The 144179-nt window shown below is 41.2% G+C and overlaps 1 protein-coding gene across 1 annotated transcript; it reads right to left on the reverse strand.

The window, feature by feature from the left end:
• Nucleotides 1-30306: 30306 nt before the first annotated feature.
• On the reverse strand, nucleotides 30307-119641 carry LOC121294442 (inhibitory synaptic factor 1-like). The gene is made up of 2 exons (XM_041218128.1): nucleotides 118165-119641; nucleotides 30307-31075 (listed from the first exon to the last, which is right to left on the reverse strand). The coding sequence occupies exons 1-2, from the start codon at nucleotides 118306-118308 to the stop codon at nucleotides 30377-30379; spliced, it is 843 nt and encodes a 280-aa protein (XP_041074062.1). The 5' UTR covers nucleotides 118309-119641; the 3' UTR covers nucleotides 30307-30376.
• Between the last annotated feature and the right edge of the window lie 24538 nt (nucleotides 119642-144179).

Here is a 144179-nt window from a genome sequence, read left to right on the forward strand (position 1 = left end):
GGGAAGATGATTTGCCTTTATTAATTATAGCTACTGTGGAGAGGTTGTCGCAATTAAATGTTATGACCTTTTTTTGACCATTTATGCCCCCAAATTACGGCTGCGACAATAATAGGATTCAATTCAAACAATGCTGTAGATTGTTCTGTGGAAGGTAGGTACGAGAATTCAGGGGGCTAATTCCCGTAGAACCAATTGGAACCTGCAATACCACCGAAGCCCTGCAAGGGAGCAGCATCGGTACTGAGTCAGAGAAAGTCTGCAGAAATAGACAAGTCATTGTAAAATAGAGAAATGCCGTTCCAGTTGGAGAGGAGAAGAGACCATAGTTTAATATCTGCCGGCACCCCGCATTGATGTTGACGTGGTGTTGCAGTTCGACAACAGAAGATGCTAATTTTAACAGAAAAGAAACAAATGAACCTCTTTGTGGGATGATCCTTGAGGCAAAATTAATATGACTTAGTAGAGAGAGGAGTTTGCGTTTAGTACAGGATTTTCTGACCTGAAAGGATTTTAAGATGTCTGAAATGTGACATAATTTATCTTGGGGAATACGTGCCTCCATTTCCTAGGATTCCAGTTCAATCCCGAGAAATTCCAGGTAGGTGGTAAGTCCCAAGGTTTTCTCCTCTGATAGAGGAACTCTGAGTTCAGAAAATGTGGTTCTTAAAATGCTAATAGAACGAGCAGGGGGCTGATCCTTAAAGTCCACTAATAGAAAGTCATCTAATAGATGGAGCATGAATGGCAATTTGAAATTATATAGTAGAATCCAACACAATGCTTCAGATAGTGAATTGAATATGTAAGGACTGCTCCTGCAACCAAACATGAGATGAACTGAGAAATACAATTGTTGTTTCCACTGAACTCCAAATAGATGCCATTGGGAAGGATGAATTGGCATGACTTTGAATGCATCTGCGATAACAACCTTGGAGAGCCAGACCCCTTGACCTGCTGTTTTGATAAAATGGCTAGCATCATCAATTCTGGTATAGTGTAGAGAAAACTGATCAGGGGGAATGAGGTCGTTAATGCTGGAAACAGAACCTGAATGAGATGAGGATAGATCGATGATTAACCTTTTCTTTCCTGAATATTTGAGAGTTGTGACCCCCAGTGTACTGATATGGATTGAGGGGAAGGGGGGTTCAGGGAATGGGCCAATCATGAACCCTTTGGAAGTTTCTTTCTTAAGCAAAATCTCAACAGAATCAGGATTGTTTAGTGCAGATCTCAGATTACTACAAACGTGGGAAATAGAGGGAGGAGTTAAAATACCAGTGGGGAACCCATCGTTCACACCTGAAATAAAAAAGACAGATGCTTTTGCTGTGGCTATCGCCACAGAAGCTACAGATATGAAGAAAGTTACACAGGGAATATGCACAGATGTTCTCATTAAAGTTATTGCATATTTGTCTCCCACCAGAAAAGAGAACCTGTCTCCCTCGTTTGTCATTAGATTGGGCTGTTTGAATGAGCAGAGAAGGATTATAAGGACCCCGGGACTGGTGAGGTAAATTAACTGAAAACTGAGGTTGGAAGGAACTGCTGCTTGGAACTTCAGACAAGACATGGGATTACATCTGCTGGTTTACGGACTGGGCTGAAAGGGGGCAGAAGTTTGTTCTGTGAAAACTGGAGCTGCAAACCATACAAGTGAAGACCTTGAGGCCAGCGAAGTGACAACAAAACAGCTCATTGTCTAAAATGTCCCAGTTAACCCTGTTATTAAATTGCTCCTGAATTACAACGGCCTTAGCTGAAAAAGATTTGTGGTAGTCATAAAAGTTGAACCTCCATATTTCATGGACAAGTCCGTTACGAGACTAAGATAGACTTCCAGCTCCTGACGGCATGTGGGAAATGCTTCACAGAGAAAGTCTCTGTACAGACTGAATGCTGTAACAAACTCTGCCAAAGTAAGTTTTTTGAACAATCGAGGGTGTTTGGATTTTAAAATGATGGATACTTCCCCGCAGTCTAACTCTCTGTTGTCATGTATCTCGAGGGAACAGATAAGCAAAGGGACTAGATTTAAGTCCCTACCGTCTTGACTTTGAGTAAGGAGTTTGCTGGATACCAAGGCTGATCTGGGCAGCAGGGAAGCTGGGTTGTGGGGATTGGAGCTGGCTGTTGCTGTGGAAAGATTAAAAGAAAGGCTGGAATTGAGTAGGCTTGAACAGGGAGCTGCAGCTGGAAATGGAGATGGAATGGCGAGTACAGAGTATTGAGAAGCCGAGGAATTTTCCATGACTGGTATTTCTTTTTTTAAATTGGAGCAGTGCGTTGAAGAGGCATCCGAGACTTACTCTTGCGGCTAGGTCAAACAGGAGTAGCTGGGCTCTCAGGAGCTGATACTCGACTACCAGATCAAGGAGTTGAATTCATAGTTCCAGGTAAGCATACCAAACAAAGAAACGACAGGGGTTTGTGGGCAGAGAGACCTATTTAACTGGTCAATCTGTTAACGGATGAGATTGATGGGGGATTCTCCTTTCAGAAAGACAAGTTTTCAATTACTACTGGTTTCAAATCATATCTACATTGACACATCTAAATAAAATTTTACCTGTAGGAGAGGATTTAGTCTAGACGAGCATATGTGATTTAGATGCTTAAACCCCGAATTAAACACTTAGTCACGTACGAAAACAGGGCTTCAGGTTTGACTGGTATTTGTGGTATTATTATTATTATTATTATTATTATTATTATTATTATTATTATTATTATTATTATTATCATTATTATTATTATTATTATTATTATTATTATTATTATTATTATTATTATTGTCACGCAAGTTTGAGATCATTTGCGTTCACACTCAAGTCCTTGTACTATAATTGTTAATGTAGAACTACACCTAATCAGTATTTACAGTGAGCTTTAACATCAACAGCCATGGTTTGCAGTTATTGTCATAGTTTCAAAACATAAAATAAAATATAACTGAAGCTTGTCTGGAAATTGGGCTGACTTGTTTAATGGGATCTGATGAAGCTAGAAGCACAGAAGAACAGCAGTCAGTTCTACTCCACAGGTACTGTTAAAACTATTATATTCATGATCATGGCTCTTTAGGTCTCCCAAGAGAAGTTTCTGAGTTTGGCTGAAAGGACCAGACTTTCTGTTACAAAGTATAACTAGAAAATATAACAATTGCTGAATTTCTGATCCACTTCTTCAGAATAGTGAATGTTTACTAGTTTGGCACTGGACTGCAGCAGAGCAATTGTTTGCACTTGATGTGTTGTTCATATTGCAGTGAGTCTGCTGGTTTCCTGAGTAATTATTTACTTGTTTTTCTGTTTCTAATCTATGTTGAGAGAGCTGTACCAAAACTAAAGACACAGATATTTATTAATTATTGCTAGAAATAATGTAGAAATACCCAAACCCACACCGGATATGATTTCTGATCTGGTTATGAAGTCTACTCTTTGACTCATAATTTACCTTACATCAGAGATTATGGAAGCAAAACAAATCAGAACACATCTCAGTGGGAAGATACATTTATTTTTTCATGTGATTCATTTAACGCTAGAAAATACTGTAACAGGGTCAGTTTTGGTCATTTTCCCCCTTACAGTATGTGTTTTTAATATTTTATTTAGAGTTTACTTTGTTTATTCTTAGTTGTTGTGTATTTCTTTTTATGTATTGTTACTTGTTACTTAATTATCTATGCCTCATCAATAACCAGAAGCCTTCAGTGGGTATTAATTGTCTCAGGTTTTGGTTTGTGAGTTGTTCTGCTTTATGCTTTAAGAAATTAGTTTAGCTGGGCTTTATTTTCTTATGCTATAGTGTAATACTGCCCCTGTTTCACACTAAATATCCTACCCACAAAAGACACACATTAATCTCATGATTTATTACTGTGAATGTGCATAGGGTAGCCCTGGTCATGGTTGCTGTTGTCACTTTTATATCAGCTTTGAAGATTTCCTGAAAATCTAATGGTTTTGGCTTAATTGCCTGCAAAAGGCACTGAATCGCAACAGGACAATTAGTACTGCATCTCCAGCCAAGCCCTACCCCTTATTTGCTACACTTTTCACATACCTTTTTATAGATGTGCATACTGATAAATCCTCTCCTGATCACTTGTTTTATCACCAAACAACTCAATAATGTGATCAAAGTTATAATTTTGAGATGTTATAGTAATAAAAAGCTCTGCAAATGTCTGTGATATTCTTTGAGTGCTGGATGCAGAAGCAGCTGTCTCCTTTGTTTATGTCCCTGTTAACTCTGTGGTGCATGGTGCTATCAGATATGCCCTTTTTTCGGCTTCATTCGGCTCCTGTCAGTCTCACTCGGCCATTAAAAGGTTTTCTCTGCTTTTTCTGGAGAAAAAACGACTAGAGACCTGTGTTTTACGTCTTTTTGATGATGTTGGACAGGGTCCGACATCAGACTGGAAAGGGAAAATGGTAATGTCGGACCAGGTAACCCCGCAAAGAGTTAATTCTTTTCTTGTTCAACCACTCCAGGGTGGCTTTGGCTTTGTGCTTTGGGTCATTGTCCTGCTGAAATGTAAATTTCCTCCCCAGTTTCAGAGTCTTGGCTGACTCAAACAAGTCTTCCTCAAGGATTCTCCTGTACTTTGCACCATCCATTCTCCCCTCTATCCTGACAATTCCTGTATCGAAGCGTCAGGGAAGACCTGACCAGCGTTAGGGGGATTGTTTCTGACGGAAGGTGGTAACGAGCTGTCAACCCTACGACAACCTGGCCATGACAGTCAGTAATGTCAGTAAAAAAAGGCACTTTACAGAGCATTAAAAAAGGACCAAAAAGAAAGTACGCAGAAAGAGTACACAGAACTGCAAATGCAAGTCAAAAATGAAGTTAGAAAGGCCAAGAGAGAAATAGAAATGAACATTGCTAAGGGAGCTAAAACCAATTCCAAAATGTTTTTGCAATATTACAACAGCAAGCGAACATTCAAAGAGGAGATTAAATGTTTAAGAGATACAAATGGCAAAATCATAGATGAAGAAAAAAAATAGCAAATATTTTAAATTTTGAAAATACTTTTCACAAGTTCTTACAAAGGAAGATACTGACAACATGCACCACATGTCATCCAGTTCCTATCCAGTTTTAAATAACTTTAACATAACTGAGGCAGAAGTGTTAAAGGGACTAGGAGCTCTTAAAATAAACAAATCCCCTGGGGCGGATGAGATCCTCCCAGTAGTACTCAAAGAAATGAAAGAAGTAATTTACAAACCGCTAACCAAGATCATGCAGCAGTCTCTTGACACAGGGGTGGTACCGACAGACTGGAAAATTGCAAACGTAATACCGATCCACAAAAAGGGAAACAAAACTGAACCAGGTAACTACAGACCAGTAAGCCTGACTTCTATTATATGCAAACTTATGGAAACTATAATAAGATCCAAAATGGAAAATTACCCATATGGTAACAGGGTCCTGGGAGACAGTCAACATGGTTTTAGGAAAGGGAGATCGTGTCTAACTAACTTGCTTGATTTTTTTGAGGATGCAACATCGATAATGGATAATTGCAAAGCATATGACATGGTTTATTTAGATTTCCAGAAAGCTTTTGACAAAGCCCCGCACAAAAGATTAATTCTCAAACTGAACGCAGTTGGGATTCAAGGAAACGCATGTACATGGATTAGGGAGTGGTTAACATGTAGAAAACAGAAAGTACTGATTAGAGGAAAAACCTCAGAATGGAGTGTTGTAACCAGCGGTGTACCACAGGGATCAGTATTAGGTCCTCTGCTATTCCTAATCTACATTAATGATTTAGATTCTGGTATAGTAAGCAAACTTGTTAAATTTGCAGACGACACAAAAGTAGGAGGAGTGGCAAACACTGTTGCAGCAGCAAAGGTCATTCAAAATGATCTAGACAAGATTCAGAACTGGGCAGACACATGGCAAATGACATTTAATATAGAAAAGTGTAAGGTACTGCACGCAGGAAATAAAAATGTACATTATAAATATCATATGGGAGATACTGAAATTGGAGAAGGAATCTATGAAAAAGACCTAGGAGTTTTTGTTGACTCAGAAATGTCTTCATCTAGACAATGTGGGGAAGCTATAAAAAAGGCTAACAAGATGCTCGGATACATTGTGAAAAGTGTTGAATTTAAATCAAGGGAAGTAATGTTAAAACTGTACAATGCACTAGTAAGACCTCACCTTGAATATTGTGTGCAGTTCTGGTCACCTCGCTATAAAAAAGATATTGCTGCTCTAGAAAGAGTGCAAAGAAGAGCAACCAGAATTATTCCGGGTTTAAAAGGCATGTCGCATGCAGACAGGCTAAAAGAATTGAATCTGTTCAGTCTTGAACAAAGAAGACTACGTGGCGACCTAATTCAAGCATTCAAAATTCTAAAAGGTATTGACAGTGTCGACCCAAGGGACTTTTTCAGCCTGAGAAAAGAAACAAGGACCAGGAGTCGCAAATGGAGTTTAAACAAAGGGGCATTCAGAGCAGAAAATAGGAGGCACTTTTTTACACAGAGAATTGTGAGGGTCTGGAATCAACTCCCCAGTAATGTTGTTGAAGCTGACACCCTGGGATCCTTCAAGAAGCTGCTTGATGAGATTTTGGGATCAATAAGCTACTAACAACCAAACAAGCAAGATGGGCCGAATGGCCTCCTCTCGTTTGTAAACTTTCTTATGTTCTTATGTTCTTAATGTGCAGTGTTGGGCTTGCGCCAGACGTAACGTTTGGAATTTAGACAGAAAAGTTCAAATTTTGTCTTGTCTGATCACAAAGCCTTTTCCTACATGACAGCAGTATCATCAACATACTTTTTCTTTTTTTACCGCAAACTTCATACATGCTTTAAGATGAGGCTTCTTGAGTAATGGCTTCTTTCTTGCCACCTGTCCATACAGGCCAGCTTTGCATAGGGACTGGCTTATTGTTGATATGTGAACACTTCTCACTCTCATCTCGACACAGAACTTTGCAGAGCTCTCAAGGTCATTTATGGCTTCAGAGTGACATCCTGAACCAGTTTCCTGCTTTCCTGGCTGCTCAGTTTGGGAGGGCGACCTGATCTGGGTAGTATCTGGGTGGTATGATGCATCTTCAACTTCTTAATGATGGATTTCACTGTTCTGAGAGGGATAATCACTGCCTTTGAAAATTTTCTTGTACCTTTCTCCTGCTCTGTGCCTCTCTACCGCTTTATCCCTGACTTGTTGCAAAAGCTCCTTGGTCTTCAGGGTTGCTTTGTTAGATCACTATGTGAGTTGCAGCTTGAAAGTCTTTATGTACCTGAGGGAAATTATTTACAAGTTAAACCATTTTGAGTACACACAGGCTGAAACCATTTCACAAATTTTGTGACCTCTCAAACAAATCATTTGCATCTGAGCTGACTGCAGTAGCAAAGGGGTTGAATAATTGAGATTAATCTTTTTTTCTCTGCATATCTTACTTATTTATATAGTATGTGCATTTAACTTTATCAATATGGAGTATATTGTGTAGATTCTGCATGTAACGTCTCATTTGAATGCATCATGGAGGACGCTCAGGTGCTAAACTTGAAAAAACTTGAAATATATATATATATATTTGCAGAAGTATTTACCCCAATGCATTCTGACCTTGTGAAAAATGCAGAAAATCAGACAGGGGGCAAATACTTTTTCACGGCACTGTGTGTTTTAGAACACCTGGATCACTGCATATCGAGTCGTCAATCTGTCTATATAATATATATTCTATATATATATTATATCTATATATATAGAATTGTGTCAACGGCAACTTTTTCATAAACGGGGGGACAGACTATAAATTTATATATATATATATATATATATATCAGTGCCGTGAAAAAGTATTTGCCCCCTGTCTGATTTTCTGCATTTTTCACAAGGTCAGATCTTTTTGTGGGTTGATTTCCATTACATGAGAGTAGATGTTGAACTTCATGCTCTCTCCAATATAAGCACCAACTAAGACGTAGCTTTGCAGTAAACTAATGTGATCCATCCGCATCTCCATTCATTTGATGATGTAGATATCCTTCTGTCTGGTGTTGATTGCTGAAGTGTAATGCTGGCTCCAGGGATCAACTCATTTTGCCTCCCCAGCGCATCAACACACACAATGGCTGCGATGCTGGCTCAGAGGATCAACCCAGTACATTCTCCCCAGCGCATCAGCATGACAACCGTCTGGATTGAGCCAAGTAGGGTACATTTCTGGGGTCTTCAAGTGGGCACCTTCCATCAACTGTGTTTCGTTGACTAGCCCACAACACCTCAAGAGAGCTCAACAGTGATTCTGGCATCACAGCATCACCCCCCTCCATCCGCCACTCAGCTCAGCCCAGCTTACTTACCTGTACATCAGCATTGCTTTCTTTCTATTGTGCTTGAGATACCCATCCAGAATCTTTCCATCTCAACTACAGCCAGTTGCTGCTCTTTTCTGCTGCTTCAGACAAGTTCTTCACTGTGCGACACAACTCTTGGCCACTGAACCCGACGTCTTTGAGAAACCGGGTTGTATAGTGTGCCACAAATCCTCGACAACCCACCTCCACTCGATAAACGTGGATTCTCCATCCTCGCTGCTCTGCTTCAGCAGCTAGTTGAGCATACCGAAGTTTCTTCCTCTCATACGCCTCATCAACAACATCTTCCCATGGCACTGTTAACTCTATCAGATGAACAAGGCGTGCTGATCCAGACTATCAGACAATGTCTGGTCGAAGGTTAGTTCTGGCAATCTCAGATGGAAAAATAAGACGTCGACCAACATCTGCCATTATCTTCCAGTCTCTGGCATCTTCCAGATCCTGGGCAAGGCTAGGTTTTAACATCTTTTCTTGGTGGTTGCTCTCCTGGATGTAGGAATATTGTCTTTTGTGTGTAATGCTTTGATGGAACTGGTGGCAACTTATTGGTCGGGTTATGCTTGTTTTCAAATTTCAAAAGGCCAAATATCGCAGCACCTCATCATGGCGTCAAGTAAACCGTCCTTGGCTAAGACCCACCTTACATCCTATCAACATGTGCCTTAATGTTGCAGGTGATGAACACAAAGGACATGAGGGATCCTCACCCACCCAGAGGTTTAGGTTATGTGGTGATGGGAGAACATCATATGCTGATCTGATGAGGAAACTGATCCTGCTCTGTTCCATTGTCCACAGGTCTTGCGTTGTTCCACACTGTCCTATCTCATCCATTTTCCCTGCTTGGCCTGGGAATTGGCCTTTACACACCTGATCCTCCCTCCTGCCTTTGCACCTCATTGACTATCGGCTTCCTCCGTTGAGCTGGGGTTGCCTTGTAGTGCTGAATTCTGAAGTTGAAAAACTAAATTGCAAAGTACTACTTAAAAAATGAAAAAAACTATAATAAAATAAACATTTCAAAACTACTGTGTAAACAGGTTTATGTACATATAAAACTATAAAAACAAAAGTTTTTAGTCTAAAACAAAAGTAACATATGATTTATCTTGCGTGTGTGTCAGCTCAGAATTCAGGAATTCAGGAATTCAAACTGCTGCAGCTTTGCAGTTTTCTGATTGACATGTGCCTGCTGAAGCTTTGTGGCTAGTTCTAGATAAAATCTCTCAGACTTTGTACAAAACAAAGGAATTGATCGCTACCAGGTCCTGTAGCGATAACAACAGGATTGTGTGTATGTGTATGTGTGTGTGTGTGTGTGTGTGTGTGTGTGTGTGTGTATCTATATCTATATATATATATATATATCTATATATATATATATATATATATATATATATATATATATATATATATAAACAACAAAAACATTGTCAATGTAAAAAAATGCAACAGCCGTTTAAAGTGGTGATATCAAACACAAAAGCCCAAGTTAGTAGAAGCAATTTGGGCAACCTTGTCAAGCATCATGCAAATAGTCACAATTGGAAAGGTGCTGGGGCCCAACATTCACACAATTGTTGCTTCAACTTGGCTTCTTTTTTTCATCGCTCCACTTTACATTGAAATGCTTATTCCCTTATCAGCTGGGTTTAACCAGAATAAAGATGCTAAGACTCATATGTGCCAAGGAAAGTGCTCAACACAGAGTGAAGTGTTCTTGGTTATCCTTACAACCACTACTACAGAGAGAAAGACAGACATGGAGTGGGAGAGGCGTCATCACAGGCTCAGACAAGTATACTTTAGAAAGAAACACGGACAACATGCAGGTAAGGCACAGGTAGATGAGGGCACACATGGACAGACATTTAGCCCATACATACAAGAATACTTGAATGAGCATGAAGCAATATATTAAGGGAATGGTCACAATCCCCTTGAACTTGTCCAAGGAGCATTTCAATGTAAAGTGGAGAGATGAAAAAAAAATAAGCCAAGTTAGAAGCAACAATTCTATGAATGTTGGGCCCCAGCACCTTTCCAATTGTGCCTATTTTCTTGATGCTTGACAAGGTTTCCCCAATTGCTTCTCCCAACTTGGGCTTTTGTGTTTGATATCACCACTTTAATCTTGTTTTTTTTTTACATTGACATTTTGTTATAGATATCACTTCTTTGTTTACTTGATCAAATAATGAATACAATGAGGGAAAGCTATTTGAGAACATTTATGGTAAATAGACAGATAGACAAGACAAGAAAGTAATAAGCAGGGGTCTACCTAAATAGCGGAAATCGTGAAATTGAGGGGTGCAAAATTCACCTCTTTTAGGGGCCAATGCAAATGGACAAGTATAGAGAAAAAAAGAAAAACAGAACCCTTGTTTAAATGAACTACTGCACAATGCAAAAGATGCAAACTACATAGCTTCCTTCTGTAGATAGACCCTTTTTATTCATTCGTTGTCCTGTGTGCATTGCTCATAAGCAAAAAACAAACAAACAAACAAACAAAAAACGTCCACAAATAACATTTACAAAAAAAATTCTCCAAAGCGGTTAACGTGGTTGTTTACTGTTCAAATGAGAACAAAGTTTTAATCATCCTATCAGTGCGTCTGTACTGCTTTTCTGTGACCTGTACTGTGCAGTAGGGGTGGGACAAAGTTGGTGCTGCATTGTTTTCATTTAGGTTGCTAAAATCTAGTTTTCAGCATTGGAGTTAAAATAGTAGAAATGGATGACAAAAAAAGCAAAGTATATTTCGGCTAATCATCTTTCAAGATATTTCCCAAAGAAACTGTACATCCAGATTGAGGTAATTGTTTTGCATATCTTAATGGCTCTTTGGTGAAAATATGATCAATCGCTATTTAGTTTAACACATTAAACAAAAGGCTACTACAGAGGCTGTTGAACAGAACTTAAAATAAACAGCTTTCAGAAACCAAACTGGAAAGTTAGCCCAGGCAAAAAGTATTCCTGTCTGCAAGTTAAATCAGTTTCTAAAATGATCTAGCCCAGCCATCTCGTTTCAACCTGCTGCTTACTTTTTCACAGTTGGAATTTTAAACCCGAATAGCCATGTTTTCTTATGTTTATACTATGTACTATATGATAATAAATTATTGGATGGGACAAATAACAGGACAATGAACGTGCTGCATACATCGCCTTCACTAAAGTAGGCCAGATGCCCTTGGTTAAGTGAGTTTTGGGGCTGTTTCTAATCGAGTTCCACATCTATATAACTTGGTAAAGCTTTGACTTAAATGGTGGATACAGAATGTGCAATCTTAATGTATAGGCAAGTCAACTGCAGGAGGATGCTGCTTGCTTGCCTTTAACAAATGACAGCACTCTATTTTAGTAAGGAAGGAAGTATCACTATTTTTAGGCTTTATAGTGTTCTGAAATACTGTCTACTTGGGTTTATTTAATGTTTAAACAGGTCAGCGAAATATCTGCAAAATCCTAATTTTATTCTGCAACCCACCCATGAAAAGTATGCAAATTTACTGCGATTTAAGTAGACCCTTAGTAATAAGTAGTGCAATATAAGAAAAATAAGAAAATATTTAAAAGTAAAATAATGGTAGAAGTGACTTTTGGAGAGTATTGAAAGTGTAAACATTGTATTCTTTTAGTTGCAAATGTGCATCCATGAGTGGTGAAAACAGTTTATTTTGGTAAGTATTAATACATTGATATTTACATAGGTACAAAACTACCATGTTATGAATGGTTAAGATACATATGCATGTCAGTGCTAAAGGGTAGTATACTAACACATTTTAATGCTGAAAAACCATTATTCTCCTTGTTATAGAGGTGTTATGAACTTAGGCCAATATAAGGCATTTGTAATGCATTAGATCTCTTGATAAAAGGCCATATTCATGTCCTTTGCCTTTCTTGTCCATTGTTTGACTTCAATGAGTGCATCATTTGCATGCACCCATTTTCCAGTAGCACCCACAGCAAGAAGACACACACAAAGAAAAAACTGTCCAGTGGCCACGCCCCCCTGCTCTTGCCACAGTTCTGACTGAGGTCTCAGCTGTCAGTCTCATATGCATTAACTTTAGATTTTTAAATGCTGCAATAACAGTTCTACTTGTGAAGCATCCACACTATAATTTGACAGAACAGGTGATTATTTGTACTGTGCAGGACCTTATTTTCGATAGTGAGATGATTTACAATTTTTTTTCCCCAATGAAGGTATTTCTACAGCACAAAATGGTTGCATATGAAGAGTAACCCACTCCAGTATAGCTTTATCAACGTTGTTTTTCTGATGACATTTTCAAACTTCCAGCTGGCATCCCAAAAACATCTTTTAGCTGAGGTTGCTGTTTCCACGTTCCAGGTATGGCTTTTTGGCCGCAAGTCTTCCATGAAGTCCACTTCTTACCAGACTTATCCGGACAGTAGATGGGTGTACCATGGTCCCACTGTTTTCTGCCAATTCTGAGCTGATGGTATTGCTGGACATCTTCCAATTGCGAAGGGAAGTAAGCATGATGTGTCTTTCATCTGCTGCAATAAGTTTCCTTGGCCGACCACTGCATCTACGGTCCTCAACGTTGCCCGTTTCTTTGTTCTTCTTCAAAAGAGCTTGGACAGCACATCTAGAAACCCCTGTCTGCCTTCAAATTTCTGCCTGGGAGAGACCTTGCTGATGCAGTATAACTACCTTGTGTCTTGTTGCTGTGCTCAGTCTTGCCATGGTGTATGACTTTTGACAGTAAACTGTCTTTGGCAACCTCACCTTGTTAGCTGAGTTTGGCTGTTCCTCACCCAGTTTTATTCCTCCTACACAGCTGTTTCTGTTTCAGTTAATGATTGTGTTTCAACCTACATATTGAATTGATGATCATTAAAGCACCTGTTTGGTATAATTGTTTAATCATATACCTGACTATATGCCTACGAAATCCCTAACTTTGTGCAAGTGTGCCTAGAAGAATCGATGCTGTTTTGAAGCCAAAGGGTGGTCACACCAAATATGGATTTGATGTAGATTTTTCTTCTGTTTGCTCACTATGTATTTAGTTAATTGATAAATATAAACTATTAACTTGTCTATTTTTGAAAGCATTCTTACTTTACAGCATTTTTTCACACCTGCCTAAAACTTTTGCACAGTACTGTGTGTGTGTGTGTGTGTGTGTGTGTGTATACACATACACACACACACACACACACACACACATCAAAAAGAAAACCCACTGTTGGGAGAAAACCTCTGGTGTTCCTGTTGGAGCGATGGCTCCCAATCTGGGCATACTAGCAAATTCTGTTGGGCAAAGATATATCATGGAGAAGAATGAACTCAAGATTCCACTGCAGTGGAAGGCTTGTTGACATTGATGTTGCTGCTACATCTGTACGGAAAGAATAAATATTGTGTTAAATCGTGAAAATCCCGAAATACCCATTTTAGAATGTGAAATGCCATGAACAAGCTCCGTGAAATGATACACAGCCATAACTACATGTCACTTTGATTAAATGCTGTTAACATTACTTTTCAGTGCTGCAGAGGGAAGACAAGTACTGGTGTCCCTCTGGGTCTCCAGCTGTGGCAGAGATTTTCGGAATGCAGACTAGTTGACTGCGCATGAAGAGTGAGAACATAGGAGGAGAGAGCAGAACGGGAACTCAAACCCAAGTGGACGTGATGCAACTTTGAATCAAATAATTTAAGTTTGATATTGGTCGCTTAATTGTGTAAGCCATTTTATGCATGAACAAGGAAAGACAGATTGAAATCCTGGCTGTTGTGGAAAGTAGACTCTCTGCTTGCGCAGGGGGAGTGAGCAGATAGAGCGAGAGCAGCCACCATGCAATCTTGAGCGGGCGTGAGGAAACTGCGAAGGGAGAACCGTCCAACACCAGATCACTCAATTACGCAAACAAATGCATGAACAAGGAATTTTGCATGAACAAGGGAAGGCAGAATTCCATCCTGTTTGAAAGGCACAGGGCAGACAAGACTGTGAAGGCACAACAGCATTCTGGTGACATTAATGTTGTAGTACGGAACAATGCAATTTGCAGCACCCAATACAGACTGGACTTGTATCACACATGCAATATATTACATGTATGTACTGTAGCATAGCCTACTGATGATACCACTATTTGAGTACAGTGTGATATTGCCAGACATTAGATTTTGCTTAAATACTTTTCTTTTGTACTTTACAATATAATGTAACTGTATACGTTAGCCTCTCAATCTGAAAAACAACCTACTGCTGTTCTAATATTGTTGCTGAGTAGTTGATTGTAAAGGCTTAACTTTTTGCAGTCCATTTATTCAGCGCCTGTCAGGCACGTCAGGTCCAATTTATTTTCACACACACTGTTTATTTTATATGTGCTGTTTAAAATATATATTTTTTTTCCGAATAAAACCATTTTAAAGGGCATTGCAATGCTAAGCAACAGTATTAGTCGGTATTGCATCTCCAGCCAAGCCCCATCCCGTGTTCTCTGTATTTTTCACATACCTCTGTATAGACGTGCATACTGATAAATCCTCTCCTGATCTCTCGTTTTATCACCGAACTCCTCAATAACGCGATCCAAGTCATTATTGTATTACTATAACATCTCAAAAAGCTCTGCAAATGTCTGTAATATTCTTTGAGCGCTGGATGCTGAAGCAGCTACCTCCTTTGTTATGTCTGTGTTATCTTTGCAGTGGATGGGGCTATGAGATACACCTTTTTCAATTATATATTTTTTTTCATTTTCATTTTCGGCTCCTATCAGTCTCACTTGGCCATTGAAAGGTTTTCTCAGCTTTTTCAGGAGAAAAAATGACTAGAGTCCTGTGCTTTACGTCTTTTTGATGATGTCGGACTGGGTCCAACATCGGACTGGAAAGGGAAAATTGTAATTTCGGACCTGGTCCGACATAGGACCGCAAAAGGTTAAAGAATGCATAGCTGGAAAAGCTCCTCTTTCAAACAAACTCAGATAAAACAAACTAGGATGAACTGCCACAAATAAAATTCTCAAAGTGGCAAAATGTATACATTGCAGATCTGGGATAATCTGGACAGAGTAACACTTTACTGAAACACATTCCTCATTTTCACTAATAACATTAAAACAAATAAATGTATTTGCATGCTCAGAAATAAAGAATGGCTTTAAAGCCAGGTAAAGCACATATTTTATCAAAATAATTTAACAATGTTTATAACAAGCATGATTCTAACAACATATCGCTACAAGTCATTTTAGAAAAAAAAGCTAACCTGAGGGTTATTCTCCTGCACTGAAAAGTGCAATTCTTTTGAAAACAAGTCTGCCTTATTTTTAAATAGCACTTTGATGATTCGCTTAGGTAACCCAGCATGAGACAAGTCTTTCCAAAATGGGAAGAGTAGAGAATGGCAAAACACAGCATGAAAGATTTTTCAGGTCAGGTAAAATTGTGTGTAATTAAAAAAGAATTCATGTACTACACTAGGAAGGTTAACCTAAGATACTGGATCTTGAAATCATAAAATATTTATTTTCCTCTCACCTACAGAGTCAAAATCCACAACAACCATGGCACCGCATGATCACACTTGCCCACACAGCAATTATAGCTGAAAAAGCGGCCCTTTCCCTGCCCATAGGGCTGTCATGAACACCTGCTCCAGCTACTCTCCTGGGGAGACCAGGACCTGTGCTAGGTATTGTTACACAACCTTAGCACACACAACCATCTTTTATACTTCTAACTGGTTTAAGGGTGTCTGTTATGTTTCAGGTCATATTGCTCCAGTGCAAATATCAACCAATTTAAACAACCTTGAATTGATCAAATTATTATTTTTTTTTTTGCATAGCTTGTAACCTTTTTTTTTTTATATATTAGAAATGAATGTAAACTCTCACTATAATAAGTTCAAAGATATATTTAATTACAGAAACCAGATTTGTATTTGAATAAATGAAGCTTGAGCATAGTACAATATTTCAAGTATATAAAACTTTTTTTTTTTTTTTTTTATGAATAATGTACTAATTATAGCTATGGTACATTCATTTTTATTTCTTTATACATGTCCCAATAAATGTGGATATATACAAAATTAAGACATAAAGTGTAGTTATTTGAGACAAAACAAAACATAATTTCTGTCCAGGATGTGTTGTATAAAGAACATTTCTATCCAGGATGAGTAATTTGAAGAACATTTCTGTCCAGGATGAATGATCTGTACTCTCACTGTCCTTTGTAAATGCAGGACAGAGCTGTGAAATCACATTGCACATGATGGATAGGTTGACAAAGTGGCATCTTGCATGCTTTTTGCCAATGCCAGTTGCTGCAGGCAGAGATGCACTGGCTCCATCTGCCTGAACATTGTGGATAAGAAAAATTGCTGCAGGAGCTTTAGGCATTCCTAATCTTCTTTGAATGAAAGCTGTCACTAGTGCCTTGTCCAACATCTCCAGGGAAATGCTGTGGTGATACAGCATGCCAGCATTCCACATTGCATTGATATCAGTCCAAAAGCCAAAAGCATTGTATGCAGACACGTCAACTATATTATAGAAGATGACCAGTGGACAGTGGGAAGTCATGTGTTGGCAGATGTAAGTTGCTGTCAGTTTATGCAGATTGTAAACTCCCCCTTTGGAGAAATTGAAGTTCAGTATCATCTCTGGCTTCTTGCCATTCCTGGCACACACTGTTGCATTGTTGTACATCATGCTCATCACAATAACATTCATGCTTTTTTTAAATCAACTCATGTGCTTTCTGTAACAGCACATTTCCAAGCACTATTCGGTTCTGCATTTTTAAAGTCTCATTGAGAAACTCTAGGTTGTTTTGAGTAGCTCAGCACCAAGTCTACAGGACATAAATCCATTTCCAACACTATTCAAATCCCCAGATTTCCTTCAGGTGCTTCTCCAGACAGTTCCCCTGTGTACACTTGTATATTCTATGCATAGCTGGATTTAGCATCTCATGTTGCCTATATTTTTATGCCATAGTTAGCAGGCTTGTTAGACATATATTGCCTAAAGGGACAATGTCCTCTGAAGGGGACAAGACATTCATCAACTGTAACATTTGGTCCTGGGTTGTAAAACAAAGTCAAAATGTCTACTCATTTATCTCACACTTCCCTGATAGCAGCTAATTTGTCTTTTTCACGTCGGTTGGCTCTGGTATCACAATTATCTCTCTAGCAATGATGAGAAATGTTTTCAGTGACATAGTCTGGAAATATAGCCTTATTAGTTTCTGTATTCCACAAACTCACGGTTGCTTCTCCTTTGGAGCGGTACACTCCAGCTGACAAAAGTAACCCAATGTGTGCATACATATCAACATGATCAAGTTCTTTCTACTTTGCACCAAGAACATGTCTGCCTTCCACGTTGGTCATTTCCAGTATTATATTTGATTGCTGGTGGTATGAACACATTCAATGCTAATGCTATGCTAATGCTAACAGCATATCTAGTCAGCTTGGAACCATTTTGATGGCTTGGAATTTGACAGCCTACCTTGATTGATACGTGGAGATGTTGCCCATGTTAACTTATGTTATTATTACATGTTATTATTTCCATCTTTGACTTGAATGTTTCAGCTATGTTAGAAACAGTGGGCTGGTGGGGATAGTTTGAGTTTCTATCTCTTCCCTTTGATATTGAAGGAGAAACCATGGCAGATTCAATGTCAGCATCTTCAGATTCATCAGAGGATGATTAATTGTAATCAAGATCATCTCATTATTGTCCCATTTCTGACACTTCCTCTTCCACTTCACTCTGTTAAAATGTCTTTGTCTGATAATCACTTGCAGTTGCTAATTGTTGAATCTCTTTATCAGAGAGCTGCTGTTACATGCAGAGAATATTAGCCTCTACTAGACATGAGCAACCATTTCCAAACATCATCATCATCATCATCATCATCATACTAACAATAATAAACACCACGTGAAAGCATTTTATTTTCTTCATGCATACAAAGCTAATTAGAAAAATACCTCAACATTATATTTGTATACAAGATCAGTTATCAGATAAAAATAAACTTCTCAATGTTTTTATTTTATAAGTTTGTGACTCCAATCTAGGAAAAGTTCTGAAATATTATAGGGGATAAAAAGTCAAATTTAAGGTCCATGAAAACCAGTGTTGGGTCAAATAGACCTGAGTATAGTAGGAGAGGTAAGGGAGTCTATTATTCCATCACATTGTGTTTTCTGGTAAAGTTTAATGCAGAAATCATAAAAGAGACACAGGCTTTAGCTCAATGTACCAGAGTAAAAAAATTATTTATATTGCACGAAAGCTCTCTTGAACTAATTTATTGTATTTATAAAACAGATACTAATGGTTTGGTCGACGCATGGGTTTAATAAGACATGCAATAAATTAATTTAGGAATAATAATATAAATACAAAAGCTGCACACTTCACTCATTATTGATCTAAAGCTGTAAGATTTTCTCTTCCCTTTGAAAAATGTTCTGTAATAAAAGCACTGCCAGGTTTTATAGCTACACGGACCTGCTACCTCAGTTCAGAACCATGCTGCTTGGTCCTGATTGACAGCGGGACGGGGTGTGTAAAAACAGGGAGCCATGGGCTCAGGAACAAAGGGCTGAGCAAATGAGCACGTGGAAACGTGGCAAAAGGTTCACTTCTGACGTAAACAGATGGATTCAAGCCACGGAAGGAGGAAAAGCTAGTGAACTACCCCACTGTTCAGTATGCACCACCTAGCCCCTGACAATTAGCTTTTTAACCCCCAATTAACTATGCCTTGTTTGTCATTTGTTGCCAGTTCACTTTGTCTTCACTTGTCAGTTTTAATTATTTGAAATAAAGCTCAAGTCCCAACACTGTGTCATGACTTAATTGCCTGAAGGACGTCTTATATACCCGCTCCTGCTCTCCGCTGTGGGCAGATTCGTCATGAGTCAGCTATGGGATTATTACAATGCTATAGCAATATGGTTGCAGGATGCATTAAAAACATGATGTCTCTAGATGGTGCTTGTCTATGTGTTTGTCCTTCAGAAAGCAGTCTGCCATTTCCAGTAATTTATTGTTCTATAATATTCTAGACATAGATATCTAAGACTGGGCATTCAGAATGTACTGAGCAAGCATGTTTAAATGCTGGACCATCATGAAGGTCACTTAAAGCCTACCATATGACCTGAAAGATCAATCTGACCAATGCAGTATTCGTGCTTAATTTAATCTATCTCATATCTCCCACAATTGAAGGACAATTTCTTCCCCAATAACTTTGCAGAGGATTTAAAAGGCATTATCACATTTGTGCCTGCTCTGATTCAATTTAAAAGCTATATCAGCTTCCTCTACATTTAGATCACCCTTGGTCATAGACAGGGCCCTGAATTGTCAGAGAAGCTGCCAGGTTGTGTTTCAAACCATAATTTGCACTGCCAATCTGGGGGTTGTAAAAACACATATCATAGCAAACATTTCTGATTTTAAAGTGATTGCTGATATGCAGATGGTCATGTCAACTGAACAGTGAAATTATCCCCATTCTTTCAGGGCCTTCCTTTCTGTCAGTAACCAACCAGCTGCTTCCCCTAATGACTGGCATACTTTACAGCCAGTAAGATGGTTCATCACGAGGACTGTGCTGAGGTGAACTGTCAGGGAGAACGGATTTCTTGGAGGGCAAGGCAAGCAAAATAAAAACTTTCTTTAACCTAGTATAGTACCAGATGTCATGTTTTAAAATGAAAATACATGTGTGCCATATCATATGTTTCATTCTAAATTGCACATGTATATAGTGAAAGAAAGTGCATGACTGGAAAGATTTATGCAAGTATTTTGTATTTTGATACCATACATCCACTTTTGAGGTAGTACTTTTAATTACTCAAGAACTGTTCATCTGCTAGCATTTTCTGGGGTTATTCAGCTGCATCTCTGCATGTTCTTAGCTCATACAAGACAGTCTACTCTAAATGGGGAAGGGTCTCCATTGTACTTATTTTCATAGCAAAAACTCGAATTCCCAGGATTCCATATTCCCTTAGTATTAACTATTTCAACACCAAGACCTGTATACAGGTCTGTGACAGAAAAACAATTAATCTTGGTGGTAAAGTTAGGAGTACCTGTTCGGGTTTGAGTGGATTGCCACCACCGCGTCATGGTCACGGGAGTTCTGGGCAAGCCAGCTGGGACCCTGCCTGATTAAGGTGAAGCAGCCTACCAGACTATGACTGACCTCAATGCCACCAGTTATGACCTTGTCAAGCTGACCATTCTCTATCGCCTCAACATTACGGCAGAGACTTACTGGGTACGGTTCAGGGAGTACCGAAGATCCCCGGAGACACAACCCAGGGTGGTTGCGGAGCTGTTGTGTGAGCACATGATACACTGGTTGACCCCCGATAAATAAAACAACCTGCAAATGGGGGAAGCAGTGGTTGTGGATCAACTCTGCCATGTGATCAGCACTGATACCCAAGCCTGGATATGGTGCCACAACCCCCACACCCTGGAAGACTCAGTGAAACTGGTGGAGGATTACGAGGACTCCCTGGTCTTTGCCCAGAGAGGGATACTGCCTGTGCCCACCCTTTGCGATTATAATGTATTTACAGTATAATCGTAAATCTCGAAAAACTACTCACTTCTAAATCTTTTGTAGTCATTTTTGTATTACTTTAGTATAAATACATGTTTATTTGGATTCATATGTTGTTTTTTTCTGACTTTATGTGAACGAAAAGACACACATTTGCCAGTTTTCCCATTGGAAATAGTGATATTTTGAAATATCACTGTCCTGGTCACAAAAGCAAAGTTTGTGGGGAATAATAGCCATTTTCTATACTTTTGAGGCATAGGCAATTAGGAAATAACACTTACTACCCAGGAACAAAAACTGTGTTACATAGTGTTATTAGTCAAAATATACTTTGCTTTTTAGTCATCCATTTCTGCTATTTTACCTCCAATGCTGAAAACTAGATTATAGCAACCTAAATGAAAACAATGCAGCACGTTGTCCCACCCCCTACTGCACAGTACATGTCACAGAAAAGCAGTACAGACACACTGATAGGCTGATTAAAACTTCGTTCTCATTTGAATAGTAAACAACAATGTTAACTGCTTTTGGAGGTTTTGTTTTTTTTATAAGTGTTATTTGTGGACATTTTTGTTTGTTTGTTTTTTGCTTACGTGAAATGCACACAGGACGGCGAAGGAAGGAGGAAGGAAGGAAGATGCATAGTTTGCGTCTTTTGCATTGTGCAGTTGTTAATTTAAACAAGGTTTATTTTTTTCTTCCATACTTGTCAATATGCATTGGCCCTTAAAAGAAGTGAATTTCGTGGTGACCCCTCAATTTCACGATTTCCACGAAATCGCGATTTAGGTAGACCCTTATACATACTTAAATACTATATAGTACACATACATTTTGTCCCTTCAGATTTGTAGAGTTGTGTAACCTTTTTCAATACTGGAAAAAAAAAAAAAATTAAAAAAAATAAAAAAGTATAATAATAATAATAATAATAATAATAATAATAATAATAATAATAATATCTCTGTTTAAATGCCGTTATTAATGTTAAATGCGCTTCATGCTGTGGGATTCTTTGCAAAATATACTGGCCATATTCCGCTGTTGTTGTTCTTGTTAACATGGCTGTTATGCTCTGTTTTAAAGCTAATGCAGTAGTACAGCACTGGTATTATATATATGGACTGTCACAATAGCTACCGTAAATTAAGGCAGCTGGATTTTGACGGCAGTCGTAAAAGAGTTAGTGGGACATTTGCGTCTGTTTGGTTGTAACAAAAATGTGGCGTTCCTGATCACTAAGTTCTGTCTTGTGAATACATAACAATGCATCCAAGCAAAGCATTGGGTGGAATTTCTTAACCAAGCAGGAGAAAACGGAATTTGCAAAATCAGCCACTTAATGTGCTCCACATTATCTTATTTTCATGGTAGTTATTTGTTTATTTATTTTTAAACAAAGGTTATTTTATCTTTTTGGTAAGAAACTACACTACCGGTCAAAAGTTTTAGAACACCCCCATTTTTCCAGTTTTTATTGAAATTTAAGCAGTTTAAGTCCAGTGAATAACCTGAAATGGTACAAAGGTAAGCGGTCAATTGCCAGAGGTTAAAAAAAAAAGTTTAGGTTACCAAAAACTGAAAAATAATGTACATTTCAGAGTTATACAAAAAGGCCTTTTTCAGGGAACAAGTAATGGGTTAACAACTTACAGCTGTTCTGCAGCAATGGAAGTAAATTAAGCCTGAAAGTTGATGCTAACAATTCCTACCAGTGTCCCAACTTTTGTTGATTACTTACAAACCCTCTGTCTGTATAAAAGCAGTGTTGGAACAGTCTGTGTTACTACACCCTCTTATGCATTATTTGGACAGTATTGTACTGCAGGAAGTGGAAGACAGACAGACCATTCTAACCCTTAAAAGTATAGGTCTTTAGAGAAATTGCAAAGAAAGCCAAGGTGTAAGAGAGTACAGTTTCCTACACCATCAAAAGGCACTTGGAAACTGGAGGAAACTCTGACAGGAAGAGATCTGGCAAACCCAAAGCCACAACAGAATCAGAAGACAAGTTTGTGAGAGTCCACAGCTTGCTTGATTGGCAGCTCACAGGACAACAGCTTCAAGCACAGCTTAACATTGGTCGAAGTAAGCAAGTCTCAGTTTCAACTGTGAAGAGAAGACTTCGAGCTGCAGGTTTGACAGATTGAGTAGCAGTAAGAAAGCCAATGCTAAGATGGCAAAATAAGAAAAAGAGGCTTGCCTGGGCCATGAAGCACCGCCAGTGGACTACTGAAGACTGGAATAAGGTCTTATGGACCGATGAATCAAAATTTGAAATCTTCGGTTCATCACGCAGGTCTTTTGTATGCCGTTGAGTAGGCGAAAGAATGGTTCCTCGGTGTGTGACACCAGCTGTCAAACATGGAGGAGGAAGTGTGATGGTCTAGGGCTCTTTTGTTGGATCCAGAGTCAGTGATTTGCATGGAGTGAGTGGCACCCTGAACCAAAACGGCTACCACAGCATTTTGCAGAGCCATGCAATACCCTCTGGTATACGCATAGTTGGTCAGGGGTTCATCCTACAACAAAATAATGACCCAAAACATACCTCCAGGCTATGTCAGAACTACCTTAGAAGAAAAGAACAAGACGGTAGTCTTCAAATCATGGAATGGCCAGCACAGTCTCCAGACTTAAACCCCATTGAGCTGGTTTGGGATGAACTGGACAGAAGGGTGAAAGCAAAGCAATCTACAAGTGCAACACATTTGTGGGTACTTCTGCAACAGTGTTGGGAAGAACTTTCTGAACAATATTTGATTTCCATTGTTTGGCTGTTATATCTCCAAAAGGTGGCTACTTTGATGAGTCAAAATTTTAGATTAAATTTTGTTAAACAAAACTAGACCATATCTCCAATTGTTTATTTGTTCTATGCTTTAATTTCAGAGTACATTGAGACATTAAACTGCGTAAATTTCAATAAAAACTGGAAAAATGGAGGTGTTCTAAAACTTTTGACTGGTAGTGTATCTGCGCAATAAGTAAGATATAAACCACGATGGGCCGTGCGGTTGCTATGATATATACCAGGCCCGAGGCTTCAGTGGTATATATCATCAGAACCGCACAGCCTGAAGTGGTTTATACAGCTTATAACATGGCTACCTGTCGTTTGCAGGAAGAAAAATAATTAAAATAATTAAAACACATTTACCTGATCTATTAATATTACTACGCCTTAACAGTAACAATTACCTAAACAGTGTTTCTGTAGGTAAAAATGTCAACATACAACTGAAACAGCATTTAAATCATTCAATAATCTTTTTTTTTTTTTCATCTGTTACTAAGAATTACAGAAAAATTGGCAAATATATTGTGGTATTTATTTAGTCAGAGAACACAACAAAGAAAACTCAGAGGCAAGCAGTAGCAGTAACACTATTCAAGTCATCTGAGAAATCACCACGCAAGTGTCACTCAGCATGTAATATACTGTATATGCAGCAGCTTATTCAACTAATTAAGTCCTTATAATACTGACTAGCGAGTATGCAATATTTAAACTTGCCACAATAGATACATCTCACTGCTAAATTCTCAAATTAATAAATCGATGCCCGGACAGCATAAAGAGTCCCGGGTAGGGTCGGTAATTTAAAACCTGATGGGTACCTGGGTTTTTGACCTCTAATATATATATATATATATATATATATATATATATATATATATATATATATATATATATATATATATATAGTGAGATAGCAGGGAGGGGGTTAAAATTCCTTCCTGCTAGAAACATGTGAAAATGCACTTTGGGTGAATTGGGCTAAGGGTTTTTGAATGGGTGTTAATTGTTTTAATTGTTTTATTGTTTAGTTAATCCCCTGCACCTGGTGGTAATTGCAAATTAGAGCCAGGTGCAGGGTATTTAAGAGAGACAGCCAGTTTGCTCAGGGCTGCTGAGAAGAGTCCGACTGTGTGAGTGAGAGCAGTCGTACCAGGAAAGGTATTGTGTGAAACTTGTAAGTTTTTTGGTGTGACAGGTAAACGGCTTAGCCGTCCTGTGGGTAGCCAGGAAACTATTGATGTTTAGTCAGAGCTCTAAAGGAGAGCTAGGTGTTTTGTTTTTGTTTTGATTTGTGTTTATTAAAAAGTGCGCGCAAGCACTAAAAAGAGTGAGGAGCCGCCGCTCCCAGAGCCAGAGCCCAGGGAGGAGCCGCCGCTCCCAGAGCCCAGAGAGGGAGGAGCCGCCGCTCCCAGAGCCCAGAGAGGGAGGAGCCGCCGCTCCCAGAGCCCAGAGAGGGAGGAGCCGCCGCTCCCAGAGCCCAGAGAGGAGGAGGTAAGGTGCCCACCTCCATCACCTCAGCGAACCAGTAAGGCACTGCCAGGTGCAGTCCCTTGCCCTGTGCTGGTCTATTTTAAAGGGGCAACAAACCGTGTGAGTGCAAAGGATCTTTTACATATATATATATATATATATATATATATATATATATATATATATATATATATATATATATATATATATATATATATATATATATAAGCAATAAGACACTCCAGGGTTGTTGGTTGTGCTAGAATAACTGCATGCACAGGAGTGCAGTAAGGCACTCGGCCATAGGCAACACCCTGGAGTATCTTATTGAGCTTATAAAATGGGTTACTAGTTTTTAGAAGTAAAGATACACATTTTTATTTAAATTAATATAGGTTTATTTTTTCCTAAATATATTACTACGCTAGGAAAAAATAGTTCCAATAAATGTAATAGTCCCAATGAATTTAATACATAAACTAGTTATTTTTCATAATTAAATAAATTCTAATAAACTATAAGAATATTTTCAGTATTTGTCTCATGAAGTTGACTGTATCAGAGAATGTACAGTTTTCTAAATTAAATAGCTGGTTACACAGTTGGACAGATTGTGCAGTAGGTGGCACTGTTTGGTGAGTAGGGGAGTTTATTTCTGCCTTTTGTTTACGAGCTGACGATGGTACTCCAAAGAGGATGTGACTCCAGGACTTCCTGTCTTTCTCAGCTGGTGCCAAGCTTCTTAAACTACCTTATAAAATGGGTTGGGAGATATGTGTCCTGAGTACTGATGATTTAAGTTTAAGTCTGTTTGGAATACAGCAGGGTGATGCTTCTGTAGCTGCTAACTGAATGCCAGATGATGTTATCACTTCAGCAAAGAAACTTCTTAAAACTGTGTTTTTCAGACTTAGAAGCAGTTTTCTAGTCCATATTATATTTTGGTTGTGCTGACCAATCACTAAAAGCTGACACAGCCCAAGCGGTTACTTTATTAGTATTCTACTCTTTATTGGCTTCAATTGTACTCATTTCAGCAGTACTGAGAGAGAGATGTCTTGTAGTACTCACAATTAAATTTTTTTCCTGATCTTTTTTTTTTTTTTTTTAAATACTGTCAGTTCCATTTACCAAACAGCTGCGGTCTAAATCCTACAGGAATGGTTTGACTCCAATGTCCACAAAGATAACATTTACATGGAGGAAGTCCGACATTATATTATTATTTTGTTTTTATTGTGGAAAATAATGGCGGCCAATTCAAAATTATTTAACGTTCTTTAAAGCTTTGCATAATAATATCGGTTTGTAAAAAGTCTGGGACTTGTTTTTACCTGCTGGTACTGTAACAATTCAATACGCTTGAAATGCCTATCAGCCAATCAGGACGCAGATATCTCCCAACCATGTTTATATATATATATATATATATATATATATATATATATATATATATATATATATATATATATATATTAATTATATGATTTTAATTATATATATAGTATATATTAACATGACATATCTAATGACAAAAGCCTTGCATTGTCCCTGTATAATTTGTACTAAACCTTTTGACTGGATAATTTTGATATCATTAACCTAAAATGCTAATATTTTAGATCCATTCGTAGATTAGCATAAGGATCAGAATTGTTGAAGCTGTGGGTCTGTAGGAAAATGTATCTGTATTATGTATGAACATGGAGAGTACACAGTTTTATTATGGAATGTTGCCTTTTTTTTTTTTTTTTTTTTGGGAAACTCCCAGATTTTAATATTAATTTGTTTATTTGCATTGTGAAGGATAATTTCTCTCTCTAGCCCTCCTGTTATGTTTAGAATTTATGTACATCTGTTATGTTTTGGGTCATATTGACCGGATGAAATTTCAAACTAATTTAAACAGCCTTAAATCGATTAATTGTTTTTATTTGCAAAGGTTTTACTCTTTTATGCTCAGTCCAGGAGCTGTGATAAAACTTCTTTGAATGCCAACCTGGGAGCTCCTCATTTTGGAGTGTCTTTACCAGTGAAATGCTGTTGCAATACTGACAGTGAAAATTAGGCTCTACCTTGTAGATATACACTGAGTGTACAAAACATTAGGAATACCTGCTCTTTCCATGAAATAGACTGAGGTGAATCCATGTGAAAGCTATCATCCCTTATGGATGTAACCTGTTAAATCCACTTCAATCAGTGAAGATGAAGGGGAGACAGGTTAAAGAAGGATTTTTAAGCCTTGACACTATTGAGACATGAATTGTGTAAGTGTGTCATTCAGAGGGTGAATGGGCAAGACAAGAGATTTAAGTGCCTTTGAATGGGGTATGGTAGTAGGTGCCAGACACGCTGATTTGAGTGTGTAAAGAACTCGAACGCTGCTGGGTTTTTAACGCTCAACAGTTTCCCGTGTGTATCAAGGATGGTCCACTACCCAAAGGACATCCAGCCAATGGCAGGGGTCGAAAATGGATCATTGATGAAAGAGGCCAAAGAAGGCTGGCACGACTTGTGCAGAGCAACAGACGGGCTACAGTTAGTCACTGACAGTCCAGTTCAACATTGGTGGCGAAAGACCCATAAAAGAATGCACAACTCGTTGTACCTTGACACGAATGGGGTCTGGCAGCTGACGACCTAATAGAGTTTCACTTCATTCAACAAAACACAAACTGCGGTTGCAGTGGGCTAAGGAATGAAACACTGGACACTGGAGGATTGGAAAAACATTGCCTGGTCTGATGAATCCTGGTTCCTGTTACACGCTGATGGGAGGACTAGGGTATGGAGAAAACCACATGAGTACATGCATCCGTCATGCCGCGTGTCAACATTGCAAGCTGCTGTTGGTGGTGTGATGGTGTGGGGTATGTTTTCATGGCACACATTGGGCCCCTTGATCAAAGTGGAGCAATGTTTGAATGCCACAGGATGTCTGAACATCATTGCCAGTCAGGTGCATCCCTTCATGTCAGCAGTGTATCCATCTGCTAATGGATTTTTTCAGCAGGATAGTGCCTCATGCCACAAGGCTACAATTGTCCAGGAATGGTTCCACAAACATGACAGTGAATTCAACTTACTGCAGTGGCTTGCCCAGTCACCAGATCTCATTCCAATTGAGCATCTGTGGGATGAGATGGAATGAGCTATTATTATGCAATAAAGAACTGCTTTTTGTTGATCAAAATAGCAGCAAAGGCAATTGGTAGGGGTATTGTTTTCTTAAAGGGAGTGTCAGTGGCTCCTGACTTGCTGGCAGCTTGTGACTCACACTCTTTCTTCATTGGTCAGCGCTAACAGAATTCCCCCAGTACCAGCCCAGCTCAAACTCCATTTAGAATCACAACATGAAGGGAATGGCTCAGTTCACCCAAATTTAAAACACTTTGCTCTTAAGTTTGTGTGTTACCGCATTTCCTCAAAATCAGGCCTTATGAAGCTTAACTATGGTACTGGATCTTTAAGGAATGGCAGAGTTCAGAAGATATAATAATAATTTAATTGGCTTTGACTTGGATGTGGGTTGGATTTAGTATACTGTACCTGCCATCGTAATCTAGTACTGAAGCCTGAAAGCTCATCTTAAATGTTAAAGTGATTGTGGCTAATGAAATAATGACCTGTTTTGCACTTCCATTAGCTAGATACTGTTGCTTTCAAATGTGCAGTTTGGAAAGAAACACATGTTTCACTCAACATCTGGTACTTTAATTAGGTTAAATAAAGTGTTTCGCTCCCATGCCTTTCAGGAAATCAATTGCAGTTCCAAGGCCATTACACCTCAGCAGTGTCTTCAGAGTCAATATGAGAAAAGCTGGTTAGTTAATAAGAGACGCCGTTGAAAGGGCAGGGACAAGTAAATGCAACTATATGAAAGCATGGCTGGCAAACAGATTTTTTTAACCTAGTTTACAACCAGATAACAAACATGTTTGTCTTTCAAAACTGCACATTTCAGATATCCACAGTGAACGGATGTGCACTTTAAAAGGTATTAATAGCTGTTTTAGTCTTTGATTCCTACCATATTTTAATAGTCTGTTATCTGCTGTTGATAATACTTGACCTCCCCAAGGTTAAACAGTGAAACTTCTGTTCCATGAATCACAGGAAGGTTAAAGCTACTGTACATGGACCTCTTTTTTTTGGTTTGCATGTAAACAGCTGTGTGGCAAAGCGTAAGTCTTGCACATAGAAATATGTAGTTTATTGTATGTTTTTGTGTTAATTGTTAATATTGATTTAATTGGTTAGCTGCTGCAAGGTCTGCCGTTTTCACGGACCATTTTGATTTATAATTTGTGGTATTGTGTTTTATTTTGCATTTTTGTACATGTTGATGTTCTAGTCCTCTGTGCGTTACCATCGCTGGTAAAGTCACATGACCACCTTTTATTTTACTTTCATTTTCTGTTTGTTTGATAATAAAACCTGCGCACCTGTGCCGGTGTTTCAACATCATCACCATGTCTCTCTGTATGCTTGAACGGCGGCTACCCACACGCGTGACCCGAATAAGACCCTGTCACAAGCTGTTATAATTGGGAAAAGAAGATTAAAAAAAAAAAACAGTATCCTGGGAATTGTATTGAGTACTTTTTTTTGATTCAAGAGTAATGAGCTGCAGCTATTTTCCAAGACAACAGGAACAAATGTAACATTTTATTGCCCATTGTTTCCTGGAAACTCTTAAACTGTGACTACATGCTTTCATTTTAGTAATATCTGTACTCAAAGTATAAGCAGTTATGTGCAGAGGGTAATGGAATTAGAATTTAAACCAATGTGTTCTTGCCTGACAAATCTCAATTGGTGACACCAATAGCTTTCCCAATCCAATCAGGGTGCTAGAAGGATGCTGTGATAAAAATATTGCATTAAAACAGGTCCCCTTTTCTTTCAAAACATTTTAATTATATTTGTAATTCCCTGAGCCTCAGAATGATTTTAGGTAGTCAAATGATTTTCCATATATTATTTATTTATTAATGCATTGATTTAATGATCTATGGATCTATGTCATTTAATGTAATAAAGTTGTTTGTCCTTTCAGTCCTTTGTTTTCTGTTTGGCTGGGATGTAGGGAAGTACAGTTTGGGTGCTCTTATCTGCCACAGTTTGCGTACTGCTATTCCGTAGCACTTTTTTCCGGGTGCCTGGGTTTGAACCATGTTTAGCTGCTGCTGCTTCATCTTGGGAGGAAGGGGTGTGACAGTTGAGGAGAGTCTGGGTGGCGGAGGCCAGTGGCGAGGCTGCTGGGTGGCTCTGCTCGCTGTCCGTCTCTGCTGTGGGCCCGCACTCTGGCTCTTCCTCGTCATCATCGCAGCAGAGGGCGTGGTAGAGGATTTTATCACTGAAGCGAACCCGCTCGCGGGTCCCAGGTGTCCTTGAGGAGTTTTTGTGGCTGTGAGTGGAGGCCTCCTCGCTGGAAGAATCTGGTGTGACAACCAAAGGCCCATTCGTGATAATACCTCCGTTCATCTGCGCATAAGCTGCCTGCTCTGCACTCGCCGTCGTCATTGCCTCGGCAGCCGGCTTCTCCGCAGCCATTGGGGGCGGGGTCTCCAGGAAGTTGCAGAATTCCCAGCTTTCAGAGAGCACATCCGGGGTGAGGAAGTCTAGCCTCCCGAACGCGTCTCCGAGCCCCCTCTCGCTGCTGGACGTGCTGCTCACAGTGGCTACCGTCCAGTCATCTGGCTCCAGTTCGAAATCAAAGTCCGATGTCAGCTTGTCTATTTGCCCCACCACCTGAGAGGAGAGAAGGAGAGTTATAATCAAAGTCGTATTAGTCATGTGTCTTATACAACTCCAGGTACAAAACTTGGTGACACTGGATCTGAAGGGCCATCAGAAGGTGCCAAGTGGTCTACTGTATGAAAATCAAGGTTAATCACTGGCAGGTTCAATATCAGCTGATTAAGTAAAAGGAAGAATTAATACCGCAGCCAGCAATTCTGCATTGCACACTGATAATGGGGTGCAGAGGGGACAGATATATTAACATCTCTTGCATAGCACTAAAGGGGTGTTTAGGGGTACCAAGACAGTATTAAATATGTAAAATGCAGAATACAATACCCATCTCCTTTCATTTTGCTTTTTTTTAATGAACAAAATTCAAAGGACACACATCATTTCTGAGTTGGTTTGTACATTGAAATGTTGCATAATACAGGTAGAAAAAGCGATAAGATCCAGAGGGACACCAAGACTTTAGTAAGCAAGCAAGGGGGCTGATTGGGATGAAAGGGGCCACAGGATTATATCTAAGTCCTTGAGTCTGATTGAAATCTGTCTGATTGTAAAAAGACTCTCATTTTGATAGATTCACCTGCAGATTATTCACACTGCCTGGGGTCATGTCTAATCTGATCTGGAATTCAGAAGAAGTGAGGTAACTGTGTTTGGATATATTTACTGTAAGTCCCAATGTCAGATTATTTAAACTCCCTGTTGACAGGCTCAAAGGCTAGTCTGTTTAGGTTTCAGATCAGGTAGGATTCCTTTTGTCTCTGCCTGTAGAAAGCTAGGGCTGAGGGGGTATTCTGAACTGGTAGCACTGAGCATTGATGAATCTCATTCACAATATCTCTGATGAGGTAATGAAGACACAGGGGTTATTCATGTCTTAAAATTCCTTAAGATGTCATATCTCAAGGAGGTCTTCATGCTTCAGGGCACAGCACATACACAATGGCATTCACACTAAATTTGTACAACAACACACAAATAAAATCCAATGACTTCCACACTAGACTTAATAGGTAAAAGGCTGAAATTGCACAGTGTAGAATCAAAGCATTTACAGCTGTATATTGCAGTTAAACATTGCATATTTCTCTATAGTATAGGAAAGAGAACTCCACTCAACACTGCATAGTGATCTAGTAGTATAGGAAAGATAACTTCACTGAAAACAGCAGACATGCAAGCTAATCCAATGTGCATAACTAATAAGAATATATTTATCCATTTTTAATTTTTTTTATGTAAAAACTATTTCAGTGGTTAGACCTTCTGTAATGTTTCTTTACTGAATAAGTTATAGCACACCAAGCACACACACACATGCTGTACCAGTTGCACATGAAACATTCAGTACGGATGCCAGACGTCATACGGACTGAGCAAAGAAGAAACAGTACACAAGATAAATACAGGACAATTGCTTTACGGTAAAACAATCTAAAACTTTTAAATGAAATTGTGGATGAACAAGTAATACTTCTGAGTGGCTGCAGTACTTTTATAGAACGAATATAATGGAGTACTAAGTAGCAATTGTGTTGTACTTTTGGAAAAAGTACTGTACAGTACACAATGAGGTAAAAGTTTTATTCAGTAAGGATAACTTTTGAGATTTTATTTATTTATTTTTTGGTAGAAAATTAAAAACAGCGTTTTATAGTTATGGTATCACAGCACTGTGACTTGCTTGGGTTTGATTCTCAGCTTGTCTTACGTGGTGGGCAGTGTTTTGATTGGATTGCTCTCTCAGTCCGAGGAGGTAAACGCAGAGCATGGCAAATACTACAAAGAGAGGCAGCTTTACATGCCCTGTCTTCACACAGACTACAAAGATAGGCAGCTTAAATGCATCTGGCATCACACAGACTACAAAGAGAGGGAGCTTCACATGCACCTGGCATCACACAGACTACAAAGAGAGGGAGCTTCACATGCACATGGCTTCATCGGTAGCTGACAGTGACTTAAGGATGAGGGGGTTACCTCTTTAGTCCAATGCTTGCTTGACATTTGATAATGGATTTTCTTGTTAATCAAATAATCATATTTTCTGGTGTACTGAGAATTTACTGAAATTTGGCAGTCTATAATAAAGCATAACAGTATACATTTGGGAGTGTTGCCAGTATTCAACTCACTGTATTCAATTAGAGAAAACAAAATAAAAACATGTCTGTTGAGAAAGAGCAAATCCTGTTGAGGAACAAAACAGCATGGGAACCTGTGGCTCTCCAAACACTAAAAATGATTCAGGCTAAAAGCAAGCAATGACACTAATGAGAAATCAATATCACTGGGTCCAATGTCTGTAGTTTGCCTCAACATCGTCAATGAAATATTAATGTCCTATTGTGATAGAGAAAGAATTGATGTTGCAAATCTCCCTCCCAACGAGAAATGACGATGTGTAAGGACAGTGGTATGCTGCCTCCTAGATGGACCGCATTGATGGTAGGTGGAAACCAAAAGATAACCATATTAGGAGGGGCGAGTTGTTGCAAGTACCCAGAATGACGCCATTGCAAGCAGCTATGGGACGGCCCTCTATTGGAGAAACAATGGCGACGGGTTGTTTGCAGGGAGGAGTGTATGGGTACAAAGGGGAAGCAGCTATGTCGGTACACTGCCTTGCGTTGAGAACGCAAACTACCGGCTGGAGGATTGCGTTTGTTGTGATTTGTATGTTTGTTTTGTTACGTGTTTGTTTGTTGTCTGCAGAGGAGTATGGAGCCAGCAGCTGCAGCCATGGAGCCAGCGCGCATCACTAGAGCTCTACCCTCACCACACAATACCAGCACCACCCGGCAGAATAAGAGCACACTTTTGTGCATGGGATTATTGTGGAGTGTTGCGTTTTTTATTTGGGACTGCAAACCAGCCGTGTTCCCCCCAATACCATTGCTGGTAGAGAGGTGGTTCTTTTTGTTCTTTTATAAAAAGCACAGACATTTTTGGGGAAAAGAACTGTTTGGACATTGTTTTATTCACCACACCACTTGCACAGTTCACAGTTGGTGACCAGAAGTAGGATCCAGGATGGACGCGGCCACATTGGGAGCGATGTTGGAGGCACAGGAGCGAAGACACCAGGAGGGGATGGCGACCATGATGGAAAGGACGCATGCCATGTTCCTGGAAGCCAATCAGGGGAGGGAACCAGTGACTGAACCAATGGTGCCCTTTCCCATGGTAAGGGTAGTTAAAATGTCACTGGAGGATGATCCCGCGGCCTATTTGGTAGCCTTTGAGAGGCAGGCAACTGCAGCACAGTGGCCTCTGGAGTGGTGGGCTACCCAGCTGGGACCCAATTTGATCAGGGAAGCCCAGGCAGCCTACCAAGCCCTGACTAATGAAGACGCCCTCGACTATGACCAGAGGAAGAAGGCCATTCTCCAGCGACTAGATATCACGGAGGGGACACACTGTCACCCGTTCCGTGAATACCAACGACCCCCAACGGCACCAACAACGCTGAAAAGATTACAGAGCTCATAGTGATTGAGCAGTTCATAAAGGTGGTGGGGGCAGACACCCAGAAGTGGGTCAGCCGCCACCGTCCCACCATGCTGAACGCAGCGGTCAGATTGGCTGAAGGGTTCAAGGATGCCCTGCCCACCCCTCCAGTGGTTACTACATCTGCCCCTGCCTCCAACAAGCCCCGACCGGCGGGACCACCACAACGCCTTACTGCCACTACCCAAGGACCAGCACTACAACGTCACACCATGGGCGGCCTCCCTCCAACTCAATGGAGATCAAGGGCGACCCCCAACTTGGTAAGAGCAGAGCACCCCTCCGCACTGTTGACCCGGCAGTGGGACACGCAGCACGCAGGCTCCGTGGACACCCTTTCACCCCACTTGTTACTGGTGCCATGAGGTTGGCCACCTCGCCAGGAATTGCCCGGCGGCTATGGAATGTTGTGTGACCTCCCATTGTGTCCTGACAGCACCAGGTAAGTCCAGGGGTAATGATTGGGAGGGGCCATGTATTTTTAATGTACGGGTTGGTGATGCAAGTACCCATGCATTAGTGGACTCAGGATGTGGGCAAACTTTAATTAGAAAAGCTCTATTGGCAGGGGTGCCTTGGTGGTCATGTGGGGTTTTGGTCACTTCCTGTATCCATGGGGATAACAAGGACTACCCCTCACTAAATTAGATTTGACGATTGGATGTCATACCTGCCGCGTAATTGTGGCTGTGGCTGAAAAGTTGCCATATCTAGTTATTTTGGGCTGAGACTGGCCACATTTTGATACTATGATTAATAAAATGGTAAAGCCGGTCTCCGATAAGACCTTGGGAGCAGTGGGGGAAACTATTGGGGATATTTTTGCGCTGCACACTGATTTGTTCCATTCCCAATTTCGCCCAAGAAAAACAAAAAGAGAGTGAAGGGTTGAAAAATGAGAAGGAATGTTAATGAAACAAGGCTGGGGTTTGGTGGGGGAAACTTCAGAATCAGTCAAATGTAAGGGAAAGGGGATCGGGACTCAGTGTGATCTGCAGGGGTAGGTTAATGAAGCCCCCAGTGCTAAAGCTACTTTAGCGCCGCTCGATATCTCGAAATTCTGGGACCGAGATGTGGACCTAGCGTTAGATCAAAAGAACGGCCCTTCGCTGGCACACATCTGGGGGCAGGTTCGGTCTATCGAGGGGAAGGATGTAGAGGATGACCGGCCGCTAACATATCCTCACCACATTATTGTCGGGCACTTACTGTATAGAGTATCCCAAACCAAGAGCACAAGTAAGATTGTAACACAATTGCTCGTTCCCCAGTCTTTTCGATGTGAGATCATGAGGTTGGCTCACAAGGTCCTATGTTCAGGCCATTTAGGTAACAATAAGACTCAGGAACGAATATTGGCTCAGTTTTATTGGATGGGAGTTTTTAGTGAGGTGACCTGATATGTAGCGGAGTGTCTGGAATGCCATCAAGTAGCGCCAGGGCGGGTTCGCCCGGCCCTGCTGGTCCCACTGCCCCTGATCTCAGTTCACTTTTGAATGAATTGCTATGGATATAGTGGGTCTATTGAGCCAGTCTGACTCTGGATATACACATATTTTACTGGTGGTGGACTACGCGACCAGATATCCAGAGATAGTACCATTGAGATCCACTAGTGCTGCAACAATTGCTCGAGAGCTAGTACATATTATAGCGAGAGTAGGGATTCCAAAAGAAATCCTCACTGATCACGGAACAAACTTTATGTCACAGTGTTTAAAAGAATTATACAAATTATTGCAAATTAAGTCCATTCGAACCTCTGTTGATCACCCGCAGATGAATGGTTTGGTGGAACTGTCAACCAAGAGCAGAAACATTGGGCTAAACTTCTCCCCTACCTGATGTTTGCAGTGAGAGAGGTGCCTCAGAGTTCGATCGAGTTCTCTCCCTTGAGCTGCTGTATGGGAGGCAACCTCAAGGTATCCTTGATCTTGTGAAAGAAGAGTGGGAGGAGCAAACAAAAACTTCCAAAAACATAGTCAAGTATGTAATTATGTTGAGAGACTGCCTGGAATTGGTTATTTGTATGGCGCAAGAAAATCTAAAATTAGCTCAGCATCGCCAGGAGCAGCAGTACAACAAACAAACACGTATCACAACAAACGCAATCCTCCACCCGGTAGTTTATGTTCTCAGCACAAGGCAGCGTACCGACGTAGCTGCTTCCCCTTTGTACCCATACACTCCTCCCTGCAAACAACCCATCACCATGGTTTCTCCAATAGAGGGCCGTCCTGCAGCTGCTTGCAATGGAGTCGTTCCGGGTACTTGCAACTACGCGCCCCTGCTAATACGGTTACCTTCCGGGTTCCACCTACCATGAAGGCGGTCCATCTAGGAGGCAGCGTACCACTGTCCTTACACGGCGTCCTTTCTCATTGGGAGGGAGATTTGCAACATCGATTCTTTCTCTCTCTATCACACTCAGCCTATATATATATATATATATATATATATATATATATATATACACACACACACTGTATATACACACACACACAAAATGTTCTTTAAGGTGGAGTTGACCACCAGACACAATATGAATCAATATATAAATACATATTTATTACTTGTCATGATGCACGTGCAGCAACATATGAAATTCATAAAATAAGAGAAAAGCTATAAGCAGGTGTATGTTAATAAACTATAAACACAAAAAACTATGTCTTACTTAATGGTAAGAGCTGACAATTCTGAAAAAGATGGGAAATTGTCAGGTAAGGCCACCTGTACCCTTACCTGACCCATGTTCTGACAAGGCTTTGCAGCACACACTACTTAACTTGTATAGTAGGTGGATTCACTTCAGAAAACATGTGTAGTCACCACTGGGCAGGTCAGGCCGGTATTGTTTATACAGCAGTTTATTGCACAGAATGGGAAGTGAAAGGTTGATTCGGTGGGTTTGTTTTTAAATAGTGTTATGTTGTTCTTACTTAGTTGTATTATGTGTATAATTTTCGTTGTCTTTGCACCTTCGGAATCTAGTGTTCCGGGAGCTTTTTGGTGATAAAAAGAAGGTTCTGGGTCGGAACGGGTTAATGACAGCGCATTGTTAATCAGTTCTGATTGGTAGTATATTCTCCTCACATGTGCTTAACTTTCTATGCTGCTTTTTAATGCAATTGAATTAATTAAAGTCTCATTCTTGGCTGTTCCATCTCATCCCCCCCCCCCCAGAAAATATAAGCTTGTCATATTTTAACATCTTGTCTTGGAACTTCATGCTGTGCCTGCCTGCAGAGTCACAAAATCACTGGAAGGAAAAGTCAAAGAAACCAAAAAGTGAGCACAGTGAAAAGAAAAACCGCCTGCTGTCTGTTTACACAGAAAACAGTATTTATTAACCAGCCCCACAACAATTAGCGACAATTTTCCAATCCACCAAATAACAACCAAGCATCACACTGTGACTGTAAAACTATACAGGGGGAGTAACAAGGTAAAACTGTATAGGGGGAGTGACAGCGTAAAACTGTACAGGTAGAGTTCAGTGACAGGGTAAAACTGTACAGGGGGAGTGACAGGGTAAAACTGTACAGGGGGAGTGACAGGATAAAACTGTACAGGGGGAGTGACAGGGTAAAACTGTACAGGGGGAGTGACAGGGTAAAACTGTACAGGGGGAGTGACAGGGTAAAACTGTACAGGGGGAGTGACAGGGTAAAACTGTACAGGGGGAGTGACAGGGTAAAACTGTACAGGGGGGTGACAGGGTAAAACCGTAGAGGGGGAGTGACAGAGTAACTCTGTACAGGGGGAGTGACAGGGTAAAACTGTAGAGAGGGATTGACAGGGTAAAACTGTACAGGGGGAGTGAAAGGGTAAAACTGTACAGGGGGAGTGACAGAGTAAAATCCTGTACAGTATGAATAATGCGTAAAAGCCATCCGTGAAGAATAAAATCAATTTTACTTCCAGTTAGGCTAGACCTCCAATCAAATGAACCCATCTTCACATGTATGGTTGGACTGTAAAATTGGAGAAGTTAAAAACATGTATCCTTAGAGGTATACTAATTCCAGTAAATCTTGTGTAATGCATGACCATATTTTTATAGATCCCACATCATTAGATTATGAACTAGATTTAATGAATGTGCCGCCTTGTACTTCCATTGGTGCATATCCGCCGAGACATTGAAAACATTAGAGTCACAATTAAAACAGTGTCAAAGTGTGACGCTTCTGAGAGTCTCAGTTATTGTAAAACATTCAAAAGTAACCTAACTCTTCAATGAACAATGCCTAACATGCTTTCAATGTCACTATGTTCCTCCATGTGACCTTGAATAGAATGGGCTCTCTATGGCTTTTGTTTGCACAGTCTTAAGGCACAGGAAGGGAAACTAATGAGTTTATGAATTGCTCTTCTTATTCTAAGTGGGCAATGAAGAGCATTCTGGGTGTACATTGTTACAATTCTGAAGATGTTTATATCAAAGCTGACTCAGGATCTGGAGAATCACATTTTAGTATTGTTTTAATTGTTAAATTTAAACTTTTTTTTATACAGATTTTATAGTTATCAATTCTGTGAAAAAAATTCATTGAATGTCAATTAAAGAATGGCATTACAAAACTATGTTTTAATTGGTGGAGAGTGAAGTTACCAGATAACACCATGTAACAATTCTTTTTTTTTTTTTTTTTTTTTTTTTTGTTCCTGGGTAGTAAGTGTTATTTCCTAATTGTTTATGCCTCAAAAGTATAGAAAATGGCTATTATTCCCCACAAACTTTGCTTTTGTGACCAGGACAGTGATATTTCAAAATATCACTATTTCCAATGGGAAAACGGGCAAATGTGTGTCTTTTCGTTCACATAGTCAGAAAAAAACAACATATGAATCCAAATTAACATGTATTTATACTAAAGTAATACAAAAATGACTACAAAAGATTTAGAAGTGAGTAGTTTTTCGAGATTTACGATTATACTGTAAATACAGTAAATACAGTATAATTGTAAATCTCGAAAAACTACTTACTTCTAAATCTTTAGTAGTCATCTTTGTATTACTTTAGTATAAATACATGTTAATTTTGATTCACTAGGTGAACCATCTCGTCATGTAATGATTTCAGCAACATTCCACACGATACTGCTATGGCACTACAAGTTGTCAGGACACCGTTTTCGTGGCCCGGTACAGTAATCCTTCCTCCATTACTAATCGGCTCCATTCTCTTAGGATCAGGGGTTCATCTGGGTGCTTCAATTTCACATATTCAAGTGGAGTGGCCCTCCACACTCCGCCCAAAACAGGATCATTCCTCTGAACCGCCTGTATTTCAGTCTTGTTCCACTGATGGAGACCGCTCATCTCCAATGAAAGAGGGCATGCAAGAGTTCTTCTGGACAATGCATCCACATCAATATTGCTCTTTCCCAGCCAATACTGCAAGCTGAAATTGTAGGTGGCAAGGAAAGCAAGCCACGTATGACCCATGGCATTCAGCTTTGATGAGGTCAACACATAAGTGAGTGGATTATGTTCTGTACAAACCAGAAAATGGCCCTGTATAGATAATCATGGAACTTATCGACTACCGCCCATTTTAGTGCGAAGAACTCTAACTGGTGAACGGGGTACCTCTTCTCATTATTGGATAACTTTTGACTGGCGAAAGCCACCGGGCGTAAGCCCTCGTGATGCTCCTGGTAAAGCATAGCTCCTAGACCATCCAAACTGGCATCCACATGCAAGGTGTAGGAGTTTTCTCTATCAGCAAAAGCCAAGATGGGGGCATTCATTAGACAGTGGATGATGTTCTGAAAAGCCACATCACATTGGTCATCCCATCGGCTAACAAAAGGTTTGGATACTTTAAAATACCGGTGTTCCGGATTACTCTTTGTACTCTTTGGTACTCTCCTTCAGTGCTGGTGGATACCCTTTTGTTAAATCAGTTAGGGGCTTTACAATGGTGGAGTAATTATTGATGAATCTCCTATAGTATCCACAGAACCCCAGAAATGATCGCAGAGATTTTAAATCAGTGGGCTTCTCCCAATTGGCCACTGCTTCCACTTTATCTGGATCAGAGCTATACCTTGCTCTGAAACGATATGCCCGACATTTCATAGAGGTTTGACAAAACTGACATTTATCCAATGACAGTTTTAGACCATACTCTTCCAGTCGATCCAATACCTTCAACAGCCAGGCTTCATGTTCCACTAAGGTTCTCCCAAACACTGTTAGGTCATCAAGATATACTAAGACCTGCAATAAGTTCATGTCACAAACCACCTTCTCCACAAGATGTTGGAAAGTGGCAGGAGCCTCCGTTATGCCTTATGGCATTCTCTCAAACTGGTAGAATCCTAGGGGGCAGATGAAAGCAGTTTTCTCTTTGTCCTCTTCCCTCATAGCTATCTGATAGTAGCCACTCCTCAGGTCCAGCACCGAAAAACATTTACTCCCAGATAAGCTAGTCAGAGCTTCATCGATCTGAGGCAGTGTATATTGATTGGGCACAGTCCTTTTGTTCAGTGTACAATAATTAATACACATTCTGACTGAGCCATTTTTCTTCCTGGCAACCACAATTGGCAAGGCCTATGAGATCCAGGATTCTGAAATAATGCTGACATGAAACAGCTCTTGCAAATGGTTCCGTATGTCCTCAATATTGGTCATGGCCAAGCGCCTAGAACGGTCCCTGAAAAGGTGGGGGTCAGTCAAACGGATGTGGTGTTCAACTTCCTTGTCCAGCCTCACATCCCACTAATGAGTGCAAAAAACATTTGCCCTCTCTGCAATCTTCCTACGAAGGCGGGCTTTTGCTACTTCGGGTATGGGGAATTCCCAAAGTTAAACAGTGCTGGGTCTATGCCTCGTGCATTCCTATCCTGATGCCTTGGTATTGTCACCGTAAGATAACTTCCTTCCGAGACTCATTCTTCACTCTAATTGAGACACTATCAGACAAGAGGGAACAGGCAGGTAGCACCCCCATCTGGACAAGTAAGCTACCGGGTAGAGTCCCTCCCAGGGCCGGTTCAATCACCAAGATCTCACTCTTGGTTCTGACAACTAGGGAGACATGGCACTGAACATCACATTCAGTCCCCGGGGTTATCTTCCGGGGCCCTGGCCCCGCCCACATGGCTGAGCCCTGGTGCTCGTCAGTCTTCTGTGTTCTCTTTGACTGTTTCTGCTGGCAAAAGGCTCTATAAAACAAGGGATGGATATTCAGTATCTCAACATAGTTAGGTTCAATAGCTTCTTCACAGAGCTGCCCTAAACAGCCAAACAAACTGGCATTAGTGCCTATAATAACAGGTACATGCTCCTGACTCTTGATGTCCGGACACACTAGTGCCATTACTGTGATTTGTTGTCTGGTTCCAATAGCTTCCTTAGAAAACTCTATCTCCACTACTATATACCCTCCATAGGGGTAACTTGAGTTGCTCAGTCCCCAAATGGCCAATCCCTCGAACCAGGTATAGTGGTAGGTGCCCTAAATAATTCTGGTACCATCCTTCAAGGATGAAGGTGATCTGGGAACCACTGTCTAATAACGCTGAGCCTAGTCTTCGATTCACTTTGACATATTACTCATGGCGGCCCCACTAAACCTTCTGGGATCTGAGGTTTTGAAGTACCCTCTGGCTTAACAATTAAACTGGAGCATTGTAGGTTGGGAAGTCCAGTATGCTCCTTCACTTGCCTCCCCGATTGTTTCCCTGCTTCTTGGTCACCCCAGTTAGCCTCCGGATCACTCGCTCTGAATCTGCAGTGTTCTCACATTTGGCGGCAATGTGCCCATCCTCACCACATCGGTACTAAAAGAACAAGCTGCTCTCTACTAATCTGTGTCGACCCCCTGCTAAGGGAGCATTGCTTGTCTGAGCCTTCTTTATGGGTATGTGCGCTACCTTCACTTTGTCAGTAACTGGAGCCATCGTAAGAGCGGCTATAGCCTATTGAAGCTCCCGGATGGTTTCGTACCTCCCCATCATCAGCTCTAGTTTCCACTAAAGCAGGGGCTATCCTTGTTTTTTCAGGCTCTATCTCCTCTTTTGGGGGGTTGGGGTGAGTGAGCAAAGAAATCATCCCCTGCTGCAGATCCCAGATTTGTCCTGCAGACCCTGTACAACTGTAGCGTTCAGACTGGGGGCTGTTGTGGTTCGGAGTGCATGGGGGCTGTTGTGGTTCGGAGTGGCCTCCTGAAGCTCCTTTTCATCCCTGATTTCCTTAAGTAGTGTCAAATAGGAGGGAGGGGTTTCCTTTCCTTCATGTAGGTGGAGATGGATCATCATCAGATCGGACTGAGGGGCCCCTCGGATCAACTGCTCCTCTCTCATACAGTCCATAAGGCTTGCTTCTGCTCCTCCTTTTCAGATTGCTTAGCACAATCGTCTGTCAATTCGCATTAGAAACTCTGACAACCTCTCTTTGGGGAATTGACGCGTAGAGCGGAAATGGAAATACAAATTCTCACCGCTCTCCAAGCACCCAAAAGTGTCTTCTATTGACTTTAAATAATCTTGCGGTGTGGCCTCGGGGTTGGAGTCTGGCACTGCCTGAATTACTTTCAATGCCGGCCCTTTCAAGCTCTCTCCTACACGCTTGCGCTTCTCTCTGTCAGTGCAATCTGCTGGGCCTGGTCCATCCAGTGATCTAACGACTCCTCTCCTGCTGGGGTAGAGAGGGTGCCAGAAAATATCCTCAGCCTCTTATATGAACTGCCATATATGAGGGGTTTCATCACTTCTTCTAGCACCTCACCCATAGCACGGATAACTGTATCCGCATTTGACAGGGATGGATCATCAATGGTACATAGCTTACTGACATCAAGGAGCGTCTTCCCCTCTGCTTGCAATAAACTAGCTAGCTTAGCTTCAAAATCCCTGCTTTCGCTAACTGCTGGGGGTGGAGGAACTCTCCGAGCAAACACCATGGCCCAGGGCTTGGCCCCTTCTGCTGGCAGTACCTCAGACGGAACCCTCTGTAGGTCTATGGGTTGGCTACACTCACATAATACCATTGAACCACCATGGCCCAGGGCATGGCCCCTTCTGCTGGCAGTACCTCAGATGGAACCCTCTGCAGGTCTATGGGTTGGCTACACTCACATAATACCATTGAACTGCTACTGCTTGAGTGAAAAGTTTTTCCTTTCTCTCTCCCCAATACTTTGATGGAATGTAATGCCGCTAGAATGTAATCATTATTAACATTCTCATGGACATTAGTAACCAACACAGCATGTGTAGTCTCTAACTTTTCGCCTCTACACCACTTATCAGACGGGTCTGGTTGATGTCACTTGCCATCATATAGCTCTTGATTCTAGGTGATGTGGGTGTCAATTTGACCACTGTTGGACAAGATGGGAAAGGTCCCAGTGATGCCTCCAATGAAACACCTATCCGGATCAGTGTTAATAAAGGCCAGCAAATAGTTAGCTAGACCCCCTTTTACTCACCAGTAACTGGTGCTCCTGGGTTCTTGTGAACAATCATGAAGATAACTTCAGTTCCCCCAACTCAGTGGTATCACAATAGGATATTTCTAACTGCTGATGTCTCCACCTTGGTATGGGGCTGCAATACTACATGCCCTTCTAAGAAATAGTAACTGTATACTCTCAGTTGAATACCCCACGTAGGACAATGATAATGAGTTAACCACATAGAATTCTATTGGACTATACAAGGCAGTCAGATACAGATTTATGTTGGATAATGGTAACACAATATTAAGTGCAAGCAGGTACCAGCAAATGGAATACCTTCATAGACATATATCTTACATGCACCCCCAGAATAGCAATAGTAATAATAACAACAGGCAACATTAATGGTCTTATAGAGTTTGCATCAAAGTAATCATATTAGTTGTATCTGAAATCCAATACATACATGAACTACACATGCATTATATCTATGAACCCTCTTATTTATGTCATCAGAAACAAACATTTTCTGCCCAGGCTTGTAAAACAAGAAAAACAAAACAAGAACAACCCTAACAGTGCACTGAGGGTAAGGAACTAGGAGTTAGTGTTGCAGGCCTGAATCGTGGCTGCTGTGCGGTGTGGCTGGAAAATGCCCCTTCAGCTTATTCGGCCCTCTGACAGCCTTATTATACACATGGTAGCAATACTATCTAGGCTAACTAAACGGTAAAAGACATTTCCATGGGTATAAACACGGTACTCACACCTCTCAGTATATCCGTGTCTCCCTATGCGAAATGCGTCTCCCTCTGTTAATGGCGGATCCTTCACATTTACTTGGCACTAAACAGGATTCCAAGCAGCTATGTTCAGTGAGCATTACTGTCGCGGCTGCCTTTCATAATGTCAGTCTCTGATCAATCCTCACACGCATCAATGTATTTGGTAAAAACTGAGATCTTAATATATACAGCTGACGTGTATAGACTGTAATAGTAATGAGGTACGCAGTATACAAACTGTGCTCTATTTAGTTTCATTTATATTCATACTCCGAGTAGATGTCTCATGTACGTACACAGATAACCCTGTCACTAGTATTTATTAGTCGGGAAACTAATACTTGCTTTTCGTATTTTTAATTCTGGCTGAATCCAAAATCTATCCATCTCTTCTCACAACTCTTTCTCACCACTCTCCTCGTGCAGTCTGTCCCACACCCCGCCCCTCTCTCCTTTTATTGGTCCTCCAGCTGGCTGTCTTTTTTTTTTTTCTCTGAGGTGATAGATAGCGTACTGCAGCTCTGTCTATGTGATTTCTTGTCTACTAAGTTATATATAATATATATTATGTCTATATATATATATAGCTAGATTATATATATATATATATATATATATATATATACTATATAATATATATATATATATAATCCTAATATATAGGATTCAAATTTTTGCATTAACACGTGTGTGTGTGTGTGTGTGTGTGTGTGTGTATATGTATATATATATATATATATATATATATATATATATATATATATATATATATATATATATATATATATATATATATTTATACACACACACACACACATACACACAGAGGTCGTGTTAATGCAAAATTTTGCATCCTAGATTAATCCATTGGACGGGAAAAAAAATAATTCTGCGTTCATGGGACGCACAGATTGAAAGGAACACAGACGTGCACATTCGTGGTAATCTCTTACACTGCAGCAAAATGACTAAGATGCTAAAAACTCCCTGTAGACCACATTGTGTTTGAACATTCATATACATCCCAGCCTGAGAAAAGACTAACGGGGGGGGTGGGGTTGTTTCTAGTCTGGCAAAGCCTAGCTAGCTTCATTGCTTCAGCACAGGCTGGGAGAGAACTGGTGATAGCTCAGACCTTTGCTTTGTGTTTGCACCGGGGAAACCAAAATCAATGAATCTACCACAGAGCATCAAGACCTGGGTCCTGAAAAAAGAGAATTCAATCAGTACAGAATACATTAAAGGAAAATGAAGGAAATTCTAGATGATTTCATTAGGGAGAATTATGCTTCCCTTGGTGGTACAACTGAGCCAAAATGTGGCAGGCTGTCTGTGTTTTGGGATCGACAGACTGCCATCTCCATCCTGTCAGCACACTATGAGTGTGTGGGTATGCAGCTGTTTAAAACTACCATGAACCTCTTGTAAGCATGAGGCACCCAGTGGGTGCAATCAATAGGCTGTGGGTGTCTCAGCATTAAAGGGACTGCATTTTTTTAAATCAAGTTACATTTCTTATCTGTTTTAATATTCTTTTAATGTGTGTTTTGTACAATTCTTGTGTTGTTAATAATGATATAATTATTTATGAGTGCTGGGATGAACATATTTTAATGGTCTAACATTTAAATTAATATCTGAATATTCTTTAATTTAGAATTAGCTGGAAAACAAAAGTATAATTCATAACATATTACAGTAGAAAATCTCTTAGGAGTAAACTAAATGCGGTGCCCTATTGTATTTACTATTAATGAAAAGAGAAAAACACTCTTCTGTATAGTAGCATGTGTGATATCTTTTTGATGCAGTCATTTATAAATTCTGTTTTATCTATGAATACGAACAGGGTCATTTGTGCCACTGAATACACTTCAAACATGGTTTGTTTGAATATTCTAATATGTGACAGCCTCTGAAAAGACTCCTAAGCTGAATGTCTGAATTCAATTAGAAATAGCTATTCGGGGTCTGCACCCTGTGCAACTTTGTGTTAATGAATGGAGCATCTTTACACAAACCCCATTTCAGAGGGGTCACGTATTACAGCTGCACACTGCTAGTGGTCATTTCGAATAACACATCAGGAATTTCAGTATTTAGGTCTTTTCTAAAGTAAGTTTTCCTGGAATATTAGAAATCACGGTAACAATTGATTGAAGCAGAAACAACCATAGAGAATGTCTACAAATACATATAATTGGATATTTACCAGGTAAGAAATAAAACATGAACATTTTAAATATGTAAATATTCTGTAGGCACCTTTGACTGGAGGCATGGTGGTGTAGTTTAACTGGAGCTACCTTCATGTGTATCTATTGTAATAGCAAATTCTAATTGGTCAAGCGTAATATTAACCAGGCACCAATTACCTGGAATTACAGAGTAATAAGTATGGTAATTATGTGTAAATGTATAATGGCTAAGTATTTGTTAGGCTAGGGGTAGGCAATACAAGGAATAATACACAATGATAGAGAATATTTTACAAGAACCGTAATTACTGGTAATAATCGCCTGATTGCCACTATTTATTTTAGGATTTTGGTGAATAATGTAGTACATACTTCAATATTTTGGATGCAGTCATTTTAACTTCATTAAAAAGTTACTGTGTAAGTGACAGTCAATAACTGGTTTTACATTTAGCACTAATCTTGCACGACATGATGTTTCTTATCTTAGGTAAGGTGATCCAAGATTAGGGCTAATCAGGAAAGCAGCTGTATGTTATTTGAATATGAGTTACATATAGTCTGGTATTTTAGGCAGGGGTTTTGTTGGCAAAAATGATAGTCTGTATATTTTATCCCTTATGTTTCCTTATAAAAGTTTTCCATAGTAATAACGCATAGTGAAGCCTACAGTAAATAAGCACTGTAAAGCCAAGAGAGGTATGGTAAAGAATAATTTAAAACATGGTAAGTCATGATAAACTATGCTAAATACCAAATTACTGTAACCCTTTTAAGGAATGTCACTATTACAGTAATATTAACATTACATAGCTGTCTTGTTTTTTGTATCTATACTCCCTGAACCCTCACCCACAATCTGGAGCGGCTGAGAAAACAAAGAGGTGATCTGTCTGCTTCTCAACACAAAGACTGGGAGGATAGTAGGCAGGATGCTGATGTCATTACTACAGTGATAGGTACTGCGGGTTAGAGGAGATTAGTCTTTTAGGTTGAGCCAATCCATAATTAGAAAACAATCAATCAACTGGAATACATGCTAGAACATATGGGTCAGGGAGAAGAACTGCATTGGTACTGCCTGCTATTTTATAATATTGTTACAATATTGTTTTCTCAGTTTGGTAATCCTGTTAAAAGAGGGTTATATTTTAAACAAAGGTTTTGAATATCACATTTAACCCACATTCATGATTTAAAAAAATCCAGTTTTAAAATATTAATAATTTAACTGGTGATGAAGGTGCTTGCTTGTAATGTGTGAGGTCATCCATAGTGATGAAGGTGCTTGCTTGCAATGTGTGAGGTCATGCATAGTGGTGAAGGTGCTTGCTTGCAATGTGTGAGGTCATGCATAGTGGTGAAGGTGCTTGCTTGTAATGTGTGAGGTCAGGCATAGTGGCGAAGGTGCTTGCAAGCAATGTGTGAGGTCATGCATAGTAGTGAAGGTGCTTGCAAGCAATGTGTTAGGTCACGCATAGTGGTGAAGGTGCTTGCTTGCAATGTGTGAGGTCATGCATAGTGGTGAAGGTGCTTGCTTGTAATGTGTGAGGTCAGGCATAGTGACGAAGGTGCTTGCTTGCAATGTGTGAAGTCATGCATAGTGGTGAATGTGCTTGCTTGCAATGTGTGAGGTCATGCATAGTGGTGAAGGTGCTTGCTTGCAATGTGTGAGGTCATGCATAGTGGTGAAGGTGCTTGCTTGCAATGTGTGAGGTCATGCATAGTGGTGAAGGTGCTTGCTTGCAATGTGTGAGGTCATGCATAGTGGTGAAGGTGCTTGCTTGCAATGTGTGAGGTCATGCATAGTGGTGAAGGTGCTTGCTTGCAATGTGTGAGGTCATGCATAGTGGTGAAGGTGCTTGCTTGCAATGTGTGAGGTCATGCATAGTGGTGAAGGTGCTTCCTTGCAATGTGTGAGGTCATGCATAGTGGTGAAGGTGCTTCCTTGTACTGTGTGAGGTCATGCATAGTGGTGAAGGTGCTTTCTTGTACTGTGTGAGGTCATGCATAGTGGCGAAGGTGCTTGCTTACAATGTTCGAGATCAAAAGTTTGCACCCAGTCTAATACATGTTACCAAGCAGGTTTCAATTTGATATCAAATTTGTAATTATCATATATAGAGTGAGTCATTTACACTCACTTGGAGACATTTTTAAAATATCACACTGGAAAGTAAGTTAGGTTATACATAAGAAAGTTTACAAACGAGAGGAGGCCATTCTGCCCATCTTGCTCGTTTGGTTGTTAGTAGCTTATTGATCCCAGAATCTCATCAAGCAGCTTCTTGAAGGATCCCAGGGTGTCAGTTTCAACAACATTACTGGGGAGTTGATTCAAGACCCTCACGATTCTCTGTGTAAAAAATGTACCTCCTATTTTCTGTTCTGAATGCCCCTCTGTCTAATTTCCATTTGTGACCCCTGGTCCTTGTTTCTTTTTTCAGGCCGAAAAAGTCCCTTGGGTCGACATTGTCAATAATTTTTAGTATTTTTAATGCTTGAATTACGTCACCGCGTAGACTTATTTTTTCAAGACTGAACAGATTCAATTCTTTTAGCCTGTCTGCATATGACATGCCTTTTAAACCCGGAATCATTCTGGTCGCTCTTCTTTGCACTCTTTCTAGAGCAGCAATATCTTTTTTATAGCGAGGTGACCAGAACTGAACACAATATTCAAGATGAGGTCTTACTAATGCATTGTACAGTTTTAACATTACTTCCCTTGATTTAAATTCAACATTTTTCACAATGTATCCGAGCATCTTGTTAGCCTTTTTTATAGCTTCCCCACATTGTCTAGATGAAGACATTTCTGAGTCAACAAAAACTCCTAGGTCTTTTTCATAGATTCCTTCTCCAATTTCAGTATCTCCCATATGATATTTATAATGCACATTTTTATTTCCTGCATGCAGTACCTTACACTTTTCTCTATTAAATGTCATTTGAAATGTGTCTGCCTAGTTCTGGATCTTGTCTAGATCATTTTGAATGACCTTTGCTGCTACAACAGTGTTTGCCACTCCTCCTACTTTTGTGTCGTCTGCAAATTTATCATGTTTGCTTACTATACCAGAATCTAAATCATTAATGTAGATTAGGAATAGCAGAGGAAATAATACTGATCCCTGTGGTACTCCACTGGTTACCACACTCCATTCTGAGGTTTTTCCTCTAATCAGTACTTTCTGTTTTCTACATGTTAACCACTCCCTAATCCATGTACATGTGTTTCCTTGAATCCCTACCGCATTCAGTTTGAGAATTAATCTTTTGTGCGGCACTTTGTCAAAAGCTTTCTGGAAATCTAGATAAACCACGTCATATGCTTTGCAATTATCCATTATCGATGTTGCATCCTCAAAAAAATCAAGCAAGTTAGTTAGACACGATCTCCCTTTCCTAAAACCATGTTGACTGTCTCCCAGGACCCTGTTACCATATAGGTAATTTTCCATTTTGGATCTTATTATAGTTTCCATAAGTTTGCATATAATAGAAGTCAGGCTTACTGGTCTGTAGTTACTTGGTTCAGTTTTGTTTCCCTTTTTGTGGATCGGTATTACATTTGCAATTTTCCAGTCCGTCGGTACCATCCCTATGTCAAGAGATTGTTGCATGATCTTGGTTAGCGGTTTGTAAATAACTTCTTTCATTTCTTTGAGTACTATTGTGAGGATCTCATCCGGCCCAGGGGATTTGTTTATTTTAAGAGCTCCTAGTCCCTTTAACACTTCTGCCTCGGTTATTCTAAAGTTATTTAAAACTGGATAGGAACTGGATGACGTGGGGCATGTTGTCAGTATCCTCCTTTGTAAAAACTTGTGAAAAGTAATAATTTAATATATTTGCTATTTTTTTCTTCATCTACGATTTTGCCATTTGTATCTCTTAGAAATTTAACCTCCTCTTTGAATGTTTTCTTGCTGTTGTAATATTGGAAAAACATTTTAGAATTGGTTTTAGCCCCCTTAGCAATGTTCATTTCTATTTCTCTCAGCCTTTCTAACTTCCTTTTTGACTTGCATTTGCAGTTCTGTGTACTCTTTCTGTGTACTTTCTTTTTGGTCCATTTTTAATGCTCTGTAAAGTGCCTTTTTTTGCTGAATATTTTTTTAATTGATCTATTAAACCATTTTGGCCATTTAGTTTTACATTTAGATTTGTCTACTTTAGGGATGTAATTGTTTTGTGCCTCTAGTACTACATTTTTGAAGAACAGCCATCCTTTTTCTGTGGATTTTTTCTCTATTTTACTCCAATCTACTTCTGTTAGTCTCTGTGGCATACCTTCATAAAATTGTAAACCTTAGCTTGAGATCATTACTTTTGGGGTTTTAAAAAGCACTTCAAATGAGACCATGTTGTGGTCTGAGTTTGCTAGTGGTTCTCTGACCTCTGTTTTAGTTATTCTGTCTTCGTTATTTGAAAAGACTAAATCAAGGCATGCCTCCCCTCTAGTCGGTGCCTTGACAAATTGTGTTAGGAAGCAGTCATTTGTCATTTCCATCATTTTATTTCATCCGTCGTGCTCCCCACCGGGTTGAAATCCCCAATTAGTATGGCTTCTCCTTTGCTACACGCATTTCTAATGTCATTGTATAGCAGATTATTTTGCTCACCATCTGAATCTGGTGGCCTATAGCATGCTCCTATTATTATGCCCTTTGAATTTTTGTCTGTTATTCTGACCCATATTGATTCGGCTTTGCTTTCTTTCTCCAGGTTTAACATCTGGGCTTCAAGACTGTTTCTTATGTATAGCGCTACCCCTCCTCCTCTTCTGTCTGGCCTGTCTTTCCTATACAGTGTATACCCACAAATATTATATTCGTCCCCATCACTCTCAGACAACCAAGTTTCTGTAACACCTATCACATCATAGTTACTTGTTAGTGCAGTAGCTTCAAGTTCTAAAATTATGTTTCTGATACTTCTAGCATTTAGATAAATACATTTAATGGTTGTCTTACCTGAGTTGTTGTCCTTGTTTTGATGCAGTCTCCCTTCAGTTTTTTTGTTGATTTCTCCCCCCCCTTCCTTTCTAGTTTAAATGCTTCTGAACCTGCCCGAGGATCTTTTCTCCAAGTAGACTGGTTCCCTTTTTATTTAAGTGCAGTCCGTCCAGTCTATACAGATGGTCCTCGTTGTAGAATGTGGTCCAATGATCAAGATGCGTGAAGCCTTCCCGTGTGCACCACATCTTCAGCCATGTGTTTAGATTAATTATTTAATTATTTAATTTATTCCAGCTGTCCATATGGTCCTTTGCAAGGTGCCAGTAGTATACCAGAAAATACCACACTTTTGGTTTTCTCTGTTAATTTCCTTCCTAGCTCTCTGAATTTGTTTTGCAGGGATTCTGGTCTGTCTCTTCCAATGTTGTTTGTACCGATTTGGACGACTACTACCGGGTCGTCTCCTGTTCATTCTAGGAGCCTGTCCACGTTCTCAGTGATGTGCTTGACAGAGGCTCCCGGAAGGCAGCAAACTGTTGTAGTAAGGGGGTCCAAACTGCAAACTGAACTTGCCGTGTTTCTCAATATGGACGCCCCAACAATCATGACCTCCCTTCCCTTTTTGCTCTCTGGTCACCACTGTCAATGGGGTCCTGGGTGTTGTTCCTTTCGTTATCTTGTTGTTGGCTTTGCTCATCAAAATTTTGAATTGACTCAGATTTGTTGGTTGTTTTGATTTCTGGTGGTTGTGTTTGACGAAGTTTCTTTTTTTCCCTGCTTCTGCCTACCTGAACCCAGCTATTCTGACCTTCTATCTCCCTGGTGGCTTTCAGTCTGTTAGGGGTGGTGCTGACTTCCATGAATTGTGGGTGTGCCAGCTCCTCAAGATCCTGTTGCTGTCTCATTTCTTCCAGCTTCATTTCTATCATACTTACTAGTTTATGCAAGTCCTGGATCACGCGGCACTTTATGCACACTTGGTTTAGCTCCACTGGGTTTTCTCAGATTTCCCACATCATGCAAGTGTCACAGATTACTGGCTTGAAGACCATGTTGATGTTTTTTTTTTTTTAAGTTTAGTTTCTTCTCAAGTTGTCAATCTGCTTTCAAACTGCTTCTAAAGTGCTCTGCACTTTTCCACACCTGTACTTCTCCCATGCTGTAACTTCCACTCGATGTCTCTGGGAAGACTGCCTCGTTTATAGCTGCATTGTTCTGCTTTGCTGTTGGCTCCTCCCCTCCCCCCGTGTCTCAGAACGGCGTTGAATTTGAATCAGCTGTTCCGAGTTTCAGCTTGTTTGTTATCAGAAAAACACACGCGGCTGTTTGACTTTGAGCTGCTGCTGTGTTTCCCCAATGTCCTCTGTTTTCTGATTAAAGCAATTAAAGATGTAATTTCTCCTTACTGCTTCTAAACTGCTCTGCACTTTTCCATGCCTTTCCCACACTGTCGCTTCCACTCGCTATCGCTAGGAAGACAGATGATCAAATAGAGATTGTGTAACTTTTAGTCCTGCATACATGGTTATGCATGCAGTTATTTGCTAATTCAATGCATCATTTGAAAGGCTTGAGTCTCTAGATTACAAACACATGGATATGGTTTGTATACGATAGTATACAAAATGTCAGTGACATCTAACCAACTCCAGACAATGCCATCTGCATGACAGATGAGGATGGCAACTTTCAGAAGCACATTTTAACATAACATTGTAGAAAAAGAAATTCAGAAATTACTTCACTTACCACTTGTCATTTTACCAGATGGATCAACTGGACAAATCACACATTAGGCTAGTTAACATAGATTTTTAAATGAGATGCTTGCTCCATGATTGAGGGCCCCCTACCAAACATTTTCCTTAGTGAAAATGTTTTATTCAACACAATCACAGTGTGTGTATATATATATATATATATATATATATATATATACACACACACACACACACACACACACACACACACACACACACACACACACAGTGCCTTGCAAAAGTATTCAGACCCCTGAACAATTCTCTCATATTATTGAATTACAAATGGTACATTGAAAATCATTCTGTTCGATATGTTTTTTTAAAACACTAAAAATCAGAATCAATTATTGTAAGGTGACATTGGTTTTATGTTGGGAAATATTTTTAAGAAAAATAAAAAACTGAAATATCTTGCTTGCATAAGTATTCAACCCCCACACATTAATATTTGGTAGAGCCACCTTTCTCTGCAATAACAGCTTTAAGTCTTTTGGGGTAAGTATGTACCAGCTTTGCACACAGTGTCAGAGTGATTTTGGCCCATTCTTCTTGGCAGATTTGCTCTAGGTTGTTCAGGTTGGTTGGAAAACGCTTGTGGACCGCAATTTTCAAATAGCACCACAGATTCTCAATGGGATTGAGATCAGGACTTTGACTGGGCCACTGTAGGACATTCACCTTTTTGTTCTTGAGCCACTCCAGTGTTGCTTTGGCCTTGTGCTTGGGATCATTGTCCTGCTAAAAACCAGATTCTCTTGTAGTATTTTCCTGTATTTTGCTCTATCCATTCTTCCTTCAATTGTAATACCACCACCATACTTCACTGTAAGGATGGTGTGTCTTGAGGCATGGGCAGTGTTAGGTTTGCGCCACACATAGCGCTTTGAGTTTGGCCAAAAAGCTCTATCTTGGTCTCATCTGACCATAAAACCTTTTCCCACATCGCAGCTGGGCCACTCTCATGCTTTCTGGCAAACTCCATACGTGCTTTCAGATGGTACTTTTTGAGTAACGGCTTCTTTCTTGCCACCCTACCATACAGGCCAGTGTTATGCAGAGCTCTTGATATGGTTGACTGGTGCACCATTACTCCACTTCCAGACATTGAACTCTGTAGCTCCTTCAAAGTGATTGTTGGTCTCTCTGTGGCTTCTCTCACAAGTCTCCTTCTTGTTTGAGCGGACGGTTTTGAGGGACGGCCTTTTCTTGACAGTGCCTGGGTGGTGTGGTGCAGCTTCCACTTACTGATTATTGATCCAGTTGTGCTCACTGGGATATCCAAACACTTGGATATTATTTAGTACCCTTTCCCTAAACTATGCATTTGTATTACTTTATCTCTGACTTCTGTAGAATGCTCTTTGGTCTTCATTTTCCTTCGGATTCACAGCCTTACCAGTGGGGTTTTTATCCAGAAAATGTGACAGCAACTTTAATGGTTGACAGGTGGAGGCCAATGGTAAGGTAATTGTGTCCTCGTTAGGGCAATTTCTTTCATCGGTGCAAACTGGGAGCTTCCACAGCACAGGGGTTGAATACTTTTGCAGGCAAGATATTTCAGTTTTTTATTTTTCTTAAAAATATTTCAACATAAAACCAATGTCACTTTACAATAATTGATTCTGAGTTTCAGTGTTTCTTAAAAAAATATCGAACAGGACAAAATTTCAATGTACCATTTGTAATTCAGTGTGACAGGATGACAGAGTGGATTGAGGCTCAGAGACAGAGTAAAGGCAAAAAATAAAGTTATTTTATTAAATAAAATAATCAAATAAATAGGCACAAGGGCCAACAAAAAGAGGTTCTACCAGAAATAATCAAAATGAACTTACAAAACAGTCAGGTTCCAGGTCTTTCTTTTAATTCTAAACAAAAAAAAAAAAACTCTAACACAAAAGCAAACTCCAAACAAAAGAACACACCCCAAACAGAAACATGTAGTGATAACCACTCTACTCTACTGCCAGCCATGGCCTCTCCCCTGGCTTTTATCCCCTGTGGCTGGAGCCCAATTAATCAATAATTATTCAATTAGGGCTCCAGCAACATTCTCACATGTTTTTCTGGCAGGGAGAAATTTAACCCCCTCCCTGTCAGTTCCAAGCATGTTCATATAGACGGGAAGTTCCCTGTAACATATCCCCCCCCTTGTGCGTAGCACACATGGCCCCAACGGCCACCTCCCCCCTCAAGTCCCAAAGTCCTTTATCCGGAACGGCGACCCGGCTCCCTCTGGTGGCCTAGGCGGGAACGGCGGCCCGGCTCCCTCTGGATCCCTTGGCGACGCGGGACCCCCTGGCCCCTCTAGCGACGCTAAACCCTCTGGCAACGCTGGCGATGTTGTACCCTCTGGTGGCGCTGGAAATACTGGACCCCCTGGCAACGCTGGACCCTCTAGTGACGCTGGACCCCCTGGCGACGCTGGTGACGCTGAACCCTCCGGCTCTTGGAATGGTAGCTCCATCCCCCTGGGTGACGGCGGGCCAACAGCGACCCCAGACGATGGTGGACCAGCACCCCTAGGAGGAAGCACACAGAGAGTCTCTCTAGGCGATGCAGGCAGGAAGGCAACCCCAGGAGATGCGGAGCAGTTGGCCTCCTCAGGCGGTGCGGAGCAGTTGGCTTCCCCAGGCGGTGCGGAGCAGTTGGCAGTTGGCCTCCCGAGGGGTCCAGCTACCCCGTGAGGGTTGGAACGCATACCTTATGTCGATGGTGAACGAGGAGCATGCCGCTTGGCGTGTTCGATAGTGTCCGCTACCTCTCCGGGCAGACACGTCTCATCGCGGCCCGTCGACCAGTCGCTGAGGGGAGTCGTCGACCATGTCTCCGGCCCACCCTGGTGGTGGAGGGAGAGACAGCTCCACTGTTCTCTCCGTCGATGCCGACAAGATGGGAGTGACCTCTGGCACTCCCTCTCTGTCGAGACCGACAAGAGAACAGGGAAGTCCTGGGTCGGACCCGGACACCTGAAGGGAAACACCCGGCACCTGCGTGGCTGAGAGAGGCGAGTCCGGCACCGTGGACCTGAGTGGTTGAAGAGGGTGAACCCACTCGGGAAGGGGAGCCCGACACCTGTAAGCCCGAGGAGGGGCTCCTCCCTCAAGCCACCTGTAAGCCTGAGAGGAGAGGAGAGTGGACACCTGCAAGCCCCGGAGGAGGAGAGTCCTGAGACTCCCTCCTCGTCGAGAGAGGAGCTCTGAGACCCGGTCTCCTCCTCCTCTCAGGACTCTGGGAGCAGCTGCTCCTCCTCCTCCCCGGACTCTGGGAGCGGCTGCTCCTCCTCCTCCCCGGACTCTGGGAGCGGCGGCTCCTCCTCCTCCCCGGACTCTGGGAGCGGCGGCTCCCCCTCGTCTCCGGGCTCTGGGAGCGGCGGCTCCCCTCTGGGTCGTTGGCAGCAGCACCCCTTCTCTGGGCGACGGCAGTGGCTCCCCCTCTCTGGGTGACGGCAGCGGCCCCACCCCCATTTCTGCAAGGTGTGGGATCTCCTCCCATGTCTATCGCCAAGTACGCCAGGACCATAATAAAGATTTCCTGGAGGGATCCTGGGTGATGCTCTCCCTCCCACTCCTCCCATCTCTCCCCATCTCTATGCCACAGCATGTTGATGGCGACGGGAAGGTCGTGGGAGAGGTCCGCTTCGGGGTGCAGCAACCACTCCCAGATCTCCCGTGATGGTGGTGAAGGCGGTGCTGGTGGGGTGACTGACGAGGATGGGGTTGTTAGTTGCTCCTGGTCTGGGTTGAGGGGGCATCCTGCCCAGTTGTGACTGTCCTCCTCACAACGCCCACACCAGTCAGCAATTGGCCCATCCAGACAGGACCTCCACCAGTGGTCATCATTCCCGCACCACGTGCACCACGGGAACAAGCTCGCTAGGTCCTCCCACAGGGTTTGGTTGGTGATGGCAGCTGCTTCTGCTGTTGCTTTTGCTGCTGTTTCTGCTGCTGCTGCCTCCGCTGCCTCTGCCTTTTGCCCATTTCTCAAAAAAAAAAAAAATACAAAAAAATCTCCAAAAAAAAAAAAAAAATACAAAAGAATCTCCAAAAATTCAACAAATTAAAAAAAAATTCAAAAATTCTCCAAAAAGAAAATTCCAGAAAACAAACAGAAAATACTGCTCTGAGCCTCTAGGTAGCGCTATCCCATTCTAACACCACGTGTGACAGGATGACAGAGTGGATTGAGGCTCAGAGACAGAGTAAAGGCAAAAAATAAAGTTATTTTATTAAATAAAATAATCAAATAAATAGGCACAAGGGCCAACAAAAAGAGGTTCTACCAGAAATAATCAAAATGAACTTACAAAACAGTCAGGTTCCAGGTCTTTCTTTTAATTCTAAACAAAAAAAACTCTCCAACACAAAAGCAAACTCCAAACAAAAGAACACACCCCTAAGAGAAAACACACACTCACTATTCACGTTACTCTACTGCCAGCCAGGGCCTCTCCCCTGGCTTTTATCCCTTGTGGCTGGAGCCCAATTAATCAATAATTATTCAATTAGGGCTCCAGCCACATTCTCACATGCCACATTTCACATGTTTCATATAGTAATATGAGAGAATTGGTCAGGGGTCTGAATACTTTTGCAAGGCACTATATATATATATATATATATATATATATAATATATATATATATATATATATATATATATATATATATATATGGCTTATGTACATATATAATATGTGAACATATGTTTTACTGATATACATTATGTATCAAAAATATATTGACATACATTATTCATATAATTTACAATTAAGCATGTTTTTATAGCACTTGTATGACATATACAAGTAAAAATTAAGTTATTTATTTATTTTTTATAAATGAAGGCACTGGAACTGTGGCTTTCGTTTCACAACTTTTATTGCACTTTAATGGTAAGTATACACATTAAACTAAACAATAAACACAGTAAGCATTTCTCACATTCTCCTGCTCTGGCCCTCTCTCTCCAGTTCAAAACTAATCGATCGGCACTTGACAGTTCAAGCATAACTAATCAGATAGGCACGACTATGTTTTGGTCTATCTAGTAAACAGATAAGTTTACAGTATTTCTTACTGTGTTTCACGATGGAGCATTTTCATCATGGTCCTATCAGCGTCATTCTCATGAACAGCATTTCATTCCAAGGTAGATTAGTTGTTTTTTTGTTAGAAACACAAACTTGCAAAACATGTTGTTGCTGTCCTCGTCAAGTCATATGTCTGCAACCATTCAAGTTGAACATGTTGCTTGTATTAATCAAAGTATAAGCCATTATACTGCTTATTGGCAGTGTGTGCAGCTGAGATGTAATAGCAGCGCTCCTGTATCATAAACCAGATGCATTTTCATAGATGGAGCTCACTAATCTAAACATAGTCGTGATGGAGCTTCAAGCATAGGAGAAATTGTTCCATGTTGGCACTTTGCGCACATGGTGAGTCAGACACCAGACACCCCCCCCCCCCCCCCCCCCCCCCCCCCCCCCCCTCCCTCCCATTTTTTACATGTAAAGATCTACACAAATCATGTGAATGGACCTGGGAGAGGCCATTTGGACAGAATTCTGTCTACAGACGGAACCCTTTCACCAATGCACCGTTATAAATTAATTTAGTTACTAATCCAATACAGCATTCAAAAGGATGAACTTTTCACAGCTTTTCACAGCATCACTAAAGTTTAGGTATCAATCACCTTTTTTTTCTAATACAGCATTTTAGTGACAATGTACACAATACAGACAGAATAATCTATACTGCCTTCATACATTCAGAAAGGAGACATCCACTTATGAGTTTGAGTGTGATTTATTGATATAACACCTTTAATAAATACAATGACATCATTTAGCCTGTGGCATTGTCCAATGGGGCTCGGAGATGCCCTAATACTGGCCGCTAAGACTAAGTTGCCAGCAGGCAGAACAAGTGGTCCTCTGGGCCACCTTCCACCTGGACAAGGCACACTGCAAGATGGAGGAGGAACAAAGATCAAAAACAACAGTCAGTTTCCTGTCAGAAAAATAACCAAGTTTCCATTTATGCTGCTCAGAAACATTCTGACAAACAAAAACTGTTTCCTTAAATAATTCAAAGCCCCTAATTCATACCTGTGTGAAATAATGTATTCCAGAGCATGCTTTTCTGAAGTATGACATCTCCATATAAATCTATATTTTTCAGAGCACTCTCTCTCTCGTGGAGGATTGTGGGAAGGGCTTGCAGAGAGGTGGAACGCCGGTGCGGTAGGACCGGGAAATTTAAAACTTTATCTTATCTATCTATCTATCTATCTATCTATCTATCTATCTATCTATCTATCTATCTTATTTATTTATTTATTTATAGTTACTTAGTTGTTCTTTTTGGGTGTTTGTTTGTTCGTAGGTTAGTGGGTGTGTGTGTGTTTGTTTGTTTGTTTGTAGGGTGGTGGTGTGTGTTTGGAGATCCCGTTATGGGGTCTCGTTCAGGAGGGCTGGGGGCTCTCACCCGCCGACACGGGGTCCGTTGCCTGCCTGACCCCGGGGTTTCGGTGGAGGAGTGCCTGCTGGCAGTAGGAGAGGTGGTGGGGTTTGAGAATATTATGTCGGCGTCAAGAATGAATAAAGAGCTGGTAATATTTTTAGTGGAGGTGTCTCTGGTACACAAGCTGGTAGAGGAAGGATTTACAGTGAAAGGTGAATTTGTTCAGGTTTCCCCTCTAGTAACCCCGGTTACGAAAGTTATTATTTCTAATGTGCCTCCGTTTTTAAAAAATGAGCAATTAGAAAAGAATTTAGCTCGTTTTGGTAAACTGGTGTCCCCGATTAAGGGAATCCCGCTGGGGTGCAAAAATAACAGTGTTAGGCACGTCATGTCGTTTAGAAGGCAGGCGTTTGTCTTACTAAATGATCCTAATCAAGTCATTAATGTTGCCTGGAATTTTAACGTGGAAGGGATGAATTGTGTGGTTTTTGTCAGTTCCGAAACGATGAGGTGTTTTTACTGTGGAGAACAGGGACACCAGAGGAAAGCCTGCCCGAGAAAGGAGGCTAGAGCGGAGACAGGGCAGGATCAGGGCGATGCTGGCGGGGAGGAAGTCGGGGGTGTTGGGGGTGAGCGGGAGGAAGAGTCGGCTCCTGCACCGCAGCCGCAGAGCGAGCCCGTGCTGACCGAGGAGGGGGCGATCCAGAAGGAAACCGGAGCAGAACCACCAACACCACGGCCTCGCACAAAGAGACCCAGCCGCAGCCTGTCACTGACGGGTTCGGAGGATAATACCGCTACTACTGAGAATGGTGAAGAATCATTCAAGGTAGTAGCGAAAAAGACACGATTTCAACGGAAGGCTGCAGAGCTGCCGGATGGCAGAGCGCAGCCAGTGCAGAACTCCGAACCCGTGCAGACAGGGAGACTGCGGGCTCCAGGCGGGGCGTCAGTCCCTCCCAACGCGGAGGAAGAGAGCACAGCGCAGGGTGAGCCGGGCGCGGTGCAAGACTCTCCGCTAGCTGAATCTCAGCCGCCTGAAATAGTGACGGCTGTGGCAGAGACCGGTGTCGAGGAGTCGGAGGGAGCTGCGGAGGAGCGGATTCTCGGGGGCGAGCGAGAGGACAGCGCGGATGAGATGGAGGGGGAGCTCTCTGACTCCTCGCTTATCTCAGACATCCCTGATAGCCAACCCGTCAGTAAGAAAAAGTTATACACGCTTGAGCAGGTAAATGATTTTATGATAGAAACAAAAGGGAAAAGGGGAGTAGAAATAGAGAGTTTTTTCCCTGATCTAAGGTTATTTCTCCACTCCGCTCACGTTATAACAAGGAAAGCCACAATAGAAGAATTTGATCAGCCAAAACGTTATAGATTAAAAAAAATTGTTCAGAAAATTAAAAAGGATCTTAAAAGTGGTTCAAAATCTCTTGTTTAAAAATGGCTGTGTTTTATGAAACTTCTTTTATTACTTGTTTTAGTGTGTTAGTTTTTTTAGCTATGATGGAAAGGTGCGTTTTTGTTTCTTTTAATCTAAACGGCTGCAGACAGTCTTTTAAGAGGGCGCAGCTAGTCGAGTTTTTAGAGCAGAAGCAGGCGGGGGTGGTGTTTCTGCAGGAAACGCACTCGGATCAGGAGAATGAGGAGGCGTGGCGAGCGGAGTGGAAGGGGCTGTGCGTGATGAGTCACGGCGCTAGTACTAGTGCAGGAGTAGCCGTGCTTTTTAAACCCAGCCTGGGGGCAGTTTTACTAGATATGGATGAAATCGAGAAAGGGAGGATTTTAAAAGTAAGAGCTAGGCTGGGCAGTACAGTGTATGTTTTTATTAATATTTATGCCCCCAATAGAGGGGGGGAACGAATTTTATTTTTTAAGAAATTAAAGCAAGCTCTTTTTAATATTAATAATAATGATGTGGTGGTAGTAGGAGGAGATTTTAATTGTACTGTTAATTTTAATATTGATAGAAATAATGATGAACCACACCCTCAGTCCTCCAGAGAGTTGGCTGCATTGTTAGAGTCCAGTGACCTGGTTGACATATGGAGATGCCTGCACCCCAGTTCAAGACAATACACCTGGTCTCAGTATCACACAGACTGTGTATATAGAGCAAGACTAGACCGGTTTTATACTTCTAAAAACGATTTAAATAAATTTATCAAAGCAAGAATCATCCCCAGTAGTCTCTCTGACCACCACTGTCTATTAATTACAGTAATAATTCAATCAGAACCCCACAGAGCATCTTACTGGCATTTCAATGTAAAATTATTACAAGATGTAAAATTTAAGCAACAATTCAAACTTTTTTGGATAATTTGGAAAAAAGAAAAAGCACAATATAAAGATTTAAGACAGTGGTGGGACATTGGCAAAATACAAATTAAATGTTTTTGTCAACAATATACTATAAATGCAACCAGGTCACTGAACACAGCCGTGAGAGAACTGGAGTCCAAAATCCTCCTCCTAGAGGAAAGTTTAAATTCAGAATTTAAAGAACAGACCCTGGAGAACCTAAAAGAGCAGAAAATCGCGCTGGGGAGCTTGCTGAAGGAAAGAGTGAAGGGGGCGATTGTGCGTTCCAGATTCATGGAGTTGAGAGACATGGATGCCCCCACTAGTTTCTTCTTCAACCTGGAGAGGAAGAGAGCGGACAGTAGACAGCTGTGTTGTATCAGGACTCCTGGTGGGAAAGAACTGCACACCCGGGAGGAAATCAGCAGAGAGGCGGTGCGTTTTTACAAGGAACTTTATAATAAAGAACTGTGCAACATAGAGGACACTGAGCGGCTGCTCCAGGGGTTACCCAGCCTCAGTGAGAAGGAGCAGATTCAGCTGGACGCACCGCTGACCCACCAGGAGATGACCGCCGCTGTCAAGCAGCTCTCCAGCGGAAAGGTTCCCGGGATCGATGGACTGCCAGCAGAATTTTATAATAATTTCTGGGATATAATGGGGGAGGATTTGCTCCAGGTTCTGAGAGAGAGCCTCAGCCACAAGGAACTGCCTCTTAGCTGCCGTAGGGCAGTGGTTACACTGCTGCCCAAGAAGGGAGACCTTTGCCAGCTTAAAAATTGGAGACCTGTGTCAATTTTATGTTCTGATTTAAAGATTTTATCCAAAACAATCGCTAATAGATTAAAAAGTGTTATTGGAACTGTAATACATATGGATCAAACATATTGTATACCGGGTCGCTCTATTTTTGATAACTTGTTTTTTATTCGAGATTTTTTAACTGTAAGTGATATTTGTGATTTTAATGTAGGAATGGTCTCCCTGGATCAAGAGAAGGCTTTCGACAGAGTCGACCACACCTACCTCTTTCATACACTGGAAGCCTTCGGGTTCGGTCCTGGTTTTATTTCTTATATTCGGCTTTTATATTCCAACATTTTTAGTATTTTAAAGATCAACAATGGGCTGAGTCAGCCCTTCCCAGTGTGCAGGGGTATAAGGCAGGGCTGTGCCCTGTCTGGTATGCTGTATTCACTGGTTATAGAGCCCCTGCTGCACCTGCTGAGGGTCAGGTTAGCTGGATGGACAGTGCCCTCCTCGCCCTCCACACCCTCCTCTGCCACAGTGAAGGTGTCTGCCTACGCAGACGATGTGACTGTGTTTGTGAGTGGGGATGCAGATGTCCAAGCGCTGCAGCAGACTCTAAATGAGTTCCAGAGAGCATCTTCTGCCAGAGTAAACTGGGCAAAATGTGACACCTTCCTGTCAGGCAGCTGGGATGAGGGCACCCCTCCTTTCCTGCCTGAGGGGCTGAAATGGAACAGAACAGGTATTAAAGTGTTGGGGGTGCACCTCGGAACAGAAAACTACATGAAAAAGAACTGGGAGGGTTTGTTGGATAGGGTGAGGGGGCGGCTGCAGAGGTGGAAGGGACTGCTGGCTCAACTGTCCTTCAAGGGCCGGGTGCTTGTTATTAATAATCTGGTGGCCTCTAGCTTGTGGCACAAGCTGGTATGCCTGGACCCACCCCAGGGCCTGGTGAAGGAGATCCAGAGAGTGTTGCTGGAGTTCTTTTGGAGCGGGAGACACAGTTTGAGGCCGGCAGTCCTCTACCTCCCTAGTGATGAGGGGGGGCAGGGGCTAGTCAGCATTGCCAGCAGGGTGGCAGCCTTCAGACTGCAGGCGGTTCAGAGACTCCTGTACACTGAGGAGGAGGCTCATTGGAAGAGGCTGGCCTGTTTCCTTCTCAATAGATTTGGGGGGCTGGGGTTAGGAAAACACCTGTTTTTAATTGAGAACACCAGTTTTAGTAAAGCAGGACTTCCTCCTTTTTATCAAAGTATTTTAAAAGCCTGGCAGCTGGTGAGGGTGGAAAGGGATGTGGAGTCCTTGACAGGGCAGGACCTGTTTGAGGAGCCCCTATTTTTTAATCCACTCTTTCCAGTTAAGTTCCTCCAGTCGATGACGCTCTGTGCCAGTTTTTTAAAAGCAGGTGTAACCAGGATGGTCCACCTGTTAAACCTTGAGCTCTCCTGCTGGCTAACTGCCTCCCAGCTAACTGCACAGCTAGGCTGGCACTCAGAGAGGCTTGCAGAAAGACTGATGGGTGAGTTGAGGGGCTGCCTCTCCCCGCGGCTCAAGGCAGTCCTGAGGGAGGAGTTGTCCAGAGGCACAGAGCAGAGACAGCTTTCCTTATTTCCAGGGATGATCGTGTCACCAGCAGTAGGTGAGGAAGGTGAGGGCGGTGGAGAGAATGGAGGGACTTTGCTTAAATTGCAGAATGTGGAGGAAATTATCTTTCACACAATGAATGGAAAACATATATACAAATTGTGTGTTAAAGCCACAGAGTATAGTAGGCTAAGGGGTCTGGTAGACTCTAAGTGGCGAGCTTACTTGGCTGTAGAGGAGGGGCACAGGCCGGTGTGGAGGGTGCTGTACAAGCCGCCTCTCGCCAAGAGAGTGGGGGACCTGCAGTGGAAGATTCTACACTGCATTGTGTCCACAGGCAGGTTTCTCCATAGAGTGGACCCCAGCATCAGTGAGCAGTGCGCTTTTTGCTCAGCAGAGGAAACTCTCTTTCATGCCTACAGTGAGTGTGAGAGGCTGCGGCCACTTTTTAATTTACTGCAGGGAATCCTGAATAATTTAGGGGTCGTTTTTAGTAAGGAGCTTTTTATTTTTGGGGTTCTATACAGTTTTAAAATGAAAAACAGGTGTGTTCTTATTAATTTTTTAATTGGACAGGCAAAATTGGCTATTTTAAAGACAAGGAAAAATCAACTCTCTGGTTCTGGACTGACCAGTTTAGTGGTTCAGTTCAGGGTGCTCGTGGTCAGCCAGATCAGAGTAGAGTTTGAGTATTTTAAACTGGTCAGTAACCTGGAGGACTTTCAGGAGAGGTGGTGTGTGGGAGACGCCTTGTGTGCTGTGAGTGAGGAGGGGGAGCTCCAGTTTTTGTTCTAATTTTATTTAATTTTTGTTTTACAGTGTTTTATTTTGGCTTTTATCTGTTTTCAACAAAGAAAAAAACACTGTTTAATATAGATTTTTTAATGATCCTTTTATTTTGTTTAAAATCTGTTTTTAAGGAGAACACGATATATTTTAGGATTTTTTAAATTTTGCTCAGGCAGTAGGAATCTTAACTTTTGTTGTGTTTTACCTTTATTTGAATTTTAATGGATTTTATTTGGAATATTTAAATAAAGGATCTTAAAAGTCAAAGTCTCTCTCTATCAGAATCCTGTCCTGCTTTTCAACTGAGTGTTTTCACAATTTGTGAATCTGTTACTTATTGTCGTGTTCTAATAGGATCCTGTCATTTCCCCTTTGTAATAAGAAAAGAAAATTGTGATTGCAGCAATAATTGCAACTGATAAAGAAAAAAAATTTTTTTTTTTTTTTTTTTTTTTTTTTTTTTTAAATAACGATTATTTATAAACAGTGGAAATTAAGTGATTTGAATTTCCATCAAATATAGACTCACTGGAATAGCCGAATGCAACACTTTGCAGCTGAGCAGCCCAGGAGTGCAGCAGGTTCTCTGTGACACTTTAGGGTTCAGAAGGGATGAAGGGATTTTTAGTACCGGTAACTGTTTTTTTTTTTTTTTTTTTTTTTCTGTAGCTTGGTCCCAACAATTGAAAACAATATAAATTGTAATTAATAATTAATCGTATTGCAATATGTAAATACACTTGCAAATACACTTTATCCTTTGGACTAAGGAGGTAGCATTTATGACAGCCTTCAACCACTTTCATTTACCAATGATATTCAAACCAGGTCAATTTAATTTTTTTTTTTTATTTACCTCCTGCCCCCCAACCTTCAGCTAATGTTTGGCATCACCAGGGGGTTGGCAGTTGAACTACCTCTCTGTTTTTTTTTTTTCTTCAAATAGATGAAAGTAGCCCATTGTATGATTTGGAGACTAATCAATTGGATACATGTATTATATTAAGCAAGAAGGCAAGCAGTGGGGTGGCATGGTGGCACGGTGGTTAGCGTTGCTGTCTCACAGCTCCAGAGTCCTGGCTTTGATTCAGGTTTCAGGGGTCTGTCTGTGTGGAGTTTGCATGTTCTCCTCGTGTTTGCGTGGGTTTTTGCTGGGTTCTCCAGTTTCCTCCCACAGTCCAAAGACATGCTGCTCAGGTTGATTGGCCTCTCTAAATTGCCCCAGTGTGCTGCCCTGCGATGGACTGGCGTCCCGTCCAGGGTGTAGTCCTGCCTTGCTCCCTGTGTCTGCCAGGTTAGGCTCTGGCTCACTGCAACCCTCTATAGGATTAAGCAGTTACAGATAATGGATGGTGGATGGTGCCTCCAGGCATCGGACCAGGAATACTGGGATTTTTTTTCTAAAAATGAGTGTTTTTTGTCATCCTCTGGATCACCTGTGGAGCCACCAGTTTTAGGGTAGGAGGGAATACTGGAGCTCCACCTGCCACCTCCATGGCTAGGGGCGCCCCTCCTGAGTTCACCTCCCGAGGGTCCGCTGCTGCCGTCGCCTCCCGAGGGTCCGCTGCTGCCGTCGCCTCCCGAGGGTCCGCTGCTGCTGCCGTCGCCTCCCGAGGGTCCGCTGCTGCTGCCGTCGCCTCCCGAGGGTCCTGCTGCTGCTGCCGTCGCCTCCCGAGGGTCCGCTGCTGCTTCCGTCGCCTCCCGAGGGTCCGCTGCTGCTGCCGTCGCCTCCCGAGGGTCCGCTGCTGCTGCCGTCGCCTCCCGAGGGTCCGCTGCCTGCCATCGGCCTCCCGAGGGTCCGCTGCCGCCATCGCCGCCTGGGATCACCAGAACTGCTTCGCCTGGGGTCGTCAGAATTGCTTCACCTGGGGTCGCCGTCAGTTCCACTTCTCTTGGGGTTGCTGTCAGCCCTGCTTTGCCGCAGGAAATATTGTGGCCAGAGCCCAACAAGGGGGAGCTGTCGGCTATGAAGAAGGGGGAAAAGGTGAGGAGACCACCTTCCCCCTCAGCACTTTCGCTGCCGGAGCACCACAAGAGGGAGCTGCCTGCTATAGAGAAGGGAGGAGGGGGGGGGGGGTTAGTAGACCACCACTACAGACAGCCGGACGGCAGCCAGGATTGCCTTGGCCAGAGGAGCCGGCCTGTGTACAGTCGGCCTGGCCACTACAGCTGTTGGGGTGGGAGGAGGACCTCCCACCATGGCCGCCACCTTTGGCCTGTTGCTGCCCCTGTTCCTGGGCTGGGACTATAAACTGGGACTTTGGGAGGGGGGAGGTGGCCTTTAACGCCATGTGTGGCAGTGTGTCCCACCCCTTTGTTTATTTTGTTATTATGATGTATTGTTTGGCTGGATGAGCAAGACGCTGTCCGCCATGCTATTGTTTTGTATTTTTGATTTTAAAACCTTGTGAGGATTCGTGACTGATCAGCTACTGATTATTTAATTAGGTGACAGTCATGCATCCTTATTAATCTCGTGCAGACTATGGCCGAGAGGTAATAACATAATTAATTAATAGCTAGTTAACCACTTGTAGAAGAATATAAAAGAATGTAGCTCACAGAGGAGAGTGTCAGAGGAGAGATGTAAGTCTGTGGAACAAGGAATATAACAATTGATAGTGTGCTGGTTTATACACTAGCACAGTACTTGTTTGTTATGTGTTTGTTTATTTGTTTGGCTAACACACCTTTTTGTTTGTAGTGTTTATGTCAGAAGGGATGAAGGGATTTTTAGTACCGGTAACTGTTGTTTTTTTTTTTTTTTTTTTCTGTAGCTTGGTCCCAACAATTGAAAACAATATAAATTGTAATTAATAATTAATCGTATTGCAATATGTAAATACACTTGCAAATACACTTTATCCTTTGGACTAAGGAGGTAGCATTTATGACAGCCTTCAACCACTTTCATTTACCAATGATATTCAAACCAGGTCAATTTAATTTTTTTTTTTTATTTACCTCCTGCCCCCCAACCTTCAGCTAATGTTTGGCATCACCAGGGGGTTGGCAGTTGAACTACCTCTCTGTTTTTTTTTTTTCTTCAAATAGATGAAAGTAGCCCATTGTATGATTTGGAGACTAATCAATTGGATACATGTATTATATTAAGCAAGAAGGCAAGCAGTGGGGTGGCATGGTGGCACGGTGGTTAGCGTTGCTGTCTCACAGCTCCAGAGTCCTGGCTTTGATTCAGGTTTCAGGGGTCTGTCTGTGTGGAGTTTGCATGTTCTCCTCGTGTTTGCGTGGGTTTTTGCTGGGTTCTCCAGTTTCCTCCCACAGTCCAAAGGCATGCTGGCTAGGTGGATTGGCCTCTCTAAATTGCCCCATGGATGCCCTACGATGGACTGGAGTCCCGTCCAGGGTGTAGTCCTGCCTTGTGCCCTGTGTCTGCCAGGTTAGGCTCCGGCTCACCGTGACCCTCCATAGGATTAAGCAGTTACAGATAATGGATGGTGGATGGTGCCTCCAGGCATCGGACCAGGAATACTGGGATTTTTTTTCTAAAAATGAGTGTTTTTTGTCATCCTCTGGATCACCTGTGGAGCCACCAGTTTTAGGGTAGGAGGGAATACTGGAGCTCCACCTGCCACCTCCATGGCTAGGGGCGCCCCTCCTGAGTTCACCTCCCGAGGGTCCGCTGCTGCCGTCGCCTCCCGAGGGTCCGCTGCTGCCGTCGCCTCCCGAGGGTCCGCTGCTGCTGCCGTCGCCTCCCGAGGGTCCGCTGCTGCTGCCGTCGCCTCCCGAGGGTCCGCTGCTGCTGCCGTCGCCTCCCGAGGGTCCGCTGCTGCTGCCGTCGCCTCCCGAGGGTCCGCTGCTGCTGCCGTCGCCTCCCGAGGGTCCGCTGCTGCTTCCATCGCCTCCCGATTGTCCGCTGCCGCCATCGCCGCCTGGGATCACCAGAACTGCTTCGCCTGGGGTCGTCAGAATTGCTTCACCTGGGGTCGCCGTCAGTTCCACTTCTCTTGGGGTTGCTGTCAGCCCTGCTTTGCCGCAGGAAATATTGTGGCCAGAGCCCAACAAGGGGGAGCTGTCGGCTATGAAGAAGGGGGAAAAGGTGAGGAGACCACCTTCCCCCTCAGCACTTTCGCTGCCGGAGCACCACAAGAGGGAGCTGCCTGCTATAGAGAAGGGGGGGGGGGGGGGGGGGTTAGTAGACCACCACTACAGACAGCCGGACGGCAGCCAGGATTGCCTTGGCCAGAGGAGCTGGTCTGTGTACGGTCAGCCTGGCCACTACAGCTGTTGGGGTGGGAGGAGGACCTCCCACCGTGGCCGCCACCTTTGGTCTGTTGCTGCCCTTGTTCCTGGGCTGGGACTATAAACTGGGTCTTTGGGGACTAAGGGGGGAGGTGGCCTTTAACGCCATGTGTGGCAGTGTGTCCCACCCCTTTGTTTATTTTGTTATTATGATGTATTGTTTGGCTGGATGAGCAAGACGCTGTCCGCCATGCTATTGTTTTGTATTTTTGATTTTAAAACCTTGTGAGGATTCGTGACTGATCAGCTACTGATTATTTAATTAGGTGACAGTCATGCATCCTTATTAATCTCGTGCAGACTATGGCCGAGAGGTAATAACATAATTAATTAATAGCTAGTTAACCACTTGTAGAAGAATATAAAAGAATGTAGCTCACAGAGGAGAGTGTCAGAGGAGAGATGTAAGTCTGTGGAACAAGGAATATAACAATTGATAGTGTGCTGGTTTATACACTAGCACAGTACTTGTTTGTTATGTGTTTGTTTATTTGTTTGGCTAACACACCTTTTTGTTTGTAGTGTTATGTTTAAAACTTTTGTTTGTTTATTATTTAATAAAACATTGAGCGCTGTATCGTTTAAGTTTGCCCCGCCATTCATTGTTTTGAGTTTCTGGTCTGACGTCACCCCTGCAAAACCATCCTGTTCACAGATGGATAGAAAAGAGAAAGAAAACAGGCTCACAATAACACAACCTAGGCACTTAACAGTAATACTTAGGTCTATGCAGATACTCAGAGTAAATCCTTCAACATGTTTTTGGTCTGTTAGGTGTTCATTACAAAATAAGAAAGATGCCTTTCCCTCAAACACAATTATCAAGCTCTAATTAATGCTGATAAAATAGCCTGTTCTCAGAGGTTACGTTTGCCAGCTGATAATTCCACCTAAGAGTAAACATGCAGAGTCCATTGTTTTGAGCAGAGGGCAAATGATCACCTTACTAAAAAAAAAAACAAAAAAAAAAACCTAGGCGTGTCATTACAATATTACATCTTACAAAACATTCATATTAATTTAACTTAATTTAATTTAATGAATGGATTTAATTTTAATAAAACAGAAATTATTTTTTCTACATATTCTCAACAATCTTTGTATAATGTGCAGTTGCATATTAGATTGTAAACTGCATATCAAAACAACAGCAGCCCCAGTTTATAATTGTATCTGCATTTCATGGTTCAAGTAGACATGTGACCTTTTATAGTACAACTTATTCCAAAAGAGTTAAATAAATTGTTCACCCAGGCACAGGGACAGAGCCTCTCTGAAGAAATGCAATGGGCCACCCTCTATAAATATCTTCAAATAATAAGATGGTGTGTGCACAGCAGCCGCTGGGCCTAAGCAGGGCATTGTTGTTGTTTGTTAGTTGAATCACTTCTATTTTCTTCTGTGGAATACATTCCCTGAAGCTATTGTCAATTCCATTTTCACTGGCACATTTAAAACACAGATTGATGAGTTTTACTGTGACACACAGCCTTTACTTCTCTGTTAAATATCTCTAATGTTTTATATCTTCATGGCATCATTATTATGACATTTGTAAACCTCCCTTTTTACAATTAAATGTGTAACAGTTGTTTTAGGGGATATTAGTTTGAATTTGTCTTTTTCTTTTGTGTAGAAACTGTTTGGTTTCGTGCTTGTGAGCTTCCCTCCAACACATTGTAAAATGTTAGTATCCTGGATTTTCTCATTTGCACTTCATTATTATTATCTGCATTTAAATCTGACTATAATCACAAACACTGTCACTTAAAATACACATTCACGAGACGTGAGCTGGGGGTAGAGATAGGGCAGTTGAAGCAGAAGGGAGCGGTTAGTAGGACAGAGTGCTGGCTAGAAAGGACCGGACCTAGGATAGAAGAGCAGGCGAGGCCCACTCTAGTAGCAGACCAGCAAAGCTGGACATGGAAGCTAGGACAGAAAGTGGTCACTGATTGAGGGCGGCGATGCCGAAACGAGCCCAGGGGCGAAGGACCCAGCAACCGAAGACAGGATACAGAAAGTGGTCACTGACTGAGGGCGGCGTTGCCGACACTAGGGGGTCTGCTCTGACTCACACGGTGAGAAGCCCCCTGAAGGTCAAGGGTGGCTGAAGCCTGCCCTGAGGTCGAGGAGGTGAGATCACTTGCCCCCCAGAGACGACCGATGCGGAGGCATGTATGAGAAGGTGAAGGAGAGGAGGAGGAGGAAAACAAACGCTAGACAGCAAAGGTGCAAGTGATCAGGGCTTAAATAGTAAATAGGAACTAATTGACAGGAAATTGGAAACCCCCTTGCTGCACGCCTCCTGAACTACGCAAGCTAACATTTATGTAGTAATGGCTTTCTGCATGAGGTATTAATTATTTTGTTAATTATAAATTTTACATTATGTGTATGTATATGTCTTTTAGTTAAGTTGTTTTTAATCATTATGTTAAAATTGTGTGTGAATGTGCTTTTATAGTCGTTTTAATGCAGTATTGTCCAAGTTTGGAATATTTCATTACACATGGCTGACCCTGAGACGGGGGAAGGTGCATTAAAAGACAAAATGGATGCACCATGCCAAATACACGTGGCTGATCCTGAGACAGAAGAGGTATTTTAAAAGACAAGATGGATGCGCCCTGCTGAATGTAGCACGTGGCGGACCATAAGGTCAGACAACACCGCCCCTTTTCCCACAGAGAAAGTATGTGGTAGGCTCACCATGTGTAATAAGAAAACGACTGCCTCGATTATACGACAGAAACCAGTCGGCTTGAAGGGGAGTCAACAATTGCTTACAAAGGTATAAATATCAAACATTGTAAAGTTTTGTCAGTCTTTTCATCTCTTTTGAATTGACTCCATGGATATCCATTCTTTCTGATAGAAACATATCATGCACTGAGCTGTACTGAGGCCTTGTCCAAAATCAATTTGGAACTCTGCTATATGATTGTATTGGAGGTATACATACATGCCAACAGTCCCTATATGGATGAGACAGTCCCGATTTCCAAGCAAATGTCCCGCGTCCCAATGTATAGGAAGAAAGTCCTGATATTTACCCATAGAAACAAAATCATTTATTCTGCACAGTAGAGTTAGTGAAATCCACACCCTGTACTCTTCATGTGGCTGACACACTGATCACTAACTTATACAAAGGTAAGAATGCTTCATTATGTCTATTTTTACTGTCATGATGGACGTGTCGTGTTGAGTTGGGGGGGTGGGGGGATACATCTGTTATATGATGTTGTGTTGAGTTGGGGGGATACATCTGTTATATGATGAGTGTTTTTTGAGTATGACTCCTCCCATGTGTATGATGCATATGATCTACTCAAATTGCAAAATGTGCTTTGAGCAAATGCACTGTTCCCAAACAGATTTTAAAGATGCTGCTCAATCTGCGATTAACAATTAATTGAGGGGTGTTAAAAATATTGTATTAAAATGTTTGTATTTCACATCAAGTGAAATACAAACGTTTTAATACAATATATAGAAATTATTTATTTTATGAACATAAAATCAGTCAATTATATTTATAAGATACATGTCATTGATTCATTATATATATATATCTTTTCATAGTGGACCACCATCATGGAGGTAGGCTGTGAACTGTGCATTATATGCAGAATCACTTATAATAGGATGATGATTTAACATCTCAGCCGCAGGATGCAGCACAAGGAGGTTAAATGACCTGCTCAGTGTCACTCAGTGAGTCAGTCAATGGCAGAGGTGGGATTTGAACTGGTGATATACTGGTTACAAACACTGGACTTTAACCACTGGACCACACTACCTCCTCAAGGAAGCTAACCCATTGAGACCGTGGCCTCATTTGCAAGAGGATCGTGGTAAGAAATTTAGGAGTATAGTGACCTTAAACATAAAACTTCAAGTGAGTTTGAAATAACGTTCGTAATATTCCGTGTTGTTATTTAGAAAGTTTTAGAGGAAAAAACTAACACAATTAAAAATCTAACGGTGTATTAATATTATAAGACTACTGTAACACAGTATTTAAACTGCAAAATCAAATGTCAATCCACAAATGTCTAATCACAGTTTCTTAAGCAAAAGAAAAAAGAAAGAAAAGTATGCTTATTAAATGTTTATAATATTCTCATAAATTGAACTACCACTTTTTAGAAAACCTTTTGTATTTTGTCCAAATTATGAATGAACTTTTCAACAATTGAACATTGTCAGAGCAGAAGGAAGCAAGTTTTCTTCCAGGACAACCTTGTACTTGACTTGATTCATGCACCCTTCACAAAGACAAATCTGCCCGATTCCAGCCTTGCTGAAGCACCCCCAGATGAGTCCAATTTTCAGCTTTGCCCAACACCTGGTTGTCTAATGGTTAGACGGAGACCTGGAGAGGCCTACAAGCCACAATGTCTCGCACCCACTATGAAATGTGGTGGAGGATCGGTGATGATCTGGGGGTGTTTCAGCAAGGCTGGAATCGGGCAGCTTTGGCATGAATCAAGCCAAGTACAAGGTTGTCCTGGAAGAAAACTTGCTTTCTTCTGCTCTGACAATGTTCCCCAACTCTGAGGATTGGTTTTTCCAGCAGGACAATGCTCCATGCCACACAGCCAGGTCAATCAAGGTGTGGATGGAGGACCACCAGATCAAGACCCTGTCATGGCCAGCCCAATCTCCAGACCTGAATCCCATTGAAAACCTCTGGAATGTGATCAAGAGGAAGATGGATAGTCAAAAGCCATCAAACAAAGCCGAGCTGCTTGAATTTTTGTGCCAGGAGTGGCATAAAGTCACCCAACATCAATGTGAAAGACTGGTGGAGAGCATGCCAAGACGCATGAAAGCTGTGATTGAAAATCAGGGTTATTCCACCAAATATTGATTTCTGAACTCTTCCTAAGTTAAAACATTAGTATTGTGTTGTTTAAAAATGAATATGAACTTATTTTCTTTGCATTATTCGAGGTCTGACAACACTGCATATTTTTTGTTATTTTGACCAGTTGTCATTTTCTGTAAATAAATGCTCTAAATGACAATATTTTTATTTGGAATTTGGGAGAAATATTGTCAGTAGTTTATAGAATAAAACAAAAATGTACATTTTACCCAAACACATACCTATAAATAGTAAAACCAGAGAAACTGATCATTTTTCAGTGGTCTCTTAATTTTTTCCAGAGCTGTATATATTGAAAATGTGTTTCTATTTTATTGTTTCAATGTTATTTTTAAGTGGTTTTATTTCACAATCTAATAAATAGTATCCTTTGCAACAAGTTTATGTACAGTACAGTAACTAAACATGTAGAAGTGTATAAGTGTCTATTCTATGCTCGCCCACCACAAACCCAGTCTACTACTTGACCACCTTGATGCTCCTCCAGCTGCCCCTCCTGCCCTCTTCTCCTTCTCCCCTCACTCCATTGCTGATGTTTCCGATTTACTGTTGAAATCAACTACTGCCACGTGCCCCTGGACCCCTGGCCGACTAGCCTTGTCTAGCTCTGTGCTTCTGATCTTGCTCCCTCCATTATGCACGCCCTCAACCTGTCCCTGGACTTTGTTCCTGCTGCCCTTAAGCTTACCCGAGTTACGCCGGAACTCAAAAAATCCTCCCTTGACCAGGCTGACTTATCTAATTTCCGTCCCATCTCCAATCTCCATTTTTTCTCAAAAACTCTCTAAAGGGCTGTAGCCAGTCAGCCATCTCAGGATCTTGAATCTCTACTTGGGCCCCTTCTCTCCAGATTGTGAATATCTATCAATGCTTCCCTTGGGTCACCTCATCTTTTGAAACCAACACAGCCTTCACCGTTTCACTCCTATGCTGATCTCTGGAACACCCAGCTCTACTATAAAACTCGACTATGCTGGATGCAGTGGTGTTGCAAATCCAGTCACTTGTGGTGTCCTCCAAGGATCTGTACTTGGCCCCCTTCTCTTTAATATCTATATGCTTCCCTTGGGTCACCTCATATGACACCCAGCTCTAAACTATCATGTATTATGCAGTTTCCACTGTATTTAATGTAATATTTCATGTATTATGCTACTATCATGTATTATGCACTTTCCACTGTATTTAATGTATTATGCACTGTTTTTTTTTTTTTTTTTTTTTTTTTTTTTACTGTATCATGTGTTGTGCATTTCTCTGTATTTAAAGTATTATGGATTTTCTTGTTGTTACTGCATCTTGTAAAGTGCTTTGTGACTGTGGTCCACTATGAAAGGCACTATATAAAATAAAGATTGATTGATTGAAGTCCCTAAACTAATGTATTTGAGTTAAAGAAATGTTTCAAAACACCAAGCAAAATATACAAAAAAATATTTGATAACCGGTGACCTTTGTGAAACAGACCAGGGGAGGTGATGCTGGTCATACTTCAGGAAATTCAATCAGAGCTGATCAGAAATGACCCATACAGCTGTCGCCAAGTGTATAGATTTAATACATTTCAAAATGCGCTTTTCACAAACTCTCCCTGCTGGAATGATTAAGTGCCCCCTGGTTTTGTAGTTCAATCCACTCTGAAAAGTTACAGAACAAGAGGCTCTGTCGCTTGTAAAGGTCCCTGACGTCAAGGTATAGCCTATTTATTAAAGGGGGCTGGGGAATGAGGGGCAAGCCAGTCTGGAAGGCATGTTGATTAACTCCTACAGATCGTATAAATCAGTGTCAGGCTCTCAACCACTGAAAGGACACCTGATCCATCAAACACAGCAAACAGCAGCTTCCACATACCCCAAGAGGACAGAGCAGTATTTATTCAAATGATGTTTCTATAAAAAGATTACATTCATGAGAGTGGTAATCACGAGGCTTAATATTATTTTAGGTTCTTTCCTCCTGGAACCAGGTTTAACAAGCTATAGATTTGTTATTTTGGAGAAAGAGAAAAACACACCACATTTTTACAGTGAAATGCTATTTAATATTAGTTTTTGTGTACAAAATAGTTTTAAATTTAAATGAAATCTCCAAATAAGTGACAGAGGGGTTGGTAGTTTATAGTGTGTTGGTTTTATTAGAAGTAATATAACAGAGGTTTCATACATTGTGGCTTGCTGATGATGGCCCTAATACTGACTACAGTGAAGGTCTTAATATTGAAGGTGACTTTATATAGTTGTAATAGGTGCAAACTGGGACTGTAAAAAAGTGGCCTTTATTGAGAGGTTATCTTTTTGAGGTGATTTCACACCCTTTGATATTTTGGGAACTATGGATGTGTCAAGTTTTTACACCAATATTCCCCAATCATGAAGGTATCAGTGCAGTTGATTTTTAGTTACAACAGCATGGTTCTCAGGCGATGGCACCTAATTCATACTTGATAGAATTTTTTTTTTTTTTTTTAAATTTAAATAAGAATTATTTCAGATTTGAGAATATTTTTTATCTCCAAATTCAGGGTGTAGCAATGGGTTCAGCAATGGTGCCCAATTATGCCAATTTATATGTGGGCAAAATTGATCATGATTATATCTATAATAATAACCCTTTTAAACTTTATTTAAAGTTATGGTTATGTTACATTGATGACACATTTTTTAGTATGTTTACTTTTTTAGATGTTCGAGTTTTGAAGGTGGGACACTGCTTTACAACCACTTTGTACAGAAAAACCTACAGATCGTAATAGTTTTCTAAATGCATCTAGTTGCCATCCTCCTCCACTGAAACATAATTTGCCATTGTGACAAAATGCCCCGCCCCTGGGCTATTTATTTGTGTTATATGTTGCGTGACCTGTGTTAATGTTGGTGTATAGTCGTTGGTACACGGGATATAAATGGGTCTGTGTAATACAAGTGTTTAAAATGTATATTTGTATTTAGGCACGAGGACTGCACAGCACTTCACGTGCAAGTAAAATGTAATAATATGTAAGCGCGAGGAATTGCACTTTATTAATTCACGTGCAGTTGTACCTAGTCTCCAATTGAATGATTGATTAGCAATCGAGTCTCGGTACAGCTGCATAAAAGCAGCATGTTTTCACTCACTCAGGGTTGTGTGTTCGGTGAGTGGAGAACGGGTGTGGAGAAGGAGAGTAAACAAAGTAAAAAAACGTAGTTAGAATTGTCTTGACTCATCGTGTTTGTTTGTCTGTTAGTCCACTGTTTAGTGTTAGTCCGTTTTATTTCATCTCTTTGTTTTGGCTATCAGTGCTGAGTCCTGTGTTTTGTTTGTCTTGCAACCTTTTATTTTCTGTTTATTGATTAAACTGCGCAACAGCGCAATTCACATTTCACCTGGCAGTATTGAGTGTTTCTTCCGGGTCTGACGTCACCATACACGTTATCTTGTTACAGCCATATAGTCAATTTCTTAGATTAAGACACATCTGTGACTCTGATGATGAATTTGCATTACTAAGCTAAGGAAATGAAAAAAAGATTTTTGATGAAAGGATATAAATATACTTGGATCAATAAGGCATTATCTAAATGCAAGGCTGTTAATGGAGATCAGTTACTTACACATCAGACTAAGAAAGTTAAAAGTAAACATTCTATAAGTTTTGTTTTTAGTTATTTGCCTATTTCAAAACATGAAAAAAAAAAAACATAATACATACTCTTTGGTACATGTTGTCATCCGATCTCAAGTTGAGATCTGTTTTGCAGAATCTTCCAAACTTTAGGTTTAAATAACAAATACAATTTAACAATGATACCGTAAGGTAACTTTCCTTGTTACAATTGCGTGTGTTGCAATGCAAAAAGTTATACAATTACTCATCCTAAAACTAATAAGAAATTTAAAGTAAGAAGTAGGATCACTTGTGTCTCTAAGTTTGTAGTCTATTTGTTGAAATGCTCTGGTGGTCTTTGCTATGTGGGCAAGACAATTAAGGAATTGAAAACACATATAAGTGAACACAAAAGCGCTATTAGAAATAAGAACATACGATAAGTCGTAGCTAGACATCTTAATGAACAACGACATAGTGTTTGCACTCTCAGATTGATGGGGATTGAATTTGTTAATACCTCACGTCAGGTGGAGATCATAATAAACTTTTATTGCAAAGGAAAGCCTCTTGCATACGTACTTTACAAACAGAATCACCTGGTGGTATGAATGAGGAACTGTTGTTCGCACCGTTTTTCAAATTTTTGAAATAATTTCTTTATCCATGAAGGTAACATCTTTCTTTCTGCTATGGATCTTGGCAGTTTGTCAGTCAGCGTTAATCAAAATATAGATAATATTGTTTATATATATATATATATATATATATATATATATATATATATATATATATATATATATATATATATATATATGTTTGAATAGATATTGTAACTGTTTTGGACCAACAGCATTTCACTAAGAGACTTAAATTGCTTGTTGTAATTGATGGATGTTATTGTATAACTGAAAGTTAATTGGACAATTAGTGTCTAAGGCACTTAAATGTGTGTCCGGTGTATGTGTTTTTTGAAATGTTTGTACTGCACTGACGAAGGCCAGTGGCCGCAACACATCTGCATGAGCATCAATTCTCTTGTTCTACAGTTTCTATAAAAATGATTTTTTAATAATAAAGTACAAGCTTGATAGCTGAGATTTGATGAGTGCTTGGTGTTTGATTATTTAACTTTTTACTGAGGTGGCCTTCAAAATGTTACTGTTATAATGTAAACACATTATAAATGAATGGAAATTACTATGGAAGGTACAGATTTGTAATAATGAGCCGCATCGTGTTGTGCTATTATTCTGTAAATGAAGTTCAGACAGGATCATTTTCTAAGTACATCAGCAGGGTTCTGTTTTGTAAGCCATGTATTTATAGCTAACCCAGCACCCATTAGCCTCTGCAGAGTCGATCAGTATTCAAGCCTAGCAAGAGCAGGCAGCACTAAATATAGAAAATAAAAATCTTGAAACACCTCCTTCATACGCTCCATTTCAGTGTCTGATAATAGGGAAGAATGTGGCTGCAAACTTACAGTTGCTACAGATCAGATTGAGGGAGCTCCTTCCACTTTGATGCTTGCAGTGTTCTGTGAAAATTCATGGCGCTCAATTTCATTTTTTGGGTCATGTTCTCTCTAATATTGTGAACTGTTTGAAACAATGCATTTCTTTATACAGCCTTCTTTTGTATGTTACCTAGCTGTAAATGTGTCTGGATGTGGTTGCTGCAGCCCTGGAATGACTTTATCAGTCTACACATGCTGCACATGATGCACGTTGTCAATTTGTTCAAATTCAGGTACATCAATACTGTGAAGAGCATGTATAGAGAGAAATATTAAACCCTCCCTCTGGGGGATTGCATAGCAATTTTGCAATCTAGTTGTGATTGAAAGGTTCAGATTAAATAAAAGGTTTAGAGTAAAATTGTGATATAGGTGATGGAAGCTAGATATTCCTGGAGCAGTTGACATTGGGTGAATCAATAACGTGTGTGTATGGCATATGCAGATGAAGCCTTTCAATTTAAACTATATAAAGTCCTTGTATTGCCATGCTACATAACTCCCTGTAGTTATTACAAGGAACACAATTATATATATTTGCTGTGCCCTGTCTTTAAACATTCTTCGGATTGGTTTGACTTTTATAACAGCATAAATCAGCTGGAAATACATTTCTTAACTTCTATTCAAAAGTGTTTACTGGAAAAGAAAGATATTTCTCTTTTGATCACCTGAGTGAACCCAGATCATTCTGTCCCCTGCAAAAATGCTGGTGTCATCATTGAAATGAGTGGGTGTCTGTGGAAACAGAAAACGACAAGCAGCATTGCGGAAGGGAGCATGACCTGGTTACATGCTTATACTCACGAGATAAAAATTAAAATTCACCTGATGAACTCTTTCAAGCAAAACTTGAAAAATTGTATACTCCAGGTGATTTATTTACACTGTAATGTATAGATTGCATCAAGCTGTGGAAGCTGGGTTTAAGAATGCATGTATTTAAATAAAAATGATGATGATTTTATTGGCTGAACCAACAAAAGAAAAAAAAAAAACAATACAGGTTTTTCCAGTCACAATCTCTAACTACTTGTATCCCTCTTTTATTAATGGGCTATAGACAGACCTGAGGTCTCCTACAGCATACATCACAAAAAGACAAAAACATCTCAAGAAAGACACGTATTCCTTTTTATACGCAAGAGTCCCAAAATGCATTGCTCTCAAGCTCCTCCCCCAACATTCCTCTATAACGCTAGTTTATCTACCGTAACCCTGGTTCCCTGAAAGAGAAGATGGACACCAAACATCATTATGGAACACACTCCTGCATATTGGTAGGTGTCAGAGCACCTATATCAAAGCTGCTGATAGGCCCCCTTCCCCCAGTGACGTCCTCGGCCCTGCCTCCCGAAGATACTTAACCATCACGCAGGTGAAGGAACACCCTCTTTCGCGACAAAACCGTGGTGTCGACCGAAGTGACCTCGCGGTTGGTGGCCATCTTCTCTTTCAGGGAACGATAAGTTGCAGATGCAACCCCGGTTCCCTGAAAGAGAAAATAACCATCAAGGTATGGGATATTGCCATCAGACAGTAGGGATTGGCTCAGCTTTATAGCCGATAGGCCTCTGCGCACGCTGCCATGTAAGCCCGCCCCCCTGGGAGCTTACTATATGCAGCGTGCGGAGACTGTCTTCCTCTTTTACTCTTCAGGCCGTGAAGGCTTCCGGAACGACCTCGCAGCTTGATGGTTATTTTCTCTTTCAGGGAACTGGCGTTGAACCGCAACCTTTCGTTTCCTTTCAAGTCGAAAATAACCATCAAGGTATGGGAACAGTGTACCCAAGCTGTTGCGAGGGATGATTGTCGGCAGTAGGACAGACTTATGTCATAAAGCCACTGCGTAGGCAAAAAATCTACGCATATGCGGAGCTGCGCCTCAGAAACTATGCTAGCAATGACTCCTGTCCTAAGGTGGAATAGTCAACACCAGGTTAGCATCCTGAGGTGCCATTGAGTGAAGTACAGATGCTCCAAATCATGGAGCAGAGGAATCCAGTACGTTCAACCGGTAAAACCTCATAAAAGTATACAGTGTAGCCCAACTGGCTGCCGTGCAAATGTCAGACACCTGCACCCCTCTAAAGAGGGCCCAGGATGTCGCCATACCCCTAGTGGAATGCGCCTTCAACTGCCTTGGTGGAGGAAGGCCTGCAGATTCATAAGCTAATTTAATAGCATGCACTATCCAATGGGAAAGGCGTTGTTTAGACAACAGCTGACCCAAAGTCTTAGAACCATGGCATATGAACAATTGTTCTGTTTGCCTCACAGTCGTTGTACGGTCAATATAACACCACAATGCCCGCACGGGGCAGAGCATGTGTAACCATTCTTCCTCTGGGGAAGAAAAAGGAGGAGGATGGAACGCCATCAACTCGACTGGTTGGTTCATATGAAAAGGGGATATGACCTTGGGTAAAAAGGCTTGATTTGGGCGCATGGAGACCTTATAACCGTCTCCTGAGAAACAAGTACACAATGCATGCACTGACAGTGCATGTAACTCGCTGATGCGTTTGGCTGACACCACTGACAGCAAAAATGCGGTTTTAATAGACATGAGCTTCATATTCACAGTGTGGAGAGGCTCGAATGGTGCCTTGGTAAGGGCTTCTAGCACCACGTCAAGGCTCTGTGATGGTAAACTGGTCATTCTTGGAGGTCGCAAACGTCTTGCGCCCTTCAGGAACTGCAATGCCAGAAAATGGCAACCTGGTGATAACCCATCAATGCGTACATGGCAAGCTGATATGGCGGCTAAATATATTTTAAGTGTAGAGGGAGATTTCCCTTCATCTAACAGTTTCTGTAGAAACTGTAATTTCACTGCCACAGGGCAAGATATTGGGTCATGGCCCCCCGCAAGACACCAGTCTTGGAATAATTGCCACTTGTACGTGTAGTGAGACCTAGTAGAGGGCGCTCTACCACTCTGAATGGTAGAAATCACCGCCGTCGAGAGCCCTAAGACTGACAGGTGTTCCCGCTCAGCGGCCAAGCCCATAGCTGCATGAGCTTGGGGTTCGGGTGCCAAAGCCATCCTTGGGCCTGGGACAATAGGTCTGCTCGCAGGGGAAGCTCCCGCTGTTGACCATGCAGCAACTGCACCAGGCTCAGAAACCATATCCTCCGAGGCCATTGAGAAGCGACCAGGATCACTATCGATTGCTCCACCCTGATCTTCTCTAAGAAGGCGGGGAGCATCGGAATTGGTGGAAACGCATATAGGAGCCCTGGCGGCCATTCGTGAACCTGTGCATCGACTCCTAGGGGGCTGTCAAGGTCCCTACCGAGAAACATAGGGGGCAGTGCGTGGTCTCTCGCAAAGCGAAGAGATCTACTTGCGCTATGCCGAACCATTCCCAAATGCGCCCTACCACCTGAGGGAGGAGAAGCCATTCCCCTGCAAGAGGGCCTCCTCTGGATAGGATATCTGCTGCATAATTGAGTCTGCCCGGTAGGTGAACCACACGCAGAGAGGTCAAACGCGGCTGTGCCCATAGCAACAGCTGTGTTATCATCCAATGAAGGTGAGGGGACCGTAGGCCACCCTGGCGGTTGATTTACACCACAACTGTGGTGGTGTCTGACTGCACTAACACGTGCTTGCCTAGAAGCACTGGCAAGAAGTGCCGTAGGGCGAGGTCCACCGCTCTGAGTTCCAGAGCATTGATGTGGGCTGACCTTCAGGGTCCTGACCACATTCCGCGGGTCCGTGAACCGTTCCAGACTGCTCCCCAAACTTGGTTGGAAGCATCAGCCGTGACAACCTCCCTTCGGAAGATAGGACCCAAGTGCACGCCCTGGCGGATGTTTGACGGAACTTTCCACCAGCAGAGTGCTTCCCAGCAGGTTTGGGATATGGTCAACCTGCTATGTTTGTCTGTCCACAGATGCAACGCGAAGGCATTGAACCAGGCCTGCAGTGGTCACTGGTGTAATAAGCCCAAGGGAAGGGCTTGCGAGGTGGCAGCCATCAACCCCAGCATGCGCTGACACAGCTCCATGCTGACTGTTTTTCTCAACCTGAATAGGGAGATACACCACTCCAACGAGGAAATTCTTTGTGTCGACAAGGTCGCTTCCATGGACACTGAGTACAGATGCAGACCCAAGAATTCGGTCTGTTGGCTTGGCACAAGGCGGATCTTGACTGAATTGACCTTCAGACCTAGCCGCTGAAGATGGTCTGTAACCATTACTGTGTGCTGTGGCAACTGCTCCTTCGACTGGGCGCAGACGAGCCAGGAGGGAGCTAGGATGGCATCCATACATTTCGAAAAGGTTCGAGGAGCTAGTGACCGAAACGTAGGTACTTCCTGTGACCCGGGCAGATGGGAACGTGAAAGTACTCATCTGTCAGGTCCACGTGGTGAACCAGTCACCATGTCGGACTGACTGGATGATGTGCCTGTGTGTAAGCATCCTGAACAATAACCTCTGCAGGTATTTGTTCAGTACTCGCAGATCTAAAATAGGGCAGAACCCACAGTCCTTTTTGGGCACCAGGAAGTATTTGAAGTAGAACCCCTGGTCGATCAGAGCAGGGTCTACTTGTTGAATGACACGCTTCCTGAGCAATGCCTGTATTTCCACGTTCAGAGCTGAGGACTGAACCGAGTCCTTCACTGCAGTTACCACCAATCCCCGGACGGGAGGAGGTTTTAACTGGAACTGAAAGGTATACCCGGTGAGTATAGTTTGGCGCACCCAGGTGTTGTTGGTGCATTCTTGCCAGAACTGGAGCTGTGGGACAGTGTAGGGGAGGGTTAACAGCTGTCCTACAGCTGCACTCGTTTGTGAGGGACCTGGCTAGAGCCAAGAGGGTGTGGCCTGCCACCCCCTCTAGGGTGCCAATCTCCGCGCTGCGGTCTTACGTGGGTTGGTCGCGCGCTGATGGACCTGAAGGGGAGGTCTTACTACCCCGTGGTTGCAACTGCTGCTGTGGCAGTGTCCAGCGCCATTGGAGTTCCTGAGGCCGCTTTGGCTGGAATGGCTTATATGGCCACATTTGTGCCATTTAATGCGATGCCTCCCACACCTTGATGGAACGTTGGAGCATCTCCTCCACCGCCGGACTAAATGTGTGTCCCGGTGTAATTGGAGCATACAGCAACAGGGCCTTATCAAGTTCCTGTACTCTCGCCTGCGAGAGCCATAGCTGCCTTCTGGCCACCACCAGAGATGTGATGCTCCTTCCCTGAGCCCACGCGTTGAGCTGAGCCAGCTTCACCAGCAGCTGACTGACAGTCCCCAACTCGCTTCTGAGGGCCGTGGAAGGGCACTCAGGCAGGTCTCGAATGAGTGCCGCCTGGTAGACTGTCAGCAAGCTGGCCACATTTGACAGTCTGACCGCCTCCATGGTCGCAGCGTATCGCTCTTTGAGGTGTACTTTTGTGATCCTGTACTGCTTATTGGGGCATGCAGGATCTTTTGTCAGCCCCGATAATGTTGGCGTCTTCACCAATGTGGCGAACGCAGCGTCCACCGGTGGGAAGGACATCAACCCAGCTTAACATGCCCCTTGCATGGTAAAGGCCGAAGCCTTGTGAGAAGTCGCAGGAGCAGAGGCCGGAGCCCCCCAGGTGGACTGCACCTCCCTAATAAAGTCTGGGAATGCTGGGCTGAAGGCAACTCAAACAGTGATCGCTGTGGAACGTCCGTCATCGGCCATTCGATGTCCAAGTGACGGGTTGCTCTCTCCACCACAGACCACTTGGGATCATCAGTATCCAGCACCTCAAGCTCAGTGTCGTCCTTAGAGTGCTGGGAGGCTACCTCGGCCTCTGTACTGTCCCCCTCCACGATGTCAGATGAGTCCCTGGTAACTACATCTATATCCCACTACTTCTGAGGTTGCTCTGCAAGGGGAACGACCAGTGCAGGTTGTGGAGGAGTCACTGGCTGGCTAACAATGGGCCCAGGCGGTTGTTCTAGGATTTGGGGCACCGCATTGGCTAGGAACATGAGGATGGAATGTCCAGCCACTGCTTTCTTTGCCCTTTGCCGGAGGGTGCGTGCCTGGAAGCCAGCACAGAGATGGAAAAAAGCCCTTTCCGTCAATGCGGATGCGGCGTGCTCTGGCCCGAGACACGCCACACAATTATCGTGAGGATCGCTGGCAGACAGCTTTGCCTGATAGGTCACGCAGCGATGAAAGCCCGACATCTCTGTCGAGCGTGGCTCAATGAACGCCAAAGGTGCGTCGAGTGCCAAGTGAAGAGCATCAATTGTCGAAGCACTGAGTGTCGAGCGTTGAAGAGTCGAGCACCAAGCACCGGGGTATGTGTTTGGTGGTCATCTCCTTAATGGTGAAAAAAGGTATTTTTTTTATTTTTTTTTTGGGACGCTGCAACAAGTCCTTAGTGACTGTAGGGCAGGCCGTACAGCTACCACGCGGTGCAGAACACACGCAGTGGATATATATGGATATATATATATATATATATTATATATATATATATATATATATATATACCCCAAAAACACACAATAAATATTAGAATAATTATAATAATAAGGAAAGACGAAGACCACGAGAGTAAACAAAAACACGATGCCGAAGCAAAAGCATGAAGGAATATATATATATATATATATATATATATATATATATATATATATATATATACACAGTTATATAAACCAAAAATACAAATAATGAGTGCAACTGAAATAAACTCTGAGAAGGGGCAAAAACCAGCTTCTCAAGCCTAAGCTTAATGAGTACAATCAGTGACAAGCTCTAATAACCTACATCTACCAATGCTGAAGACAAAAGGGGCAGGCTTACAAGGCAGCTCGCGCAGAGGCCTATCGGCAGCTTTGCTATAAAGCTCAGCCAATCCCTACTGCCTGATGGCAATATCCTATACCTTGATGGTTATTTTCGACTTGAAATGGAATTAGGTTTACGGTAGGTAAACTAGCATTCCCTTTCAATTCGAAGATGGCCACCAAACGTCGTTTTGGGAAATGTGTACCAGAGCCATTACGAGGGAGAAAATAATGGCAGCATATGAGGGACTCTAAGTCCTGCCTGACCAAAATCAGCTGCGTGAGCATGCAACCTTGAGGACCCTAGTGCCCACAGAGAGCAACCAGGGATCTACCACATTCAGGCGGTAGAACCTGGCAAAGGTATGGAGGGTAGCCCAGCTAGCCGCATCGCAAATTTCAGCCATGTAGGCACCTCGGAAGAGGGCCTATGACGTAGCCACACCTCTTGTGGAATGTGCGGCTATCCGCCCAGGTGGGGGTAAGCTAGCACTATCATACGCAGTCGAGACAGCGCAATCCAATGCGACAGCCACTGCTTGGAGAGGGGCTGTCCCAGGGTCTGTGTTCCATGGCAGACGAAGAGCTGGTCAGACTGACGCAGAGCTCTTGTCCTATCCACATAACATCTCAATGCCTGAAATGGGAGAGGATGGAAGGACTGATTCATGTGGAAGACTGTAACCATCTTGGGGAGCTACCATCATCCCAAATATGCATAAGGAGCTATGCACAGATAGAGCCTGCAGCTCACTAACCTGCTTTGCAGTGGTGATAGCCAAGAGGAAGGCTGTCTTCATGGACAGGTGCTTCAATTCGATGGAGTATATAGGCTCAAATGGGGCCTGCATGAGAGCCTCCAGTACAATCTCAAGGCTCCACTCGAGGAGCGTGGCTCTCCTAGTAGGGCGCAATCGCCTAGCGCCTTGGAGAAATCGGGTAGCCAAAAAACATGTGCCTGGGGACACAGAGTCAACGGGGGCATGACAAGCAGAAATAGCCGCTAGGTAAACTGTCAGTGTGGAAGGTGATCTACCAGCCTCAAGCAGATCTTGCAGGGCATGGGACAGGAGATTTGATCATGACTGTTAGAACGGCAACAATCTTGAACTTACAGGTATACAGTGACCTAGTGGAATGCGCTCTAGCATTCTGCAGCGTACCCATGACCGCATCTGAAAGCCCTAAGGCTGACCAGCGGTCCCTTTCAGGGGCCAAACCCATAGCTAGAGCCTACCCGGCTCTGGGTGCTAAAGTGTGCCTATCGCCTTACTGAGAAGTTCCCAGCAAAGCGGGATTTCCCAGGGCGGGACGTTCAATAGCTGGCACAGGGATGAAAAACAGATTCTCCTGGGCCACCTGGGGTCCAAGAAGAGAACAGATGCTTTCTCCACCTGGACCTTCTTGAGAAAGGCCGGGAACAATGGCAGAGTCAGGAAAGCATAAAGGAGCGCTCTGGGCCATATATGGGCTAGGGCACCGACTCCGAGAAGACCGCCAGAGCGGGGAAGGAGTACCATAGGGGGCAGTGTGTCGTCTCTGCCAAGGTGAAGAGATTGACCTGCGCCTTCCCAAAAGGTTCCCAAATGCGCTCCACCACCTGAGGGTGGGAAAGCCACTCCGATGGGTGCGGGCCCTCTCTCTCTCGGTCTGCCGCTTGATTCTCCATGCCTGGAACATGTGTCACCCAAAGGGGTTCTGTTGGGCCCAAATCAGCAGCCTGAAGGCTAGGCGGTGCAACCCTGGGGACCAAAAGCCACCTTGGTGGTTGACATATGCCACCACTGATGTATTGTCTGTGTGGATCAGCACACGTCTGTTCCGCACCACGGGTAGGAAGTACTGGAGGGCAACGAACACCGCTTGCAGCTCCAACATGTTGATATACAGGGACTTCCTGCGGCCCGACTAGGGTCCACTGACTCCACTGCGTTCGCAGACCACGCCCCAACCCAAGTTGGAGGTGTCCGTCGTCACTACCCTGCGGGTGTAAAACACCCCTATTTGGACTCTTTGGCACAGGTGAGAGGGAATCCTCCACCAGCGCAGGGCCGCCATACACGCGAGACACACTGTCAGCCAACGGTGCCTGTCACGTTTGGGCTGCAACCTGAATGCATTGAGCCACGCCTGCAGCGAGCGCATGTGTAATAAACCCAGCTCGATGGCTGATACCGCTGCTGCCATCAGACCCAGAAGTTGTTGGCAAAAAAAAAGGGACACCTTCGTCCGACAGGTATGCACGCATCGTGGTGGAGTCCAGCCGGAGACCCAAATACATTATGCACTGCGCTGGCGTCAGCTGACTTTTGGCATCGTTGATGGTGAGGCCCAGCCTCACTAGATTCTCTGTCACTAGCGCTGTGTGGGCCACCACTCCCTCCCGCAACTAGGAACAGATCAACCAGTCGTCAAGGTAATTCATCACTCTGGCTCCTTGCAGCCGCACGGGGGAAGGATAGCGTCTACGCACTTTGAAAACGTATGGGGAGCTAGGGAGAGGCTGAATGTCAGCATGGAAAACTCGTACGCCTTGCCCTGAAAGACGAAGCGGAGATATTTTCTGTGCTGTGGATGAATGGGAACGGGAAAATATGCGTCCCGTAAATCCACCGTGGTGAACCAGTTGCCTGGCCGGACAGACTGGAGTATGTGATGATGAATCAGTATGTGGAACCCCATTTGCTTTAGAAACCAGTTTAGAAACCGCAAGTCCACGATGGGGCAAAAGCCACCGTCCCGCTTCGGAACCAGAAAGTATCTTGAATAGAACCCCTCTCCGAGAGAGGTAGGATCGACGAGATGAATGTCGCTCTTGTCCAGCAAGGCTGAAGCTTCGGTCTGTAGCACTGAGGCCTGAAGCGGGTCAGTTAGGAACTTAGTCATGACGCCGTGAAAAGGAGGGGGTCCCAAACGAAACTGAAGCGTGTAACTGTATTGTACAGTTGCGAGCACCCACATGTCGGAGGTGCAAGCGTGCTAGTAGTGCAGCTGTTGTGCCATGAATCAGGTTTGAGGCTGCCAACCTTCAGGGGCCCTGTTGTGGCAGCTGAGGCTGGGGAGAGGCTAGCATGGGCAGGTGTCCAGGGTGGAAACCCTGGAACCGCCGTCGTGGTTGTTGCTGTGTGGGCTGGCTAATGCCACGTCCACCACACTGAGGGAGGGTCCTGCCTCTAGCCTGAGATGAGGCCTGTAGGCGGTGCCTAAGGTCACCTGGCGGGGCTGTGGGAACCGGCACCATCTGGGTGACCGTACACATCTGTGCCAGTGCCAGAGGCTTGACCTGACCCGAGTCGGAGCAGGGGGAGGGACTAACGCGGCTACCTGCCTCGACGCCTTGCATTGCCGAAGGCTCTGCTGAAGGATCACCTCCACTTCTGGACCAAAGGTGTGGCCTGGAGATATGGGCACATCCAAAAGCGCGGCCGTATCAGAGTCAGACACCCGCCCCTTCAACACCACAGCTGTCTGCGCACGACCACCAGGCCAGCCAGGCTCCGGCTCAGGCCCTGACCTGGCAGGCTGGAGATGTGGAGCAATGTGTGTGACAGAAGTCGCAGTTCCATGGCCACCGGCGGCATCGGAACTAGGGGCCATATCAGCCTGGAATTCAGGCTCCGCCTCGACCTCCACATCCGAAGGGAATGTGGACTCACTCCACAAGACGCGATGGAAAGCGTGTCCTCGTCTGAGCAGAGAGTCCGGTTGATCCATTCGCCCTGTACTCCCTCGGTTGGGATCAGGGGGCAGTACAAGATTGGGACCGGCTCAGGGGGTAGGGGGGACGCCACACAAGGGTCCACGGCTGAAGCCGGTGGGGCCTGCCTCTCCAAAAGCTCCATGATGTGACGTAGTCTTAAGAATAGTGGTTTTAAAAAACACCAAGGCAGCTAGGCACGGTGCCTACCCTGACCACGTGGTCTCACGTCTGAGCAGCGCGTAGCATACAAAAGGGGGACAGGGCCGAAGCCACGGCAGGCGATTGACTTACACAGTAATAAAAACAGTTTTTAAAATACAAAAAACAGTTCAATATTGCAGGACAGATGGGGGAGACCTCTCTGTCTATTGATTTGAGTGACCTACACCAAGGTGAAGGCCCGCGCATCCCATTTACGTCTCAACCCAACAACGAGGGAAGGAGTACATGGCCGGCCCAGCGAAAGCAGTCGTGGAGAGGATAGCACTCTACGTTCTTTCAGGGACGCGTTCAGCTACAATCAAAACAAGGCCCAACCAAGGCCCACAGGCGGCTGGTGGGCAAACACAACAATGAGAACAAGATAAGCCCGGTCCCGTGGAGTAATAGTGCTCTCCGAAGTAAGAAGGGGTAAAAAAACACACACAATTCTTAACAATAACACTTATCGTGCTAAGACAGATAGACAGAGAAGCAGCTTGACAGCCAGAGCGCGCAGGTGCTGATAGTCAGAAACAGAATAAAAAGGCTACGATTTTTTAAACTACTGATTCTGGGAAACCGGTGATGTCAGCTTTCAGCACAAAGTGCAGGGTAACTAGCAGTAGTTTACGCAGCACTTTTTCTAAGAAGACAGGGCTCAATGCAACACAGAGGTCTTACCAATGTGAGTAGTGAAAGTGGGCGTTTCTTCCCCTGTGTGACGGTTAAGTACCCTCAGGAGGCGGCACCGAGGACATCACTGGGGGAAGGGAGCCTATCAGCAGCTTTGATATAGGAGCTCAGTGACACCTACCAATAGGCAGGAGTGTATCCCATAACGATGTTTGCTGGCCATCTTCGAACTGAAAGGGAACTACCTGCCCCTTAGTCAGCACTACCAACCATATGCCAAACAGAGGCCTAGCAGCTCTCAGGCCTGCTTCTGTCTGGAACAGAAGAACAATAAAGATAGCATTTTATTGTTGATGCAGCAATGACATACTGCAATGATGTCATTTCTAATCTGACAGGGCCCATCTCTTTTATATAAAATAATAAAGTTTGAAGGGTACAAGGCCAGAGACCAAAAGTAATGAATGTGAGAGAACCCACCCTCACACAAGCTTTTCTTCTGACCAGCCCTGGTTTGATGTTGGACAGAGATGATCTCTGCAGGTGGAAATGGATCATTCAATTGAGTTATCCATTATGAATGTGTTGGCAGTGAGATCCAGTGTGTAGTCCTCTGGGCAACACTATAACACATTTTGGTAATTTCAATATTATTATTTATTTCCTTGTTTATTTGGCAGACGCCTTTATCCAACTACATATGCTCTCTGTGCTGAATTTACAGTTCCTTCATCCAAAAACTAATATCAGCATGTTGAGATTCAGTATGGAACCAGCTAGTTCCACATTCCTGAACTGTAATTTTCCACATATTGAATTTCCTGGCTTTCAGATTTCACAGTTACTGAATGTGCAGATCACGTATTGCAAGAACCAATTCACTGTATTACACTGTCTGTGTAATCACGGCAATGGGTTAGACAAAAGGAACTGGGATTTTTGGAGCCCGTAATTGAAATGGAGAAAGATCAGCATTTCACCTCAGAAACATCACTAATCCATTGTTCTTGTGATCTTGTGATTCTTTGTTGGTTTAGATCTAGATATGCATGCATTTCAAATGGAACACAATAGAATTAAAAAAGTATTGTTTCTGCCTAGTACTGTATTACTTCCTCTGCAGTCTGTCCAGTGGTCTCGCTGCAAACAGACCCTTTAGCTACAACACAGGACGTGACTAGCATATTTGTATATGTAACATTGTATCTGACAAATCTGTATTTCCCAGAGATGTTAATAAGAATAAATTGGAACAATGTTTATATTTGGGGTGCTGAAAGCCATTGAACAAAACTGTAACCCCAGTATATGATGGAACCCATGCATTCAGTTGCTATTATGTTAAAACATGTCAATAAAACAAAGCAGCATCAACACCTGTTTATCTATTTAAGTATAACATGCTTTAACCACAGTCCTTGCTATTCGTAACATACAACACAAATAAATAGCCCAGGGGCAGGGCACTTTGCCATAGTAACGTTCTACAGTATTGACTTGTGTCTAATGCGTTCCATCTACTAACCAACTCTTGTGAGATTGCAACTGTGCGATTTATAAAACATCCCGTCTCTGTTGTAACAGTGCACGCTGATTGGTCTATTCTTGTTTTGTTCAAAAGCAATGTAAAAAGGTGCAGTGCACTGCACACACTCACAGATCAAAATAATATTCACAAAACCAGAAGGATTTATCATTGCACCAGTAGGTGCACAACACCCCTGCACTTCAAGCCAGGGGGTGCTGCCACACTGCCAGTACCCCTTGTTCCTGCACCCCTGCTTTTGTATATGATTTTTTTCTGGAACATCAATGATTTAATTTATGGAGTGCATTATCAGGCTAATGCATCTCAAACAGCTTTATAAAAAGAAGATAACACTGCGGCAGACCTAATTACTGCCTCTGTTCAAGTATGATATTAGAAACAAACCTGGCATTTTACTTGCTTTGAATAACAGAAGATACCATTAAGAGAATAATATACTTGATCTGCTGTCGACAGTCCAGTCACCTATATGTATTATGTTTTAAATTCCATTTCTTTCCCTGATAGTACAATTAATTGACAGCCCTCTGTTCTGCCTACATGTTTGTTATACCAGTTCAGGTTTAACACCTGCCTCACTTCACATTGGATCAACTTCAAAAATAATATGGTTCACACTTTACAGTAAGGGGTAGGTTTACTAAAGAGTTGTGCCTGTAGCAAACAAGTTGGAAGTCTTGGGTGAAATGTACTAAACAAGCGCAACGCTATTTGTGACTTTTTAGGGAATGCTTTGTGGCATCAGCTTCTCTTTGCGGTTCAACCTCAGATGAATATCTATGGGCATTCCTGCATAAATTTGCAAAAAGGGGGTGGAGTGCAAACCAGGGTTCTCCAATATTATAATGACATCTACAAAAGCTGCAGACAATTGTGACACTTACAATTACATCAATTTTTTAAGAACTTTTGAAAGCATGTTTTAAACAGTCGCAACTGTTGCTGGCATTTCCCAGTCTGCCTTTTCTCATGCATTGCCAGTTGCGCTCAATGCATTTTTGAGGTGAACAGTGAAATACCCATTTTTCTCTAAATCCAGGGAGCAATAGACTACACACGTGTGCTGCTAACCCCTCCAGCTCATTCTGATCATCTGTATAGGAAATTAAACACACCTATTGCAGGGGGTTTGTAATTGTGCACAATTTAGCACTGCACCACTGACTAACTTAAATAAAAACTGACAGTATACATGGCGGTCACAGGGATGGCTGAGTGATGACATCAGGCCAGAATGCAGGAAGAAAACAAACACAGTACTGCTGGGCAAAAAGATGCTGCAACGCTGTTTATTTTGAACACAAAAAGAAAATAAATATTAAAAAAAAAAAAAAAAACACTGCTCACAGAGCAAAAATAAAAAGGTAAACAAAAAAATGGGCAATCGCCTTCACTGTTCCTATAGGTTTTGTTTTAATTTCCTTTCTCCTCTCGCTCTCCAGTACTCTCCTCTGAGCACCCACCCCAAGTGCAGAGCTGCAGGCTTTTTATGCAGGTGTCCATCTCCCTATTAGGAACAAATTAATCACTTAAATGATTCGGGAGATGACCACCTTCTGCACAAGTGTTTTTTTTTTTAATTGTTGATGGGGCTTCCCATCCACACAACCAAACAAAAACAAAACATATGGCTACGCTGTCACATGTATTTTTAAATAAGTACAAATAAATAATAACATAGCTATGCTGTCATATTTATAATAATAATAATAATAATAATAATAATAATAATAATAATAATAATAATAATATATAATAATAATAATAATTGCTAAAACCATTTAGATTTTGGTAAAATCAAAGTTATTTTTTATATATAAAATAACCGTGCAATGTGATTACACACGTTACGTTTGTACTACCATACTGGTAGCCTACAAGCTCGGATGTAAAAATTTCATTTTTCCAAAAAATTTTTCATAATGTAATCTACCCAACCCAGCCTACCCAAAACACATTAGTGTTATTTCAGCACAATTATTTATTCATTTAAAATGATTTACTTATTAATTTAAAATACATTTAGCACTATAAATGTATGCATGTGCGATTTTATTTTATTTTTTAAACCCGACACTTCCCAATGTCACACAAAGGTGGCTGCCCCACTATAGATTCAGATGGGATTAAACTGCCTTTCATTTTTATATATAACAGCATTAAAATGAGTAAAATGAACACGGATCAGAACGCATTGTACGGATGACGTTTACATTTAACAGTAACAATGTTATTTAGATTGTTGCACCAGTGTTTGCATGAACGTTATCCTTCGAGCACCCTCTGCTGCAACAAAGTCAACTACCGCTAATTATATGAACAATGTTGCACGACTCTCGCTATGTATAATGCTAGAGATCTCGCTAAGAAGACACAACAAATATTTAGATAAGTATATTACGACTTTCTTCATTAACATATTTTCTCTTAATACATACAACAAAATGTTCACTTTGTTAAGTGTCGCAACAAAAATGCAAATTGTGGCATGTTTGTGCTGTGACCGGCCCATCTTAGTACACCTACCCTTAAGTGTGTGCAACTCCATAGTAAACGTGTCACTCTGAGAGACTGCTTTCCCCAGTATGTGGTTATCTGAAATTCATTTTCTAACCACAGATCTCAGGACTGTTGTTTTCTGCAGCATTTGTTGATGCTGGAAATCTATGGGCCTTACAAATTCCACTTGGTCATCAGTGTTAGCTTTTGTTTAAGATTTAATTAGGATTCAAAGGCTACAAATAAGAGGCTTTATGGTAAATCAATGTATTGGGCCCCTGAGATTCTCTCAGCTCAACCTACGCTGCACTTCAGTTTTAGGTCACCAGGCTAAGGTTGCCAACAATGGGATGCTTAGGTCTTTCTTACAAGTTACATTGGTTTCAAATTAGAGACGTCTTTTTACTGTATTAGGAAACAGTTTATTTTCCCCTTTTATCGTTAGCAATAAATCACAATCAGTTACCACACACACAGATTAATAGACCAATCTATAGGCCATTTCTGAATAAAACATTATATAAAGGGATAAGAGTCCCTAGAGCAAACAAGGTATTTCTTCCATCCAGTATACGATGACTGAAACAGAGCATGATACAAGTTAATATAAACAACACGGAGAATATAAAGCTTGTGAGGTTTTCAGGCAGGAATTCTATATTATCATTAATACAGTTCCTAGTACATCACATTTATTCACTGGTCAAACTACAAGCTAATAACCAGCAAGTTCAGGTGCAAACCTGTTATAACGCGACATGTTATAGTGCGGAATCGATTATAACACAGTAAGGTCGTAGCTCCCATTTCCCCCATAATGAAATTTGACTCTCAAACTTTGGGTGAATGTTCTAGATACTTTAAATGATCCTGGTGATGTTATGATAAATTGTAAAATTAGGATAAATTGTATTAGAAACTCAAAATGTTGCAAAACAAGTACAAAACAATAAATGTGTATAAACACCCTTGGATTCTGTGTTATATATTTATAGTTTACAACATTTATTATAAAAAAATATACAATTTAAATAAGAGTCGTGTAAATTTTAAACTGATGGAATAGCAGTTTCTATTGTACTGTATATATTGTAACGATCTGGGATTTATACTGTTGCAGGACTGGTCTACAGACCCTGTTTGTGTGTGGTGGTGTGTTTTTGTTAGCAGGGAAGTGGTAAGCTTGCCTCAGCCGGGATTGGTGGGTGACGTCTGGGGAGGAGGAACATGAAAGCATATAGGGGGGATGCCCACATCAGTATTTGTTGCCAGACTGGGTGGGTTCATTCCCAATTGGGCTTGTATTTTTTGTTTTGTGAGTGAAAAAATGACTTTGGGCAGGTGCCTAATTTTTGGCTAGTTTGGGGCATTTGTGTGGGTATTACATTTGGATATATTTTGAATGGTTTTAAAGTTTTAACAATACTTTAATCCAAAATTCAAAGCTATATGATACACAACCCTTAGTATTAAGATCACCTTTGCTAAACATTGTAAAATGTGTTAACATCTGTGAATATGACACATAATACATTGTGGGTAGTCTATTACTTTGGCCTACAAACGTAACACAATACTAGACTAGGTACTAGGCTTTCAAATGAGAATTTGTTCTCAGGGGTTTTACTTGATTAAAGTAAAGGAATGATAATTGATTCATATTTCAGGTGAAGGTTTAGTAATTACCAGGGACCCTAGTTTTCCACAATTAAAAAATAAATAAATTCTCTGCGTTATTAAAATAAAAGGCTAAAATTGAGTAAGATACACAAAGAGCTCCTACAGTAGTAAAAACACACTGGATACTGAAGTAAACTGCAGCTACATTTCAACCTTGACCACTGTACTCCAGAAGCAGTTTTATTGAACATGTATGTTTACTAAATTTTAAACGTTAAAGCAAAATTACCTGTATATGATAAGTGAATTGATTATATATAATAGGCGTATTTGTTATATATGATAGGTGTATTCATTTGGTTATCAAATAACCAAACAAAGCCTTGCATGTTTTTGCAAGTGTTTTTCCGCGTCATTCCACAGCAAAAAGGTTCCTAGGATCCCTGGTAAATAAGCACATCAAACACAAAGTTACAATTGCAAAAGGTGTAGTTGCTATTTGTTACAATGGGGAACAACATCAGAGGTGATTGTGATCTCACAACTTACGTTCCTGTTTGGGCAGGTTTTGGGCAGGTTTTCAGGAAGAAGTGGGCGGGTTTTTGTAAAAATAGTTGGCAACGGTGCCGGCAGAGCCGAGTGAGACAAGCTGCTGTGTGAATGTACTGCTGTGAGAGTGCAAGGGGCTAACAGGGGCCAGGAATAATCATCTTAATAAACCATGGATTTGAGTACCTGCAAATGGTACGTTACTATTCATTTGGCTTGTGGGCATTGTAAATCATTTTGAGAACAAAAATGCCAATATTCATTGTAAGGTGAAAGACAAATAATGCAGTCTCCTAATTATGGACCCCAACAACCGCATTATAACAAGTTAGCACTGTATTTGGCATATAAACTTATTGTTATATGTGTATTTATGTGTAACAATGCATTTAATGGGAATCTGTTATGCAATCATGAAAAAAAAAAAAAAAATGAAGCAGTTCTGATACCTCAAAAACAAAACAGTACCTTAGGGTCTTCTGTGAAACAAGACCACTGCAGAATTGACCATACTGAATTATATAATATACATTTAGCTGTTTACACAAATAAATATACACAGATGCCGTCTTAATTGATAATGACTCGGTCTCTGTAATAGCATCCCATGTCTTTGGCAGTCTGTGGCAGAGTGCCTGTCCCTGTGCATAGTTATGTTTATATGTTGTGTGTTCGGGAAGTAGAGAATGGATGAGACAGAGGAAAGAGGCCTCGCACGATACTTGTTTAGTGTTCGTCCACTCTGTCTGTCTGTCTATTTGTTTGGCCACTGCGCCATTTTGTTTTTGTGTTTTGTGTTTCAAACCTTTTATTTCTGTTTTAATAAACACACAACAGTGCATTAATCATATCATTTCATCAGTCGTCTCTGTATTACTTCCTTGTTCTGATGTTACCACTGTACTGTCCTTGTGACATATGGTGTCTGAAGCAGGACAAACCACAGTCAGAACAGCAAAGGATTGTGTTTTTTTTTCATTATTGTTTTTTTGAAAAAGTGTTTGTGAAGAAAAGATAAAAAGAGGAGTGTGTTTTTTGTGAAAAAAAGTGATTGTGAAGAAAGGAAAAAAGTGTGTTATAAAAAAATAAAAAAATAAACTAAAATTAAAATAATGAAGAACTGGTTCTGGAGAGACTGTGGCGGTGAGCTGGAGGACCAAGGCTGTTGCCTTGCCTGCGGGGTGTATGGACACACGGTGGTTGTCTGCCCCTTCCAGGAAGAGGAGGAGGAACCAGCCCAAGAGAGGAAGGTGGGGAGAGGAGCAGGAAGAGAAGGCGGAGAGGAAATGACGACTGAGAGGCCTGTTTAAAGAACCTCACGGTGGAGTTGTGTCCTGGCTGTGGGGTGTATGGGCACACGTCCACTGCAAACAGGGTAGACTACCTGCTGCTCCCACCTTTGTTGCCAGGAGACTACACGCTGCTCCCATCGTTGTCGTCAGGAGACTACATGCTGCTCCCACTTCCACTGCATCCACCACCAGGAGGAGAGCAGCAGGAGCTGCCTCTTCCTCCGCCGCCTCCACCTGCAGGAGCAGTGAGGCAGGAGCTGCTTCTGCCTCTGCCAGGAGGAGATCAGCAAGAGCTGCCTCTACCTCCACCACCTTCACTGACAGGAGCACAGCAGGAGCTGCCTTTACCTCCGCCAAGAGCAGAGCAGCAGGAGCTGTCTCTACTTCCACTGACAGGAGCTTCCTCTGCCTCTTCAGGAGCAGAGCAGCAGGAGCTGCTTCTGTCTCCACCACCTTCACTGGCCTGAGCAGAGCAACAGGAGCTGCCTCTTCCTCTGCCACCACCAAGAGCAGAGCAGAGCAGCAGGAGCTGCCTCTGCCTCTGTTTCCACCACCTCCACCACCAGGAGAAGAGCAGCAGGAGCTGCCTCTGCCTCCGCCACCTCCACTAGCAGAGGGTGAATACATGCTGGTTCGCTTGGGGATGCCTGTTCGCCATCGTCTGGGGATGCCTGTTCGCCATAGCCTGGAGATGCCTGCTGCTCTGCATCGCCTGGGATTGCCTGATGCTCTGCATCGCCAGGGGATGCCTGTTCAACATCGCCTGGGGATGCCACGTCTGCATTGTCTGGGGAGGCTTGTTCGTCGTCACCTGGGGAGGCCTGCTATTTGCCATCTCCTAGGAAAGCCTGTTGTTCGGAGCCGCCCGGGGCTGCTGCCAGCTCTGCTTCACCTGAGGTCGCAGCCGGCTCCGCTTGGCCGCAGGGGTCATGGTCGCCAGATTCCCACCAAAAGGAGCTGCTGGCTATGAAGAAGGGGGGAGAGGATAGGAGATCTTCCCCCTGCAGCAATTTCGCTGCATGAGTTCTTGTGGCTGGAGTCCCACAGGAGGGAGCTGCCGGCTATGAAGAAGTGGAGAAAGGTCAGGAGACCACCTTCCCCGGCATCCTTTCCACTACGGAAGTGGACCAACATGCTGTCAGTCATGCCACTACTGGCAGGGGAGTTGACACTATTTTCAGCCATGGGCCCAGCGAAGCTTTCCTTCCCGGCCCAAGACTTTGACCTGGACTGCTGGGTTTTTAAGGGGGGAGTTGGCCTTTGAGGCCATGTGTGCTGTGCTCAAGGAGGGAGATATGTGGCAGTGTGCCCACCCCTATGCATATTTATGGTTTTATGTTGTGTGTTTGGGAAGTGGAGAATGGGCGAGAGAGAGGAGAGTTAATTTAAAATAAAATCTAAAATAACAAATGCTACTCATGCAAGAGGCCTCGCACGATACTTGTTTAGTGTTTATCCACTCTGCCTGTCTGTCTGTCTATTTGTTTGGCCACCGTGTCGTTTTGGTTTTTGTGTTTTATGTTCCAAACCTTTTATTTCTGTTTAAATAAACACACATTTCATCAGTCATCTCTGTATTACTTCCTTGTTCTGATGTCACCACTTTACTATCCTTGTGACACAGTCATAACAAACAGATTGGGCAATAAAATCCAGTATTTGATTACTGCTCTGCAGTAAGAGTAAGTAGGGGAGTTCTGGAAAAATTAAGTGTTATATGTCCCCACGTGTTGCTAAAACTGTTTAAATAACATACCTGTAATTTTTATTTTCATTGTTAACATCTGACAACATTTGACACTTCCAACTTTAAAGTCTGTTTCAAAGCTCTTTTTAAAAGTTGGGAGTTTTTTTTTAGAATACTGTACATGACAGCATCTGAAATAAACTGTGCTCTTATTTCTCAGTTTGCATCCAGCGTAAATATTAAATTATATTTTTTTGAAGATGCAAGCCCACTTCTTTGCTTAAACAATTAATTTGCAAGCTCTGTATGTATATGCAGATCACAACCAGGAGTTTATAGTAAAATACGATCTATGTTCATTTGCATGCTTGCTCGCTCATAAATCTTGTTTGCTGACCTATATAGCTGCATGTAAATGTTACGTGCATCACAACCAAACAATTTATAGATACTTGCAGATTTCTATTTTCAGTGCATGACATACTGGATTTTATGATAGAAATAAATGAAGTGCATAATAAAATGTCCATTTCCAAGATTTCACTGACTTCATTCAAATTTATGATTTAGCCTTAACTATCAGTGCACTAAGAGGCCATTTTGAAAAGAGCTTTAAATAAACTTTAATTGTAAAATGTTGTCAGGATGTTAACAATGAAAAGAGAAATGGCAGCTGTGTTTTTTAAACAGTTGTAGAAGCATGTGGGGACGTGGAATGCTATTTTTTTCTGGAACCCCATTACTTTCTTTTTAACCCACACCCTCAAATACTGTTAAGCAAATCAATTAAATACAGAATTAAATCAAACAATATGTGTGCCTAAAACCTAACCTTAACAGTTCACTTGAACCAACTAAACCTCCATCCTGGTCCAACGCAGTTATTGTGCATGTTAAACCTGGTCTAGAATGACCGGTTAGGACTGGAGTGGTACAAAACTCCTTTAGGGGATTTCAATGTCTAACTCAACGATCAGGAAAGAACATAAATAAAACAAGAATGCAAACTCAATAAGCCTTTCCATTACTGCAGGCAAATACAGGCAGACAGGCTTGATTTCCATCTTTTACTAATGAAGTCCTGATAATATTACTGTTCACATCAAGAATCGTTATTATTCACAACTGGGCTTTATTATTCCACAAAATATATGTCTGCAAAGATGACAGCCAAGACCTCACATATAAAAGTAAAACTAGGCACAACACGCTCGAGGGATTGAAATCCAGACATGAGTGTGCAAACTACTTAAACAACAACAACAACAGCTGAGGTCAATCTATTAGTGTTGTTTCTTTGAGTACTTTTAACTGGCATTGCTGAGGAATATTACAGCTGACAAAGGCCCTCATATTGGAATCAGTCACTCAATTGAGGCATCTACAGTGTGTCACCATGTAAGAGAGAAACATATCAAAATAAAACAGGATTCTTGGGGAGTATAAATGGATTATGTTGTTGTGTCCATATTATTACATCAAAGTAAAATATAGACACAGTAATGTGATATTTTAATAATGGCAATATTATATGTGAAGTAATGTATGTAGACAGTGGGCATTTTTAAAAAGAGTTTATCTTTAATGGATTTTTTTTTTTTTTAAATGAAAACATTTGATGCTAATTTTACCAAATTAAAAGTGCTTAAGAGACGTTGAATTATGTAAATCTCTGAAGGCTGAACCTCATTGAAGACATTTCGAATTGGGAGTTTTCCTTAAGTTTATGCATGTATAGCTCACCTTTGAACCGTGAGCATCATCGCTGCCTTTATTATAAATGCTTTCCTGCTAAAAAATATATATATATATATATATATATATATATATATATATATATATATATATATATATATATATATATACATACTGACGGTACACATTTGCACCTTAAACAACAATAACTAAGTCCACATTTTTTTTTTCTATTGGTCTGCATGCGTACCTGAGTACCAGTTATGTGAACCCCTGTCTAAAAAGATTTGTTTGACCTGCCTGGCACTTGCAGCATCTGCAACCTCCAATACTGGGGCATCAAGTTCAGCATCTGCTTCCCTCCAAACCCTGTAATCTTTCCTCTGGAAGTTCAACATCCATTATGTTGTGTAAAGCACAACAAACCACGATGATATTGCTAACCTTCTGAGGAGTGCACTGTATTGTTCCCCCAGAAACATCGAAACATCAGAATCACATTTTGAGGATTCCAGTTGTTTGCTCAATTACAGTATGAGCACATTTAAAGGTACGGTTATACCTCTGTTTGACAGGGGTTGTGGGGTTGAGCAGCAGTGTCAGTAGCCACCGCTTCAGTGGATACCCATTGTCCCCTATCAACCAGCCTCTTAGACTGCCATCCCGCTGAAATGCAGCTGCCAACTGCAAATTAGCAAGGATAAACAAATCACGAGCAAAGCAACGATAGTTTGCATACACACTTGTGATGTAGTTATTGGTATCACAGATCACACACTACTTGCACATTGACCAAATAGGTCCCCTTACGATTTACGTAGAGGTGTCTATTCTGTGTTGGTATGCGTACCTTGGTGATACAAGCAAACAGTGTGCTCTGCATGTCTCCTTCCAGGTCAGCCTGAAGCAGTTCGCAGATGTCAGTGATTGTTTGTCTGTTGAGACGAAATTGCTGCATACATAGTGTGTCAGACAGGTGCAGAAAGGACAGATGACTTTTAAATATTTGGGGACATCTCCTCCTCTTTTTGTCTGGCCATGTAGAAGAAATTTTCTCTCTCCCTTTTTTTTACCTGTTCCCCTGGTAGTTTCAGCAGTATTTATAGTCGACCATGTAATTTGCGCACAGTTTAGACCTGGTTTTCACATGTCAACTGAAACGCAAATGCTAACACCGTTGTTGGTTTGCTAAATCGCTATATATGTATGTAAATGAGGACACTCCCCTAAAGTTCAGCCCATGTCCAGTGCTAACACTGACTTACCGAGTGGGCACTTAAACACAGTTGCTAAACCACATATGCGGGCAAAGTCTGTTTGCCCACAGTGCGCCTAATTCTGTTTTGCGATTGTTTTAGGGGTTTGCGAACGTTGCTAAATAGGGCCCTCTGTGTAAAAAGTGCCTTCAGTTCTAAACTTACTTTTAATCCGCTTCCATTTATGCACTCATGTTCTCTCTCTCCTTCCCGGGCTGAAGAGATTCAGTTCTTTTAATCTGTCCTCATAGCTCATGTCATTCAGTCCTGGGATCAGCACGGTTTAAACTTCTCTGTACCTTCTCAAGCACAATGATGAATTCTTTGTCATGAGGTGACCAAAACTGCACACAGTATTCTAGGTTGAGTCTAACTAGGGCATTGTATAATCTTAGCATAACCTCTCTAGACATGTATTCCACACCTTTCACAATATAGCCTAACATTCTATTTGCCTAATTAATTGCCTCACCACATGGCAAGATACTTTAATGTTGAATCCACTATAACCCTGAGGATCCTTTTCAAAGTCCCTTATTTCCATCCCATTCATGTTATACTTATAACCTGGATTATTATGGCCAATATACAATACATTTCTTAACATTCAAATTACCAGTAATTTACCACAAGTTTAAAAGTCTAAATCCTTTTTGATTAGCTGGGCTGTGGATTCAGAGTCCACTACTCCCCAAGTCTGGTATAATCTGCAAATTTAATAACTTTGTAATGTGTGTCATTGTCCAGGTCATTTATATAAATGATTAACAATAATACTATTTTAACAGCAAATGTGTATCTCTTCACACATTAAGTATTGTTTAAGACACTGTGGTAGGCATTTCCTAGCACTCAATTCTTTCTCCTACACTGTGAATCATGAGAACTAAATAGTGCTGTAGGAGGTGCTCAGTGACCTTCCTGTTAACACAAGCTGTCATGCCCCTCTGCTCCGCTAAGCGTCTCCACAATGAGTAATAACCTCAACAGGCCTGTGAGCCACAGCTTCGCAACACCATTTTATTTTCTCTCTCACGTTATATGTGTGCAATACTCAGAACAGAAGATACTAGTTGTAAAAACGTAGACAGTAAGCAATTCCTAATGGTACTGTCTGAGTTTAAAGGTTAGTGACTCCGGCGCTCCAGTTAAATTGCATACTGGATGTTTTACGCATTGAAAAAATAAGAATTACGTATGATATTTAAGGCTGACAAATGTTTGAGAGGCTCAACCGGGACACATGGTGAGCTGGTGGGTCGGGAATGAGTAAAACTGGAATCTTTTTCTACCAAAATGTGTGCAGCAGCCCCTCGTTGAACCAGACATGTCAGGAGACAGACACGTTGTCTGAAATAACGAGGTGTCCGTTTAAAAAAAGAAATCGCACACACCTGCATTTAAAGTGCTCAATTTATTGTAAATGTATAAATCATTGCACAGAAATAACGTGAATACCTAGCACACTTTATTTTTACTTTATTAGTACACAATTAACACAAACTAGATAATGTATTGGCACATTCTAATACTATACATGGCACATTATAATACTATACAATACCTTACTAATACTGCACATACAAATACAAAAATACATAGAACAGTGTACGCATGGCTACAAGTTTAAACACTGTAGAGTATGAGTTTATATGCTCTCTTAATCATTGTAACAGGGGGAAGTGCTACGTGTGTGGGTCGTCACCCAAAAATACTGAGTCAGACACAGAGCAGTGGGTGTTGACACATCACACAGGCGCGCAGATTTAATAATATAGCTGCTGACACTAGGGTACCAGCAATGGTAGCCCTAGTGTCAGATTTAATAAAGAAAACAAAACAAAGCTATAAATAAGTTTGCCACACAAGGAGAGCACTAGTTTCACTAAAAGGGAACCAAGATCTTACTATACTATGAATAACCCTCTCTATATGCTGGTTGGGATCAACATCCCCTAAACTAACCTGCTTCTGGGCGACTCCTGCCTCTTGACACGGCCTAGGCTGGGCATTGCTTTCACGAGAACCGTCTTGCAGTTGAAGGGTTCTGTAGTAGTTAATGCTGGGGAAAGCAGCATGTTCTACTCCTCGACGACCACAAGCTTTTGCTCAGTTTGTGTAGTGATGGCCGTGCAGTAGTCTCGAGCTGTGGAACAGACACTATCTGAGGTCTGGGCAGCATCCCCGGGCACGCCCACCAGCCAATCCAGACCTCCCGATCAGCTCAGTGCTGGGTGAGCCGAAATGCTTATTTAGTTGCCCAGCAACGCATCTCCTGTTCCACTTCCTAGCAGCACACATTTGCACAGGATCAAGTGTTTGGCTCTCCCTGTCACAATCATGTGCTTAGTTTTAGCGATTTTGTAGGCTTTGTATCTGTTCTTTTGTTTATTTACATCCTTGGTGTCAGTACAACAGCCATCTTTGAAAGATCGTTTTATATATTCTGTGCAATCTAAACGGTCCATTCTCAAGAAATTAACTGTAATACAATAATTGTCTTATTCCTGCTCTGCTCTCTATTGGTTCACGTTAAAGCTTTCTCTATGACTGGCTGTTTGGGCTTTGCAATACACACACTTGCTTTTAGACATCGCAATGTGCATTGTTCTTTCCACATGTAACCTATGTGTCTGCTCATGTGCCAGTCAGCTGGTGTTAACATTAGAACGACCAAGGTGGTCATTTTGTCTGTTTTTGGAACTTAAATTTAAATTGTTGTGCATGTGTTTAAGATATGGAGCTGCGCTTTCCTGACTTTTCCTAAATATATGTACTAATGACCCTGACAAAGAAAGATTTGCATAGCTGCAAAAAATAGGGATCTTGAGTTTGCAAGTTTTCAAGCTTCTTGTACTTCATAGTACTTGGCCTCTCAATGGTCAATTGTAAATATACTGTAAGCAGTGGCTAGAGAATGGATCATAGAAATGCAGGGACAGATAATTGTAATCTGCCTAAGGATTGCCAGAAACTCATGACCAATAAGTATGGGTTTTCAATTTAAAAAATAAACAATTTAAAGTACTCACTTGCAATCTTTGTTTGTGACTGGTGAATAAGCAACTGGATTCTGCGGTCTTACAGCGTAATTTTGTGAGAGTGAACATACCGAACAGAACTGGACAATCTGATTTGGCGAAACCATTCCACTGTCTTGCTGTGGAATGTGTTGTACTTGTTTGGTGGAACAGCCTGGTCTGATTGAGGAGCAGTTCCACGGGGTGAAACATGGTGGCGCCCTGCAGACACAGCTATGTTCAAAAGTTTTCCATCACCTAGAATTTTAGGCTTGAGACATAATACTATATAAATAAATATATATATATATATATATATATATATATATATATATATATATATATATATATATATATATATATACACAAACATAATTTAGATATTTTATTTATCTTTGTGTAATCAAAGAAACTACAAAATGATACTGCAAAAGTCTACCGGAAGCCATGATAGTAGGGGTGCACCTAATCGGCAGCCTATCGATTCCCACGATATGGAAAAAAAATACAATTGGCTATCTGCAATTTGTGTTATTTTTGCCAATAACTTACACCGATATTCATGCTTGAATTCCTTCCAGAACATAATTTAATGTTTGGTCCGGTGCTCGTACTAATGACGCAAGAACACTGAGACATTCATTTTTCCATTGCTGTGTAACATGCGATCATCCTGCAGTAAATATGTCTGAAAAGAGCAGTGTTTGGAAAACAATAGGATAGCGAGTTGTGTGCAGCAGAACAGACTTGATGCTACATTACATGTAACGATGAACTGTGACTAGAATATTATTCTGATGCGTTAAATAGAAATAAATGAATAAATAAAAACAGGCTGAATCCTAAATAAAATTCTGGCGTTTCCAAGCGAGTCATTTTTCTTTAACTTGGGACGTTTACACAAGAAAAATGGTTGGTGTAAAATGCCTTTTTGTTTTTCCGTTCGTTCGGTTTATTTTACTCGAGTAAACCGGCCATTTCACCCAACGTTATGCAAATGAATGGGAAACGTGGAGGTTGATATGTAAATTAGCTATGCGTAAAGTACTTGTGCTGATTTTTGAGGATTACAAGTGAAATTTTGTGAAAATGTGGTTTCCCTGCACAGCAACTAGTAGAAGAGTGAATCTAAGCTGCTGTAATAAAGCAAAATACCTTATGCCTGGTTGGTTAATAATGTGTTTTACTGCTCTTGCCCAAATTGTTTTTCAAATGTCATTAGAGGGGTGTCATATCGTTAGTAATGAATACTTTTTCAACTTATTAATTAAAAATAAACTCGGAGGTATAAAATGAAACTGACCAACAGGTATTGCACATCACGATATATATATATATATTTGCTGTGTATACTACTCCTAAAACCCTACCTGTCCAGATGCCTGACAGCTGCTGAGGAAGCTTTAATGAGCATCTGAAAGGGAAATGGCAGAAACGGACTGAAGTGCATTAATTTGCTTCCAAAATTGACACTGCCTGTTGTATCTTGCACAAACTCTTGTCAATAACAAAATGAGGTTCAGGAATCAGTGCCTGCCTGAGAGACAGAAGGGGAAGGTTACAGTCAAAAAAAGTGGCACTGCCTTTCACAACAAGCCCAAAAGAAGCACAACCCATGTTACAGTGGGTGAAGTGTACTTGGCAACTGTGGTTGCCTCAGCCGCCAGTTTCAATTGGACAGCAGCGATCTGAGGAGGCTCATGCTGTCAGAAATTCTCTCTTTTCCTTTAACTTGGATTTAAGTTGGATTTATTGTTGTGTAAAATATTAATGATGCAGACAAATAAAACACAATCAATACGTTCATTTGCAATTTTATTTGGTCAGTTCTGAGAGGGCATCAACAACTTGTTGGATGTTGTTGCGCTGTTTTGGGCAATTGAGCTGGCTCATGACATCCAGTTCACCAACTATATTTATTAACGTGGAGGGCAGACACACGTTGTCTTTGGACATAGCTGGGATCAAAAAAAGGACAGCTCACTTGCTCTTCATGTTTAACTTTAGCGTAGTTTTTTACAGCAAGGGTATCCTCAAACAGCTGCTTTAATACTATAACAAAGGCATAACGCAGTTCATGGTAAGTGGTTTTACACAGAACTGTAAATCAACAAGAGATATACAACATGACAGTCCAGGCACAGCAAAAAACATAATAAAAAAAGCAGGCCGCATTATCATTAAGGTGAACTACAGCACTGCTAACCATGGTCACCTTTCTGCTCTAGAAAGAGTGCAAAGAAGAGCGACCAGAATTATTCTGGGTTTAAAAGGCATGTCATATGCAGACAGGCTAAAATAATTGAATCTGTTCAGTCTTGAACAAAAAAGACTACGTGGCGACCTAATTCAAGCATTCAAAATTCTAAAAGGTATTGACAATGTCAACCCAAGGGACTTTTTCGAACTGAAAAAAGAAACAAGGACCAGGGGTCACAAATGGAGATTAGACAAAGGAGCATTCAGAACAGAAAATAGGAGGCACTTTTCTACACAGAGAATTGTGAGGGTCTGGAATCAACTCCCCAGTAATGTTGTTGAAGCCGACACCCTGGGATCCTTCAAGAACCTGCTTGATAAGATTCTGGGATCAATAAGCTACTAACAACCAAACGAGCAAGATGGGCTGAATGGCCTCCTCTCGTTTGTAAACTTTCTTATGTTCTTATAAAATTGCCCGTCAGCCACTACTATCTGCCATCTTGGAATCCACAGTAACAACTGACCTGCTCCCTTGCAATATCTATAGTTAAGAATAAACAAGCTCATCAATATTTACACGTGAAATGTGGGTTTCCATGCAAAACTGAGTGTGGATTTTCTTGTGTGTTTCGTCATTTACACGAGTAAATTAGGTTTACCCTATCCCTCTCTTTGGCTGTTTTTTTCAGCCACAAACAAGATTTACACGAGTAATTCTCCTAAACGTGCACGCGCATTGCCATTTCACATATAAATTGACCCGCATGGAAACCCCATGATTGATGATTTAAGTTATTATTATTATTATTATTATTATTATTATTATTATTATTATTATTATTATTATACAATGTACTTCAAAATCACCTTTTGTAATTTTTGTTTTTAGTATACGTTTGGTTACGGATGTATGCGAAATCAAGTTTGACTGAATTTTGCTACCGGATATTTTTATGACATCTCTTTTTTTTTTTTAATTAAGTGAACAATTTAAGTTGTGCTGCAATATTAAGCAGGGTATGAAGTCGACATCATTGTTGTAGTTGACGCTGCATAGGCTACATTTTAGTTTTCTAATGTACAGTATAGAAGTTATAATATGCAATGTTTTACAGTTACATGCACTATCTATTATTATTGGTATCCTATTGGTATCGGACGATATGGGTAGATAACCATTGGCTATCGGTATCAGCCAAGAAAATCGGGCCACCTCTATATGATAGTAGTACAGTAATTCCTATTAGATTTTGAAATGTCACATTTTCAATTGTTGTCAATTTTTCATTATGTATATGGAAAACTACAAGCGGCATTTAATTTAATATGTTAACATAATGTTATTCAGCTGGTTTCATTGGACTTTATGACTTCTGTATATAGAGTGATGCAAAATTTTTGGTCAAAGCTGATTTTCTAATATTAGCAATTGCAATGGGCTACTCACTAACCTCAATAAACATAACCTCGGTTTACAGTGGTCTGTACTGTTTAGTTTAGATTAGATTAGTTTGGAATATATTTGACCCACAATAATATATAGTTTATTACATAAGATATAAATACTGCTTGGAACTTTCTGACTGAAAAAAAAAAAAATCACCACAATGCACAAACTTCATCCCCAAATCGATGTCAGCCATGACGCTAGAACAGAAAAAAATAGAACAAACTGATTTCACAAAAAGATTAAACCCTGTTCCTGTTCCACATTGAAGAAGCTGAATGTGTTCGAGTCTGTTCACCTCACGAAACTCTACCTTTAGTCACCCTGAACCTAACCTATTAGGTGCTTTATATTGCTATAGCAAGGCGATCAGTAAGGAATACCATATTGTCGTTTCTTTATTTGCATTACTGCACTATCGGTATAATATTTTAAAAACATTTTGGACATTTTTAGAGATCTTGTCTGTCAAGTTGGAAAGTGAGAGCTGATAAAGGAATATTTACAGAAAACAAAGAAACTGTAACAGCTTAGTACTGGTGGGAGGACCCACTGAATGCAGTAGATACAGCGAGAGTAGCAGCTTCCTGAACTATAATATTATTAATAGTATTAAGGCAGGACTAAATGAAAAATACATTGTTGGATTTTTTCAGGTGTAAAATAAGGAAAGCCCAGTGTCTACATGCTGAACAATTGTAAATTAAGTTGTAGTTCAAAGTACCATTACTGTTAAAGAAAAAGGCTAGTTACCAAATACCCCATATTAGCATTAAAGTTAGCATGTACATTACTTATTGAAAGGGAATGTTGCATTTTACTCACCCAAAGTACATTTTACTCCCATAGTGTCTAAATTGCAGAGTAAATTACTCAGTGACCCAACTCTTATCTGGAGTGCTGTCTCCTAACTACCCTAGTAAGAAACATACAGCAAAGCCATGCTGTTCCAATTAGTCAAAATCTACCTTTTGGTGCAGATCTCAGAGCATTCATAACATACAACATAACATATGACATGAGATGTGTCTCCAGGTACATAGAACTTGATGGAAAGGATGCTTTTTTTATATACAGAAGCAAATGATGCTCATTTAATTAACGACATTAGAATGCAGCTTTTTCAAGTCATTATGCAATTCATAAAAACCCAATATCTGTTATAAGCTTCAACTCCAGTCAATATTTGTATAATATATTATACTAAATAGAACTGGATCATTAGGCTGCAAATGCATGGCATAAATGAAAATTCTATTCTGCAAACAGTATGCCGTTTGAATTTGTCCTATGTTCAAATAGCTCCATGTCATTTTAAAATGACACCAAGACAAGATCAGTTGAACTGTTTCATTAAAATAAAACAAAATAGTCAAAATTGAATGAGGTAAGAAAACAGATGTATATTAAAAACACTAGGGTGTAGGAGGAGGGGGAGAGGACCTTACTCATAAAGAGACAAGGAGCTGCTACATGGTGGTAATGTGTACTTGTAATCATCAGATAGAGAAGGAGTTTGTGCCCATGTAACTGCATACACACACTGGAACCAAGAGTATGTGATTTATCAACAGGGAAAGTTGATTGTGTTAGGCAATGGACACTGCAAAAGACACTCAGATTCTTTATTTTTTGAGTGATCTGCAATCTGTATTTTTTAACTTCTAGACCAACACACTGCAAACACAGCTTGTGGAATGTAATTTGCACTATATATGGGTAATCAGAGGAGGTGCAAATGCAAACTCCACGTACTAACAGATTTGGAAACAGTGAGTTATATTAACACTAATTGTGTGAATGATGAATCGGGATCAATTTGTGTGAGAGACAAAAATGAAATAATTTTAACCTAGAAAGAAATTAACTGCTCAGAACACCTGTAACCTTTCCTCACCTATGTTGTTTCTTATCAGTTTATCATTCCAGTTGCTTTACTCCATTTACAATATGTTCTTTCCTTTGCACAGACTTAGTAGTAGAAAAAAATAATATCTGATACAATTTGAGAAATGTCATATTTGTCAATTTCTTTTGTGATATAACACAAAAGACATTATATAGTTTTGTAGAGTAAAAATTCAAAAAGTAATACAATAATTATTGCCTGCAAAAATGTCGTTTTATCGTAAAGATCAGGTGCAGCTTCTGAAGACAAGTGCTGGTAATTGGTCGTGCCTCAGGGCTAACACGTGTATTACTACATTGGTCTTTCAAAACCAATTTTGTATAGTTGATGCTTACATCAAAAGAAATACTTGGTTTCATCGTGAAACTAAATTCCATAAATCTATGCCACACAAATGAGGGGATGTTTTGTGTGTATTTAGACATAGTTAATCAAAAGTAAAGATGCTGAACAAGGTTTTGAACGACTGGAGAAGATCAATGTTTTTTATGTTTTGTTTTGTTTTGTTTTGTTTTCTTAAGCTTTAAAAACAAATCTGCATGTTTATAAATTGCAACTGGAATTTCAAAGACGTCAAAACAGGCACATTTTACTAAAGTGTCACTTTTTTATCTAAAAGTTCTGAAGGTTTACACATGTTTGGCATTATTTTACCTCCAGCTGCTCTGAATACAGCTCACAGAGTCACATGTTAATGTCACTTTATTTTATTCATACAGGACTGCAGCTTTAAGCAGCACCCCTTGTTGGATTGCTGTGGGAAGATACTATAGAGAGCACACTCCTTTCAGTTGACACGCTCATTTCCAGAGAGGCTCTGTCCCCGTGCCGGGGAAAAGAGATACATAAATTACACAAGCAGGCCTTGGCAGCTTGGGTCTTCATTTCCATACAGGCCCTGCTGGGGAAATCATTTTGGGAAAATATTGCCATATGAATCATTGCATTAATGTATGATAAATTTGAGTGAATCTGGCTCTATGAACTCTGTTTTGTTACCTCACTGATACGGCGCTGCTACACCTACAGAAGGGTACTTCTGAATCATACAGTGGAACCCGGGACATTGTTTCAAGCATCTCAGAATTGCTTGGTGAGCATATATCTGGTTCTTTATTGGAATTCTTCATATAATGAGTGTAACTGAAGGTTGTATTGTTAATGTACCATTGAAGGTAATTCAATGATACATTAGGGGGAGGGGAGACCTGCGCTGACTCTCTGGGTGCATTTGTAGTGTTGCGGGAATATCCGCCTGTCAGTCACGGCATTGAGAGGTGGGAAAGAGGGTGTGTGGGTTTTACCCCTCTCTGAGTGGCTGAAGGGCGGGCTTTGGGGGGTTGCTGCACTAATAAAATGAAGCTCCGGGGTTCCCTCGGGTCTGCCCCCTCGGAGATGAAATGAGCCATAATTGATTAAAGTATTATTTTTGCAGCAGGTAAAAACTTGGGCAGACCCTGATGATTGTTTAGGGTAGTGAGGAAATGCATGAACTTAGGACGGAGACCCAGGCCGTACGAGTAGCAACGGTCAGGGTGAACGCTGCCGAGTGCAGCACCTTTGTTTTGTAGTTTTATTACTGTGTTTTATTTTCCCCTTTTCTTTCGCCTTTTATCCTTTGTGATTCATTATTTCCAGAGTAACTGCGAGTGCACCTGCAGTGGACATTGTACTTGGACTGGTATAACCGTGGTCTTGTTTACCATTGCCAGTACTCAAGTCACGGACAACCGCGCCCTCTGCGGGCTGAAATAAATCAGTGTGCCTGAGCAGAGTTACAATTAAAAGTTCTGTCTCCTTGTCAGTGAATTTCCCACCACCCTTCCACAGTAATGTTACTAGTCTATATTTTATGTTTATTTCTTATTTCCAGCAAATATCATATCAATGACATTGAAGCCCATATAAACTCACCTTTTGACCCAGGAGTCAAATCTTGCAAGAAAAAGCAAAAATCCCTGTAATGATCCACTCAATGGAAATATGGAGTTACGTCTTTCTCTCTCCTATTCTCCTATGTTATGGAAACACAGGAGAGAGAAAGAATCTCCTTTCCTGACAAGGAATTCAACAATATGGATCAACTCCAAAATTAAAACTGGTGGAAAAGCTATTTTTTGGAAAGACCTAGGAGCACTCTTCCACAAAAACACATTGGAATCCTTTGAAGACTTAAAAAGAGAATACAAACTGAATAAACGGGAAATACTTGCAAATTAGAGAGTGTGTTCTTGAAAGTGGAAGTAAAGATAACAGACCAACATTTCTATCACAAATTGTCAACAAACTAGAAGCCCATGGCTCAAGGCCACACCTCGCTTCATGTTAATTCATGTATAGTTTTCTAATAAACGTCTAATCAGGCAAGTGACCTAGGGAATTTTGCAAGCAGCGCTAGTGTAATTGTGAAATGAGTTGTCAGTTTAAAGAGGACCTGCTCTCACTGCTGTTTTGAGAAAAGTGTGTCTCTGCAATTCTTGTTCAGTTTCGCTCAGACTGCACTGTGTTTTTTCTGATGGATTTCACCTGCAGAGCTGCTGCTGTTGGATTCCACCTGTTGACCTCCTTTTACCCTGTGGATTACACATTCAGTTTCAAGTCTGATGTTGCATGCATCTGATGGTACAAGCTATTGTTTATTCATGGAGAAGGTGTGAACTATCATTTGCAAAGCTGTTTTTATTACATTAATTTCACATTGTGCTACAAAAAAGAAACTATTTATATCAACTGTCGATTGCTTAAGGGATGCATTTAAAAATGTTACCAAAGATTAAATTTACTAAGAGTAACTAGTACTAAGACAAATATCAGAATATTCCAACACACACACACACACGTTATATGCTATATATTATAGATTATATATATTATATAGATATCATATATAATACAGATATAAGACTATATATATATATATAATATATATATATCAGCACAACTGTAGTTGGTACTCTATTTACTTCTGGCTGTCAAACAACATCAGCACTTTAAACAGGGTCTCACTTATTGCTTTACTACAATTGTTACTTTTAACTAGTCACGGCTCAAGCTGTTATCGGCAGGAAGAGACTCAGAAACAAGGAAGCTTCAGTTTAAGCACTAGAGTGCACATTTAATAAACAAAACAACAAATAAACAGGAACAAAGTAAACAGGGCACAAGGGCAAAAATAAAAGGTTCAAATAAAAAAGTGAAACCTCACGCAGGCGTGGCTGCTTCTTATTGTGTCGGCTCACAAACGGCCATCAAGCATTTTGTCTTGCTCAACCCGGGTCAAAGCGTGTCAACCCACATCCTGAGGTGGACTAATGAGACCCAGGTTAATCTGGGTAAGAACAAAGTATGTGGTTTCACACTGCGTGGTATTGTGAAACCACATACCACATTCAGTGTGAAAGGGGCTTAGGATATGCCTTTCCAAATCTTCAACTTGAACACTTTTTCATTGTCCATGAGGGGAGCACTGGTGATTTTACAGTGTTTTTCAAAGCAGCAAAGGACAGACCTCGACATGCATGATATTGGTCAAAAGAAAAATTGTAGCAGTGTGCAATCTACAAAGAGTGAATAACATGAAGTCCTTGTTTGGTCTTGTTGGGTAATCTTGTAAAATAGCACAAGTAATCCAGTTATGCAGTGGGTTATAGGAGATGTGGCTTAGTTACAGTAAAGATTTTTTTCTTTGTCTCTCTTAAATGTATAAAACCAATTTTATACATTTTTATTTTCATTCAGAAACAAACTCAATCACAACCTTGCTATGCGATGTGAAATACACCTTGAAATCTAATAGCAACAAGATGAACCAATTCAATTTTCAGTTATTTACAAATAGGAATGCATTTTAAATCATTAATGGTTTCCTAGAGATGGAATCTACAGAAGGTTTACATATTGAATTCAAAATAGTGGTTTATTACAAATATGTATTTACTACAGCCAGCATATACTGTACAGTACAGTACACAATATGCATGAACCTGGTTTTGTTTCTTACGAGCCAGTCCTGGTCTCAACACTCTCTTCATACAGTATGTACCAGATTCAGTCCTGGCCCTCTCTCAAGCAGAGACTGCTAGCAGTGCCTGTATGATGTAGACTAAAGTCTACAAGGTTGACACAACTGATGACATGAATGAATTAGCCTGCTGCACCCTGTAGCCCAACTAAATATTTTATTTTATATCCTATGTGCATCAATAACTTTAATCAATGGAGGCTTGACTTTTTTCTAGCAGTCCAATATAATCTTTATGAACTTTAAGGGAATTTTTACTCCCCAATAATCCCCTTAAACCACAAGTAAGACACAGAATGCATTCAAAGCACTTAATAACCCTCTAAACCAACAGTTAAGGTTGGAATTAAGGGTTACCCACCAGTAAAACCTGCATGAAAATAACTTAAATAAGTATTACGGTCAATTGAGAAGTTAATTTTAAAAATAAAATTAAGGTAATTTTAAGATTAACATATTTGATTTTAAAGGAATTCTACAACCAATTCCAAGATGACGAGCAAGCTTACTGTACAGCCTAGGACTCCCCTGCCCCCCCCCCCCCTTCTCCAGATTTTATTCATAAGCTGATGTGCTGGCCTCCCTATTCATACAGGCAGTTACAGTGTGGCCTGAAACACCTGACACAGATGGCCTGAAACACCTGACACATGACAGAAGTTCGTATTTAAAGCACCTTTGACAGCCAGTGACACCTTTATCAACTTGATGGCAGGAATTAATATTGGGCTAATGTCTCTTTGCTATGAGGCCATAGACCCAGACTTCAGCTGAATTCTCCAGATAAAACTGTGTATTTGATTAGCACAACTGTCAAGTCTATGGAGGATCACAGATATAGAAAAGAGCCGTGAACAGGGAAGAAAATTAAGAGATTTAATATTATTTACAGAGAAAAAGGCACCGACGACATAATGTGCTGTCATCTTCAGTACTGTACTCTAGTACTTGAAAATACAACTAGATCCCACAAGGGTACCCAGATATCATCATCAGCAGCAGCAGCAGCAGCACTGGATTCATGTACACCCCCCTTCAATGAGAAGTTTGAATGGAATATAGCACTGCTGTGTGTTTAATGTAAGGGAGAGTTAGCCTGATTACTGTGTAATACTCACTGCGTAGAAATCTGAGACCCGTTTTAGCCCTGACCTCTACCTGAATACAATGCACTGTTGGGGATAGAGATGCTAGCGGGGACAAGCGGAGCTTTGACAGTTAAAATGACACATAGAATACAACTCGGTGTTTAACCATGCATTTCTTAGATTCAGTTAAGTAAGTGCATTTCTGCAAATTACATATTTTGCAGTGTGCTTGCTACAGTACAATTGTGTACTTTCTTGTTGCTTACATCTTTAATGAGCTGTCAACAAAAATGCTGTCTATCAAGATATCTATCTTGAGCTGTATGGAAATATAATTTTGACTTTCCCTTGAAGAGAAAATAACAGGAAAATAAAATGGAAAGTATTTTAGCCATAATCTATCTATCTATCTATCTATCTATCTATCTATCTATCTATCTATCTATCTATCTATCTATCTATCTATCACCCTTTTTAATGAGGGTTTATCATGAAATAAATATTTTATAAAATATCTTTCTCTCTCTCTCAGACAATATTGTTGGATCATCTATTTGAACCCTTTTTGCTCTCATTTCTATGAAGATTTTTAACCCATGAGAATTTCATGATTTTTTGTATTTTGTACTTTGTCGTCTATCTATACTAGTAAACCTATTAGATAGCTACTGTATAGGCATGAAAATCTGTACATCTTCAAAGGTTTACACCAATGGCCAAAAATTTTGCAACACCCTCTGGAATGAACTAATGTTGCTTCATAAATAACGGCTGCTGAATAATGTTAAGGTTACATATTGAATTAAATTTCGCTTTGTAGTATTCCATGTACTTAACAAAAAAAAAAAAAAAAAAAATTAAATCTTACATGAAATACTGTACTAGTATGGTTTCTGGTATTGCATTTTAATTATGTTTCAATCCTACAATTCTAGGTCATGCAAAACTTTTGCTCATAGCTATACATCATCTAGATACTCTACCACATGCACACACATACCGTATAGTAAGAGTAATGGTTGCATCATTTAATTGGTTAGATTAGTTGTATAGGCAACAAAGTTACCTATAGTAGCCCAAAGAACAATAACTTTGCAATGTTAGTATTTGGCAGCGAGTGAAGGTGCTCCTACCTCTCGGAGTTCCCTGGCCACTTCCTTCAGCTCCCTGAGGATCCCTTCCAGCTGGTCGATCACCATTTTCATGCGACTGCGGATTCTCTCTCTCTGGCCGGGGGTCTCAGTGCTGTCCCGGGCCGGTGCTCTGATGAGGGACATCCTTCACAAGGCAGCGGGGGCGCTGGGGGTAGCCGAGGGGTCCATTTCTCTCGCCGTGAGCCTCGCTGATCCGAAGGGGAGCCCCGGCAGCACAGCGAGATCTCAACATTTTAAGAGCTCTTGCAGCAAAGCTTACAAATCCATGGCATCTGCCCCAACCCCACGCTGTTCCACTGGACCCCGATTAAGAAGAATTCAAGTAAAACAATTAAGCAACAATCCGCCTTGAAATAGAATGTGTGGATATAAATATTTATAAATCCCCACTATAAATGTTTGCCATTTTATTTTTACATAACCCTAGTACCAGTGTTTATAGTTATCCAGAATAAACAGTGCCTGGACCATGAGCATTTTTAACTGTGTCCCTCTGGTTTCCTGGTCGATCACAACAACTACATTGCCCAGGAGGCTGCCTACATAATTACCTGCAAATGAAACATTTCCGAAAAGGAGCAGGTATCCCTGAGATTTTTACTGGCACAGTTGCAGATGCTAAGGAAGATTTACTCCAAATGTGCTGTTGTTCCCTATAGAACAGACAACGTTATTTATTTATTTATTTATTTAATATTGAAAATAGAAATCCGTGATGTTTAGCCATTACATGACGACTGGAATTCGTTCGCAACTTCTTATGGCAGTTGGGTAATTTGCCCTGTATTTTCATGAAGTGAAACAAATAAATCTGCATCTTTTCTTTTATCACAGACTTCTTTATTCCACATAAAAAGGTATTGGATGCATTAAAAAGCAATATCAATCAAAATCCAGATTTTCTGCTACAAAGAAAGAAAGCAAGCAGAAAAGGCGGAGACTGCCGTGTTCTTTTTCAGTGCCATCTTCATATTAGCTCAGAGCTGCTTTCAGTTTCCCTTAGATGTCAGTGACTTAGAAATTGAATTAACTGAACGCATATAAAATAAAAGGAGCCCGAATCCTTCCTCAGTTGCTAAGGAAATCCAATTTTTGCTGCTCGTTTCTTCCAGACAAGTATTGACAGCTCCTGAAACAAATCCTGGCTGGAACGGAGGAGGAAAATCACATACCGCTGTGATTTAAGGTAAAACAGCAATTCATATAAATTCCGTGGTGGTTGTTTAGCAGAATAATTTAGTTATCTTACTTGGAGATTCAGTTAATATTTTTAGTGTGAGATCTTGCACAATATATACAATATACAACATAAAATAAATTATTTGCAAATATGCTGCTTTTAAAACCCTTTCTTCTCTAACCACCTTATCCTCACTATATATACTGTCTCTCCTATACTGTCAGCTGTACCCAATTCGTCTCCCATCTCCACAACCTATTGCTAGTGACTGTAACCACGAACTGCACTAAAAGCTGCCTCATCTCCCTCTCTCTCTCTCTCTCTCTCTCTCTCTCTCTCTCTCTCTCTCTCTCTCTCTCTCTCTCTCTCTCTCAAGACAGGTAGAAGCAGAATTTATTTTGGACATAGAAGAGATGTAACCAGATAGCATTTAAGCAAATCAAACACATTAGAAGAGCTTGACTTTGTAAAGCATCCGTGCGTCATCTCTAAGGTGAGCCCCGGTTTGCAAATGCATTGACACCTTTGATCTGAATGGGATTTGGAATGCATCAGGCAGGCAGGCAGGCAGGCAGGCAGGCAGAATTAGTGGGCTTGCAGGCTTGTCATGTGCTTTGTCTCCCCCTCTGCCCTTGCAGCCTGAAGCATCCTTACTGATTGTCTGCTTGGAGAGGCTGTTGCTCAAGCTAAGGTGCTCAGCTTCTGCTTGGTACTGTGTTGCTGTTGCTAGGAGGTGGGGCTTGCTCCTTTAAAAACACAGTGGTCTTTGTTACCAGTAGGTGTATGGAAAACTTCAGTCTCCCTTCTAATGTTTATAAATAAAATTTGGTTTTGTTTGGTTTAAAAATGAAATGTATTTGTGTGTGTGGGCTAGATATGGCAAGGCTGGGCTAACTGAAATTTAATGTCCAGCAGGTGGCTACTTGTCAATTGAATAATTGATTATCAATTAGCCCCAGTCACCTTCCATTAAAAAGAGTCTGTTTGTGCTGGTCTCTGTGTACCAGCTTGAGAATTCATGACTGCGCATAGCCAGGGAGTGGGAACCAAATACATGACAGAGGACCACAGTGATTTTATAGGGATTAAGTTATGGGATTCTAATCCCTCCCGAGTTTATTTAGTTTGTGTAGGGAGAAGGTTCCTGGAGCGGGACCTTCCTTTTAGCGGGAGCAGTGCTCGTTCCTTTTTTGGCCAGCTTTTGTTTTATAGCTGTTTCTTCCTACCGTTTTTTCAATTTTGTTTATGTACATGTGTGTATGTCTTTCCATAGTAGGGCTAGCTATAGGAAGCTGTGTGGTCCAGTGGTTAAAGAAAAGCGGTTTGTAACCAGAAGGTCCCCAGTTCAAATCATGGCTCAGCCCCTGACTTCTTGTGTGATCCTGAGCAAGTCACTTAACCTCCTTGTGATGCATAGTTCACACACCCTAGGCTCTGTTAGTCACCTTGGATAAAGGCACCTGCTAAATAAACAAATAATAACATCACTGCTGGTACCCTAGTGGTTGTCACCAAAAAACAGCAACTGCCTGTGTGATCTTTAATAAAATCTGGACACCTGTGTGCCTAATACCCACACACTAACAAAACACCCCTGTTACACATGCATCTGTGTGTATATATATATTTCAGTTTTTTATTTTTCTTAAAAATATTTCCTAACGTAAAACAAATGTCACCTTACAATAATTGATGCTGAGTTTCAGTGTTTAAAAATAAAATATCAAACAGTACGAAATTTCAATGTACCATTTGTAATTCGATAAGATGAGAGAATTGATCAGGGGTCTGAATACTTTTGCAAGGCACTGTGTATATATATATATATATATATATATATATATATATATATATATATATATATATATATATAGGATATATGATATCATTCTTATAAGAACAACAATCATTTTTATTGCCAACCATATCACAGATGCTCATAAGCTAACAAGAAGCACCACTGCTGTTGAGATTGTTCGTTCCTCTCATTTCCTCAATACAACCTACTTGACTTGATTTGTCTGTAAAGCAGTGAGTGTATGACTAGCTAGAGAGAAAGTTACAATTCATGGGAGCTAAAACATGACTTAAGATGATTGTTTTGCATAATTTATTCTTTTTGTTATGCCCAGTCCTAAATTCCATTCTTGTTACTTAGTCAGTCAACACAATTTTCAACACAATTTCATTATTCAGTATCTTGTATATATATATATATATATATATATATATATATATATATATATATATATATATATATATATATATTCAGTTTTATGTAAATGTATCACATTTAATTTAAATATACAGGATAACGGTATAAGCATTATGGCATGAACTCAAAAACTGAAATTGAATGCCAAGCTAATGACAACTATAATTTCTTTAAACAGTATTCATTTCATATGGAATAATCAAATAGAAATTTAATAAGTGATTGGCCAGTAGTACTGGAGCACAATGTGCTGTGTTTACACTGAACTGAGGTTATCTATTGGGTCTAATTTAATTGTAAGGCAAGGTCAGCCAGGGCTGGAGCTATAACATCATGGCTATAAGTTCATGTTTAGCAGTATAACTGCCGGTTGAGGCAGTTTTGTGCAGTGAGTTTTTGCTGCATTATAAATGAACATCTATCTGTGTACTGATTGGCTGAACTTGCATAAACAAAGCAGTGTATTTCATGTTTTCCATTTCAACAGCAAGAAGTTGCCTTTCCAATGTTGTATCTCTTATTGCAGTTCCTCCATTGTGCAAAGGGAAGAGTAAGATGGACTGCATGCATGTATTAAGCATTGTTAAACATCTCTAGAAAAACAATAAAGCAAGACAATGGATTTAAAACTCCTTTAATAAAGGGCTAAGAAAGCTTAAAATGTGTTTGGTTATTCCATTTGTGAAATTGTTTAAATGACTTTCTCAAGGACAAACCTCTTTAATATATAATGCTACCCCTTCACCTGTATAACATACAGTAATGCACTTGTTCTGTAAATGCCAGAGATGGCAGAGAATGCTTTACTTAGTTTTCTAGACTGAAATGTGATTGGACCTACTTCTGAGGGAGGGGAAGGCAATCACTGGAACAGCATGCTGATTGAGAATGGTGTTCAGATCAGGGTTTGATTAACCAAAACTTATCTGGCTCTGAGTCGCTCCAGTTATCTGGTGAAAAAAGCATGTGACAATATTTTCTGTAATAGTGGCACATAAAATAGTGTAGTTTTGGGCATTATTTTGTCCCTAGTCAATTTAATCATTACATATCCACTACTTATTTAATAATGTATTTATTTATTTTTTATACCATACATACTAAAACAATAAGTCATATCGGATGCATCAAGGGTATTACATTTTATATGGGGGGGTGGGGGGGGTGGGGGGTATATATTAATCAATAGATTTGAATATATTTAGGAATATATTGATATCTAGTTTGCTGTATATGGATTTACTGTTAATAAATAACTAATAACATATAAAGCTGTTCTAATAGGATCATATGAGGAGATGAATGCCATAATTAATGAAATGAAATACTGTGTTTAGAATATTTAGTTATCCTAAACCACTTGAAGGTCAGGTCTGAAATACCATTATTCTAAATTGTCTAATAAAACCCTTATACATATAGTCTGTATTGATTGTAGGCTGGAGATTCTGGATACTTACATTTACCATAACCCAGTTATTCTCTGCTGAAATTCCCATAAATTACCCATGAGGGTAAAAAAAATAAATACAAAAAAATTGATAAATTATAAGACTGTGTGTTTCTAAATGCGTTTTCATCAGGTTCCACAAGGGGGCACTGTTGCATAGTTTACTCAAGAAGCTGCCTGGCTTATCTGATTTTGATGAGGCGGAACAGGAAACGTCAACATGTGAAATTCTGGCCTCCTTATTATTAAATGACAGAAAATGGATCAAGCAAGAGAACACTGTAAGTTTATACCAACATATAATGTGACAAGAGGCTGGGCACAAACTTGCATCCACTCTTCCAAAACAAGAGTCTTAACCACTGTACAATAGAGCCATTCTAACCCTACATTATATCTTATCCAAATAAGGAATTCAGCAGGCCAAGAACTAGTTAGAAACCGAACGCGGATAATGGTACTGCATTCTTCTGAAATGTTGACATAAATAACACTTCATTCACACATATATAACAGTCACAGATGGAAAGTGGAGACAGGCTTAGGGCACAGGATAGGATGCACCTGGTGAGGATATAACATGGGTTACCAAGGTTTCCCTTGTTATGTTGTTGAGGCTGAATCATGCAGATTAATTAGCTACGTGTAACAAGGCAAACATTGATAGACTGAATGGTCTTTTGTTAATACATGTTCTTAATCTTTTCAACTACTTACTGTACAAATTTTAAAGAGAGGAGTAATTATAATAAAGTCAAGATAAAGCCCCCTTCTATTCACCTCACAAAAACACCACACAATTGTACTTATTCATTAAAGTTTAGATTGGGGGAAGGACTGCCCCCCCCCCCCCACACACACACACACACACATGCACGCACATCAATTTTGAGACAATCGTAAAATATATAAGCTGACCTTTTCATTCAATAGACCACCACCTTTTCAGTTACCCCATCGTCAACCACAGGGGTGTAACAACAATGAACCCTCCAACCAATTCTGAGTCATTAAATAATTACCGTTCATTACAAATGATGCGTCTTGGTGTTTTTTTCTTGAAATGTTCTTGAAGTTCTTTATTTAGTAATCTGCTCGAGGTCAGGGACTGCATAGTAGTCAGGGGGTGTTCAGGCAGGACTGAGCAGTGTCTCATTTTCCCGCAGTGCTGTCCACCCTCACATTGCTCTGAGGACATTTCTGTTGAACTTTTCATTACCTAATGATATAGTCCTGGTTGAAAGGGTGCAAAGTGAAGCAACTGCAATAACTTGAGTCTAGCTGCTAAACTCTGCTAAACTATATACTGTAACAGCTTGCTGTAAGCCCACAAGGGTTATAAAATTGGTTAAAAGTTGTACTGGTTTGGATGTCACTATCCAAAAGCCATAAAAAAAAATTAAAAAAAAAAAAAAAATTCAGTTAGAACTTGGCAAGAGTTCTGCATGTCAGAGGCCAAGAAAAAAGTAAGAGTGCTTCCTTTTACCTTTTAAAGCTATATCTCCGCTGTGTCCCAGTTTAGTTTTACACATGAGAAGTGATGCATTGTGGGGAATTTAAACATACTGCTTCATGCTGAGTTAGTTTAGTCACAGTGAGACAGGATTGAAGGCATGAGCAGGTGATGAGATTTACAAATGTACGTATGAAATGCCCTACGCAATATCAACAGGCAAGTAATCAGCACTGATCCAGGATTAGGCTGGGGATTGTGAACATTTCTGTCACATTAAAAGAGCATCCAATAGCAATGTAAAAAAAAAAACTCTCTTGATCTAGGGCACTGCATACTCCGTATCTGTACAGTATATACAGGTTACATGACAAAACCGCGCAGGACATAGTGGCGACCATTACAGTGACTGCCCATAACAGCGCTATGACATCAATGCACCAAAATACAATTCCCAGATGACTCTAAAAAAGCGTCCCTTACCAGGAATTTGGACGCACGACACAGTCAGAGTTGTGTTCACCACAGATTTTCTGATTGCAGAAGACTATAGTTTTATTTTTATTTTTTTTTACTGTTCCCATAGAGCTCCATCATAACTAGACTGGTAAATATGTTAAGTAAAACCTCCATGCAATAAGAGAGTGTTTCCAGGAGCATTTTTTATGTAGTTGAGCTGCAGCTAACAAAAAACAAAGAAGTTTTCACAACGTCTTACTATTAACTCGTACACAACTATATATATATATATATATATATATATATATATATATATATATATATATATATATATATATATATACACACACACACACACACACACACACACACACACACACACACACACACACACACACAGAGTGTAAAAAACATTAGGAACACCTTCCTAATATTGAGTTGCACCCCCTTTTGCCCTCAGAACAGACTCAATTTGTCGGGGCATGGACTCTACAAGGTGTCAAAAGCGTTCCACAGGGATACTGGCCTATGTTGACTCCAATGCTTCCCACAGTTGTGTCAAGTTGGCTGGTAGTGGATCTCTACTCTAAATAGCTTCTTCCATCTCATCCCACATATGCTCAATTGGATTGAGATCTGGTGACTGGGCAGGCCACTGCAGTAAGCTAAAGTCACTATCATGTTTGTGGAACCATTCCTGGACAATCCTAGTCTTGTGGCATGGGGCATTATCCTGCTGAAAAAATCTATTAGCAGATGGATACACTGCTGCCATGAAGGGATGCACCTGATTGGTAATGATGTTCAAATATCCTGTTGCATTCAAACGTTGCTCCACTTTTATCAAGGGGCCCAATGTGTGACATGAAAACACATCCCACACCATCAAACCACCACCACCAGCCTGCAATGTTGACGTGGCATGATGGATGCATGTACTCATGTGGTTTTCTCCATACCCTAGTCCTCCCATCAGCGTGGAACAGCAGGAATCGGGATTCATCAGACCAGGCAATGTTTTTCCAATCCTGTAGTATCCAGTGTTTTCATTCCACTGTAACCACAGTTTTTTGTGTTTTGCTGAAAGAAATGTAACTCTATTAGGTCCTCGGCGGCCATACCCCATTCGTGTCAAGGTACGACGAGTTGTGCATTCTTTTATGGGTCTTTCGGCACCAGTGTTGTACTGGACTGTCAGTGACTAACTGTAACCCATCTGTTGCTCTGCACAATTCATGTCAGCCTCCTTTGGCCTATTTCATCAATGAGCCGTTTTCGACCCCTGGCCTGCCATTGGCTGGATGTCCTTTGGGTGGTGGACCATCCTTGATACACACGGGAAACTGCTGAGCGTGAAAAACACAGCAGCATTGCAGTTCTTGACACACTCAAACCGGCGCGCCCTGCATCTACTACCATACCCCGTTCAAAGGCACTTAAATCTTTTGTCTTGCCCATTTACCTTCTGACTGGCACACATACACAATCCATCTTTCAGTTGTGTCAAGGCTCAAAAATCCTTCTTTAACCTGTCTCCCCTTCATCTACACTGATTGCAGTGGATTTAAGAGGTTACATCAATAAGGGATCACAGCTTTCACCTGGATTCACCTCGTCAGTCTATTTCATGGAAAGAACAGGTGTTCCTAATGTTTTGTACACTCGGGGTATATATACAGTACTGTGCAAAAGTTTTAGGCAGGTGTGAAAAAATGCTGTAAAGTAAGAATGCTTTCAAATATAGATATGTTAATAGTTTATATTTATCAATTAACAAAATGCAGAGTGAGTGAACAGGAAAAAAAACTACATCAAATCAATATTTGGATGGATTAGTATCTGCCTGTACTTCTCAGCATTGAGGAGACCATTAATTCTGACCAAATCCCCAACTCCATTTGTAGAAATGCAGCCACAAACTTGCAAGGAACCTCCACCATGCTTCACTGTTGCCTGCAGACACTCATTCATGTACCGCTCTCTAGCCCTTTGGCAAACAAACTGCCTTCTGCTACAGCCAAATATTTCAAATTTTGACTCATCAGTCCAGAGCACCTACTGCCATTTTTCTGCACCCCAGTTCCTGTGTTTTCGTGCATAGTTGAGTCGCTTGGCCTTGTTTCCACGTCGGAGGTATGGCTTTTTGTCCGCAAGTATTCCATGAAGGCCACTTCTGACCAGACTTCTCCGGCAGTAGATGGGTGTACCAGGGTCCCACTGGTTTCTGCCAATTCTGAGCTGATGGCATTGCTGGACATCTTCCGATTGTGAAGGGAAGTAAGCATGATGTGTCTTTCAAATGCTGCAGTAAGTTTCCGTGGCTGATCACTGCGTCTACGGTCCTCAACGTTGCTCGTTTCTTTGTGCTTCTTCAAAAGAGCTTGGACAGCACATCTGGAAACCCCTGTCTGCCTTGAAATTTCTGCCTGGGAGAGACCTTGCTGATGCAGTATAACTACCTTGTGTTTTGTTGCTGTGCTCAGTCTTGCCATGGTGTATGACTTTTGACAGTAAACTGTCTTCAGCAACCTTACCTTGTTAGCTGAGTTTGGCTGTTTCTCATCGAGTTTTATTCCTCCAACACAGCTGTTTCTGTTTCTGTTAATGATTGTGTTTCAACATACATATTGAATTGATGATCATTAGCACCTGTTTAGTATAATTGTTTAATCATACACCTGACTATATGCATGCAATATCCCTGACTTTGTGCAAGTATACCTAGAAGAATTGATGCTGTTTTGAAGGCAAAGGGTGGTCACACCAAATATGGATTTGATGTAGATTTTTCTTCTGTTCGCTCACTTTACATTTTGTTAATTGATAAATATAAACTATTAACATGTCTATTTTTGAAAGCATTCTTACTTTACAGCATTTTTTCACACCTGCCTAAAACTTTTGCACAGTACTGTATATATATACGGGTGGGGGGGGTGGGGGGGTAAGGCAATTGGGGCTGCAGCGGGGCCTGGACAGGGACCTTGGCCTCTGGCGCCTGTTTAGCCAGGAGCTGTAGGACCTGAGTCATCTGGGCCTTGAGGTCCATAATGTCCCTCGCCCTCTTAGACCGTTTCACCCGTCTCGCTTGTGGAGATGGGGAGCGATGGCGGGAGGCCTGCACATTAGGAATGCACATTAGGAGGGGGTCATGGGACAGATCATCTGGGGCACCCAGAGCCAATGACAGTCAAGCCATGGAAGACACGAAGCTCGCCCTCATGGCTCTTTCTAAACGAGCCTCTTTCACTTGTGGCTGTAGCCACACACAGTGATTCAGGAAATGAAATGAAATAGCAGAGCCTGGCCAGGCAATGTTTTTCTTTTTTATTATTAGCTCCTCCTTTTTTTTTTCTTTGTGTTTGTCTTATGTAGTTATTCCTGTCTCTTATTTTTAGAGCTTCTCAGGGCATCTATATGTTTCCATTCAATTGGTTTGTTTTACCTGTGTTTTTTTTATTACCCTTTTACTGGGGGTTTTACGGTAATGAATTGTTTTTGCTCCTTCTTTCCCTCCACTAGTCACCTGGTGGGGGGAAGGCCTTTAGTTCCTGTTTTTAGGGAGGGTAAGAGAAGGAAGGTGTAGAGGGTGAGGTTGTTGCTCACCCTTTTTTGGGAGGATTTTTTGTTGTATTACTATACTTTTTTTTTTGTTTATTTAGCAAAATACAGTTTTTGTTTTTCTCTTGTCAACTATCCTAACAGCGCAAGCTGCATTTTTCTTGACCACCAGTTTTTCCCTGCATACCTTTTTTTGTTTGGGGTTCTGTTTGTTTTTGCCAGTTTTTTTTTAAAAGGATTTCCAACAACTGCATTGCAGATTCACAGAACCAAAGCCGGATCAACAGCAGCCAGGGTGAGATCTTTTTCAATTGTTTATCTATTGGATTACAGTTTTTTTCTGAATGGCCATTCTTGTGATTTATTTTTGGGATGTTTGCATAAGGATTTTTCTGGGATGTTGTTTTTTTTGGTGATTTTATATATTGCCTTTATTGTTTTGTTTGTTCGGGACTGTTACTGTGCTTTATTTTTTATTACTGGTAATATTTAGTGCCTTCCAAAACTGTGCTATTGGATGTTATTCAGACAACTTGTGTCCATTTCCTCAGCAGCAATAAATGTATTCTTGGTTGCCTCTGTTTGGCCCCCTTTTCATAATTATTTTCGCTGTGGCAATTGACTGCTATTATTAGTCAACTTTGTTACACACTCAGCATTGCGTGCAGAGGGTATGCTTTTCCTCTTGCAGGATGTTGACATTGCAGACTGTACAGGGATGGAACCCCGATTTTCACGAGATGGGTCTGACATTGTGCATTCGCACAAAGACACTGTTCGCACTGTGTTGCAACACTGGTAAGTGCTAACATAGTGTGTACATGCACTAGCGTTAAAGCAATGTTATTAATACTGCGCACCATGCATGAGCACCTTGTGCACCATGTACCGTATGAGCACTAGTGTAGTACCAATCTACATGTGCACCGTGTATGCTGAGCCCCATGCATACCCATTATCCTGGCACTGGGTACCGTGCAGCACCATGAGCTGTACGCTAGGTTGAGGCAGTGATTACGCAATGAGTGCAACATGTACCACTTGCACCGTGCATCCTAAGCGCCCTGCACACCAAGTACTATGCACTGTGTGCACCGCGTACCGTGCCACGCAGTGCGTTATCGCACTAGCATAGTAGAGGTATTAAGCACCATGTGCACCACGTCCACCATGTATACTGAGCGCACCGAGTACTGAGGGCACTATGTGCACCGTCTACCATGCAGCATTACTGTGCACTAATGCTGAGGCGCTGGGTACTGTGTGTCGCTTGCACGGAGCACCTGTGCACAAAGATATACTGTAAATATCACAGACTATGCGTGCGTTGCAGTACAGCAGCACTGGGGAGGCCGCTACACAATGTTCCTACCCTAACCGCTTGTGACAGGATGACAGAGGGCTGAGGCTCAGACACAATGTAAAGTCAAAAATAAAGTTCTTTATTAAATAAAATAATCAAATAAACAGGCACAAGGGCCAACAAAAAGAGGTTCAAAAATAAATAATCAAAGTGAACTTACAAAATAAATGGTCAAGTTCCCAGGTTCTTCAACACCAAACAATAAAACAAACAAAAAGGCCTTCTTTCTTCACAAACACAAAACTCTCCAACACAAAGCAAACTCCCAAACAGAAAACACACCTCCCAGCCAGGCCCTCTCCCCTGGCTTTTATCCCCTGTGGCTGGAGCCCAATTAATCAATAATTACTAATTATTCAATTAGAGCTCCAGCCACATTCTCACATGTTTTCCTGGCAGGGAGACATTTAACCCCCTCCCTGCCAGTTCCAAACATATTCATATAAACGGGGAGTTCCCCGTCACAGCACACACCTGGTTAGTGTGTACCAGCTAGGACACAGGGCCAAAGTCGCGGTGGGCGAGTTTAAGCAGACAGCAAAAAATGGTAGAAAGATAGCAAAGAGAGAGAGAGAGTACACAGTTTGTTTACGACTCACCGAGGTGGGCAGGCCTTTGCAGCCGGTAGGGTCTACTCAACAGCAGGTATGAGGCAAGACCTAGCCCTGTGGAGGAGAGCACGGCTGGAAGGGTCACTCGACAGCGGGGGTACGGCAAAGCCTAGCCCCAAGGAAAAAACGTGTACTCTCAGGAAGAATAGACAATCATTTGCAGATGACTGCACAGGTAATTGCTCACATACGACAGACAGATATAAAGAGCGGCCTACCACGCAAGTGGGGAGGCCACTGAAAGTCAGAAAGGCAAAAGTCCAGGAAAGCGGCAAGGTGACTTTCGGCATGAATGCAAGGGAAATACAACTGACTTGAATCAACTCGAGAATCTCTTTTCTATCAACACGCTCAGCTCAACACAGAGGTCTTGCTGTATCGTCTTGAGAGGGAAAAAGAGGAAGAGCTTCCTTTGGGTGATAGTTTTATTCCCTCATTGGGCAGGACAGAGTGTGTCATCCCAGGCAGGAATATCGATTTTGAAAGGGAACAGGAGAATAGGGGGATTTTAGGAATGTACTATTTACATATATTTACCATAAATAAATAGGGGTGTTTATAGGAATGTACTATATACATGTATTCATCATTAATTATAGGGTGTTACACTTCCATAAATTAGAGTTTGTAAACTTTGGATCACCACTCTATATGCACACACACGGTATAAATCTATTATTCTCTAGCAGCTTACAGGATTATATTTCTAAGTGTAGTACCTGCACACTTATATATTATGTTCCAAAGCGTATTTATATATTTATAACATTTTTATTATACCTAAGATCAACGTTTCGATCTGCAAGAGATCTTCATCAAAATTGCTTTACAACTGTGAAATACGAGTCTCACTGACACTGCTGTCATATTAAAACCTGTATACCCGGGGCGAGGGGAGTTTCTGGTAAGTGACGTGTTTGTAAACTTTGCAGAGTGTACTGGGAATTGAATTGTAATGTCTGTCGCGGTAATTTCGTGGCGCTGTTATGTGCAGTTGCTGTAATGTTCTGCGCTGTAATGTCCATTTCCGTAATGTTGTAGCGCTGTAATGTCTGTCACAGTAATGTAGTAATGCTGTTATGTGCAGTCACTGTAATGTCCCTTGCGGTGATGTCTGCGTGGTAGTGGATTTGCGGTGATGTCGTCACTTTTCATTTTAATTAGTCTCTAGGTATCTCTGATAAGCATCTACTATTCAAAACATTTACATTAACATTGGTGTGGTAGCCCAAAATGTTATCGATTTTGTAAGAATACAAGAGACTGGGTCTTTAATTGCCCTCCATGTTTGATCAATAAATATCCCTGAAGGATAACTCTCTCCTTTAATACATGCAAAGTATTTTAATGATCACGCTATCTCCCAGTTCCCTCTTCGCCTTAGCGAAGACGACAAAATGCCTCCTATGGTACTCCCTCCACTGCTGTGGTGGTCCACTCGGCGTCGACGCCCTAACCCACGTATGGCCCAGAGTGCTCCTTTACGGGTTCTTGCCTCTGACATTGCTCCCGGCCTTTCTCGAAAAGGTCCGGTGAAGAAGGCTTCAGTTCTCCTAGTGGCCCCCAGGTGGCCCAGGAGAATCTGGTTCTCATCCCTGTGCCAGCTATTGAATGGCCCACCTGAGAAATCCCACTTTGCCGTGATCTCCTTAGTCAGACGAGAGGCACACTTTGGCACCCAGAGCCAGGCAGGCTTCAGCTATGGGTCTAGCCCCTGAAAGGGACCGCTGGTCAGCCTTAGGGATATCAGACGTGGTCGTTGGTACGCTGCAGAGTGCTAGGGTGCATTCCACTAGGTCACTGTATGCCTATAAGTGGAAATGTTTTCAAGATTGGTGCTGTACTAACGGCCATGATCCAATCTCCTGCTCCATGCCCGCTAACTTGCAGTTTCTGCAAGATCTGCTTGAGGCTGGTAGATCACCTTCCACACTGAAGGTTTACCTAGCAGCTATTTCTGCTTGCTATGCCTACATTAACTCAGTGTCCCCAGGCGTGCATGTTTTGGCTACCCGATTTCTCTGAGGTGCTCGGCGATTACGCTCTCCTAGGAGGGCCACTCTCCCCGAATGGAGCCTTGAGAGTACTGGAGGCTCTCACGCAGGCCCTGTTTGTGCCTATATACTCCATCGAGTTGAAGCACCTGTCCATGAAGACAGCCTTCCTCTTGGCTGTCACTTCCACAAAGCAGGGTACTGAACTGCAGGCGATATCTGTGCATAGCTCTGTATGCGTATTAGGGATGATGGTAGCAGAGTGTCACTGCGTGCAAACCCTGCTTTTCTCCCCAAGGTGGTTACCCTTCCACGTGAATCAGTCCGTTGGAACTGGAGTCCTTCCATCCTCCTCCATTTGTGACGGAAGAGGATAGAAAGTTGAACCATCTCTGCCCAATTCATCTGCTGTGATATGGTTCAATTCGGGCTGCCAGGGTGTACTGTACTGTATAATATACACTGCCAGTCAAAAGTTTTAGAACACCCCCATTTTTCCAGAGAATAACCTGAAATGGTACAAAGGTAAGCGGTAAACTGCCAGAGGTTAAAAAAAAGTTTAGGTTACCAAAAACTGAAAAATAATGTGCATTTCAGAGTTATACAAAAAGGCCTTTTTCAGGGAACAAGTAATGGGTTAACAACTTACAGCTGTTTTGTAGCAATGGAAGTAAATTAAGCCTTGAAAGTTGATGCTAATAATTCCTACAGGTGTCCCAACTTTTGTTGATTACTTACAAACCCTCTGTCTGTATAAAAGCAGTGTGTAACAGACTGTGTTACTACTTCCTCTTAAGCATTATTTGGACAGTATTGTACTGCAGGAAGTAACATAGTGCTATCATAATGGTGAGAAAAATGCAATTAACAAAGGAAGACAGACAGACCATTATAACCCTTAAGTGTAGGTCTTTCCTTTAGAGAAATTGCAAAGAAAGCCAAGGTTTCAGTGAGTACAGTTTCCTACACCATCAAAAGGCACTTGGAAACTGAAGGAAACTCTGACAGGAAGAGGTCTGGCAGACCCAAAGCCACAACAGAATCAAAAGCCAAGTTTCTGAGAGCCCACAGCTTGCGTGATAGGTGGCTCTCAGGACAACAGCTTCAAGCACAGCTTAACACTGGTCGAAGTAAGCAAGTCTCAGCTTCATCTGTGAAGAGAAGACTTCGAGCTGCAGGTTTGACAGGTCGAGTGGCAGTTGCTAATATGGCAAAATAAGAAAGAGGCTTACCTGGGCCATGAAGCACAGCCAGTGGACTACTGAAAACCGGAAGAAGGTCTTATGGACCAATGAATCAAAATTTGAAATCTTTGCTTCATCACACAGGGTTTTTGTATGCCGTCGAGTAGGCGAAAGAATGGTTCCTCGGTGTGTGACACCAACTGTCAAACATGGAGGAGGAAACGTGATGGTCTGGGGCTCTTTTGCTGGATCCAGAGTCGACGACTTGCACAGAGTGAGTGGAACCCTGAACCAAAACGGATACCACAGCATTTTGCAGCGCCATGCAATACCCTCTGGTATACGCCTAGTTGGTCAGGGGATCATCCTACAGCAAGATAATGACCCAAAACATACCTCCATGCTATGTGAGAACTAGTTTAGAAGAAAAGAACAAGACGGTAGGCTTCAAATCATGGAATGGCCAGCACAGTCTCCAGACTTAAACCCCATCAAGCTGGTTTGGGATGAACTGGACAAAAGGGTGAAAGCAAAGCAACCTACAAGTGCAACACATTTGTGGGAACTTCTGCAACAGTGTTGGGAAGAACTTTCCAAACAATATTTGATTTCCATTGTAGAAAGAATACCACAAGTGTGTTTGGCTGTTATATCTGCAAAAGGTGGCTACTTTGATGAGTCAAAAATTTAAATCAAATTTTGTTAAACAAAGCGAATCCATTATTTCTTTTTTTTTATCTCCAATTGTTTATTTGTTCTATGCTTTAATTTCAGAGTACATTGAGACATTAAACTGCATAAATTTCTATAAAAGCTAGAACAATGGAGGTGTTCTAAAACTTTTGACCGGTAGTGTATGTATATTTTTAGACTGCTGTGGCATACATCTACTCATACCCCCTCCCCCCTTAATAGCTGGAAAATATTTCTAAAGCAGGCACAACCATTTATAACTTTAACTCTCAGTATTTGTATTGTAATTGCCTTCTCCCTGCTTCTCTTCTCCCTCCTGGTAGAATATTGTCAGTTCCAGTTACTCAGCGCCATGCACGGCATTCATCTATATTCAGCCTATGTATGCCAAGTGCAACAAACCAGCCTAATAGAATTGCAGAAGGTTAGGATAGAAGGCTGTGCATCCCTGATTACCTGCCATGCCATGGGAGTGCTAACAAGCCAGGGCTGTTTCATTGTGCATTCATAGCAAGCTTCACCAATATAGGTCACTCAGACATCAGACACTTCTTTCTGAGGCGTGTATTATACAGCAGCTTTCATTTACTGGGGTCTGCTCTGCAGTGTGGCTTGTATTAATCATTGCTTGTCTTGGATATTTGTAATGCAAGTCTAAAATAGCATAGAGTCTTCATGTATGCTGTTATACAGACAGATTTTGTGTTGAAATAATTTTGAATTTCCAAGCTTTTGTAAATTGCTTTTAAATATTTCAGATTTTCTAGTTTTTAGGAATTCAAGTCAGGTAGCTTTATTTATTTAAGAGGTGTAAATTGCTTTTATGATTAAAAATAAAAACTGACTCAGATATACTGGAGGACGTAATTCCCAGGGCCTGACTATTCTACTAAATATTGACTTATATATATATACTTGATATATATATATATATATATATCTCTATATATATATATATATATATATATATATATACTTGAAGAAAGTCATATCTGCAGTTCTTTTTCATCTTCGTTTTCTTTTCTTAAATATGTTCAGCAGTGCTCCCAATGCAACAGCTGTCTGGGTTATTAGTTCTTGAGTTGACTCCTCCACTATAGATTTCTTCAGTGGTGCTACATACTCTGCCTGGCAATGTTATTTGGACCTCTCTACCAGATTTGATTCAGCATGGCTCTGATGCAGGGTGTGTTCTGAGCTGACAGATACCATTGCAGACTGGATTCAGCATGGCCCTGATGTGGGGTGTGTTCTGGGATGACAGGTGCCGTTGCAGATTGGATTCAGCATGGCCCTGATGCAGGGTATGTTCTAGGCTGACAGATACTGTAGCAGATTGGATTCAGCATGGCTCTGATGCAGGGCGGGTTCTAGGCTGACAGATGCTGTAGCAGATTGGGTTCAGCATGGCCCTGATGTGGGGCACGTTCAGATAGCTACTGTAGTTTACTTATACATTGTTGCGGTCCACCCAGGAATCTGTTCTTGTATCCTGATGGTGATGGCTACTTTGAAAACCACCGTGCATTTCATGGTATGAGAAACGTGACAGACTTCAGGAATGGCACCACAATCCCCAGATCTCCATCTAATTGGGGTGTTTAGGATGAGCTTGAACAAAGCATTTGCCATCATGCCAAGCTCTGTGAACCTGCTGTGTTAAATAGGAATGACTTTATTTACATCCCTGGAGAGTCTACGTCATGTTTTGCCAAATCTGTAAACAGGATAAACAGTGTCCCAACTATTAGGTGCAGGTCCCAATAAAATGGCCAGTCAGTGTATAATGGATACCAAGTATCCATTATCCATTATTCAAAATTCATTGACCAGCAGCACACCTAGTATAGTTCTCTCAGCAGCATATACAATAAACAAAGTGAAATATCCAGATGCAGGGTGTAGATACTGGATGCTGAACCCACGAGCCCTCCTTCAGCATTGAAAAAATTAACAAAAAAGAAGTACAAAATAGCAGCTTTTCTTTGAGGAGAAAACACGATTTCAATTTGGACGGGCGTTTGAAAACCTTGCTGTGGGGCTAATGTTATTTTGAGCCTCTGGTGCATTGGATGATCCTTTCGGAGGAAGCATGGAGTGTGCAGGGGCTGCGCAGGCTGATAAGAAGGAATCATTCAATCCCCTTTCACTGGGGCAGGTGTTGGGCCCAGGGCAGCGATCAGATACACAGAGAAGGAAAGGACCCCCAGATGCAGGCATTGTGAATACCCCAAGGCCACAGCATAAAAATACAAACCCCTGTATACTTGTGACGTTATATTGGGTCCCATTCACATAATTCACAAGGTGTATGGCTTTTTAAATAATTCAACGAATCTTTCAACATTCAATATAACACTGTTTGAAATGTATTCGGTGGCAAACATGTACCCATAAATGACTGTATCAAAGCGATACCATGTAAGGGGAACTAATGCATAAATGATGTCACGGTTGCGTCTGTCTGGCTGCAGAGCACGGTTGCTTCTGTCTGGCTGCAGAGCACGGTTGCATCTGTCTGGCTGCAGAGCACGGTTGCATCTGTCTGGCTGCAGAGCACGGTTGCGTCTGTCTGGCTGCAGAGCACGGTTGCTTCTGTCTGGCTGCAGAGCACGGTTGCTTCTGTCTGGCTGCAGAGCATGGTTGCTTCTGTCTGGCTGCAGAGCATGGTTGTCCAATGACAGGGAAGAAGGTGTTAAAGGGATAAGAGGATTTAACAGGTGATCCAGGAAGTGTAGCAGGATACTCTGATGCATCTTGCAAAAAGATTAATCAGAATATTAAAAAAAAAACCAGCACATTCTGAATTAAAAAAAAAACCTAGATGAATAGATTGTAGACCTTTTATTTAACATAATTTAATTAAACTACAAAATGATATTGCAAAAGTCTACTGGAAACCATAATAGTAGTACAGTATTTCATGTTAGATTTCAAAGTTTTTCATTAAGTACAATGGAAAACTGCAAAGTGGTATGTAATTAAATATGTTAAAGTAATATTATCAATCAACATTATTAATCAACAAAAAAACAGAAGAGAGACTACATCAAAACAAGGGCAACAACTCAGGTAACAAGTAACTATGATGTGATAGGTGTTACAGAAACTTTGTTATCCGAGAGTGATGGAGACGAATACAGGAAGGACAGATGAGGTGGAGAGGTAGTGCTATGCACAAAAAATAGTCTTGAAGCTCAGGTGTTAAATCTGGATGAAGAAAACAGTGCAGACTCAATATGGGTCAGAATAATAGACACAAATTCAAAGGGTATAATAATAGGGGGTTGCAATAGACAGCCAAATTCAGACACTGAGCAAAATAATCTGTTATACAATGACATTAGAAATGCGTGTAGCAAAGGAGAAGCAATACTATTGGGTGATTTCAACTTCCCTCATATAAAATGGGAAAACCTGATGTGGAGCGCGAGAAACGAAATTGAAATGATGGAAATGACAAATGACTGCTTCATAATGCAATTTGCAAGGCACCGACTAGAGGGGAGGCATGCCTTGATTTAGTCTTTTCAAATAACGAAGACAGAATACCTAATACCCGCAACATGGTAATGACTAAAGCTAAGGTTTACAATTGTAGAAAGGCAAGCTATGAAGGTATGATGAAACAGAGAGTAACAGAAATAGATTGAAGTACAATAGAGAAAACATCCACAGAAAAGGGATGGCTGTTTTTTTTTTTTTTTTTTTTTTTTAATGCAGTACTAGAGGCGCAAAACATTTACATCTCAAAAGTAGACAAATCTAAATCTAAAAGAAAATGGCCAAAATGGTAATAGATCAATTAAAAAAAAAAATATTCATTGAAAAAAAAGCACTTTGCAGAGCATTTAAGACGGACCAAAAACAAAGTATGCAGAAAGAGTACTTGCAACTACAAACGCAAGTCATAAAGGAAGTTAGAAAGGCCAAGAGAAAGATAGAAATGAACATTGCTAAAGGAGCTAAAACCAATTCCAAAAAGTTTTTTTCCAATATTATAGCAGCAAGAGAACATTCAGAGAGGAGGTTAAATGTCTAAGAGATACAAATGTCAAAATCATAGACGAAGAGAAAAAAATAGCAAATATATTAAATTATTACTTTTTACAAGTTTTTACAAAGGAGGACACAGACAACATGCCCCACATGTCAACCAGTTCCTATCCAGGTTTAAATAACTTTATCATAAGAGGCAGAAGTGTTAAAGAGACTAGGAGCTCAAATTCTCTGGGCCAGATGAGATCCTCCCAATAGTACTCAAAGAAATGAACAAAGTTATTTACAAACCACTAACCAAGATCATGCCACAGCCTCTTGACACAGGGGTTGTACTGACAGACTGGAGAATTTCAACCATAATACTGATCCACAAAAAGGGAAACAAAACTGAATCAAGTAACTACAGACAAATATGCCTGACTTCTATTATATGTAAACTTATGGAAACTAGAATAAGATCAGAAATGGAAAATTACCTATATGGTAACAGTATCCTGGGAGACAGTCAGCATGGTTTTAGGAAAGGGAGATTGTCTCTAACTAACCTGCTTGATTTTTTTGAGGATGCAACATCAACAATGGATTATTGCAAAGCATATGACATGGTTTATTTAGATTTCCGGAAAGCTTTTGACAAAGTCCAGCATAAAAGATTAATTCTCAAACTAAATGCAGTAGTGATTCAAGGAAATGCATGTACATAGATTAGGGAGTGGTTAACATGTAGAACACATAAAGTAATGATTAGAGAAAAAACCTCAAAATATAGCAAGGTACCCAGTGGAGTATCACAGGGATCAGTATTAGGTCCTCTGCTATTCCTAATCTACATTAATGACTTAGATTCTGGTATAGTAAGCAAACTTGTTAAATTCGCAGATAACACAAAAATAGGAGGACACTGTTGCAGCAGCAAAGGTCATTCAAAATGATCTAGTCAAGATTCAGAACTGGGCAGACACATGGCAAATGACATTTAATAGAGAAAAATGTCCTGCAGGTACTGCAAGCAGGCAATATAAATGTGCATTATAAATACCATATGAGAGATACTGAAATTGAAAAAGGAATCTATGAAAAAGAACTAGGAGTTTATGTTGACTCTTCATCTAGACAATGTGGGGAAGTTATAAAAAAAGGCCAATAAGATGCTCGGATATATTGTGAAAATTTAAATTTAAATCAAGTGAAGTAATGTTAAAACTTGACAATGTCTAGAATGCTGTATTCAGTTCTGGTCACCTTGCTACAGAAAGGATATTGCTGCTCTAGAAAGACTGCAAAGATGAGCTACCAGAATTATTCAGGGTTTAAAAGGCATGCCAGGACTTCCAGTCGAGTGCTAGATGTTGTAGACACGTGTGAGGCTCGCTCCCACAAACTATTATAAATTTACTTAGCAAACCCATTCTTTAACATATATTTTCACTGTGTTGATTTTTGTAACATTTTGTTGTGTGAAATGTAATTACTTTAAATTTAAAAGGAAGTTGATGTGGAAGTAAATAAGACAATTACTTCACAGAGTAATTTCAAAAGGTCCTTTTTTATTTCACACACACACACACACACACACACACAGTTACATACACAGATGCTATACTGCGAATAACGATATCCCTAACGGGACACAACCCAACAAGGTTACATACAAAGATTATATTAATCACAGATCAATAGAATCCATGAGATGCAACTGAACTAATTCTTACCCTTCCAAGCAGATCGGGAGAGCCCTTCAACCCTGGTAAGAGAAAGCAACTGTCTCCAAGAAAATACCGAGCAAGACTGCGCGCTAATCCTCACGGCTGACTCTCATCAGAGCAGGGGAGAACCCCGTCCTTTATAACTTACCAAGTTAGGCTTTTGCGTGCGAGAGAATAATTGGCCAGATCACTCCCTCGAGGCTCAGCCCTCTGAATAAACCATCCCTTTCCCTAGAACATTCTGACAAAAACAAGTTATATAAGCGTGACAAAAACAAGTTATATAAGATACGGAGTTATTATAGGGCAAGGGCACAGATGAACTCGAACGCATTTCTAGAACTTTCTAGAACACACTTTTTTTTATTACACATTTGTACACCAAGCCTACCATACGATGTCAAACCTAAATAAACCTAAACGAGGGACGACAGACTGTTTACCTCTGGATTTCGCTACCGCTGACCCGGCCGAGCCTGTGCCAGTTTCTATGTCTGCCATAGTCTCGCCTCTCCAGAAAAGCTCCACGCCGCCCTTACCTCTGATCTTGCTGCAGAGTTTCAGAACTTGTTTGCTTCTTTTAAAGCTTCTATCGATGCTATCCAGACCACCATTACTTCACATGGACACTGCATTGACAGCCTCGAGCATTCGGCTGACGACAATGGGGATCGAGTTTGTGTTTCACTTGCTTCTGACAACAAGGCGATTAAGAAGAAGATGTCGGATCTGGAAAATCGTAGCAGGCATCAAAATCTCTGAATTGTCGATCTGCCAAAGGGGATTGAGGGCTCACACCCTATTAAGTTTATGTCTGATTTCTTTGTGGAGTTATTTGGGAGTGGGGTGCTAGGATTGACTCTGGAGCTGGATCGGGCACATCGTTCTATGGTGCCAAGGCTGGTCCCTCACTTAAGGCCCAGACCTGTGATCATCTGCTTTCATCGCTGTCAGACCAAGGAACTTGTCCTCCACCTGGCGAGGGAGCGGGGTACCTTCACCTTTTGGGAGCAAAAGATCTTTATTTTTCCAGACCTTAGCTCAGATGTCGCCCGAAGCCGTGCAGCTTTTAAGGACATAAAATGAAGGCTGTATAAACAGGGAATTAAGTTCAGCTTTCTTTAACCAGCCAGGCTTCGTATAGTCTTTAACGGTTGGAATTTGATTTTTACTTCAATACAGGAGGCTGAAACTTTCTATGATAATGACATTCTCCCTTGCCTGGAAGTCAGCACAGCTAAGTAGCGATATGTTATGAAGTTTTCTAGACTATGCTGAACTGTTCGATGGGGTTTTAAGCCCTGGTTTTAGTGGCTAACATACAGTCTGCTCAGCTTTGTTACTTAAGCATATATATATACACACACACACACACACACACACACACACACACACTGTACAATTACTTATTTGGTCAGTGAAAATAGCTGATTAGATCTACGGACATTTTTTGCTTAGGTGAATTTGTATAATTTTCTTCTTAGAATATACTTTGTAAATCGTTATCAGAACCATTGTGGATGTTTTAAACTGTTACTGGTTAACTTTACATACTGATGGTCTATCTTGAGTCATTTTAGCATTTTTGTTTTTAGATGCCAAATACCTTCCTTTGTGTTGATATTTATTTATTTATTGTGTCTGTGCCTGTTTATACTGTGTATATTGACAATACAAATATACGTACATATACGAACAACATATCGAACATCCGGTAAAATGTAAAACGAAGAAAGAAAAAATGAAACTAATGTCCCCATAGTTCCATAACATATCTGAACTCATTAGGGTTGAAAAATTGCTTCTTTAGAGACTAATATATTCAAGGGGAATTTGTATTATTTTTTAATTAAGCCTGAAACTATTGACTTAACTGTAACACGTAAGTGAATTATACCAGCTTAATACTGGTCTTGATACCTGTAATGCTAGGGTCATATATATGTGTGTGTGTGTGTGTGTGTGTGTGTGTGTGTATATATATATATATATATATATATTATATAAGTGTATATACGCTCGACCTGGATTGGCAGTGGCAGGTTTTTTTTTTTCTTTTTTAAATAATTACTCGATTATTCAATCTTTTCTAATTTCTTAAAATAGTATTTTCTGGGTTACAATCTTTCAATTGTATTTGTAGGTTTAGGTATGTATAACAAGTGTGAACAGGATTTTACCTGATGAGTGGGTTGGAATTCTTTAATGTTTGGATGGGCTTGCTTCTTCTTTGGGGAGTCACTGCCACAGTGGGGAGGAGGGGGAGGAGGGGGGTTAATCTAAGTTCTTTTGCCTTCTTTCTCTTTTTTTATTGGGTCTCAGACAACTATACCATGCTATTTAAAGTTGACAATAGTTCTCTTTTCCCTGATTTTTTACAGCCTATAGTTTGATCTTGTATTTTTTGCTTGTATGTTGTCTGCTAACAGAGGTACTGGGGTCAAGTTTGTAAGTTGGAATGTAGCGTAACATGGCGCTTTTTATTTCCTAAACAGTACTCTTTTTTTCAGTACAGGTAGACAGTACTCTTTTTTTTTCTCCTGTCCTCCACACATTCTCATGTATTGATTATTTTTTTCTGGATAATAAACTGCTGTCGGCCGCTCTTTCTTGTACATATCACAGCATAGTTATATATGATCTGTTATACCCTGTTATATTTGAACTGAATTTTCCAAATCAGTTTGTACCCAGAACTCCTTGGCGTTTTAGTAGTTTGTTGCTTTCGGATGAAAATTTTGTCAAATTTATGTCCCAACAGATTACTTTTTTTTTTTTATACGAATAACTTCCCAGTAGTCCCTATTACAACTGTATGGGAGGCAATGAAAGCTTACCTGCATGGTCAGATCATCTCTTTCACTGCTCAAAAGTACAAGTGTTGTAAAAAGAGATTGTCAGAGCTGACTGATCTTATTCTCCAGCTGGATCAGTAGTATGTGTGTTTTACCCAACCTGATTTGTATAAGGAGCGGCTGAGACTGCTAACGGAATTTGATTTACTTGCCTCTCAAAGTGTAGAAAAACAAATACTCAGATCACGTCATGTTTTGTATGAACATGGTGATAAAGTGAGCAAGTGTCAATCTAGTGCTTCTCATTTGATTACTGAAATTCAAACACAATCAGGCTCTGCTACAACTGAGCAAAAAGCTATCAATGAGCAATTTAAATGGTTTTACTCAAATTTGTATACTTCTGAATCTATTATGGATCATTCTTTTATTGACTGTTTTTTTTCAGAACCTCGATCTGCCTTCTATCAACCTCCAGTCAAAGGCTAGCTTAGAAAAGCCCTTTTCTATTGAGGAAATAACAGAGGCCATTAAATCAATGCAAAGTGGCAAATGTCCTGGACCTGATGGTTTTTCAGTTGAATTCTATAAAACATTTTCATCCCAACTTTCACCATTTTTGATGTCTATGTTCACTGAAGCATTTAAGTCGCAATCTCTCCCCCTACACTTTATCAAGCCTCAATATCACTACTATTAAAAAAGAATAAGGACCCTCTCGATTACTGCTCATATCGCCCAGTTTCATTACTTAATGCAGATGTCAAGATTTTAGCTAAGGCTCTAGCTCACAGGCTCGAATCAATTATTCGTGCTATTGTCTGTTTAGATCAGACAAGTAACTCAATTTATATAAAAGTGAATTATTTCCATTCAATCCTGCAGCAATACGTTGTCAATTTGCTGATCTACCTTTCAAATTTACTAATGATAAATTTACTTATCTAGGAATTTCTGTAACAAGGTCCTATGTAGATCTCTTTAAATCTAATCTCACCCCCTTAGTGGAACATATTAAACAAGATTTTATCCACTGGTCCGCTTTGCTTCTCTCGCTTGCTAGCCGCATTAATTCAGTTAAAATGAATGTGCTTCCTAAATTCATATATTTTTCCAGTGTATTTCTAGTTTTATTCCTAAATCTTTTTTAAAGATTCTGCTTTTATATGGAATAAGAAAAACCTGCGTATTCGCAGGTCCCTCTTACAAAGGCTTAAAAGGTTGGGAGGATTGGCCTTGCCCAATTTTCAATTCTATTATTGGTCAGCTAACAGTTCTTGTATCACATATTGGGTCCACCAACATCTACAGCAGACATGGCCTGCCTG

Source organism: Polyodon spathula, chromosome 19 (assembly GCF_017654505.1).
Source record: "Polyodon spathula isolate WHYD16114869_AA chromosome 19, ASM1765450v1, whole genome shotgun sequence".
Taxonomy (NCBI): Eukaryota; Metazoa; Chordata; class Actinopteri; order Acipenseriformes; family Polyodontidae; genus Polyodon; species Polyodon spathula.

What these genes read in the sequence shown, in the direction of transcription:
- LOC121294442 (XM_041218128.1), bottom strand. Translation starts at nt 118,308, where the DNA reads ATGTCCCTCATCAGAGCACCGGCCCGGGACAGCACTGAGACCCCCGGC. An exon ending in TGGCCAGGGAACTCCGAGAG is followed by an intron (nt 31,076 to 118,164) that starts GTAGGAGCACCT and finishes CTCTCCTCTCAG; the next exon opens with GTGGTGGGGCAAATAGACAA.